We start from the raw sequence: 144179 nt of genomic DNA, 5'->3' as shown, positions 1-144179 counted from the left end.
GACAAAAATATATTGGATTAAAACTTCCCTCTACTTCTATGCTTGTCAAATGCGGAGAAGGTTTATTCAGTATGGAACTTACGTTACAGCAGTTTTACTAAATGCACTACCATGTGTTTTTTAAACTTTCACAAACAACTGCCGTTTTGACCCCTTTCCCAACATTTTACAGAAAACAATGTTTTCTATATGAAATCTACCCCTACTCTTCTGCTTTTCAAGCAACAAGTCGGATTTCAAATCGGGTCTACCAATCTGTAACTAGAGCTATTTTTGTAACCCTTCGCCTGTTTTTCTGGCTTCGGTAAAAAATGTCAGAAGTTAGCAGATTCATTAAATTCAAAACAACTATCATTTTGACCACTAAACCAAAGAGTTTGACAAAAATATATTGGATTAAAACTTCCCTCTACTTCTCTGCTTGTCAAATGCGGAGAAGGTTTATTCAGTATGGAACTTACGTTACAGCAGTTTTACTAAATGCACTACCATGTGTTTTTAAACTTTCACAAACAACTGCCGTTTTGACCCCTTTCCCAACATTTTACAGAAAACAATGTTTTCTATATAAAATCTACCCCTACCCTTCTGCTTTTCAAGCAACAAGTCGGATTTCAAATCGGGTCTACCAATCTGTAACTAGAGCTATTTTTGTAACCCTTCGCCTGTTTTTCTGGCTTCGGTAAAAAATGTCAGAAGTTAGCAGATTCATTAAATTCAAAACAACTATCATTTTGACCACTAAACCAAAGAGTTTGACAAAAATATATTGGATTAAAACTTCCCTCTACTTCTCTGCTTGTCAAATGCGGAGAAGGTTTATTCAGTATGGAACTTACGTTACAGCAGTTTTACTAAATGCACTACCATGTGTTTTTTAAACTTTCACAAACAACTGCCGTTTTGACCCCTTTCCCAACATTTTACAGAAAACAATGTTTTCTATATAAAATCTACCCCTACTCTTCTGCTTTTCAAGCAACAAGTCGGATTTCAAATCGGGTCTACCAATCTGTAACTAGAGCTATTTTTGTAACCCTTCGCCTGTTTTTCTGGCTTCGGTAAAAAATGTCAGAAGTTAGCAGATTCATTAAATTCAAAACAACTATCATTTTGACCACTAAACCAAAGAGTTTGACAAAAATATATTGGATTAAAACTTCCCTCTACTTCTCTGCTTGTCAAATGCGGAGAAGGTTTATTCAGTATGGAACTTACGTTACAGCAGTTTTACTAAATGCACTACCATGTGTTTTTTAAACTTTCACAAACAACTGCCGTTTTGACCCCTTTCCCAACATTTTACAGAAAACAATGTTTTCTATATAAAATCTACCCCTACTCTTCTGCTTTTCAAGCAACAAGTCGGATTTCAAATCGGGTCTACCAATCTGTAACTAGAGCTATTTTTGTAACCCTTCGCCTGTTTTTCTGGCTTCGGTAAAAAATGTCAGAAGTTAGCAGATTCATTAAATTCAAAACAACTATCATTTTGACCACTAAACCAAAGAGTTTGACAAAAATATATTGGATTAAAACTTCCCTCTACTTCTCTGCTTGTCAAATGCGGAGAAGGTTTATTCAGTATGGAACTTACGTTACAGCAGTTTTACTAAATGCACTACCATGTGTTTTTTAAACTTTCACAAACAACTGCCGTTTTGACCCCTTTCCCAACATTTTACAGAAAACAATGTTTTCTATATCAAATCTACCCCTACTCTTCTGCTTTTCAAGCAACAAGTCGGATTTCAAATCGGGTCTACCAATCTGTAACTAGAGCTATTTTTGTAACCCTTCGCCTGTTTTTCTGGCTTCGGTAAAAAATGTCAGAAGTTAGCAGATTCATTAAATTCAAAACAACTATCATTTTGACCACTAAACCAAAGAGTTTGACAAAAATATATTGGATTAAAACTTCCCTCTACTTCTCTGCTTGTCAAATGCGGAGAAGGTTTATTCAGTATGGAACTTACGTTACAGCAGTTTTACTAAATGCACTACCATGTGTTTTTTAAACTTTCACAAACAACTGCCGTTTTGACCCCTTTCCCAACATTTTACAGAAAACAATGTTTTCTATATCAAATCTACCCCTACTCTTCTGCTTTTCAAGCAACAAGTCGGATTTCAAATCGGGTCTACCAATCTGTAACTAGAGCTATTTTTGTAACCCTTCGCCTGTTTTTCTGGCTTCGGTAAAAAATGTCAGAAGTTAGCAGATTCATTAAATTCAAAACAACTATCATTTTGACCACTAAACCAAAGAGTTTGACAAAAATATATTGGATTAAAACTTCCCTCTACTTCTCTGCTTGTCAAATGCGGAGAAGGTTTATTCAGTATGGAACTTACGTTACAGCAGTTTTACTAAATGCACTACCATGTGTTTTTAAACTTTCACAAACAACTGCCGTTTTGACCCCTTTCCCAACATTTTACAGAAAACAATGTTTTCTATATAAAATCTACCCCTACCCTTCTGCTTTTCAAGCAACAAGTCGGATTTCAAATCGGGTCTACCAATCTGTAACTAGAGCTATTTTTGTAACCCTTCGCCTGTTTTTCTGGCTTCGGTAAAAAATGTCAGAAGTTAGCAGATTCATTAAATTCAAAACAACTATCATTTTGACCACTAAACCAAAGAGTTTGACAAAAATATATTGGATTAAAACTTCCCTCTACTTCTCTGCTTGTCAAATGCGGAGAAGGTTTATTCAGTATGGAACTTACGTTACAGCAGTTTTACTAAATGCACTACCATGTGTTTTTTAAACTTTCACAAACAACTGCCGTTTTGACCCCTTTCCCAAAATTTTACAGAAAACAATGTTTTCTATATCAAATCTACCCCTACTCTTCTGCTTTTCAAGCAACAAGTCGGATTTCAAATCGGGTCTACCAATCTGTAACTAGAGCTATTTTTGTAACCCTTCGCCTGTTTTTCTGGCTTCGGTAAAAAATGTCAGAAGTTAGCAGATTCATTAAATTCAAAACAACTATCATTTTGACCACTAAACCAAAGAGTTTGACAAAAATATATTGGATTAAAACTTCCCTCTACTTCTATGCTTGTCAAATGCGGAGAAGGTTTATTCAGTATGGAACTTACGTTACAGCAGTTTTACTAAATGCACTACCATGTGTTTTTTAAACTTTCACAAACAACTGCCGTTTTGACCCCTTTCCCAACATTTTACAGAAAACAATGTTTTCTATATCAAATCTACCCCTACTCTTCTGCTTTTCAAGCAACAAGTCGGATTTCAAATCGGGTCTACCAATCTGTAACTAGAGCTATTTTTGTAACCCTTCACCTGTTTTTCTGGCTTCGGTAAAAAATGTCAGAAGTTAGCAGATTCATTAAATTCAAAACAACTATCATTTTGACCACTAAACCAAAGAGTTTGACAAAAATATATTGGATTAAAACTTCCCTCTACTTCTCTGCTTGTCAAATGCGGAGAAGGTTTATTCAGTATGGAACTTACGTTACAGCAGTTTTACTAAATGCACTACCATGTGTTTTTAAACTTTCACAAACAACTGCCGTTTTGACCCCTTTCCCAACATTTTACAGAAAACAATGTTTTCTATATAAAATCTACCCCTACCCTTCTGCTTTTCAAGCAACAAGTCGGATTTCAAATCGGGTCTACCAATCTGTAACTAGAGCTATTTTTGTAACCCTTCGCCTGTTTTTCTGGCTTCGGTAAAAAATGTCAGAAGTTAGCAGATTCATTAAATTCAAAACAACTATCATTTTGACCACTAAACCAAAGAGTTTGACAAAAATATATTGGATTAAAACTTCCCTCTACTTCTCTGCTTGTCAAATGCGGAGAAGGTTTATTCAGTATGGAACTTACGTTACAGCAGTTTTACTAAATGCACTACCATGTGTTTTTTAAACTTTCACAAACAACTGCCGTTTTGACCCCTTTCCCAACATTTTACAGAAAACAATGTTTTCTATATAAAATCTACCCCTACCCTTCTGCTTTTCAAGCAACAAGTCGGATTTCAAATCGGGTCTACCAATCTGTAACTAGAGCTATTTTTGTAACCCTTCGCCTGTTTTTCTGGCTTCGGTAAAAAATGTCAGAAGTTAGCAGATTCATTAAATTCAAAACAACTATCATTTTGACCACTAAACCAAAGAGTTTGACAAAAATATATTGGATTAAAACTTCCCTCTACTTCTCTGCTTGTCAAATGCGGAGAAGGTTTATTCAGTATGGAACTTACGTTACAGCAGTTTTACTAAATGCACTACCATGTGTTTTTTAAACTTTCACAAACAACTGCCGTTTTGACCCCTTTCCCAACATTTTACAGAAAACAATGTTTTCTATATAAAATCTACCCCTACCCTTCTGCTTTTCAAGCAACAAGTCGGATTTCAAATCGGGTCTACCAATCTGTAACTAGAGCTATTTTTGTAACCCTTCGCCTGTTTTTCTGGCTTCGGTAAAAAATGTCAGAAGTTAGCAGATTCATTAAATTCAAAACAACTATCATTTTGACCACTAAACCAAAGAGTTTGACAAAAATATATTGGATTAAAACTTCCCTCTACTTCTCTGCTTGTCAAATGCGGAGAAGGTTTATTCAGTATGGAACTTACGTTACAGCAGTTTTACTAAATGCACTACCATGTGTTTTTTAAACTTTCACAAACAACTGCCGTTTTGACCCCTTTCCCAACATTTTACAGAAAACAATGTTTTCTATATAAAATCTACCCCTACCCTTCTGCTTTTCAAGCAACAAGTCGGATTTCAAATCGGGTCTACCAATCTGTAACTAGAGCTATTTTTGTAACCCTTCGCCTGTTTTTCTGGCTTCGGTAAAAAATGTCAGAAGTTAGCAGATTCATTAAATTCAAAACAACTATCATTTTGACCACTAAACCAAAGAGTTTGACAAAAATATATTGGATTAAAACTTCCCTCTACTTCTCTGCTTGTCAAATGCGGAGAAGGTTTATTCAGTATGGAACTTACGTTACAGCAGTTTTACTAAATGCACTACCATGTGTTTTTTAAACTTTCACAAACAACTGCCGTTTTGACCCCTTTCCCAAAATTTTACAGAAAACAATGTTTTCTATATCAAATCTACCCCTACTCTTCTGCTTTTCAAGCAACAAGTCGGATTTCAAATCGGGTCTACCAATCTGTAACTAGAGCTATTTTTGTAACCCTTCGCCTGTTTTTCTGGCTTCGGTAAAAAATGTCAGAAGTTAGCAGATTCATTAAATTCAAAACAACTATCATTTTGACCACTAAACCAAAGAGTTTGACAAAAATATATTGGATTAAAACTTCCCTCTACTTCTATGCTTGTCAAATGCGGAGAAGGTTTATTCAGTATGGAACTTACGTTACAGCAGTTTTACTAAATGCACTACCATGTGTTTTTTAAACTTTCACAAACAACTGCCGTTTTGACCCCTTTCCCAACATTTTACAGAAAACAATGTTTTCTATATCAAATCTACCCCTACTCTTCTGCTTTTCAAGCAACAAGTCGGATTTCAAATCGGGTCTACCAATCTGTAACTAGAGCTATTTTTGTAACCCTTCACCTGTTTTTCTGGCTTCGGTAAAAAATGTCAGAAGTTAGCAGATTCATTAAATTCAAAACAACTATCATTTTGACCACTAAACCAAAGAGTTTGACAAAAATATATTGGATTAAAACTTCCCTCTACTTCTCTGCTTGTCAAATGCGGAGAAGGTTTATTCAGTATGGAACTTACGTTACAGCAGTTTTACTAAATGCACTACCATGTGTTTTTAAACTTTCACAAACAACTGCCGTTTTGACCCCTTTCCCAACATTTTACAGAAAACAATGTTTTCTATATAAAATCTACCCCTACCCTTCTGCTTTTCAAGCAACAAGTCGGATTTCAAATCGGGTCTACCAATCTGTAACTAGAGCTATTTTTGTAACCCTTCGCCTGTTTTTCTGGCTTCGGTAAAAAATGTCAGAAGTTAGCAGATTCATTAAATTCAAAACAACTATCATTTTGACCACTAAACCAAAGAGTTTGACAAAAATATATTGGATTAAAACTTCCCTCTACTTCTCTGCTTGTCAAATGCGGAGAAGGTTTATTCAGTATGGAACTTACGTTACAGCAGTTTTACTAAATGCACTACCATGTGTTTTTTAAACTTTCACAAACAACTGCCGTTTTGACCCCTTTCCCAACATTTTACAGAAAACAATGTTTTCTATATAAAATCTACCCCTACCCTTCTGCTTTTCAAGCAACAAGTCGGATTTCAAATCGGGTCTACCAATCTGTAACTAGAGCTATTTTTGTAACCCTTCGCCTGTTTTTCTGGCTTCGGTAAAAAATGTCAGAAGTTAGCAGATTCATTAAATTCAAAACAACTATCATTTTGACCACTAAACCAAAGAGTTTGACAAAAATATATTGGATTAAAACTTCCCTCTACTTCTCTGCTTGTCAAATGCGGAGAAGGTTTATTCAGTATGGAACTTACGTTACAGCAGTTTTACTAAATGCACTACCATGTGTTTTTTAAACTTTCACAAACAACTGCCGTTTTGACCCCTTTCCCAACATTTTACAGAAAACAATGTTTTCTATATAAAATCTACCCCTACCCTTCTGCTTTTCAAGCAACAAGTCGGATTTCAAATCGGGTCTACCAATCTGTAACTAGAGCTATTTTTGTAACCCTTCGCCTGTTTTTCTGGCTTCGGTAAAAAATGTCAGAAGTTAGCAGATTCATTCAATTCAAAACAACTATCATTTTGACCACTAAACCAAAGAGTTTGACAAAAATATATTGGATTAAAACTTCCCTCTACTTCTCTGCTTGTCAAATGCGGAGAAGGTTTATTCAGTATGGAACTTACGTTACAGCAGTTTTACTAAATGCACTACCATGTGTTTTTAAACTTTCACAAACAACTGCCGTTTTGACCCCTTTCCCAACATTTTACAGAAAACAATGTTTTCTATATAAAATCTACCCCTACCCTTCTGCTTTTCAAGCAACAAGTCGGATTTCAAATCGGGTCTACCAATCTGTAACTAGAGCTATTTTTGTAACCCTTCGCCTGTTTTTCTGGCTTCGGTAAAAAATGTCAGAAGTTAGCAGATTCATTAAATTCAAAACAACTATCATTTTGACCACTAAACCAAAGAGTTTGACAAAAATATATTGGATTAAAACTTCCCTCTACTTCTCTGCTTGTCAAATGCGGAGAAGGTTTATTCAGTATGGAACTTACGTTACAGCAGTTTTACTAAATGCACTACCATGTGTTTTTTAAACTTTCACAAACAACTGCCGTTTTGACCCCTTTCCCAAAATTTTACAGAAAACAATGTTTTCTATATCAAATCTACCCCTACTCTTCTGCTTTTCAAGCAACAAGTCGGATTTCAAATCGGGTCTACCAATCTGTAACTAGAGCTATTTTTGTAACCCTTCGCCTGTTTTTCTGGCTTCGGTAAAAAATGTCAGAAGTTAGCAGATTCATTAAATTCAAAACAACTATCATTTTGACCACTAAACCAAAGAGTTTGACAAAAATATATTGGATTAAAACTTCCCTCTACTTCTCTGCTTGTCAAATGCGGAGAAGGTTTATTCAGTATGGAACTTACGTTACAGCAGTTTTACTAAATGCACTACCATGTGTTTTTTAAACTTTCACAAACAACTGCCGTTTTGACCCCTTTCCCAACATTTTACAGAAAACAATGTTTTCTATATCAAATCTACCCCTACTCTTCTGCTTTTCAAGCAACAAGTCGGATTTCAAATCGGGTCTACCAATCTGTAACTAGAGCTATTTTTGTAACCCTTCGCCTGTTTTTCTGGCTTCGGTAAAAAATGTCAGAAGTTAGCAGATTCATTAAATTCAAAACAACTATCATTTTGACCACTAAACCAAAGAGTTTGACAAAAATATATTGGATTAAAACTTCCCTCTACTTCTCTGCTTGTCAAATGCGGAGAAGGTTTATTCAGTATGGAACTTACGTTACAGCAGTTTTACTAAATGCACTACCATGTGTTTTTTAAACTTTCACAAACAACTGCCGTTTTGACCCCTTTCCCAACATTTTACAGAAAACAATGTTTTCTATATAAAATCTACCCCTACTCTTCTGCTTTTCAAGCAACAAGTCGGATTTCAAATCGGGTCTACCAATCTGTAACTAGAGCTATTTTTGTAACCCTTCGCCTGTTTTTCTGGCTTCGGTAAAAAATGTCAGAAGTTAGCAGATTCATTAAATTCAAAACAACTATCATTTTGACCACTAAACCAAAGAGTTTGACAAAAATATATTGGATTAAAACTTCCCTCTACTTCTCTGCTTGTCAAATGCGGAGAAGGTTTATTCAGTATGGAACTTACGTTACAGCAGTTTTACTAAATGCACTACCATGTGTTTTTTAAACTTTCACAAACAACTGCCGTTTTGACCCCTTTCCCAACATTTTACAGAAAACAATGTTTTCTATATAAAATCTACCCCTACTCTTCTGCTTTTCAAGCAACAAGTCGGATTTCAAATCGGGTCTACCAATCTGTAACTAGAGCTATTTTTGTAACCCTTCGCCTGTTTTTCTGGCTTCGGTAAAAAATGTCAGAAGTTAGCAGATTCATTAAATTCAAAACAACTATCATTTTGACCACTAAACCAAAGAGTTTGACAAAAATATATTGGATTAAAACTTCCCTCTACTTCTCTGCTTGTCAAATGCGGAGAAGGTTTATTCAGTATGGAACTTACGTTACAGCAGTTTTACTAAATGCACTACCATGTGTTTTTTAAACTTTCACAAACAACTGCCGTTTTGACCCCTTTCCCAACATTTTACAGAAAACAATGTTTTCTATATCAAATCTACCCCTACTCTTCTGCTTTTCAAGCAACAAGTCGGATTTCAAATCGGGTCTACCAATCTGTAACTAGAGCTATTTTTGTAACCCTTCGCCTGTTTTTCTGGCTTCGGTAAAAAATGTCAGAAGTTAGCAGATTCATTAAATTCAAAACAACTATCATTTTGACCACTAAACCAAAGAGTTTGACAAAAATATATTGGATTAAAACTTCCCTCTACTTCTCTGCTTGTCAAATGCGGAGAAGGTTTATTCAGTATGGAACTTACGTTACAGCAGTTTTACTAAATGCACTACCATGTGTTTTTAAACTTTCACAAACAACTGCCGTTTTGACCCCTTTCCCAACATTTTACAGAAAACAATGTTTTCTATATAAAATCTACCCCTACCCTTCTGCTTTTCAAGCAACAAGTCGGATTTCAAATCGGGTCTACCAATCTGTAACTAGAGCTATTTTTGTAACCCTTCGCCTGTTTTTCTGGCTTCGGTAAAAAATGTCAGAAGTTAGCAGATTCATTAAATTCAAAACAACTATCATTTTGACCACTAAACCAAAGAGTTTGACAAAAATATATTGGATTAAAACTTCCCTCTACTTCTCTGCTTGTCAAATGCGGAGAAGGTTTATTCAGTATGGAACTTACGTTACAGCAGTTTTACTAAATGCACTACCATGTGTTTTTTAAACTTTCACAAACAACTGCCGTTTTGACCCCTTTCCCAACATTTTACAGAAAACAATGTTTTCTATATAAAATCTACCCCTACTCTTCTGCTTTTCAAGCAACAAGTCGGATTTCAAATCGGGTCTACCAATCTGTAACTAGAGCTATTTTTGTAACCCTTCGCCTGTTTTTCTGGCTTCGGTAAAAAATGTCAGAAGTTAGCAGATTCATTAAATTCAAAACAACTATCATTTTGACCACTAAACCAAAGAGTTTGACAAAAATATATTGGATTAAAACTTCCCTCTACTTCTCTGCTTGTCAAATGCGGAGAAGGTTTATTCAGTATGGAACTTACGTTACAGCAGTTTTACTAAATGCACTACCATGTGTTTTTTAAACTTTCACAAACAACTGCCGTTTTGACCCCTTTCCCAACATTTTACAGAAAACAATGTTTTCTATATCAAATCTACCCCTACTCTTCTGCTTTTCAAGCAACAAGTCGGATTTCAAATCGGGTCTACCAATCTGTAACTAGAGCTATTTTTGTAACCCTTCGCCTGTTTTTCTGGCTTCGGTAAAAAATGTCAGAAGTTAGCAGATTCATTAAATTCAAAACAACTATCATTTTGACCACTAAACCAAAGAGTTTGACAAAAATATATTGGATTAAAACTTCCCTCTACTTCTCTGCTTGTCAAATGCGGAGAAGGTTTATTCAGTATGGAACTTACGTTACAGCAGTTTTACTAAATGCACTACCATGTGTTTTTAAACTTTCACAAACAACTGCCGTTTTGACCCCTTTCCCAACATTTTACAGAAAACAATGTTTTCTATATAAAATCTACCCCTACTCTTCTGCTTTTCAAGCAACAAGTCGGATTTCAAATCGGGTCTACCAATCTGTAACTAGAGCTATTTTTGTAACCCTTCGCCTGTTTTTCTGGCTTCGGTAAAAAATGTCAGAAGTTAGCAGATTCATTAAATTCAAAACAACTATCATTTTGACCACTAAACCAAAGAGTTTGACAAAAATATATTGGATTAAAACTTCCCTCTACTTCTCTGCTTGTCAAATGCGGAGAAGGTTTATTCAGTATGGAACTTACGTTACAGCAGTTTTACTAAATGCACTACCATGTGTTTTTTAAACTTTCACAAACAACTGCCGTTTTGACCCCTTTCCCAAAATTTTACAGAAAACAATGTTTTCTATATCAAATCTACCCCTACTCTTCTGCTTTTCAAGCAACAAGTCGGATTTCAAATCGGGTCTACCAATCTGTAACTAGAGCTATTTTTGTAACCCTTCGCCTGTTTTTCTGGCTTCGGTAAAAAATGTCAGAAGTTAGCAGATTCATTAAATTCAAAACAACTATCATTTTGACCACTAAACCAAAGAGTTTGACAAAAATATATTGGATTAAAACTTCCCTCTACTTCTCTGCTTGTCAAATGCGGAGAAGGTTTATTCAGTATGGAACTTACGTTACAGCAGTTTTACTAAATGCACTACCATGTGTTTTTAAACTTTCACAAACAACTGCCGTTTTGACCCCTTTCCCAACATTTTACAGAAAACAATGTTTTCTATATAAAATCTACCCCTACTCTTCTGCTTTTCAAGCAACAAGTCGGATTTCAAATCGGGTCTACCAATCTGTAACTAGAGCTATTTTTGTAACCCTTCGCCTGTTTTTCTGGCTTCGGTAAAAAATGTCAGAAGTTAGCAGATTCATTAAATTCAAAACAACTATCATTTTGACCACTAAACCAAAGAGTTTGACAAAAATATATTGGATTAAAACTTCCCTCTACTTCTCTGCTTGTCAAATGCGGAGAAGGTTTATTCAGTATGGAACTTACGTTACAGCAGTTTTACTAAATGCACTACCATGTGTTTTTTAAACTTTCACAAACAACTGCCGTTTTGACCCCTTTCCCAACATTTTACAGAAAACAATGTTTTCTATATAAAATCTACCCCTACTCTTCTGCTTTTCAAGCAACAAGTCGGATTTCAAATCGGGTCTACCAATCTGTAACTAGAGCTATTTTTGTAACCCTTCGCCTGTTTTTCTGGCTTCGGTAAAAAATGTCAGAAGTTAGCAGATTCATTAAATTCAAAACAACTATCATTTTGACCACTAAACCAAAGAGTTTGACAAAAATATATTGGATTAAAACTTCCCTCTACTTCTCTGCTTGTCAAATGCGGAGAAGGTTTATTCAGTATGGAACTTACGTTACAGCAGTTTTACTAAATGCACTACCATGTGTTTTTTAAACTTTCACAAACAACTGCCGTTTTGACCCCTTTCCCAACATTTTACAGAAAACAATGTTTTCTATATCAAATCTACCCCTACTCTTCTGCTTTTCAAGCAACAAGTCGGATTTCAAATCGGGTCTACCAATCTGTAACTAGAGCTATTTTTGTAACCCTTCGCCTGTTTTTCTGGCTTCGGTAAAAAATGTCAGAAGTTAGCAGATTCATTAAATTCAAAACAACTATCATTTTGACCACTAAACCAAAGAGTTTGACAAAAATATATTGGATTAAAACTTCCCTCTACTTCTCTGCTTGTCAAATGCGGAGAAGGTTTATTCAGTATGGAACTTACGTTACAGCAGTTTTACTAAATGCACTACCATGTGTTTTTAAACTTTCACAAACAACTGCCGTTTTGACCCCTTTCCCAACATTTTACAGAAAACAATGTTTTCTATATAAAATCTACCCCTACCCTTCTGCTTTTCAAGCAACAAGTCGGATTTCAAATCGGGTCTACCAATCTGTAACTAGAGCTATTTTTGTAACCCTTCGCCTGTTTTTCTGGCTTCGGTAAAAAATGTCAGAAGTTAGCAGATTCATTAAATTCAAAACAACTATCATTTTGACCACTAAACCAAAGAGTTTGACAAAAATATATTGGATTAAAACTTCCCTCTACTTCTCTGCTTGTCAAATGCGGAGAAGGTTTATTCAGTATGGAACTTACGTTACAGCAGTTTTACTAAATGCACTACCATGTGTTTTTTAAACTTTCACAAACAACTGCCGTTTTGACCCCTTTCCCAACATTTTACAGAAAACAATGTTTTCTATATAAAATCTACCCCTACTCTTCTGCTTTTCAAGCAACAAGTCGGATTTCAAATCGGGTCTACCAATCTGTAACTAGAGCTATTTTTGTAACCCTTCGCCTGTTTTTCTGGCTTCGGTAAAAAATGTCAGAAGTTAGCAGATTCATTAAATTCAAAACAACTATCATTTTGACCACTAAACCAAAGAGTTTGACAAAAATATATTGGATTAAAACTTCCCTCTACTTCTCTGCTTGTCAAATGCGGAGAAGGTTTATTCAGTATGGAACTTACGTTACAGCAGTTTTACTAAATGCACTACCATGTGTTTTTTAAACTTTCACAAACAACTGCCGTTTTGACCCCTTTCCCAACATTTTACAGAAAACAATGTTTTCTATATAAAATCTACCCCTACTCTTCTGCTTTTCAAGCAACAAGTCGGATTTCAAATCGGGTCTACCAATCTGTAACTAGAGCTATTTTTGTAACCCTTCGCCTGTTTTTCTGGCTTCGGTAAAAAATGTCAGAAGTTAGCAGATTCATTAAATTCAAAACAACTATCATTTTGACCACTAAACCAAAGAGTTTGACAAAAATATATTGGATTAAAACTTCCCTCTACTTCTCTGCTTGTCAAATGCGGAGAAGGTTTATTCAGTATGGAACTTACGTTACAGCAGTTTTACTAAATGCACTACCATGTGTTTTTTAAACTTTCACAAACAACTGCCGTTTTGACCCCTTTCCCAACATTTTACAGAAAACAATGTTTTCTATATAAAATCTACCCCTACTCTTCTGCTTTTCAAGCAACAAGTCGGATTTCAAATCGGGTCTACCAATCTGTAACTAGAGCTATTTTTGTAACCCTTCGCCTGTTTTTCTGGCTTCGGTAAAAAATGTCAGAAGTTAGCAGATTCATTAAATTCAAAACAACTATCATTTTGACCACTAAACCAAAGAGTTTGACAAAAATATATTGGATTAAAACTTCCCTCTACTTCTCTGCTTGTCAAATGCGGAGAAGGTTTATTCAGTATGGAACTTACGTTACAGCAGTTTTACTAAATGCACTACCATGTGTTTTTTAAACTTTCACAAACAACTGCCGTTTTGACCCCTTTCCCAAAATTTTACAGAAAACAATGTTTTCTATATAAAATCTACCCCTACTCTTCTGCTTTTCAAGCAACAAGTCGGATTTCAAATCGGGTCTACCAATCTGTAACTAGAGCTATTTTTGTAACCCTTCGCCTGTTTTTCTGGCTTCGGTAAAAAATGTCAGAAGTTAGCAGATTCATTAAATTCAAAACAACTATCATTTTGACCACTAAACCAAAGAGTTTGACAAAAATATATTGGATTAAAACTTCCCTCTACTTCTCTGCTTGTCAAATGCGGAGAAGGTTTATTCAGTATGGAACTTACGTTACAGCAGTTTTACTAAATGCACTACCATGTGTTTTTAAACTTTCACAAACAACTGCCGTTTTGACCCCTTTCCCAACATTTTATAGAAAACAATGTTTTCTATATAAAATCTACCCCTACTCTTCTGCTTTTCAAGCAACAAGTCGGATTTCAAATCGGGTCTACCAATCTGTAACTAGAGCTATTTTTGTAACCCTTCGCCTGTTTTTCTGGCTTCGGTAAAAAATGTCAGAAGTTAGCAGATTCATTAAATTCAAAACAACTATCATTTTGACCACTAAACCAAAGAGTTTGACAAAAATATATTGGATTAAAACTTCCCTCTACTTCTCTGCTTGTCAAATGCGGAGAAGGTTTATTCAGTATGGAACTTACGTTACAGCAGTTTTACTAAATGCACTACCATGTGTTTTTTAAACTTTCACAAACAACTGCCGTTTTGACCCCTTTCCCAAAATTTTACAGAAAACAATGTTTTCTATATAAAATCTACCCCTACTCTTCTGCTTTTCAAGCAACAAGTCGGATTTCAAATCGGGTCTACCAATCTGTAACTAGAGCTATTTTTGTAACCCTTCGCCTGTTTTTCTGGCTTCGGTAAAAAATGTCAGAAGTTAGCAGATTCATTAAATTCAAAACAACTATCATTTTGACCACTAAACCAAAGAGTTTGACAAAAATATATTGGATTAAAACTTCCCTCTACTTCTCTGCTTGTCAAATGCGGAGAAGGTTTATTCAGTATGGAACTTACGTTACAGCAGTTTTACTAAATGCACTACCATGTGTTTTTTAAACTTTCACAAACAACTGCCGTTTTGACCCCTTTCCCAACATTTATAGAAAACAATGTTTTCTATATAAAATCTACCCCTACTCTTCTGCTTTTCAAGCAACAAGTCGGATTTCAAATCGGGTCTACCAATCTGTAACTAGAGCTATTTTTGTAACCCTTCGCCTGTTTTCTATATAAAATCTACCCCTACTCTTCTGCTTTTCAAGCAACAAGTCGGATTTCAAATCGGGTCTACCAATCTGTAACTAGAGCTATTTTTGTAACCCTTCGCCTGTTTTTCTGGCTTCGGTAAAAAATGTCAGAAGTTAGCAGATTCATTAACTTCTAGTTCCTCCCAAACCCGGATCCGGGAGCACCCCCATCAGTAAAAAAGCTGACTAGCATAGCCTAGCATAGCGTCACAAGTAAATACTAGCATCTAAATATCATTAAATCACAAGTCCAAGACACCAGATGAAAGATACACATCTTGTGAATCCAGCCATCATTTCTGATTTTTTAAATGTTTTACAGGGAAGACACAATATGTAAATCTATTAGCTAACCACGTTAGCAAAAGACACCACTTTCTTACTCCACCATTTTTTTACTCCATCAGTAGCTATCACAAATTCGACCAAATAAAGATATAAATATCCACTAACCAAGAAACAACTTCATCAGATGACAGTCTGATAACATATTTATTGTATAGCATATGTTTTGTTAGAAAAATTTGCATATTTCAGGTATAAATCATAGTTTACCATTGCAGCCACCATCACAACTCTCACCATAGCGACTAGAATAACTACAGAGAGCAACGTGTATTACCTAATTACTCATCATAAAACATTTCTTAAAAATACACAGCGTACAGCAAATGAAAGACACAGATCTTGTGAATCCAGACAATATTTCAGATCTTTTAAGTGTTTTACAGCGAAAACACAATATAGCGTTATATTAGCTTACAACAATAGCAAACATCACAACAGCATTGATTCAAGCCAAACATAGCGATAACGTATAAACCACCAAAATATATTAATTTTTGACTAACCTTGATATTCTTCATCAGATGACAGTCCTGTAACATCATATTACACAATGCATATAGGGTTTGTTTGAAAATGTGCATATTTAGCGGCACAAATCGTGGTTATACAATGTGATTAGTGGCCAAAACGTCAAGCAATCTGTCCGGCGCCATCTTGGAGAGGCACCTATTCTAATCAATAAGTCATCATAAACTTGACTAAAAAAATACAGGTTGGACAGCAAATGAAAGATGCATTAGTTCTTAATGCAACCGCTGTGTTAGATTTTTAAAATTAACGTTACTGCGCAATACAGCGTGCGCTAAAGCGAGACCGCACCGAAATTCATGGCGGAAGTATTATTTGACATTTGTCAACATAAATACGAATTAACAGCATAAAGACTGCTTACTATTTGCTGAGCTTCCATCAGAATCTTGGGCAAGGTGTCCTTTCTCCAGAACAATCGTCTTTTGGTTGAAAGATGTCCTCTTGTCCTGTCGAAATAGCCGCTAACGTTAGCCACCCACTGGAGAAGTGTCCAACTCGTGAAAGCGTATGACAAAGAAATCCAGGAAAATCGCAATAAACTGATATAAACTGCTATAAATCGTTTTAAATTAACTACCTTATGATGTCTGTAACAACTATAACGAATAAAAACATGACCGGAGATACAGAACTGCTAAAACGAAAGCTTTGCAGGAGGCCATAGTGGTGTCCCTGATGCGCCAGGCGCACCGTTGAAAAGAACGGTACTTCCGTTCCACAGTCTTATATAGGGCCCCAGATTGCGCAATCGACTCCATTCAAATTCTCACCGCTTACTGACATCTAGAGGAAGGCGTATGCAGTGCATGTAGCCCGATGGCTTACATGGGGACTTATAAACTGACCTCAGAACAGGGACCTCGATTTCTGAAATCTCACTCCCTGACAGGAAATGTGCTGCAGAATGAGTTCTGTTTCACTCAGAGAAATAATTCAAACGGTTTTAGAAACTAGAGAGTGTTTTCTATTCAATAGTAATAATAATATGCATATTGTACGAGCAAGAATTGAGTACGAGGCAGTTTAATTTGGGAACTCATTTTTACAAAGTCGAAATGGCGCCCCCATAGGCTCAAGAGGTTAAATTCAAAACAACTTTCACAAACAACGGCCGTTTTGACCCCTTTCCCAACATTTTACAGAAAACAATGTTTTCTATATAAAATCTACCCCTACTCTTCTGCTTTTCAAGCAACAAGTCGGATTTCAAATCGGGTCTACCAATCTGTAACTAGAGCTATTTTTGTAACCCTTCGCCTGTTTTTCTGGCTTCGGTAAAAAATGTCAGAAGTTAGCGGATTCATTAAATTCAAAACAACTTTCACAAACAACTGCCGTTTTGACCCCTTTCCCAACATTTTACAGAAAAAAAAATTCAGCAAGTTGCAACCATGAAATACAGTTATAAACAGTTTTCCATAAACAAGGTCTAAAACATGTTTGATGCAATTTGTAAGTAAAAATGTGTGTAGTATAGGGTAGTTGAGATGATAGGAACACTGTGAACAATTTTCAGCAAGTTGCAACTATGAAATTCAGTTATAAATAGTTTTCTACAAACAAGGTCTGTACCGTGTATTCGAGACAATAGGAACACATGTTTGAAAGTAAAAATGTGTGAAGTACCGTGTATTCGAGATGATAGGAACACTGGACAATTTTCAGCAATTTTCAACAAGGTCTAACACATGTTTGATGCACTCTGTAAGTAAAAATGTGTGCAGTACTGTGTAGTCGAGATGAAAAGAACACTGTGGACAATTTTCAGCAAGTTGCAAACATGAAATACAGTTATTAACGGGTTTCCATAAACAAGATTTAAAACATGTTTGATGCACTTTGTAATTAAAAATGCTTGCAGTTCTGGGAAGGCGAGACTATAGGAACACTGTGGACAATTTTCAGCAAGTTGCAACCATGAAATACAGTTATAAACAGTTTTCCACAAACAAGGCCTAAATCATGTTTGAAAGTAAAAATGTGTGTAGTACTGGGTAGTCGAGATAATAGGAACACTGTGGACAATTTTTAGCAAGTTGCAAACATGAAATACAGGTATAAACAGTTTTCTATAAACAAGGTCTAAATCATGTTTGATGAACTTTGTAAGTAAAAATGTGTATAGTAGTGGGTAGTCGAGATAATAGGAACGCTGTGGACAACTTTCAGCAAGTTGCAACCATGAAATACAGTTATAAACAGTTTTCAACAAACAAGGTCTTTAAAATGTTTAATGCACTGTCTAAATAAAAATGTGTGCAGTACTGTGTAGTCGAGATGATAGGAACGCTGTGGACAATTGTCAGCAAGTTGCAACCATGAAATACAGTTAGAAACAGTTTTCTATAAACAAGGTCTAAAACGTGTTCGATGCACTTTGTAAGTACAAATGTGTGCAGTACTGGTTAGTCGAGATGATAGGAACACTGTGGACAATTTTCAGCAAGTTGCAACCATGAAATACAGTTACAAACAGTTTTCTATAAACAAGGTCTAAATCATGTTTGATGCACTTTGTAAGTAAAAATGTGTGTAGTACTGGGTACTCGAGATGATAGGAAAACTGTCGACAATTTTCAGCAAGTTGCAACCATGAAATACAGTTCTAAACAGTTTTCTATAAACAAGGTTTAAAACGTGTTTGATGCACTTTGTAAGTAAAAATGTGTGCAGTACTGGGTAGTCGAGATAAGAGGAACGCTGTGGACCATTTCAGCAAGTTGCAACCATGAAATACAGTGATAAACAGTTTTCAATAAACAAGGTCTAAATCATGTTTGAAAGTAAAAATGTGTGCAGTACTGTGTAGTCGAGATGATAGGAATACTGTCGACAATTTTCAGCAAGTTGCAACCGTGATATACAGTTATTGACGTTTTTTTTAAAACAAGGTCTAAAACATGTTTGATGAACTTTGTAAGTGAACATGTGTGCAGTACTGGTTAGTCGAGATGATAGGAACACTGTGGACAATTTTCAGCAAGTTGCAACCATGAAATACAGTTATAAACAGTTTTCTATTAACAAGGTCTAAAACGTGTTTGATGCACTTTGTAAGTAAAAATGTGTGCAGTACTGGGTAGTCGAGATGATAGGAACACTGTGGACAATTTTCAGCAAGTTGCATCCATGAAATACAGTTATAAACAGTTTAAAAAAAAACAAGTTCTAAAACATGTTTGATGCACTTTGTAAGTAAAAATGTGTGCAGTACTGGGTAGTTGAGATAAGAGGAACACTGTGGACAATTTTCAGCAAGTTGCAACCATGAAATACAGTTCTAAACAGTTTTCTATAAACAAGGTCTAAAACGTGTTTGATGCACTTTGTAAGTAAAAATGTGTGCAGTACTGGGTAGTCGAGATAAGAGGAACACTGTGGACCATTTCAGCAAGTTGCAACCATGAAATACAGTGATAAACAGTTTTCAATAAATAACGTCTAAATCATGTTTGAAAGTAAAAATGTGTGTAGTACTGGGTAGTCGAGATGATAGCAACACTGTTGACAATTTTCAGCAAGTTTCAACAAAGAAATACAGTTATAATTTTTTTTCCATAAACAAAGTCTAAAACATGTTTGATGCACTCTGTAAGTAAACATGTGTGCAGTACTGGGTAGTCGAGGTGATAGCAACACTGTGGACAATTTTCAGCAAGTTGCAAACAAGAAATACTGTTATAAACATGTTTCCATAAAAAAGGTCTAAAACATGTTTGATACACTCTGTAAGTAAAAATGTCTGCAGTACTGGGTAGTCGAGATGATAGGAAAACTGTCGACAATTTTCAGCAAGTTGCAACCATGAAATACAGTTATAAACAGTTTTCTATTAACAAGGTCTAAAACGTGTTTGATGCACTTTGTAAGTAAAAATGTGTGCAGTACTGGGTAATCGAGATAATAGGAACACTGTGGACAATTTTCAGCAAGTTGCAACCATGAAATAAAGTTATAAACATTTTTCCGAAAACAAGGTCTAAAACATGTTTGATGCACTCTGTAAGTAAAAATGTGTGCAGTACTGGGTAGTCGAGGTGATAGAAACACCGTGGACAATTTTCAGCAAGTTGCGAACATGAAATACAGTTATAAACATGTTTCCATAAACAAGGTCTAAAACATGTTTGCTGCACTCTGTAATTAAAAATGTGTGAAGTACTGGGTAGTCGAGATGATAGCAACATTGTGGACAATTTTCAGCAAGTTGTATCCATGAAATACAGTTATAAACAGTTTTTAAAAAACAAGGCCTAAATCATGTTTGAAAGTAAAAGTGTGTGTAGTACTGGTTAGTCGAGATGATAGGAACACTGTGGACAATTTTCAGCAAGTTGCAACCATGAAATACAGGTATAAACAGTTTTCTATAAACAAGGTCTAAATCATGTTTGATGAACTTTGTAAGTAAAAATGTGTATAGTAGTGGGTAGTCGAGATAATAGGAACGCTGTGGACAACTTTCAGCAAGTTGCAACCATGAAATACAGTTATAAACAGTTTTCAACAAACAAGGTCTTTAAAATGTTTAATGCACTTTCTAAATAAAAATGTGTGCAGTACTGGATAGTCGAGATGATAGGAACGCTGTGGACAATTGTCAGCAAGTTGCAACCATGAAATACAGTTAGAAACAGTTTTCTATAAACAAGGTCTAAAACATGTTCGATGCACTTTGTAAGTACAAATGTGTGCAGTACTGGTTAGTCGAGATGATAGGAACACTGTGGACAATTTTCAGCAAGTTGCAACCATGAAATACAGTTATAAACAGTTTTGCATAAACAAGGCCTAAATCATGTTTGAAAGTAAAAATGTGTGTAGTACTGGGTAGTCGAGATAATAGGAACGCTGTGGACAACTTTCAGCAAGTTGCCACCATGAAATACAGTTACAAACAGTTTTCTATAAACATGGCCTAAATCATGTTTGATGCACTTTGTAAGTAAAAATGTGTGTAATACTGGGTAGTCGAGATGATAGGAAAACTGTCGACAATTTTCTGCAAGTTGCAACCGTGATATACAGTTATTAAAGTTTTTTTTAAAACAAGGTCTAAAACATGTTTGATGCACTTTGTAAGTGAACATGTGTGCAGTACTGGTTAGTCGAGATGATAGGAACACTGTGGACAATTTTCAGCAAGTTGCAACCATGAAATACAGGTATAAACAGTTTTCTATAAACAAGGTCTAAATCATGTTTGATGAACTTTGTAAGTAAAAATGTGTATAGTACTGGGTAGTCGAGATAATAGGAACGCTGTGGACAACTTTCAGCAAGTTGCAACCATGAAATACAGTTATAAACAGTTTTAAACAAACAAGGTCTTTAAAATGTTTAATGCACTTTCTAAATAAAAATGTGTGCAGTACTGGGTAGTCGAGGTGATAGGAACACTGTGGACAATTTTCAGCAAGTTGCAACCATGAAATACAGTTATAAACAGTTCTTAAAAAACAAGGTCTAAATCATGTTTGATGAACTTTGTAAGTAAACATGTGTGCAGTACTGGTTAGTCGAGATGATAGGAACACTGTGGACAATTTTCAGCAAGTTGCAACCATGAAATACAGTTATAAACAGTTTTCTATAAACAAGGTCTAAATCATGTTTGATGAACTTTGTAAGTAAAAATGTGTATAGTACTGGGTAGTCGAGATAATAGGAACGCTGTGGACAACTTTCAGCAAGTTGCAACCATGAAATACAGTTATAAACAGTTTTCAACAAACAAGGTCTTTAAAATGTTTAATGCACTTTCTAAATAAAAATGTGTGCAGTACTGGGTAGTCGAGATGATAGGAACACTGTGGACAATTTTCAGCAAGTTGCAACCATGAAATACAGTTATAAACAGTTTTCCATAAACAAGGTCAAAAACATGTTTAGTGCACTTTGTAAGTAAAAATGTGTGCAGTTCTGGGTTGTCAAGATGATAGGAACACTGTGGAAAATTTTCAGCAAGTTGCAACCATGAAATACGGTTATAAATATTTTTCTATAAACAAAGTCTAAAACGTGTTTGTTGCACTCTGTAAGTAAAAATGTGTGTAGTACTGGGTAGTCGAGATAATAGGACCACTGTGGACAATTTTCAGCAAGTTGGATCCATGAAATAAAGTTATAAACAGTTTTCCATAAACAAGGTCAATAACATGTTTAATGCACTTTGTAAGTAAAAATGTGTGCAGTTCTGGGTAGTAAAGATGATAGGAAAACTGTGGACAATTTTCAGCAAGTTGCAACCATGAAATACAGTTATAAACAGTTTTCCATAAACAAGGTCTAAAACATGTTTAATAAAATAGCTTCTGAAAACACTGATCCCAGTAATCAGTAATCAGTACCTTATTGAATATTGATGTAAAAAATCCACTGGGGCGGCCTCACTTGATCCCTTTTTGCTTTCTGCCCCACTCATTGCAGAATCATAAACCAATATTTTTCACTCAACACTTGTTTATTGGGTTATCCCTAAGATCTGGAAAATGGCACAAGTCCTCCCCTACACAAAGGCGGAGATCCTTCTGACATGGATAACTATTGTCCAATTTCCAAGCTATTTTGTTGCCAAAGTTTGAGACCCTGGCCAACTCTCACCTTAGTAGTTGTTTAACTTCTCATTCTATTCTTAATGAGAACCAATCTGGTTTTATACCTGGACATAGCACTGTTTCAACTGCTACACCTGTCTTAGATGATGTGCTATCTTGTTTAGAACATAACAATTATTGTGTTTCCTTATTTATTGACCTGTCGAAGGCGCTTGATACAGTTGGCCATTTCTTACTTGTTCAAAAGTCTGAGATAGGACTAGATCAGGCATCTTGCAATTGGTTCAAAAACTATTTAATGGACAGAACACAATGTGTGCTTACTGATGGTATCAAATGTATGTTTCTCAATAATATGAAAGGTATGCCGCAGGTGTCGATTTGGCGCGCTGTTCTCTTTCTCTGTTTATATACATTTCATTTTTTATATTTTTTTATTTCACCATGTAAGCTAGTTGAGAACAAGTTCTCATTTACAACTGCGACCTGGGCAAGATAAAGCAAAGCAGTGCAACACAAACAACAACACAGAGTTACACATGGAATAAACAAGCGTACAGTCAATAACACAATAGAAAAAATATATAAAGTCTATATACAGTGTGTGCAAATGGTGTGAGGAGGTAAGGCATAAAATAGGCCATAGTAGCGAAGTAATTACAATTTAACAGATTAACACTGGGGTGATAGATGAGCAGATGGTGATGTGCAAGTAGAAATACTAGTGTGCAAAAGAGCAGAAAAGTAAATAATAACAATATGGGGATGAGGTAGGTAGATTGGGTGGGCTATTTACAGATGGGCTATCTACAGCTGCAGCGATCGGTTAGCTGCTCAGAGTGCTGATGTTTAAAGTTAATGAGGGAAATATAAGTCTCCAGCTTCAGCGATTTTTGCAATTCGTTCCAGTCATAAATAATATTGGTCTCTGTCAAAACCTGTAACATTCATCTCTACGCGGATGATACATTATTTACTTCTGTGCCTCCCTCAGTACAGCAGGCCATTCACGACCTTCAACATGGTTTTGACTCAATTCATAAATTGCTTACTGATCTTAAACTAGTGCTCAATGCAAATAAAGCCACATTTATTTTGTTCTCTTTGTCTCATAATATTGACCCTGAGGACCTGTGTATTTGCAGATTAAAGAAAGCCCAAATTGAGCAAGTTCCCCATTATAAATACTTGGGTATTTGGATTGACGATAAAATATTTTAAAACACACATTAAAAACGGACAAAAAAAATGAGAATTAAGATTGGTTTCTCTTATAGAAATACATCTTGCCTCACTTTGGAAAGTAGAAAGAAGATTGTTCGAGCAATGCTTCTCCCAGTACTTGATTACGGTGAGATAATCTACATGTATGCTGAAGCCTCCATTTTAAAACCTTTTGACTCAGTCTATAGCTCAGCACTGTATTTTATCACTTGGGACAAAGTTCGTACACATCGCCCAGCATTGGCAACTTTTTGTATATAAAGCAGTTCTTCAGACCTATTTCAGGTCACGTATTATTTGGAGCTCCAGCAATTTTCAGACCCGTTCTCTGGACTGTCTGGTTCTAGAGGTCCCGCTGGTCTCCACTGAGCTGGGCAAAAATACTTTTAGTTTTAGTGTTGTACATACTGTATTGTGTTGTTATTTTTCTTAATGTTGTATTGAATTGCGTGTTCATGTTCACAGGGCTCCCTTGAGAATGAGACCCTGGTCTCAATGGGGACAGTTTTAAAGTTAATTTCCTGCAATTCTACACATTTTGCCATGTGTTGTCCATATGAAACCTGATTGACTCAACAAAATCAATGGGGGCTCCTGGGCATACATTTCGGTTTCAAAATGCTAATTTTTTAACATATCAGAATGTATCCTTCAACTCCTGTTCATATGATAGATCTGCTGATTCTGAGGTCCCTCGATTCCCTCCATAAGAGAGCATAGTATTGATCTTCCTCTGATTTGTATTCAACAAACTCAGTGTTTTTTGTGTCCTACCACTAGAGAGCAGTAGATATCTTCCCACAGTATGCATGCATCATGACCAGGCTAACGTACAGAGTACTCAAATGCCAGATGTACGAGTCTGTTCTGTCGTACAATATTAAGGTTGTACAGCAACAACAAAAAATTCCCTCAATACACTGTGTTGGCAGCATATCAAAGGGACAGGAACTAGAGGTTCATCTACCCAAGCCTTGCTTTTTTAACAGAGGACAAACATAGCAGGTTATGTCCCAGAGTCAGGGGCGTTCTGGCCATAGGGAAATTCTGGCAAATGCCAGATGGGTTGGTTCATCTTTAACCCTGTGGGCCTGTCTAAATACGGGGGTTTGCATAAAATGATAATTACTTGGCTAATAATGGCAGCCTCGAGGAAAAACATTTACCGGTCTGGGGGCCTTAAGGGGGAAAAAAGGGCCGGGGTGTTAAAAATGCCTGGGCAGATTTTTGGTCCCTGCCCATAGTTGGAACTAGACATGGACTTTTCCCTAAGATTGTTTTTTGCTGTTGTTGTTAAATTGACTACATTTAGATAGATGTGGCCCCAACTTTATTATGCACCAGTATACTAGCTTGTAGGCCTATGACATGTCATATGGAACATTGGCTAAACAAAGCATACACCAAACCAAAGTTTACTTATTGGCTCACATCCAAAGCAACTTACAGTACAGGCAGTGCATAAGGCCTACATTTTCAGTATGTGATCCCTGCGGGAATTAAACCCACAACCTTGCCAATGCTAGCAGTCTTACCGACAGAGCCATACATTAAGACCAGTTAACTTCTTCTTAATAGGGGGGCACTGTTTTCACTTTGGGAAAAAATCGTGCCCAAATTAAACGGCCTCGTACTCTGTTCTAGATCATACAATATGCATATTATTATTACTACTGGGTAGAAAACACTCTGAAGTTTCTAAAACTGTTTGAATTATATCTGTGAGTAAAACAGAACTCATTTGGCAGCAAACTTCCAGATTAGAAGTGAAAATTCTGAAAAAGGGGCTCTGTGTCAGGGCCTGCCTATTCAACTGGCTTATATTTATGGATCTATATGCACTTCATACGCCTTCCACAAGATGACAACAGGCAGTAGAAGGTTGAATGTGGTGATGTGAGGCCGAATGAGAGCTTTTGGAGTGACAGGTCCGCTCTTTTGTCAGTAGTCAGCTGCGCACAAGGGAACCTAACATTGTCTTCTGAAATGCGTTCGGTTTACACGACGAAATGCTCCGGCTCTGATTTTATTGGATACATATGAGAAAAACATCATAAAGTAGGATTTTTCAACCGAGTTTGACCAGTTTATTCAACGTTTATTGGGACTTTTGGAATTTTTCGTTCCAGGCGCAAACATTTCTTGGACACGTGAGCTCCACATGGCTAGCCAAAGTTGCTAATTCGACAGAAGAAATGGACATTCTAAAACCAAACAACGATTTATTCTGGAACTAGGACTCCTTCAACATTCTGATGGAAGAACATCAAAAGTAAGAGAATATTTATGATGTTATTTCGTATTTTTGTATTTTATGTTGGCTCCAACAAGGCGGAGAATTGTAGGGCGCTGTCTCACAATATTGCATGCTGTATGTTGTACTAAAGTTATTTTTTTAAATCTAACACAGCGGTTGCATTAAGAACCAGTGTATCTTTCATTTGCTGTACAACATGTATTTTTTAGTAAAGTTTATGATGAGTTCTTTGGTTAGATTAGGTGACTGTCCAAAATATCTCCAGACATTTTGGTGCTATTTGTGAGGATGGCTGCGTTGTAAAAGCCAGATTTGTAGCTCTAAATATGCACATTTTCGAACAAAACATAAATGTATTTCTGGGTTTTGTGAAAGCTATGTTGGCGGTGAATAAATGGCGTTGTGTGTTTGGCTATTGTGGTGAGCTAATAGAAATATATTACATTTACATTTAAGTCATTTAGCAGACGATCTTATCCAGAGCGACTTACAAATTGGAAAGTTCATACATATTCATCCTGGTCCCCCCGTGGGAATTGAACCCTGGTCCCCCCGTGGGAATTGAACCCACAACCCTGGCGTTGCAAGCGCCATGCTCTACCAACTGAGCCACACGTATTGTGTTTTCGCTGTAAAACACTTAAAAAAATCAGAAATATTGGCTGGATTCACAAGATGTTTATCTTTCATTTGCTGTACACCATGTATTTTTCATAAATGTTTTATGATGAGTATTTATGTATTTCACGTTGCTCTCTGTAATTATTCTGGCTGTTTTGGTGCTATTTGTGATGATGGCTGCAATGTAAAACTACGATTTATACCTCAAATATGCACATTTTCGAACAAAACATAAATGTATTGTATAACATGATGTTATAAGACTGTCATCTGATGAAGTTGTTCAAGGTTAGTGATGAACTTTATCTCTATTTGTGGGTTTTGTGAAAGCTACCTATGCGGTGGAAACATGGTGAAAACATGGCGTTGTGTGTTTGGCTATTGTGGTGAGCTAATATAAATACATATTGTGTTTTCGCTGTAAAACATTTAAAAAAATCGGAAATGATGGCTGGATTTACAAGATGTTTATCTTTCATTTGCTGTATTGGACTTGTGATTTCATGAAATTATATGATATCCCTGTCCCGTTAGGCTAGGCTATGCTAGTCAGCTTTTTTGATGAGGAGGATCCCGGATCCGGGAGGGTGACTCGTTAGAGAGATAAGTCCCCGATTTCTTTTCCACATTTTGTTACATTACAGCCTTATTCTAAAATGTATTAAATTGTTTTGTTTTTCTCATCAATCTACACACAATACCCCATAATGACAAAGCAAAAACAGTTTTTTAGAAATGTTTGCAAATTCCTGACCAAGGCCCTGCTCCCCTTTTTTGCTCAGTTTGGCCGGGTGGCCAGCTCTAGGAAGAGCCTTGGTGGTTCCAAACTTCTTCCATTTAAGAATGATGGAGGCCACTGTGTTCTTTGGGAGCTTCAATACTGCTGAACATTTTTTGGTAGCCTTCCCCAGAGCTAAGCAGACAATCCTGTCTCGGGGCGCTACGGACAATTCCTTCGACCTCATGGCTTGGTTTTTTCTGACATACACTGTCAACTGTCGGACCTTATATAAACAGGTGTGTACCTTTCCAAATCATGTCCAATCATTTGAATTTACCACAGATGGACTCCAATCGAGTTGTAGAAACATCTCAAGGATGATCAATGGAAACAGGATGCACCTGAGCTCAATTTCAATTCTCATAGCAGAGTCAAAATACTTATGTAAATAAGATATTTTAAATGTTTAATAAATTATTAACAAAATGTGGAAAAAGGGAAAGGGTCGGAATACGTTCCGAATGCACTGTATCTACAGCCATCGGAGGCTGAGATGTTCCGCCTAAACTTTTAATTCGCTGGTCGAACTGACAGTCAATTTGTGGCAGAAGGATACGTCACACCCGCATATGCAGCACAGTGTTGGAAAGCTAAGAACCTTCCGCAACTAGTCCCATCTATGAAAAACACATGGTTTTATATCTAATTTAATGGAAAAAAAATTGTAGATGTGAAACAATTTTTTTAGTCATTAGCCAACTGTGTGGTTCAGGAGGTAAGGAAGACAAGAACAAATGCAATCAGTGCCCCTGAAAAGAAAAGATACCTTTCCCTACAAACTAGTTAGATGATGAATTATTACAGTAAGGATGTCATTTGTAAAGTTGATTGTAAATATATGTAGATTATATAAAAATAAGACATGCCGTATTCACCAATTTTCACAAATAGGTTGTTTGTGGCATATAAAATCATATTTTCACTTTCAAAATGTGAAAAGTGAATAGAAATAAAAATCACCTGAAAGCTGAAGATTTGAGCTTTCTAGTAGTATACAGCATTACTAGGTACTGTTGATGGCCCTTATAATAATAGTTTTATTCTGGCATAGCGCTACAGGTGCAAAAATAAATCCTGAATTGTTTAACCACAATTTTTTGTTGACTTTGAGCATTATAAATTTCACCTCATATCCCAAAGAAGAAACAAGCAAGTTAGCAGGATGAATGCTTTATATTTTCTTCGTGCAGTAAACAGTTATGTTTATATACTTTTTCCCCCAACACCACTTTTCCCCCAACACAACACTTTTACAAAAAATAGCAATTTTTTACATACATTTTTTATTGACCCTTTATTGAACTAGGCAAGTCAGTTAAGAACAAATTCTTATTTACAATGATGGCCTACATGCATCTTCTCAAGTAACAGCTAGTGGAATTAAAATAAATATACAGTCACAAGTATTCTCAGTACCAAAACATTGAGGTTACCAATACAATAAATACAACAAACATCTGTAGCATTTTACAATGTTTTGTTTTTAGAAAGAGGTTATTTGCAATTAACTTTTCCTTTTTATAAATAAAATGCTCTTGCCATGATGACGCGTTGAGAACACATCAGTACCTTTCAATAGGAAAGGAGCTCCACTGCCTCCCACTGAACTGAAATAAACATACCATCACATGATAAGCCACAGATACTCAGAGCCCTCACCCTCAGATTCCCTATGCTGAAGGAGAAGGAACTGACATTAAATAAATCTGACAGACATCTTTAAATCTCATCCATCTTTTCACAGGCTCTAGATCTTAATTTCGTCTGTACTCATCTGTACTCTATAGTTGTCTCTCGTAAGATTATTCTTAAACATAAAAAGGCATCTTATTTATTCTGCTTAATGCCAAATTAGTGAGAAGAAGAACAGAATGGCAGCTGCTGTGGCTGCATTGTATGGAAGCCATTCAACTTTTCCTAGACAAAGTTAAGGTTGAGTAGTTCGAGCCGCTGTTACCGCTGGCATAAACTCTGATGGTGCTCCTTCCCAGTCCCCAGGCTGAGTTGGAACTCCCAAGGGAAAAGTCGAACTGGAAGAGGGTGGGCGAAATCGTGCCATCTGATGAATACAGAAAGAAGACAAATACAGTACGAACTACAGGCTTTTCAAAAACAGACTTGACTTAAACATCTTAAAAAAGGGAATAAAAATTACATTGTCTCCCCTTCGGGAACCCCTGTTCTTCCAGAGAAAAGAAATGGCAAGCTTTGACAGGGAAGGTCCATGTTGACAGTCAGTTGAGTCATACTGTAACTTCCTTTAGGTCAGAACTATTAGCAGAGCAGCAGTAACTCGTCATCACTATTGGTCTCCGTCTTGCCTGTGGCCTCCAGACAGGCGTCTGGGATATGTGCAGTGTGAACTATGCTACAGTGTTCACAGGGCCCGGCCAGGGCCAGGGATACCCAGCCTGACCCGAGGGCGGTTGGGGATGATAAGTGGCGGGCAGCCTGATCCGGGACTACCTCCAGGTTGAGGAGCCTGGAGGTCTCGCTGGTGGAGTCCGTGTCCGAGGCAGCATCCGACAAGGGGATGAGCAGCTCCACGTCGTCTTCGTCCTCCCTTGTCCCTGCTCCATGCTCTAGGTGCCTAAGAGGGCTGTGGTTGTGGGTCGCCCCACCTGAGGAGTCTCCGGAGCGGCCCAGGGAGAAACGTACCCAGCGCAGGGTGCGGGCGACCCGGTTCAGAGCACTGCTCAGCTGGCTCCTCCCGACCAAAGCACACTGAGGCTCTGCTGCATCTCCCCCTGGGGTGTCCATGGTGTGGGTCTCCACCACTCCTGGGCTGGCCCTGTGCCTGGCCCGGTGGCTGTTCCTGCTGCTGGGCAGAGGGGCTGGGGTGGTGGAGCTCGTCGACACCGAGATGATGGCCTCCACTGCGGATGCTGGAGGGGTCTTTGCGGGGAGGGGGGCTACAAGGCCCCCCATGGCCCCGGGGACGTCCCGGCGCTCGTTCTCCGTATCCGTGTCGTCCAAATCGAGGGGCAGCAGACCCCGGTGGGGTCCAGTCCTTTCGGGGTCGCGGACCGAACTACCGCCGTTACCGCTGCTGGTGTTCTGATCCTCGGCGTCAGCAGACACTAGGGCCAGCGAGCCAGAGCGCCGTGAGCGTGTGAAGTTGAAGAGGCGTCGCCAGATGTTGCTGTGGCGACCGGAGGTGGGCAGGCAGATGGAGGTGAAACCCAGCTGGGAGCGAACCGCCAACCTCAGGCTCTCCAACACAGACACCTGAACCACACACACACACACACAGAGAGAACAGCAAAACTTTTAGTATCATCAATCAATCAAATAATAAAGCCCTTTTAAAAATCATCAGTTGTGACAAAGTTCTTTACAGTAACCCAGCCTATTACAGATGACAATAAACATCATACTCCTCAAGGGCTGACCCCGACAAAAAATAAAAATATTGGTTGACTGTTCTTTCGACCAATTGATTGAAATTTTAAAGCGCACTGTTTGTTTAAATAATTAAGGACACACAAATGACTCAAGAGGGAGCCCGATGGCCATGCTGTTTTGAAAAAAAAAAATCCTGTGTGAATGTTACACAGCAAGTGTTTATCGCGCTGTCCGTTTTGAAGCTACAACATAATTTCAGCCATTTTGTTTCTTACATGTTTCTCTGACTGAAAAGCTATTTTACCGAAATCCCTCATTTGTTTAGGAAAAACATTCTCTATTCCCTCAACCCTTGCTCTCTTTAAGTGAAACATTGCATGCATGTGACCAACAGGGCCTGACCTATGGCCCATAATCACATCAATAAATTGGTTATAACAAATTCCGAACATCGTAAAAACATGACAGCGACGTGGATGTGGAGGACGTGAAAAATATACTTGAGAAACGGGCGAATATTTACAAGTTGCTCAGGAGGGAAAGGGGAAGTCAGATCTGTGGAAGACATTTTACTTAGTTGTGGAAACTACTGGAGATTAAGAAAAAGGAGGGTATAGGAGCAAGCGGTGCAGTTCCTAACTACTTTAATCAACTCTTAATTTTCGCCTAAAATCTTACTTTTCTTTTGGTCTATATACTGTAATTCAGCTTTCAGCTGTGAATGTGTACAAGCTAAAAAAAAACTTACTATACAGTGCATTCGGAAAGTATTCAGACACCTTGACTTTTCCCACTTTGTAACAGCCTTATTCTAAAATTGATTAAATAGTTTCCCCCCCTCATCAATCTACATATAATACCCCATAACAACGAAGCAAATTTTATTTTGATTTTTTTTACTTTTGCAAATATTTTCCTAATAAAGAACTGAAATATCACGTTTACAAGAGTATTCAGACCCTTTACTCAGTACTTTGTTGAAGTACCTTTGCCACTGATTACAGCAGAGTTTTTTTGGGTATCGCGTCACAAGTTTCTGCCAATCTGCAGAGTCTCTTAAGCTCTGTCAGATTGGATGGGGAACGCTCCCCGCAGAGTTTTTTTGGGTATCGTGTCACAAGTTTCTGCCAATCTCATCTGCAGAGTCTCTTAAGCTCTGTCAGATTGGATGGGGAACGCTCCCCGCTGCCAGTTATTTTTAGGTGTCTCCAGAGATGTTAGATCGGGTTCAAGTTTGGGCGACTCAAGGACATTGAGAAACTTGTCCCGAAGCCACTCTGTGTTGTCTTGGTTGTGTGCTTAGGGTCGTTGTCCTGTTGGAAGGTGAATCTTGGTGGTTCCAAACTTCTTCCATTTAGGATTGATGGAGGCCACTGTGTTCAATGCTGCAGAAATGTTTTGGTACCCTTCCCCAGATCTGTGCCTCGACACAATCCTGTCTCGGCGCTCTGCGGAAAATTCCTTCGACCTCATGGCTTGGTTTTTGCTCTGACATGCAATGTCAACTGTGGTACCTTATATAGACAGGTGTGTGCCTTTCCAAATCATGTCCAATAAATTGAATTTACCACAGGTGGACTCCAATCAAGCTGTAGAAACATCAAGGATGATCAACGAAAATAGGATGAACCTGAGCTCAATTTTAAGTCTCATAGCAAAGGGTCTGAATACTTATTTACAAAAGGTATGTGCTTTGTTTTTTTAAATAGATTTGCAAACATTTCTAAAAACCTGTTTTCACTTAGTCATTTGGGGGTAGATTGATGAGGAAAACATTTAATACATTTTTAGAATAAGGCTGTAAAGTAACTAAATGTGGAAAAAGAGAAGGGTTCTCCAATCAAAATCAATTAGTTACATACACATAGTTAGCAGATGTTATTGAGAGTGTAGCGAAATGCTTGTGCTTCTAGCTCCGACAGTGCAGCAATATCTAACAAGTAATATCTAACAATTCCACAACAATTACCTAATACAAATCTAAGTGAAGGAATGGAATAAGAATATAAAAATATATGAATGAGCAATGACAGAGCGGCATAGGCTAAGATGCAATAGATAGTATAGAATACAGTATATACATATGAGATGAGTAATGCAAGACATGTAAACATTATTAAAGTGACTAGTGTTCCATTTATTAAAGTGGCCAATGATTTCAAGTCTGAATATTTTCCAAATGCACTGTATAAACCTTACTATATACTGTAAAAGTCCATAATGGTCCCCATGAAGCAGTTAGTGTTTAACTATACAATCACAGTCACTGAGTAACTCATTCACAGTGCTTCAGAAGGAAGTTAAAAATAACTTCCTCACAATGAATCACAGTTTAACTTCTTCAACATCTCTTTTGTTACAGAGGTCCGGTTGTTAGATATTACACAGTTGATCCTTGGTGTCAAGAATCCTATGTCAAAGATAGGCATTCATGGCCTTACTTGAAATGTGCACTCTTAACAGAGAATTAAGCGCAAGTCATGCATGGATAAGAGGATAACATCTTCTGAGGAGAACAAGAGAGGGCAGTGTGATCTAGATGTAGACTTGCCTGGTTGCCAGAGCAGACAGGGAAGTCCTCCACCGGGGGTATAAGGCCCTGGGAGATTAGCTGGCCATACGATGGGGGAGCCTCCCTCCTCAGGAGCTCAGCCTCAACCCTGGACAGCTGGGTCTCAAATGACCTGGGGAAACACAACCAGTTAGAGGGACTCAAAGGACTGGAGTAAACTCACACACACACCAGATCAGTTAGAGGAACTCGAGAAATGGCATTTCAAAGTTATTTCAGTGTCTTTTTTGATGAAGATCAAAGACAGAAATTAGAGAGCTAACTAGCTACATGAATCCAAAGAAAGCATTTATAAAGGCCTAAGGACTAGTCTGGATTACCAATCATCTCTCAAAGTATGTGTGAGACATACTAAAGCTGTCATAGCAAACCACACAGACAGAAACAGTCTTATGACTTATGTGGGATTGTATAATTGTTTAATAACAAGAGTAATAGCATGGGGTCTAAGTTTATTACCTGCGCTCAAACATCCGGAGGGAGTAGAGTTTGCAGGTGCAGCCCAGGGCGATAACCAGCAGCAGGCCACAAATAAGACTTCCTATAACTGCCGCCGTGATGACCCGTGTGGGCACGATGACCGGACAACTCTCCTCGTCGCTCCCGTCGCCGCAGTCGTCCTGCGCATCGCACACCCAGCTCTCGAACACACAGCGGTTGTTCTTGCAATGGAAGTTGCCCGGCTGGCAGAAGAAGCAGTTCTTCTCATCCGAGCCGTTGGGGCAGCGGTTCTGGTAGTTGCAGCGGTCCGAGCGCGGGTAGCAGGCATCGTTCCTGGAGCAGGGGAACTCATCCTCCTGGCAGATGCTGCAGTTGACCTCGTCGCGGCCATTGGGGCAGTGCCAGTAACCGTCACAGCGCTGCTGCTCCGTGTAGCAGCCCCAGTTGCCCCCACACGGGATCTCCCAAGGCAGACAGAAACCGTCCACCTGGCAGGAGAGATGAGGTAGATTTCATTCATTAGTCGATCGAGGGTGTCCGTAACGATTCCAAAATCAAGAAACCGAAAAAGCAAAGAAAGCTTAGTGATATTTTCAAGGGAGAGCTTAAAAGGTAAATTTCATGAACATATGACTCTGGGTTTGTTTTGATCTTGTCCGAAGAACTTCTAAGTCAGTGAGATGTGTTTTACACATAACTGACCACACAGGCAGCGAGTCTGGGTTTTGTGCACCGAACGATACACCCGACGACACCAATACGGTGTATTGATGGGGTGGACGAGATCAGAAAATGAAAGTAGTCCTGCTTTATGGCATTTCACGAGGCCTATGTTATACTGATCACACTACACATTTGCGTGTGTGCAGATATGGTTGTTCTCGTTCAATAGAGCCATTAGACGTCTTTCAGCGATGTTCCTATCTGCTACAGTGTCTTGCGAAAGTATTCACCCCCTTGGCATTTTTCCTATTTTGTTTTCTTACAACGTGGCATGAAAATCGATTTTTGGGGGGTTTGTATCATTTGATTTACACAGCATGCCTATCACTTTGAAGATGCAAAATATTTTTTCTTGTGAAACAAACAAAGAAATAAGACAAAAAAACTGAAAACTTGTGTGCATAACTATTCACCCCCCCAAGGTCAATACTTTGTAGTGCCACCTTTTGCAGCGATTACAGCTGCAAGTCTATTGGGAGTATGCCTCTATAAGTCTGGCACATCTAGCCACCGGGATTTTTGGCCATTCTTCAAGGCAAAACTGCTCCAGCTCCTACAAGTAGGATGGGTTCCGCTGGTGTACAGCAATCTTTAGGTCATACCACAGATTCTCAATTGGATTCATGTCTGGGCTTAGACTAGGCCATTCCAAGACATTTAAATGTTTTCCCTTAACTTCTTGTGAATAGGGGGCGCTGTTTTCACTTTGGGAAAAAATCGTGCCCAATTTAAACGGCCTCGTACTCTATTCTAGATCGTACAATATGCATATTATTATTACTATTGGATAGAAAACACTAAAGTTTCTAAAACTGTTTGAATTATATCTGTGAGTAAAACAGAACTCATTTGCAGCAAACTTCCAGACAGGAAGTGAAAAATCTGAAAACGATGCTCTGTTCCAGGGCCTGCCTATTCAATTGCCTAATTTCTATGGATTTGCATGCACTGCATACGCCTTCCACTAGATTTCAACAGGCAGTGGAAGGTGGAATGGGGTGTCTAGCTTGATCTGAGGTCGAACAAGAGCTCTTGGAATGACGTGACCAGAATTTCCTTTCTCTACCTAGGCGCGGGAAGGACATCAACATTGGCTTCTGAAAATCGTTCGGTATACACGGTAGATATCTCGGGCTCTGATTTTATTTGATAGATGTGATAAAAACATCATAAAGTATGTTTTTCAACCGAGTTGCATCAGTTTATTCAACGTTTATTGCGAGTTTTGGAATTTTCCTTTCTTTGCGTCAGGAGAATTTGGGCATGTTCGCGCCACATGGCTAGCTAAGGTTGCTAATTCGACAGGAGAAGAGGACATTCTAAAACCAAACAATGATTTATTCTGGACCTAGGACTCCTTGTACAAGATTCTGATGGAAGCTCAGCAAAAGTAAGAACCATTTATGATGTTATTTCGTATTTCTGTGGAAAATGTTTAGTCCTATTTTCCGCCCTTTTTGCGGGCGCTGTCTCGCTATAACGTAAGCTGTTTGTTATGGTAAAGTTATTTTTAAAAATCTAACACGGCGATTGCATTAACCTGTCTAGGATGAGAGTGGCGCTAGCGGCACTCCCCCCCCACCCCCACTGAAAAACCAGTGCCGCGAAATTCAAAAAAAATATTTTTTTTAAATATTTAACTTTCACACATTAAAGTCCAATACAGCTAATGAAAGACACAGATCTTGTGAATCCAGTCAACATGTCCGATTTTTTAAATGTTTTACAGGGAAGACACAATATGTAAAGATGTACACATTAGCACCTAAAAACACATTAGCATAATCCACCATCTTTTATTTGTCCACCAACACCAGTAGCTATCACCAATTCGGCTAAACTAAGATATTTATAGCCCCTAACCAAGAAAAAAACTAATCAGATGACAGTCTGATAACATATTTATGGTATGGGATAGGTTTTGTTAGAAAAAAGTGCATATTTCAGGTAGATGGCATAGGTTACAATTGCACCCACCGTCACAAATGGAATAGACAAACTACTTAGAGCAACGTGTTTACCTACTTACTAATCATCAAACATTTCGTAAAAATACACAGCATACACGAATCGAAAGACACAGATCCTGTGAATACAGACAATATTTCAGATTTTCTAAGTGTCTTACAGCGAAAACACAATAAATCGTTATATTAGCATAGCACATAGCACATAGCAGCCCAGCATTGATTCTAGCCAAAGTGAGCGATAAAAGTAAACATCGCCAAAATATATTAATTTTTTCACTAACCTTCTCAGAATTCTTCAGATGACACTCCTGTAACATCATATTACACAATCCATATAGAGTTTGATCGAAAATGTTTATATTTAGCCACCAAAATCATGGTTAGACAATGTGAAATGTAGCTCAGCTGGTCAGAAAAAGTCTGTGCGCCACTTAGACAGTGATCTACTCTTATACATAAATACTCATAAACGTGACTAAAAAATATAGGGTGGACAGGGATTGATAGACAATTTAATTCTTAATACAATCGCGGAATTACATTTTTTAAATTATCCTTACTTTTCAATACAGCTTGCGCCAAGCGAAGCTACGTCAAAAAACATGGCGTCCGAAGGCACTAACACTTTTCGACAGAAACACGATTTATCATAATAAAAATGTCCTACTTTGAGCTGTTCTTCCATCGGTATCTTGGGCAAAGGATCCTTTCTTGGGTCCAATCGTCTTTTGGTGGAAAGCTGTCCTCTTGCCATGTGGAAATGCCAACTGCGTTCGGGATGAACTGGAAGCGTGCCCAGCAATTCACAGCCTTTCAGAAATAAATGTCCCAAAATCGCACTAAACGGATATAAATTGCTATAAAACGCTTTAAATTAACTACCTTATGATGTTTTTAACTCCCATAACGAGTAGAAACATGACCCGAGTAATATTACGCCCTCCACTAATGCTTGGAACAGGTGCGGGTCGGTGCCCTCTATGCGCATGACGCAGCTCCAAAAGACTGACTAGGCTCAGGGTTTTTTAATTTATAGTGCCTGTGAACGTGCAATCGACCCGATTCAAATCGTCATCACGTAAAGACATCCAGGGGAAGACGTAAGCAGTGTCCGTATAGTCATAGCAATAACAGTGGCCTTTTAACTGACTCCAGAAAAGTGGGCAAAATTTCTGGAATCTGACTCCATGTCAGGGAAATTGCTGTAGAATGGGCTCTGTTCCACTTAGAGACAAAATTTCAACTCCTATAGAAACTATAGACTGTTTTCTATCCAATAATAATAATAATATGCATATTGTACGATCAAGAACTTTGTGGGAAGCCGTTTCAAAAAATTACACGATTAGCATAAATAGCCACAACAGCGCCCTCATCCCCAACAGGTTAAGAACTAGTGTATCTTTCATTTGCTGTCCAACATGTATTTTTTTGTAAAGTTTATGATGAGTTCTTTGGTCAGATTAGGTGACTGTCCAAACTATCTCCGGACAATTTGGTGAATCGATGCTACATATTCACAACGTATAACCACGGTTTGCAGCTCAAAATATGCAAATTTTCGAACAAAACATGAGTGTATTGTATAACCTGATGTTATAAGACTGTCATCTGATGAAGTTGGTCAAGGTTAGTGATTAATTTTATATCTTTTGCTAGTTTTTGCGAATGCTATCTATGCGGTGAATAAATGCGGTTGTGTGTTTGGCTATTGTGGTAAGCTAATATAATGCTATATTGTGTTTTCGCTGTAAAACACTTAAAAAATCTGAAATATTGGCTGGATTCACAAGATGTTTATCTTTCATTTGCTGTACACCATGTATTTTTCATAAATGTTTTATGATGAGTATTTAGGTATTTCACGTTGCTCTCTGTAATTATTCTGGCTGCTTTGGTGATATTTTTGATGGTAGCTGCAATGTAAAACTATGATTTATACCTCAAATATGCACATTTTCGAACAAAACATACATTTATTGTATAACATGTTATAAGACTGTCATCTGATGAAGTTGTTTCTTGGTTAGTGACTAATTATATCTCTATTTGGTCGGTTTTGTGATAGCTACCTATGCGGTAGAAAGATGGTGAAAATATGCGGTTGAGTCTTTTGCTATTGTGGTTAGCTAATAGAAATACATAGTGTTTTCGCTGTAAAACATTTAAAAAATCGGAAATGATGGCTGGATTCACAAGATGTTTATCTTTCATTTGCTGTATTGGACTTGTGATTTCATGAAAATTATGTTATATGATATCCCTGTCGCGTCAGGCTCCCGGGATCCGGGGATCCCGGATCCGTGAGAGAGAAGCGGTAGAGGTTAAACCACTCGAGTGTTGCTTCAGCAGTATGCTCAGGGTCATTGTCCTGCTGGAAGGTGAACCTCAGTCCCAGTCTCAAATCTCAAAGACTGAAACAGGTTTCCCTCAAGAATTTCCCTGTATTTAAAGCCATCCATCATTCCTTCAATTCTGACCAGTTTCCCAGTCCCAGCCGATGAAAAACATCCCCACAACATGATGCTGCCACCACCATGCTTCACTGTGGGGATGGTGTTCTCGGGGTGATGAGAGGTGTTGGGTTTGCGCCAGACATAGCGTTTACCTTGATGGCCAAAAAGTTACATTTTTGTTTCATCTGACCAGAGTACCTTCTTCCATATGTTTGGGGAGTCTCCCACACGCCTTATGGCGAACACCAAACGTGTTTGCTTATTTTTTTCTTAAGCAATGCCTTTTTTCTGGCCACTCTTCCGTAAAGCCCAGCTCTGTGGAGTGTACGGCTTAAAGTGGTCCTACGGACAGATACTCCAATCTCCGCTGTGGAGCTTTGCAGCTCCTTCAGGGTTATCTTTGGTCTCTTTGTTGCCTCTCTGATTAATGCCCTACTTGCCTTGTCCCCGAGTTTTGGTGGGCAGCCCTCTCTTGGCAGGTTTGTTGTGGTGCCATATTCTTTCCATTTTTTAATAATGGATTTAAATGGTGCTCCGTGGGATGTTCAAAGTTTCGTTAAAAAATAAATAATCCAACCCTGATCTGTACTTCTCCACAACTTTGTCCTTGACCTGTTTGGTGAGCTCCTTGGTCTTCATGGTGCCACTTGCATGGTGGTGCCGCTTGCTTAGTGGTGTTACAGACTCTGGGGCCTTTCAGAACAGGTGTATATATACTGCGATCATGTCACTTAAATAAAGTCCACATTTGTGCAATCTAACTAATTATGTGACTTCTGAAGGTAATTGGTTGCACTAGATCTTATTTAGGGGCTTCATAGCAAACGGGGTGAATACATATGCACGCACCACTTTTCTGTTTAAATTTTTTCCCGCGAATGCGCTTTTGTTAAATCATCACCTGTTTGGCGAAGTAGGTTGTGATTCGATGATAAATTAACAGGCACCGATTATATGCAACACAGGACAAGCTAGTTAAACTAGCAATATCATAAACCATGTGTAATTAACTAGTGATTATGTGAAGATTGATTGTTTTTTATAAGATAAGTTTAATCCGAAATGTCTTTTTGATACTGTCGCAAAGCTAACTAAAAAGCAGCATTCCCCAAGTGAGGATGGCTTTCACTTCAGCAGTAATACATTCATGAACTTCTTTGAGGGAAAGATCATGATCATTAGAAAGCAAATTACGGACTCCTCTTTAAATCTGCGTATTCCTCCAAAGCTCAGCTTTCCTGAGTCTGTAACAACTCTGCCAGGACCTAGGATCAAGAGAGACACTCAAGTGTTTTAGTACTATATCTCTTGACACAATGATGAAAATAATCATGGCCTCTAAACCTTCAAGCTGCATACTGGACCCTATTCCAACTAAACTACTGAAAGAGCTGCTTCCTGTGCTTGGCCCTCCTATGTTGAACATAATAAACGTCTCTCTATCCACCGGATGTGTACCAAACTCACTAAAAGTGGCAGTAATAAAGCCTCTCTTGAAAAAGCCAAACCATGACCCAGAAAATATAAAAAACTATCGGCCTATATCGAATCTTCCATTCCTCTCAATCTTTTTTGAAAAAGCTGTTGCGCAGCAACTCACTGCCTTCCTGAAGACAAACAATGTATACGAAAGGCTTCCGTCTGGTTTTAGACCCTATCATAGCACTGAGACTGCACTTGTGAAGGTGGTAAATGACCTTTTAATGGCGTCAGACCGAGGCTCTGCATCTGTCCTCGTGCTCCTAGACCTTAGTGCTGCCTTTGATACCATCGATCACCACATTCTTTTGGAGAGATTGGAAACTCAAATTGGTCTACACGGACAAGTTCTGGCCTGGTTTAGATCTTATCTGTTGGAAAGATATCAGTTTGTCTCTGTGAATGGTTTGTCCTCTGACAAATCAACTGTACATTTCGGTGTTCCTCAAGGTTCCGTTTTAGGACCACTATTGTTTTCACTATATATTTTACCTCTTGGGGATGTCATTTGAAAACCTAATGTTAACTTTCACTGCTATGCGGATGACACACAGCTGTACATTTCAATGAAACATGGTGAAGCCCCAAAATTGCCCTCGCTAGAAGCCTGTGTTTCAGACACAAGGAAGTGGATGGCTGAAAACGTTCTACTTTTAAACTCGGACAAAACAGAGATGCTTGTTCTTGGTCCCAAGAAACAAAGAGATCTTCTGTTGAATCTGACAATTAATCTTGATGGTTGTAAAGTCGTCTCAAATAAAACTGTGAAGGACCTCAGCGTTACTCTGGACCCTGATCTCTCTTTTGACGAACATATCAAGACTGTTTCAAGGACAGCTTTTTTCCATCTACGTAATATTGCAAAAATCTGAAACTTTCTGTCCAAAAATGATGCAGAAAAATGTATCCATGCTTTTGTTACTTCTAGGTTAGACTACTGCAATGCTCTACTTTCCGGCTACCCGGATAAAGCACTAAATAAACTTCAGTTAGTGCTAAATACGGCTGCTAGAATCCTGACTAGAACCAAAACATTTGATCATATTACTCCAGTGCTAGTCTCACTACACTGGCTTCCTGTTAAGGCAAGGGCTGATTTCAAGGTTTTACTGCTAACCTACAAAGCATTACATGGGCTTGCTCCTACCTATCTTTCCGATTTGGTCCAGCCGTACATACCTACACTTACGCTACGGTCACAAGACGCAGGCCTCCTAATTGTCCCTAGAATTTCTAAGCAAACAGCTGGAGGCAGGGCTTTCTCCTATAGAGCTCCATTTTTATGGAATGATCTGCCTACCCATGTGAGAGACGCAGACTCGGTCTCAACTTTTAAGTCTTTACTGAAGACTCATCTCTTCAGTGGGTCATATGATTGAGTGTAGTCTGGTCCAGGAGTGTGAAGGTGAACGGAAAGGCTCTGGAGCAACGAACCGCCCTTGCTGTCTCTGCCTTGCCGGTTCCCCTCTCTCCACTGGGATTCTCTGCCTCTAACCCTATTACAGGGGCTGAGTCACTGGCTTACTGGTGCTCTTTCACGCCGTCCCTAGGAGGGGTGCGTCACTTGAGTGGGTTGAGTCACTGACGTGATCTTCCTGTCTGGGTTGACGCCCCCCCCTTGGGTTGTGCCGTGGCGGAGATCTTTGTGGGCTATACTCGGCCTTGTCTCAGGATGGTAAGTTGGTGGGTGAAAATATCCCTCTAGTGGTGTGGGGGCTGTGCTTTGGCAAAGTGGGTGGGGTTATATCCTTCCTGTTTGGCCCTGTCCGGGGGTATCATCGGATGGGGCCAGTGTCTCCTGACCCCTCCTGTCTCAGCCTCCAGTATTTATGCTGCAGTAGTTTAGGTGTCGGGGGGGCTAGGGTCAGTTTGTTATATCTGGAGTACTTCTCCTGTCTTATCCGGTGTCCTGTGTGAATTTAAGTATGCTCTCTCTAATTCTGTCTTTCTTTCTCTCTCTCGGAGGACCTGAGCCCTAGGACCATGCCTCAGGACTACCTGGCATGATGACTCCTTGCTGTCCCCAGTCCACCTGGCCGTGCTGCTGCTCCAGTTTCAACTGTTCTGCCTGCGGCTATGGAACCCTGACCTGTTCACCGGATGTGCTACCTGTCCCAGACCTGCTGTTTTCAACTCTCTAGAGACAGCAGGAGCGGTAGAGATACTCTTAATGATCGGCTATGAAAAGCCAACTGACATTTACTCCTGAGGTGCTGACTTGCTGCACCCTCGACAACTACTGTGATTATTATTATTTGACCATGCTGGTCATTTATGAACATTTGAACATCTTGGCCATGTTCTGTTATAATCTCCACCCGGCAGAGCCAGAAGAGGACTGGCCACCCCTCATAGCCTGGTTCCTCTCTAGGTTTCTTCCTCGGTTTTGGCCTTTCTAGGGAGATTTTCCTAGCCACCGTGCTTCTACACCTGCATTGCTTGCTGTTTGGGGTTTTAGGCTGGGTTTCTGTACAGCACTTTGAGATATCAGCTGATGTACGAAGGGCTATATAAATAAATTTGATTTGATGCTAGCTAGCAACTTACCTTGGCTCCTTGCTGCACTCACATAATAGGTGGTCAGCCTGCCACGCAGTCTCCTCGTGGATTGCAAAGTAATCGGCCATAATCGGCGTCCAAAAATGCAGATTACCGATTGTTATGAAAACTTGAAATTGGCCCTAGTTAATCCGCCATGCCGATTAATCGGTCGACCTCTACTCAAAAGACATCCAGCCAACTTGACACAACTGTGGGAAGCATTGGAGTCAACATCCCTGTTCTGTGGAAAAAGAGGGTGCAAAGGTGTTCCTAATGTTTTGTGTATATATAAAGAATTTTTTCCCAGCCTCTGAAATAAACAGCTCCGTGTGGGGCAGTGCTTCCTTCTCTGGCCCATGGTGCATTCGCTATGACTGCGAGATCTTGTGGTACACTATGAGCAGATGAATAGACAGAAAGTCAAAACTTCCTGATTCTATCGGTGAAATGAAAATGCGCTCCTTCTACCTTGGGGTGAGGAGATTATTTGTTTATAACAAAACAATGTTGATAATATTGTTATGACTATATACACTGTGTACAACACATTAGGAACACGTTCCTAATATGGAGTTGCACTCCCTTTTGCCCTCATAACAGCCTCAATTCGTCAGAGCATGGACTATACAAGGTGTCGAAAACGTTCCACAGGGATTCTGTCCCATGTTGACTCCAATGCTTCTCACAGTTGTCAAGCTATGCTGCACCTTAGAAGTGGAACAATTTACAAAAAGCTCTTAGAATGGATGTTATGGTGCCCCATGGGCAATGCAAAAATGTATCTCTAATCTTTAAATTGTTAATTGTGATTGTTCTTAATGTCTATATGTCTTAATGTATATGTCTTAATGTGTCTGTATTTGTGCATATGTATTTTTTTAAATTTGCATTGAAAACAGGGCTCTACTGCAAATGAGACCTTGGTCTGAGTTGATCCCCTGTATAAATAAAAGTATAAAATACTTTTAAAATATATATACACACACACAAAAGTTTGGGGTCACTTAGAAATGTCCTTGTTTTTGAAAGAAAAGCACATTTTTTGTCCATTAAATTAACATCAAATTGATCAGAAATATGTTGTAAATGACTATTGTAGCTGGAAACGGCAGATTTTTTAATGGAATATCTACATAGGCGTAGAGGCCCATTATCAGCAACCATCACTCCTGTGTTCCAATGGCACATTGTTTATTTAAAACATATATATATATATTTCACCTTTATATCCAGAGGCGGCGCTCCTAGTGGCCGAGGACTTCCATGCAGGGAAACTTAAATCCATTTTACCTAATTTCTACCAGCATGGTACATGTGCAAACAGAGGAAAAAAACACTAGACCACCTTTACTCCACACACAGACACGCGTACAAAGCTCTCCCTCGCCCTTTGGCAAATCTGACCATAATTCTATTCTCCTGATTCATGCTTACATGCAAAAACTAAAGCAGGAAGCACTAGTGACTCAGTCAAAGAAGCGGTCAGATGACGCACATGCTAAGCTACAGGACTGTTTTGCTAGCACAGACTGGAATATGTTCCGGGATTCTTCCGATGGCATTGAGGAGTACACCACATCGGTCACTGGCATCATCAATAAGTGCATCGATGACATTGTCCCCACAGTGACTGAACGTACATACCCCAACCAGAAGCCATGGATTACAAGCAACATCCGCACTGAGCTAAAGGGTAGAGCTGCCGCTTTCAGGGAGCGGGACTCTAACCCGGAAGTTTCAAAATATTCCCCTATGCCCTCCAACGAAACATCAAACAGGCAAATCGTTAATTCAGGACTAAGATTGAATCGTATGTGTGATCACGCTCTCCGCAGCCGATGTGAGTAAGACCTTTAAACAGGTCAACGTTCGCAGGGCCAGGCAGATTACCGAACATGCGCTGACCAACTGGCAAGTGTCTTCACTGACATTTTCAACTAGTCCCTGACTGAGTTTGTTATACCAACATGTTTCAAGCAGACCACCCTAGTCCCTGTTCCCAAGAACACTAAGGTAACCTGCCTAAATGACTACCGACCCGTAGCACTCAAGTCTGTAGCAATGAAGTGCTTTGAAAGGCTGGTCATGGCTCACAACACCATTATCCCAGAAACCCTCAACCCACTACAATTTGCATATCGCCCCAACAGATCCACAGATGATGCAATCTCTATTGTACTCCACACTGCCCTTTCCCACCTGGACAAAAGGAACACCTATGTGAGAACGCTATTCATTGACTACAGCTCAGCGTTCAACACCATAGTGCCCTCAAACTGTTTCATCAGGTTTCTTTTTGGTTTTAAGCTAAGGACCCTGGGACTAAACACCTCCCTCTGCAACTGGATCCTGGACTTCCTAACGGACCTCCCCCAGGTGGTAAGGGTAGGTAACAACACATCCGCCACACTGATCCTCAATACGGAGGCCCCTCAGGGGTGCGTGCTCAGTACCCTCCTGTACTCCCTGTTCACTCATGACTGCATGGCCAGGCACGACTCCAACACCATTATTAAGTTTACCGACGACACAACAGTGATAGGCCTGATCAACGACAACAATGAGACAGCCTATAGGGAGGTGGTCAGACACCTGGCCATGTGGCGCCAGGACAACAACCTCTCCCTCAACGTGATCAAGACAAAGGAGATGATTGTGGACTACAGGAAAAGGAGGACTGAGCACGCCCCCATTCTCATCGATGGGGCTGCAGTGGAGCAGGTTGAGAGCTTCAAGTTCCTTGGTGTCCACATCACCAACAAACTATCATGGTCCTAACACACTAAGACAGTCGTGAAAAGGGCACGACAAAGCCTATTCCCACTCAGGAGACTGAAAAGATTTGGCATGGGTCCTCAGATCCTAAAAAAGTTATACAGCTACACCATTGAGAGCATCCTGTCTGTTTGCATCACTGCCTGGTATGGCAACTGCTCGGCCTCTGACCGCAAGGCACTACCGAGGGTAGTGTGTGCGGCCCAGTACATCACTGGGGCCAAGCTTCATGCCATCCAGAACCTCTATAACCAGGCGGTGTCAGAGGAAGGCCCTAAAAATGGTCAGACCCCAGCCTAGTCATAGATTGTTCCCTCTGCTACCACACAGCAAGCGGTACCGGAGCGCCATGTCTAGGTCCAAAAGGCTTCTCAACAGCTTCCACCCCCAAGCCATAAGACTCCTGAACAGCTAATCAAATGACTACCCAGACTATTTGCATCATCCCCCCTCTTTACTGCTGCTACTCTGTTTATTATCTATGCATAGTCACTTTAACTCTACCTACATGTACATATTACCTCAATTACCTCGACTAACCTGTGCTCCCGCACATTAACTCTGTACCGATACCCCTGTATTTAGCCTCGCTACTGTTATTTTACTGCTGCTCTTTAATTATTTGTTATTTTTAACATCTATTTTTTTTACTTAACATATTTTTATTAAAACTGCATTGTTGGTTAAGGGCTTGTAAGTAAGCATTTCACTGTAAGGTTGTATTCGGCATATGTGACAAATAACATTTGTTTTGATACTGTATATATATTTTAATTTTATTATACTATGTGTAGCTTTTCTCCCCCTGCAATAAATAAGAAGCTAGTGTGCAACGATGTAAGTACCTCCTACTATATTTTGCCAGGAGAACTATTGGCTGAATCAATTAAAATGGGCCCTAGCAACCAAACCAATAGAAACTAATCGATTCTGAGAAATCTTGTTTTAACTCATGCCTACCTGGTAGGTAACGTTGAAGCCCCTTGCCGCGTTGATCTTGTCAGCATAGAAGTGTACGCGCAGCTGGCCCGAGGACGAGACCACGGCGACGGGGGCACGGGAGTCGAAGGCGGTGAGGACGCGAAGTAGGAGGCGAGGGTTCTCCTCCAAGCCGTCATACACCTTGACGTAGTCCCCGTAGCCCATCCCGTCCAGCTTGAAGTCCATGAAACGCAGGATCACCTGGAATCAATACATTAAAGAAATAATGAAGATTTAAAAAATGTAAATACATAGTCTGCGTCTGGTGAGTTCTTGTCCAATTTTTTTTTTAATAAAAAAAAATATATATATATATATCACACATACACACAACCAGTCAAAGGCTTGGACACACATACTCAGTCCAGGGTTTTTCTTTATTGTTACTATCTTCTACATTGTAGAATAAGAGTTAAGGCACCAAAACTATGAAATGGCACATATGAAATCACGTAGTAATCAAAAAAGTGATAAACAAATCAAAATATATTTTATATTTGAGATTCTTCAATGTAACCACCCTTCACCTGGAATGCATTTCAATTAACTTCTTGTCAATATGGGGGCGCTGTTTCCACTTTGTAAAAAATCGTGCCCAAATTAAACTGCCTCGTACTCTATTCTAGATCGTACAATATGCATATTATTATTACTATTGGATAGAAAACACTAAAGTTTCTAAAACTGTTTGAATTATATCTGTGAGTAAAACAGAACTCATTTGGCAGCAAACTTCCAGATAGGAAGTGAAAAATCTGAAAACGATGCTCTGTTCCAGGGCCTTCCTATTCAATTGCTTGAAATCTATGGATATACGTGCACTTCATACGCCTTCCACTAGATGTCAACAGGCAGTGGGAGGTGGAATGGGGAGTCTAGCTTGATCTGAGGTCGAACAAGAGCTCTTGGAATGACGTGACCACAATTTCCTTTGTCTACCAAGGCGCGGGAACATCAGCATTGGCTTCTGAAAAGCGTTCGGTATAGACGGCTAATATCTCCGGCTTTGATTTTATTTGATACATGTGATAATATCATCGTAAAGTATGTTTTTCAATATAGTTTTATCAGATTATTCAACGTTTATCGGGAGTTTTGGAGTTTTCCGTTCTCTACGTTAGGTGAAGATGGACATCTTCGCGCCACTTGGCTAGCTAAGGTTGCTAATTCGACAGGAGAAGAGGACATTCTAAAACCAAACAACGATTTATTCTGGACAAAGGACTCCTTGTACAAGATTCTGATGGAAGCTCAGCAAAAGTAAGAACCATTTATGATGTTATTTCGTATTTCTGTGGAAAATGTTTAGTCCTATTTTCCTTCCTTTTTGCGGGCGCTGTCTCGCTATAACGTAAGCTGTTTGTTATGGTAAAGTTATTTTAAAAAATCTAACACGGCGATTGCATTAAGAACTAGTGTATCTTTCATTTGCTGTCCAACATGTATTTTTTAGTAAAGTTTATGATGAGTTCTTTGGTCAGATTAGGTGACTGTCCAAAATATCTCCGGATAATTTGGTGAATCGATGCTACATATTCACAACGTATAACCACGGTTTGCAGCTCAAAATATGCACATTTTCAAACAAAACATAAGTGTATTGTGTAACATGATGTTATAAGACTGTCATCTGATGAAGTTGGTCAAGGTTAGTGATTAATTTTATATCTTTTGCTGGTTTTTGCGAATGCTATCTATGCGGTGAATAAATGCGGTTGTGTGTTTGACTATTGTGGTAAGCTAATATTATGCTATATTGTGTTTTCGCTGTAAAACACTTAAAACATCTGAATTGGCTGGATTCACAAGATGTTTATCTTTCATTTGCTGTACACCATGTATTTTTCATAAATGTTTTATGATGAGTATTTAGGTATTTCACGTTGCTCTCTGTAATTATTCTGGCTGCGTCGGTGCTATTTGTGATTGTAGCTGCAATGTAAAACTATGATTTATACCTCAAATATGCACATTTTCGAACAAAACATAGATTTATTGTATAACATGTTATAAGACTGTCATCTGATGAAGTTGTTTCTTGGTTAGTGACTAATTATATCTCTATTTGGTCGGTTTTGTGATAGCTACCTATGCGGTAAAGAAAATGGTGAAAATATGCGGTTGAGTCTTTTGCTATTGTGGTTAGCTAATAGAAATACATATTGTGTCTCCCTGTAAAACATTTTAAAAATCGGAAATGATGGCTGGATTCACAAGATGTGTATCTTTCATTTGCTGTATTGGACTTGTGATTTCATGATATTTATATGCTAGTATTTACTTGTGGCGCTATGCTAGGCTATGCTAGTCAGCTTTTTACTGATGAGGATGCTCCCGGATCAGGGATGGTAATGAAGTAGAGGTTTTAACAGATGTGCCTTGTTAAAAGTTCATTTGTGGAATTTCTTTCCTTTTTAATGTGTTTGAGCCAATCAGTTGTGTTTTGACAAGGTAGGGGTGGTATACAGAAGATGGTATTTTACCAAAAAGGGCCAAGTCCATATTATGGCAAGAACAGCAAAGAGATACGACAGTCCATCATTATTTTAAGATTGATGTGTAGATTGATGATGACATTTTAGAACAAGGCTGTAACGTGACAAATATCAAAAAAGAAAGGGGTCTGTATACACTGTACATTAATCTGAGTGGGTTTCATTATCAGCCGAGTCAAGTTGAACTCAAGACAGATATTCTTAAACTGATCTGAGGCATGTGTAAGCCAATCAAGATATAGATCTAACACAGCCAGTTCAGTTACCAAAAAGGCTTTTAAATCATCAGAAACAATACCAGGGGCAAGGGACAGCATCAATAAACATGCATATTTTGGCTTATGGACACTTTTATAACCAACAGCTCACACATTTTGGGGACAGAGTTGCTAAGAGAGCATGGTGCCATTAAAGAAGATCTTACATAGCACATTTATGTGTGACAGTCCAAGCCCTCTGCGAGATTTGAAAACAGCAGGAATATCCATGGTGCCACAAAAGTTAATATAACTTGTAGAGCTAGCCACAATAGGCTTCCTGATTGGATTCAAAGTTGCAGAGCTAAAATCAAATTACATTTTTTCACATGCTATCAACACAACCTTACCATGAAATGCTTACTTACAAGCCCTTAACCAACAATGCATTTCACGACTCAGTGAAACATAAAATATGACAGTTTTTAATGTCCCGTTGATAGGATAGTCTCGAACTGACATTATCAAGTTTATTCTCCTGTGATTGCACGTTGGCCAATAGAATGGACGGTAGAAGCGGGTTACCTACTCGTCAACGAATTCTCACAAGGCACCCCGATCTCCGCCGCCTGTATTTTCAGCTTTTCTTCACGGGAATGACGGGGATTTGGGCCTGGTCTCGGAGAAGCAGTACATCCTTCACATCAGACTCATTAAATAAAAAATCTTCGTCCAGTAATCTCTGTTCTGATATCCAGAAGTTATTTATTTTCGGTCATAAGAGACGGTAGCAGCAACATTATGTACAAAATAAGTTACAATGTGAAAAAACACAAAATAGCAGCTGGTTAGGAGCCCGCAAAAAACGGCAGCCATCCCCTCCGGCGCCATTATCAACATGCTAATAGTAGAATTGAGGTAAATGTGTACAAGATTACTACTGACAATACCTCTATGCTTATGAGCACATGTAGCAAAACAATAGCTTGATATTTGTATTTATTATGGATCCCCATTAGCTGCTGCCAAGGCATCAGCTACTCTTCCTGGGGTCTGGCAAAATTAAGGCAGTTATACAATTTTCAAAACATTACAATACGTTCATAACAGATTTCACAGCACACTGAGTGTGTGCCCTCAGTGCCTCAAGTCCACTACCACATATATACACACAACACAAAATCCATGTGTGTACATGTGTACAGTCGTGGCCAAAAGCTGAGAAAGATACAAATATTAATATTTCCACAAAGTTTGCTGCTTCAGTGTCTTTAGATATTTGTCAGATGTTACTATGGAATTCTGAAGTATAATTACAAGCATTTCATAAGTGTCAAAGGCTTTTATTGACAATTACATGAAGTTGATGCAGAGTCAATATTTGCAGTGTTGACCCTTCTTTTTCAAGACCTCTGCAATCCGCCCTGGAATGCTGTCAATTAACTTCTAGGCCACATCCTGACTGATGGCAGCCCATTCTTGCATAATCAATGCTTGGAGTTTATCAGAATGTGTGGGTTTTTGTTTGTCCACCTGCCTCTTGTCCACTCCAATACCTTGACTTTGTGTTCCTTAAGGCATTTTTCCACAACTTTGGAAGTATGCTTGGGGTCATTGTCCATTTGGAAGACCCATTTGCAACCAAGCTTTAACTTCCTGACTGATGTCTTGAGATGTTTCTTTAATATATCCACATAATGTTCCTTCCTCATGATGCCATTAATTTTGTGAAGTGCACCAGTCCCTCTTGCAGAAAAGCACCCCCACACCATGATGCTACCACCCCCGTGCTACGCGGTTGGGATGGTGTTCTTCGGCTTGCAAGCCTCCCCCTTTTTTCCTCCAAACATAACGATGCTCATTATGGCCAAACAGTTCTATTTTTGTTTCATCAGACCAGAGGACATTTATCCAAAAAGTACGATCTTTGTCCCCATCTGCAGTTGCAAACCGTAGTCTGGCTTTTTAATGGTGCTTTTAGAGCAGTGGCTTCTTCCTTGCTGAGCGGCCTTTCAGGTTATGTCGATATAGGACTTGTTTAACTGTGGATATAGATAATTTTGTACAGGCTTTCCCCAGCATCTTCACAAGATCCTTTGCTGTTGTTCTGGGATTGATTTGCACTTTTGCACCAAAGTACGTTCATCTCTAGGAGACAGAGCGCGTCTCCTTCCTGAGGGATATGAGGGCTGCGTGGTCCCATGGTGTTTATACTCACGTACTATTGTTTGTACAGATGAACGTGGTAGCTTCAGGCATTTGGAAATTGCTCCCAAGGATGAACCAGACTTGTGGAGATATCTCATTATTTTTCTGAGGTCTTTGCTGATTTCTTTTGATTTTCCCATGATGTCAAGCAAAGAGGCACTGAGTTTGAAGGTACACCTCCAATTGAATCAAACTATGTCAATTAGCCTATCAGAAGCTTCTAAAGCCATGACATCACTTTCTGGAATTTTCCAAGCTATTTAAAGGCACAGTCAACTTCGTGTATGTAAACTTCTGACCCACTGGAATTGTGATACAGTGAATTATAAGTGAAATAATCTGTCTGTTTACAATTGTTGGAAAAATGACTTGTGTCACGCACAAAGTAGATGTCCTAACCGACTTGCCAAAACTAGTTTGTTAACAAGAAATTTGTGGAGTGGTTGAAAAACTAGTTTTTATGACTCCAACCTAAGTGTATGTAAACTTCCGACTTCAACGGTAGATATTTTTAAAAAGCATTAATGATTTGCGTAAATGTAATATACTAACTATTCCTCTTGTTAAAAATATTAAATGGTATTACATTTGGTGAAGAGCACATTATGACTTGTTTAGGACTCGAAACTCAAAGTTAAAGACTCGAGACTTGACGGTCTTGACTCTCCGACTTGCCTGTCTTGACTTGGAACTTGAGTGCTAAGACTTGAGACTTACTTATGACTTGGTCCCACCTCTGTATACTGTTCTGCCAAGGCAGCAGCTACTCTTTCTGGGGTCCAGCAAAATTAAGGCAGTTTATACAATTTTTTAAACATTACAATACATTCACAGATTTCACAACACACTGTATGCCCTCAGGCCCCTACTCGACCACAGTACTAAATCCATGTGCATGTATGCATGTGTCTGTGCCTATGTTTGTGTTGCTTCACAGTCACCGCTGTTCCATAAGGTGTTTTTTTTAATGTTTTTTTTTAATCTAATTTTACTGCTTGTGTCAGTTACTTGATGTGGAATAGAGTTCCATGTAGTCATGGCTCTATGTAGTACTGTGCACCCCCCATAGTCTGTTTTTGACCTGGGGACTAGGAAGGGACCTCTTGTGGCATATACATGGGTGTCTGAGCTGTGTGCCAGTAGTTTAGACAGACAGCATTCAACATGTCAATACCTCTCATAAATACAAGTAGTGATGAAGTCAATCTCTCCTCCACTTTGAGCCAGGAGAGACTGACATGCATATTATTAATATTAGCTCTCTGTGTACATCCAAGGGCCAGCTGTGCTGCCCTGTTCTGAGCCAATTGTAATTTTCTTACGTCCTTTTTTGTGGCACCTGACCACACGACTGAATAGTAGTCAAGGTGCAACAAAACTAGGGCCTGTAGGACCTGCCTTGTTGATAGCGTTGGTAAGAAGGCAGAGCGTTGCTTTATTATGGACAGACTTCTCCCCATCTTAGCTACTACTGTATCAATATGTTTTGACCAAGACAGCTTACAATCTAGGGTTACTCCAAGCAGTTTAGTCATTTCAACATGCTCCATTTCCACATTATTTATTACAAAACTTAGTTGAGGTTTAGGGTTTTGTCCCAAACACAATGCTTTTAGTTCTAGAAATATTTAGGGCTAACTTATTCCTTGCCACCCACTCTAACGGCAGCTCTTTGTTAAATAACACCCTCTGTGTTCTGTTAGACAAGTAACTCTTTATCCACATTATAGCAGGGGCTGTAAACACATACGTTTTTCCAACAGCAGACTATGATCGATAATGTCAAAAGCTGCACTGAAGTCTAACAAGACAGCCCCCCAAAATAATTGTATCATCAATTTCTCTCAGCCAATCATCAGTCATTTGTGTAAGTGATGTGCTTGTTGAGTGCCCTTCCCTATAAGCGTGCTGAAAGTCTATTGTCAATTTGTTTACTTTGAAATAGCATTGTATCTGGTCAAACAATTTTTTCCAGAAAATTACTAAGGGTTGGTAACAGGCTGATTAGCTGGCTTTTTGATCCAGTAAAGGGGGCTTTACTATTCCTGGGTAGCGGAATGGCTTTAGCTTCCCTCCAGGCCTGAGGGCACACACTTTCTAGTAGGCTTCAATTGAAAATCTGGCAAATAGGAGTGGCAATATTGTCTGCTATTATCCTCAGTCATTTTCCATTCAGATTGTCAGACCCTGGTGGCTTGTCATTGTTGATAGACAATTCCACACTGACTTTACGGAATTCACAAGTACAATTCTTGTCTTTCATAATTTGGTCTGATATACTTGGATGTGTCAGCATTTGTTGCTGGCATGTCATGTTTGCTAATCTTGCCAAAGAAAAAAAATCATGCCAGTAGTTGGCAATATCAGTCGGTTTTGTGATGAATGAGCCATCTGATTCAATGAATGGAGCTGAGTTTGCATTTTTCCCCAACATTTCATTGAAGGTGCTCCAAAGATTTTTACTAAATTTTTTTAGGTAATTTCTCTTTGTTTCATAGTGTAGTTTCTTCTTTTTTTAATTCAGTTTAGTCACATGATTTTTCAATTTGTAGTATGCTTGCCAATCGGTTGTCAATCCACAAGGGTTTAACAGTTTTTAAGTCATTTTCTTGATGGGTGCATGCTTATTAGTAACTAGGAAATGCAATCTCATAAATGTGGCAAGTGCAGCGTCTGTTTGCCCCTCATTACAGACCCCGGATCAACAAATTCCTTACATCAAATTTGGAATCGCTACAAAACGTATTGTATGACCTCTTATACAGTATATTAGACCCAGCCTTTAGAACTTTGGTTTTCCTAGATATGGCTACTATATTGTGATCACTACATCCAATGGATCTGGATACTGCTTTCAAGCACATTTCTGCAGCATTTGTAAAGATGCTGCTGTTTGTAACTACCCTGGCAGGTTGACTGATAACCAGATTGCAGGCACTGGTTAGTTTGAAGCTTCTTCAGTGGGCAGCTTGATGAAAGCCAGTCAATATTTAAAAATCACCCATAAATATACCTCTGTTGAAATCATATACATTATCAAGCATTTCACACGTTATCCAGATACTGATTGTTAGCACTTGGTGGTCTATAGCAGCTTCCCACAAGAATGGGCTTTAGGTGAGGCAGATAAACCTGCAGCCATATTACTTCAACAGTATTTAACATGAGATCCTCTCTAAGCTTTACAGGAACGTGGTTCTGAATATAAAAAGCAACACCTCTACCGCTGGCATTTGTCTGTTCTGTAAATGTTATAACCTTGTATTGCTACCACTGTATCAAAGGTATTATCTAAGTGAGTTTCAGAGATAGTCAGAATATGAATGTCATCTATTAATAGCAAGTTATTAATTTCATGAACCTTGTTTCTAAAGCTACATATGTTAACGTGGGCTATTTTGAGCACTTTTCTGGGATGCTTGCTTGTTTTCATTGCTTTACTGGGAAGCCTAGCAGAAGTAGATATTCTCATGTTATTTATGTTAGTGCAGTGTGGGGTGCACACCGTGGAATACCTACTAGGGCACACTGTCTCAGTGCTAACAGCATAAATTTGCAAACAATAGCTGTAGGATCAGCAGAGGCATTCAGGGCAGTTAGAGGGACATAAATTAGGTTACTTATCAATGCCCCTGGTATAATGTACATTTGTTAAAGCATTATGATGACTCAGCAACACAATGGTAGGGATTAACTGAGCTGGGCTTGGGTCATTGACAAGTCATTGTCTCAACACAGCCTTATAATACTGTGAAAGGATCCATGAACCCAAATGATATGGGTGGATCCCATCCTCCTTATAAAACGTGTTTTGTTTCCAAAATATATTGAAATTATCAACAAAAGTTACACCCATTGAGCTGCAATAATCACGTAGCCAGTTGTGTAGAGAAAGAATCCTGCTAAACCGTTCAATGCCATGATTCAGAGGGCACAGGGCCAGATATGATTTCCATGTCCTGATGTAGTATATTCAGGACCAGCTTAGTAATGTAATTTACTCGAGCTCTGGGATAGGACATTGTTTTTATAAAACATTTAATAGCATAGGTGGAGCCAACAGCAGTGGGTACCTTACAGAAGCTGAGAGCTATCAATTGAAATTAATTTAACAGGCACAGAACTACTATTTACAATACCCCTATCAACATGGGAAGCTGTGGCAGAATGAAATCGCTGCAATTGTAATGTTTGGACAGGATCTATCCACCCACATGATTAGGGTGGATCCCATCCTCCTTATAGAGCATCATCTGCTACGAAAATATGTCAAAGTTGTCTACAAAAGTTACACCCAAGGAGTTGGAGAAGTCACGTAGCCAGTTGTGAAGTGCTAGAAGCTTGCTAAAATGTTCACTACCTCGACCCAGCGAGGGCACCGGGACAGAAATAATAGGACGTTTTTTGGTATCCAGCAGAGACCTATCCATTCTTCAAAATCCTGTCATCCGTTCCAAGCTACAATTCCTAATGTCATTAAATCCCCCATGCACTACAACCACATCAATTTCTGTGTGCTGACGTAGAAAGGTGGGGAGCATTCTAGTAATATCCTGTACTCAAGCCCCAGGGTAGAACAGGGTTTTTGCTCCAAAAACCGAGACGTTTCTCACCATAGAGCTGCTTAAGACAACAGCCAGCGAGATGGAATAGGAAATACGCCCATTCCTACACCTTGCATGACTTGAAAGACCCATCAAGGATTTACAAGAGGCGGAACCTCGCAAGCCAGCATGTTCCGGGCATGCGAGATGCCAAAGCACCCAGTTTGATCATCCTATAACCAACGAAGACTCTTTCACCAGGGATGAAGGCGCCAGAACATCTAGATCCAGGGCGGCGAAGCTGTTTGAAGTCTGGCTTCCCACCACCAAGGAGGCCCCAATTGCCAAAGGCAGCTGGTTTTGACCTTTCACGTTGAGTGTCTTGACTCCATGGCTGGTTGGCAGGGTCAAGAATAGGAACATCCACTAAGTCCTCCAGAAGCATCGGACTAACTCCACCTTCCTGGGAAGTGGAGACCCCTTCTGGGAGGGATCCCTGCGGAGCACCAGCCAGTTGGTTATGGCGAGACTAAACAGTGGCAACACTCCCATCAAGTCAGAATGGCGTCCAGCTACTGGAGTAGAAGAGAAATTTGGGCGGACGTGGATTCCCCAGTAGCTTGTGTAAGTTTGCTACTTGTTCGCTAAGAGTAGCAACTTCGCTTCTGTAGTCCTCAGCGGGCAAACAGCTGCTACATTGAAAGTCCGGGTGGTCCGCATTGTCCCCTGAATAGAGCAAAATAAACACAGCACCTGCAGCGTTGAAACCGTTTGTTAGCGACCTCCACTTGAAACGCCAGGCTAGCTAGGCTAACTGGGCTTCCGTGTCGCTCTTCTTGACAGGAATTTACTAAAAGTTTGCTGTAAGCTACAGTGGGTTTGCAAATACAGGCTGCACCACACCTCCTGAAACAAACACAGCCTGTGAAATGGCAAAACCCCAAGCAATCACACATGAGTCACACACATACACTATTTGAGCGGGAGATGTCCAACTCGCAAGTTGGTGCTGTAGAAGCAAGCAATAAATTGCAGGGCATTGAGCCAAAACACCAGTCAACAAGTTAAGGAGAGACAGGTAGCAGGAGCATTCGCTTACCAATGAGCAGTGTGGTGTGAGCGAGCAGCATGGCGCGGAAATATATGTATAGGGAAATATAAGGATAGGATATCATTTTAGACAAATAGGATTTCATTTTAGACAAAAGATAGTTGTCTCAGCCATGTGAATACAGTACAACAATACACAAACAAAATACAATTAACAGTCCTGGCCACATCCATTTTGGTCAGTCCTCGTTCTCAAACAGGCAAAAGAATCAGTACCAACCTTGCGGTGGTCGCCCGTGTCGATGAGCCAGGTGCAGTTGCTGCCTGGTGGGTAAAAGTCAGGGTAGTTGGGCGAGCTGAAGGTGCCATAGAAGTTCCGCAGCCAGTCGCCGCAGGTCGGCACGTCGCAGTCAATCTCGTCACCAAGGTCCTGGCAGTCGATGCTGCCGTCACATTTGAGTGACTCGGGCAGGCAAGTGTAGACACGGGTATAGCGGGACAGGCAGGGAAACTGAATAAATAAAGACATTTTATTTGACAAATTTAAACATATATACACTGCTCAAAAAAATAAAGGGAACACTAAAATAACACATCCTAGATCTGAATGAATGAAATATTCTTATTAAATATTTTTTTCTATACATAGTTGAATGTGCTGACAAAATCACACAAAAATTATCAATGGAAATCAAATTTATCAACCCATGGAGGTCTGGATTTGGAGTCACACTCAAAATTAAAGTGGAAAACCACACTACAGGCTGATCCAACTTTGATGTAATGTCCTTAAAACAAGTCAAAATGATGCTCAGTAGTGTGTGTGGCCTCCACGTGCCTGTATGACCTCCCTACAACGCCTGGGCATGCTCCTGATGAGGTGGCGGATGGTCTCCTGAGGGATCTCCTCCCAGACCTGGACTAAAGCATCCACCAACTCCTGGACAGTCTGTGGTGCAACGTGGCGTTGGTGGATGGAGCGAGACATGATGTCCCAGATGTGCTCAATTGGATTCAGGTCTGGGGAGCGGGCGGGCCAGTCCATAGCATCAATGCCTTCCTCTTGCAGGAACTGCTGACACACTCCAGCCACATGAGGTCTAGCATTGTCTTGCATTAGGAGGAACCCAGGGCCAACCGCACCAGCATATGGTCTCACAAGGGGTCTGAGGATCTCATCTCGGTACCTAATTGCAGTCAGGCTACCTCTGGCGAGCACATGGAGGGCTGTGCGGCCCCCCAAAGAAATGCCACCCCACACCATGACTGACCCACCGCCAAACCGGTCATGCTGGAGGATGTTGCAGGCAGCAGAACGTTCTCCACGGCGTCTCCAGACTCTGTCACGTCTGTCACATGTACTCAGTGTGAACCTGCTTTCATCTGTGAAGAGCACAGGGCGCCAGTGACGAATTTGCCAATCTTGGTGTTCTCTGGCAAATGCCAAACGGCCTGCACGGTGTTGGGCTATAAGCACAACCCCCACCTGTGGACGTCGGGCCCTCATACCACCCTCATGGAGTCTGTTTCTGACCGTTTGAGCAGACACATGCACATTTGTGGCCTGCTGGAGGTCATTTTGCAGGGCTCTGGTAGTGCTCCTCCTGCTCCTCCTTGCACAGAGGCGGAGGTAGCGGTCCTGCAGCTGGGTTGTTCCCCTCCTACGGCCTCCTCCACGTCTCCTGATGTACTGGCCTGTCTCCTGGTAGCGCCTCCATGCTCTGGACACTACGCTGACAGACACAGCAAACATTCTTGCCACAGCTCGCATTGATGTGCCATCCTGGATGAGCTGCACTACCTGAGCCACTTGTGTGGGTTGTAGACTCCGTCTCATTCTACCACTAGAGTTGAAGCACCGCCAGCATTCAAAAGTGACCAAAACATCAGCCATGAAGCATAGGAACTGAGAAGTGGTCTGTGGTCACCACCTGCAGAACCACTCCTTTATTGTGGGTGTCTTGCTAATTGCCTATAATTTCCACCTGTTGTCTATTCCATTTGCACAACAGCATGTGAAATGTATTGTCAATCAGTGTTGCTTCCTAAGTGGACAGTTTGATTTCACAGAAGTGTGATTGACTTGGAGTTACATTGTGATGTTTAAGTGTTCCCTTTATTTTTTTGAGCAGTGTATAATAATAAAAAATCTGCGCCTAAAAATACTGATTTCTGATTGTTATGAAAACTTGAAAATCGGCCCTAATTAAATCAGCCATTCCGATTAATCGGTCGACCTCTAAAACATACCCTCGTAAAACTGACTATCCTACCGATCCTCGACTTTGGGCGATGTCATTTACAAAATAGCCTCCAACACTCTACTCAACAAATTGGATGTAGTCTATCACAGTGCCATGCGTTTTGTCACCAAAGCCCCATATACTACCCACCACTGCGACCTGTACGCTCTCGTTGGCTGGCCCTCGCTTCATACTCGTAGCCAAACCCACTGGCTCCAGGTCATCAACAAGTCTTTGCTAGGTAAAGCCCTGCCTTATCTCAGTTCACTGGTCACCATAGCAGCACCCACCCGCAGCACGCGCTCCAGCAGATATATTTCACTGGTTACCCTCAAAGCCAATTCCTCCTTTGGCTGCCTTTCCTTGTCCTATATTATTATTGTATTTATTTATTTAAATCGCAGGCCCCCGTAGGAGGCCTTTTGGTAGGCCGTCATTGTCAATAAGAATTTGTTCTTAACTGACTTGCCTAGTTAAACAAAGGTTAAATAAATACAAATACAAATTCACAATCCCCTTGACCTAGACTACACAAAGTCAGTAATCTCTACCTGACTGAAGGCACAGGGCTGGAAGGAGAAGGCTGTGGAGGGGTTGGACTGGACGCACAGCTCCTCGTCAGAGTTGTCACCACACTCGTCCATGGTGTTGCACTTCCACGACTCTGGGATGCACTTTCCGTTGGAGCAATGGAACTGGTCCGAGTCACAGCTGATCATCGCCGGTTTTCCTGAAATTGAGAATATTAGGAAATACCGCCATTTAATGCACTTTGTGACCACTTACAAATATTTTACCATTAGTGACAATCGAGGGAAAATAATGTGGGATCATTTAGTTTAATTATGTACAGTGCTTATGCTTATTGATCAAGCTGTGCACCATCAACATTATATAAGCAGTGCCTGATAGTCATTTATAGACGTTCAGTCCATGAGCCTCTGTCACATTTGAAAAGCCAATGCTTGGAGACAACAGAGAGAGAAAGGCATAGCGAGAGAGAGGAGGACAAAAAACTAAAGGCTGCTTCAAGTGCATAAAGTGCCAAGCAAGCCAATTACTGACTTTCAGTTTTTCCAGAGGACGCAGCGTTCGAGAAGAGGCTCACACTGCAGCTGTAAGCCATTTACAACCCGACCCGTCATCATTCTCTCCTCCGAGCTAGTTAGGATACAAATGTCTATTTGTGTCCAGTTAAAATGTGCATGTGGGACAAATACGTGACTAATTAAATTATTTGATCAATAGCATGACTCTGCGAGCGGTGCTACCTGTTATATAAGACAGCCTGAAGCCCTTGCCGGTCATGATGTCGTCCGAGTGGAACTTGATCCACACGTGGTCCTGGGAAGAAATGTAGGGGGCTGGGATGGACGAGCCACATGCGCGGTAGCCATCTAGGTTCTTGTAGGTGCCGATGGAAACCCAGTCCAGCCCGCAACGGTGAGAGTTCTGGATCTCAAAGTCCTGGAAGCTGGGGGGAGAAATGGCAAAGGGGTAAAAGAGGTTTCCTGACAGTAAACATTATTAATGTACTGTATATTTGACATTTTTGTAAGTTACAGGCTGAATACGCATTTGGATAAACAGCACCACTGTTTGCCCCAGCTCCTTTGTTTTTCAGTACATATTCTGCTGTTTTATGGTACATGCATTGATGTTCGAGAGAAAAAAAGTGTTTGACGTTTGCAGTAACTTCTTGTAATATCCAAAACTAGCTTTTGGACACTCTTATCCAGAGTGAATTACAATAAGTGCATTCAACTAAAGTAGGTAAGAAAACTACATATCACATTCATTGCTAGTCGAAGTCTGTAAATGGGATGTCATCGATATGAGCTTCTTTCATAGGGTACATACTGCAAAAAAGCAAACAGTTGAAACAAGTTTCCAAACAATAAAGATGATCACTGGTAATACTGAGTGACTTTCCTCCAGGGTTAAAGTACATTGGATGAGACTCAGTGATAACAGTTAAATCAATGACATAGCCAATAACTCAACTACTTTTACTTAAATAAAGCTTGATTATAACCACAACTTACTTAAACATTAGGGGAGGCAGGTAGCCTAGTGGTTAGAGCGTTGGGCCAGTAACTGAAACGTTGCTATATCGAATTCCCGAGCTGACAAGGTAAAAATCTGTCGTTCTGCCCCTGAACAGGTTAACCCACTGTTCCTAGGCCGTCATCGTAAATAAAAAATGTGTTCTTAACTAGCCTAGTTAAATAAAAGGTTAAATAAAAATAATCAAATAAAGCATGACTATAACATATTATTAATGTGCATAACCACCACTTGAGTATAAACACTTACTACTAACATATTACTTACACATTCACTAATTTAGTGAATTTATCAAGTGTTGTTTGCATGCAAGCTCTGTTGCCCATTTATGGTCATTGATAGATTACATTTTCGGTTTGTTCTTGCCACTAAATCACATCCTGTAGAAAAAACAACACTGAAACACAGAGGGTCTATTTCTGAGCTGGTAAACATGGACACAGTACTGGAAAAAATAAAAGGCAGGTTCCTTTCAGCGCTCTGGTCCAGACAGAAAACACAATACTTGAGCTGATGCTTCACGAACAAACAGGACACTACAAGCACAATTGAGAGCACATCGGAAGAGCATCATCAAAATTAATAAAAAACACATTACTTCAAATGGACACACCGAGATATATAAATTGAATAAAGCAAGCAATGAGTGGGAGAAAGGGCATTGTCATGTGCCTTATACAGCACCTGAGGAAAATCTCTCTGCACACTGACATTTCATGAGAGAAGCATTCAGTCTAAACAGACCTTCATCAGAGCATTACACAGCAGCACCTAGGCCTACCACCTACAGTACAGCAAAGCCATGCACTAACAGTTTCCACTGAGCTAGTATGCTGAGGAGAAGCTAGCACACAGGGCCGGATTAACAAATCATAGGCCCCAGGGCTTTTTTTCTTTCTTAGCACTTTAACGGAAAACCAATAGAAAAGGGGATTTTAAATGTTAAGAAAAATTGACAATTTTTCACATCCCTACCAGTAATCTAAACTTGTAGAAATGATGGCCGAATACCGACTGGGCACGTTTCCAGGGGCCTGGACTAGAGGTCGACCGATTATGATTTTTCAATGCAGATACCGATACCGATTATTGGAGGACCCAAAAAAGCCGATACAGATTAATCGGCCGATTTTTTTTTACATTTATTTGTAATAATGACAATTACAACAATACTGAATGAACACTTATTTTAACATAATATAATACATCAATAAAATATATTTAGCCTCCAATACATAAAACATGTTCAATTTGGTTTAAATAATGCAAAAACAAAGTGTTGGTGAAGAAAGTAAAAGTGCAATATGTGCCATGTAAAAAAGCTAACGTTTAAGTTCTTTGCTCAGAACATGAGAACATATGAAAGCTGGTGGTTCCTTTTAACATGAGTCTTCAATATTCCCAGGTAAGAAGTTTTAGGTTGTAGTTATTATAGGAATTATAGGACTATTTCTCTCTATACGATTTGTATTTCATATACCTTCGACTATTGAATGTTTATATAGGCACTTTAGTATTGCCAGTGTAACAGTATAGCTTTCCATCTCTCTCCTCGCCGCTACCTGGGCTCGAACCAGGAACACATCGACAACAGCCACCCTCGAAGCAGCGTTACCCATGCAGAGCAAGGGGAACAACTACTCCAAGTTTCAGAGCGAGTGACGTTTGAAACGCTATTAGCGCACACCCCGCTAACTAGCTAGCCATTTCACATCGGTTACACCAGCCTAATCTCAGGAGTTGATAGGCTTGAAGTCATAAACAGCACAATGCTTGGATCATTGCGAAGAGCTGCTGGCAAAACGCACGAAAGTGCTGTTTGAATGAATGCTTATGAGCCTGCTGGTGCCTACCATCGCTCAGTCAGACTGCTCTATCAAATCATAGACTTAATAACATAACACACAGAAATACGAGCCTTTGGTCATTAATATGGTCGAATCCAGAAACTATCATTTCGAAAACAAAACGTTTATTATTTCAGTGAAATACGGAACCGTTCTGTATTTTATCTAACGGGTGGCATCCCTAAGTCGAAATATTCTTGTTACATTGCACAACCTTCAATGTTATGTCATAATTCAGGCAAATTAGTTCGCAATGAGCCAGGCTGCCCAAACTGTTGCATATACCCTGACTCTGCGTGCAATGACCGCAAGAGAAGTGACAATTTCACCTGGTTAATATTGCCTGCTAACCTGGATTTCTTTTAGCTAAACATGCAGGTTTAAACATATATACTTCTGTGTATTGATTTTAAGAAAGGCATTGATGTTTATGGTTAGGTACACATTGGAGCAACAACAGTTCTTTTTCGCGAATGCGCACTGCATCGATTATATGCAACACAGGACTCGCTAGATAAACTAGTAATATCATCAACCATGTGTAGTTATAACTAGTGATTATGATTGATTGTTTTTTATAAGATAAGTTTAATGCTAGCTAGCAACTTACCTTGGCTTCTGTTAAAATATTTTATCAAGGTTTAAGATAAATGATTAAATAATTCTACTCAGAAACTTAACCATTAGGATTAGAGGTTATGTAGCATGGAAAAGAGGTAATTAAAAATAACCCTTGGGGAAGGAATGTATGTGTGTGCCGAAAGAAAGGAAAGAGACTCCTTAACCTATGTTTAAACCGACCCAGCTATAACTCTGTGGAGATAAGACAGGGAGAGAGCCCCTCCAGGTTTTCCGTATCTGGGGGGGACTGGAACTGTCAGCTGAGTGGTAATAAACTGTGGTGAGACTTCAGGGGATAATCCAAATATAGTGTGTATGTATGTGCATAGTTTAAGAGAAGGTATAAAAGGAAAGTTTTTGTATATGCACGTCAGAGGTCTCTAAATAAACATTCCTGACAATTGTAGCTGGGCCTCCGCCTGATTCATTCCAACCAGTTTCCCACAAATTCTGGGTATCAGGCTGAGTAATCAATGAATTGGGTTTATGAACACTGAGAACATAATTCTCGTGACAGCTTTACTGCATTCGCGTAACAGGTGGGCTCCTCGTGAGGCAGGTGGTTAGAGCGTTGGACTAGTTAACCGTAAGGTTGCAAGATTGAATCCCTGAGCTGCCAAGGTAAAAATCGGTCGTTCTGCACCTAAACAAGGCAGTTAACCCACCGTTCCTAGGCCGTCATTGAAAATAAGAATGTGTTCTTAACTGACTTGCCTAGATAAATAAAGGTGTAAAACAATATATATTTTTAAAAATCTGCAAAATCGGCGTCCAAAATTACCGATTTCCGATTGTTATGAAAACTTGAAATTGCCCCTAATTAATCGGCCATTCCGATTAATCGGTCGACCTCTAGCCTGGACCTCCAGTGGGCCCCCATTAATTTGGTTAATCACTCTCATTCAGATATCATTAACATGGCACGTCATGGCAAAACGTGTAGAATTGCAGGTGTTTAGCTTTAAAACTGCAAAAATTACTCCCAAACCTCCTCCCCCATCTGATGATTTGGAGAGCGGCAGCAGGCTATCTACACTCATTGAGCAGGCTTCTGTTTTTGGTGGTTATATATAAAAAATATAAAAAAACGTATTTCTCTGCTCCAGGGCACCCTACTGGCTTGGACCCCAGGACTTCAGCCCCTGCATTAATCAGACCCTTTTAGTGTGTGGGAAGTGTTTGCAGCCAGCCAGGCTGATGAGGGTATAGACTGAGTGAGGGAGATACTGAGGGAGGAGAGGAGGAAGAGGAAGGGGAGAGGTATAGATTGTGGAGAGGAGATGGTGTTCAGCTGCACCTGATGGTGATGATTTCCCCAGGGTTGGTCCTGATGTTCCAGCTGCAGTTGATCCTGGAGGGGTACTGGAAGGGCCAGCCAGGGCTGGTTATCACTCCACTGGAAGCTCTGACCTGCTCTGCCACATCTCCACAGGCTGGACAGAGACACACACACGGACACAGACAGTCGCGCACACACACAAATGAGCATTTTTTTGCGTATTTTTTATAATTTCGGCTGGTAGTTTCTAAAGTAGTGCTCACAAGCCAAACGGGTCGCTGATTGTGTACCACCTGACACATGTGTATCAAGTCATTGTTCGAGCCCTGCAACATGTGCACAAAGAGTAAAAAAATGTACTCTGCATGAGCTCGGGCCCACCCTGCAACCTCATTGGACAATACTGGGCTGATCCAATCCTGCCTACCGCTTTTACCTTTGACAAGAGAAAAAGGACAATATGGAATCAGGAAGGTAGGCCATAATTGTCTTATCAATAGTGTGTGACGCGGGCCTCCCGAGTGGCGCAGTGGTCTAAGGCACTGCATCACAGCGTTGAGGAGTCACTACAGCCTGGGGTTCGATCCCAGGCTGTGTCACAGCCGGCTGTGAACTGGAGAACCATAGGGCGGCGCACAATTGGCTCAGCGTCTTCCGGATTAGGGGAGGGTTTGGCTGGGGTGCTTTCCTTGGCTCATCGCGCTCTAACGACTCCTTATGGCGGGCAGGTGCCTGCAAGCTGACTTCAGTTGACAGTTGAACGTTGTTTCCTGGCTTCCGGGTTAAGAAGCAGCGCGGCATGGTGGGTCATGTTTCGGAGGACGCATGGCTCGACCTTCGCCTCTCCCGAGCCCATTGGGGAGTTGCAGCGATGAGACAAGATTGGATCGCAATTGGATATCACGAAACTGGGGAGAAAAAGGGGGTCAAAAATAAAATACATATAAAGCGTGTGTCGCGAACTGGATATTTAAATGGATGTAAGTAAGCTTAAATCCTTATGAAATAGTCCCCAAACTCAACAAGGCACATCGGTTACACCATTTAGGAAATAAGATTGTGACCAATGTTTCTGATCCAGTTGAAAATGTTCTAATGTATTTGTGGCTGAAATGCCCACACATTTCACTTTGATTGTTATTTATGGTCCAGTCTCGGGATGTGACAAATGGACAATTGTTCTTAGCGTTTAAACAGACCATTTTTTATTTTAAAATCGGTTTTCCATTAAAACACTAAGAAAAATGTATAAAATACGACACAACGAAAACGGTAGGTTTAAAAAATATAATACATAAGTCATTTTCAGGCTTCCGTAATGTGCATTGGAAGAGTGCACAGCAAGCTAAGAGAGTAGGCCTATCCCACTCTCCTGGCTAAAAACACAGTAGTAACTCACAAACACACAATGCTATGTGTCAATGTATTCCATTTCTAGTGTCCCGGTGGTATAGGAAATTAACAGTGTTCTGTTCATGCAACAATGCTATTCTGAAAGTCTGCTGTGGGCAACAAATGTACAGTTTGCTTCTTCGCAGACAAAAACATGGGCTGAGTTGTAGTTCCTGCCAACATTACGAGCTGAGAGATCAGATTATTTTTGATGAAACCAACTTACCATTAGAAATCCCTGATACGTAAACATTGTCATTTCGCTGGGAGAAAACTGCATTTCCTAGAAAAGATGAGACAAAAAAAAACATTTTGTTTCTTATGAATGATCTTTTTCCAGCAAAAAAAAATGTAGCTATGCTAAAGGCTTCGGAAGAAAACAATGGTAAACGGCTAGTTACCGTTTTAAATCGGGAGCTCAATCGTAAAGCAAGTGTCAATCCAAGATACACGCACACTTTGTTTTCTAGGTGTTAAAGTCACCGACTACATTGGAATTTTGGTCAGTAGTCAAGAAGCAGACTCCCGACCTGACAACAGTTGTGTTGCACGTTGGTTCGAATGACATTATGGGAGTGAAGTCTGAGAGACCCAGAAACAACTTCTTGTTGCTCTTGGATATAGGGCTAGTCGCAGTATTGCTATAGCAAGCATTGTATCAGACTATCGTTTAACCACGTTTTCATAAACGTAGGGGTCATGTACTTAGTAATGTTGTCCCCATTCTCTTGGTTCACACTGGCGATTATACTTGTGTAAACACCACAAGTACCCCGGTTGATATCAACAATCCACGTTTTTTTTTTTAAACTGTAAGGGACTTAGATTTTTACATTTGTCAAACTTTGATTTTGTTAAGATTTTAGTTTCTCAGGCTAGTCCTGATTTCTTTGTTTTATCTGAAACTTGGTTATCAAGGAATTCTAATGATGCAGATATTGGACTGGATGGGTACAATGTCTTTAGAGCTGACAGGATGAGTAGAGGGGGAGGAGTGGTTATCTATGCAAAGAAATTACCTCCCCATTGCACAAATTAAATCTGTCTCCATTCCAAATCAATGTGAAGTGTTAGCCCTAAGTCTAACATTAGGTTACAACTGTAAAGTTACAACTGTTGGAATATATCTCCCACCTTCTGCTATATTGCCCACACACCGTCTGGAGCAGAGTTGGCATTAGAAAAATGTACTAGTGTTTTAATTTCCATTGCTGATAAACACGCTCCATACACTAAGGTTAGAGTAAAGAATAGATCAAACCCATGGTTTAATTCTGACATTTCTGATGCTATTCGTAAAAGAGATGTAGCATGGGCTAAGGCTAGAGAAACTTCTAGCTCTGACTGGCTGACTTTTAGGCAGCTGAGAAACCTGTGCATCAGACTTGTTAGAAGAACAAAATTGGATTACTATGTGACGAGTTTAAATGACTGTTAAGGGAATCCAGCCAAATTCTGGAAAGTAGTTAAAGCATTAAAGAACAATATGCACTCCACACTTCCAAATCAGATAGGGCTGGATACTGGACTCATTACTGATAAGAACACCATTGCTAATGCCTTTAACAATCACTTCATTGAGGCAGGCAATCTTTTTGAGAAAAGGGTCAACCACAAATGAAGGAAGAAAAGATATATATGAAGTGATTATCCATGAGTATGCTGATGGTCAGGGTTTCTCACTAAGCCTCTTCAGAGGAGAAAGTTATTGATTCATTGCTAGCCATAGACACTAAGAAAGATACAGGGACTGACAAACTTGACCCAGGGTTGCTGGCTAGAGCTGCACCACTCATCTCTGGTGCTCTTACTCATATTTTTAACCTCACGCTGACCTCTGGGGTCATACCTAAGATTTGAAAAACTGCCTATGTGCTGCCTCTGCACAACGGTGGGGATACTGGTGACCTTGATACTTATCGACCAATCTCTAAGCTGTCTTGTCTTGCAAAAATGCGCTCTTTCTTGTCTTGACAACTGCATACTGAACACATTTCAGTCTGGTTTAAGACCGGGGCACAGTACTATCACAGCCACCACCCTGGTTGTAAATGATATTGTAAGAGCCTTGGATAAGAAGTTGAACTGTGTTGCTTTGTGTGTTGATCTATCGAAGGCTTTCGATACAGTTTGATCATTCTCTTCTGCTGAAGAAACTGACCTCATTGGGGTTGGCCTCAGATACATGTTTGTGGTTTCAGAATTATCTCAGTGATAGATCTCAGGCTATTATTGCAGATGGGTTAAAATCAGATTTTGTCACTGTTAACAAAGGAGTCTCACTAGGTTCGATTTTAGGTCCTTTATTATTCACTATATACATAAATGACATCTGTAACTCAGTGAAAAAAATGCAACTTCCATTTCTATGCTGATGACACAGTACTATATGCCACAGCCCCATCACTCGCTGAAGCATTCCTGCAGTTTGACTTTCAATTGCTTCAAGATGCACTTGTAGATCTTAGGCTGGCGCTTAATTCAAGTAAAACTAAGTATACATTGTATTTTCACAATCCAAAGACATACAATTGGAAAATCTGAACATTGCTACCCATGATGTCTCTCTTTTGGAATGTGTTCCCACCTATAAATAGCTTGGAATTTGGTTAGATGATAACATCTCTTTAAACTCGTAAAGAAGCTGAAACTGAGAATTATTTGTTTATAGAAATAAATCTTGTCTGTCATCACAGCACAAAAAGGAAATTGTAAAGGACACCTTTATGTCAGTGCTTGATAATGGTGATATTTTATATATGCATGGATCAGCATCAGTACTGAAGAAATTGGATGCAGTGTATCATGCAGCGTTGCGCTGTTACTGCTTGCCTTTTTCATTGCCTTTTGTACACTTCGGTTGGCTGGCACTCCCTGATTTTTAGAAGGGCCAAACACTGGTTGATATTTGTTTATAAAGCTGTCTTACAGAAACTTCCTAATTATCTTAATTCAAAAATCCAGTGGTCAAACAGTATTTATCATACTCAGTCACAGGACATGCTAGTGCTAGAGATACCCCGGATTCACTCTGAGTTAGGCAAAACGGCACTTGAATATCATGCTCCACACTCATGGAATGAATTGCAGAGAACTCCAGTTAGATGTTTTGGTGCCTGTAAGACAATGGCTTGTCTATCTGCAGCAGACATATAGTGAGCAATATGTTTGGAACATCAAATGGCAATAAAATAGAAATATCGACACAGTTACATGTTGCAATATTATTTTGGATGATATATTGATATCGGGACTCCAAATATCTAGTTGTAAAAAATAAATAAAAACATTTTGGCAAGTTACATTAGCTAGCGCTAGTCGGCTGTCCCTGCGTCAAAACTCTAGTAGTTTTCATCCTATAGCTTGTTCTCCATCTTCTTTGTAAATAGTGAGCCAACATGTTTTTAGCACTTTTATTTCCATGACTTGATACAAAACTAATTTTCTCATGCTCTTTCGTCTCTCTGCAGCAGACAGAGTGAGCAATATGTTTGGAACATCAAATCACAATATCAAATCGCAATACAAAAATATAGACTCAGCTTTCATTTGACACCAAATGTTATATGCTCCTATAAACTTCATGTTGGTGCTCATGGGAACTTTTAGATGGAAATGACCATATCTTGCTGTGTGCCTGAGTGTGTTCGAGTTGCTGTGGTATAGATTGTCTGTGAGTTGAAACAAATATTTAGCCATTACCAAATACTTACCAGTGAATATGAGGAGAACCATGTGTAGAGATATCCATGATGAGATCCCATTTGAGCCCAAAGTGTAGGCCATTATCGCCAATGAACTAGCCCTAATTATATATTTGTTGCTACTTGGTTACTCGCTTCAGATTGTTACACTGTTCCCAAAAAATGTAACTAAACATGCGCTCGTTGGTGTCCCAAAAACACATTAGCAGTGTTAAAAACAAAAAACAACAAAAGAGATGTATATGGATTTAAAAAGTTATTCTAGCTAACTTTAGCCAATTCCTCTCTGGCCAGACAACTGACAGTGATTGACAATCAATTATAGAGCCAACCAGAGATCAAGTTATCATGCTAGCTAGATGACAATGAAGAAGCAATAGCTGTCTTGGCAAATTACTACAATCAAACGGTTAAACAAAACAGTGCGTTGAAACTGTCTGGCTAGTTAGCTAACAAAACAACAAATGAGCTAAATTGAATTCTCGCTAACCAAAATGCTAGCTAAATATTACGCTAACGTAAGCCATCTATCTATTCATAGTCACTATTAATATATATACACATGTGTATATATTAGTTTGAGTGGATCTCCATCTCCTAGTATGAGATGAACCTTCGTGTTAAGCATTGTGCCAGAACAAAGGCATTGCTAGCAATAGTCAACTTCCCGGTTTAGCTAACAAGCTAGAACTCCCCTTTGTGTTAGCTAGATACCGTTAGTAATCAACGCAACGTTAGGCATCGTTAACAAAGTTAGCTAGCTAGCTGCGTTAACACAATTACGTTTCATTACCAACATTGACATCGAAAATAAATATGTCACCATATATAAACTAAATAAATACAATATAACCGAAAGAAAACGGTGAACAAAAAAAAAACTAAACGAGCGTTGCAAGCGTCTCTTCTCTCGTTATAACGCCGAAAACAACCTCTGGTCTCGCTAATGCTAGCTACAAGCTAGCCTGCTACCGTTAACTAGCTTCCAAAGCAATGGCAGAACAGAACGAAAATATGCCTGTGGTATCCTTGAAATGTCACTTCACTGGCTTCTTCTAATGAAAGTGGCTAAAATGTTCTAAAGCATAAGTCCGTAATACATACTCCAGGCCTAAACTGTATATACACCACCCGTGTAGTCACAACTAGCTTTACATCGGCTGAATGTTGTTATGGATAGGGTATCATAAACACTCCTTCTTTGATTAGGTTTAACGGCGGTTGGCATCCAATACATTACCGCCACCTACTAGACTGGAGTACAACTCCCATATACTTTGCTTGAAAAAATAAATAAACAAATACCCTACCATCTAACACTACACTCAGAATTTTTTACAAATAATAACACCACAGTACTCCACTATTTAAATCTATTTAGTCCTAACTCAGGCCAACAACCTGAAAGGATGGGACACCACCACTTAACGCACCCTGTAACTCTTCTGCTGTCAAGTCTCGCACACGGAAATACCTCTCTGCATCTGCCACCACAACCTCAATTTTCTGCGACTTACCTTCCATCCCTGCAGTACAGTTGATAACCATTGCTATAAATGCTAAAAATCCAATCTTACTGAAATGTATGTCACTTGGGCGGCAGGTAGCCTAGTGTTTAGAGTGTTGGGCCAGTAACCAAAAGGTTGCTGGATCGAATTCCCAATTCTGAGCAAGGCAGTTAACCCACTGTTCCCTGGGTGCTGAGACGTGGATGTTGATTATGCACTTCTCTGATTTAGAGTGGTTGGGTTAAAATGTGGAAGACAAATTTCAGTTGAAGGCTGAAATTTGTACAACTGACTCCCTTTCACAACTTGTTGTACAACTGACTCCCTTTCCCACTTGTTGGCCTATCTCTCTGTACTGGTACAGATCTACTACTCACACCACTCCTCTCAGGATCCTTCCTCTACTTTCTTCACTGCCTCATCATATGACAACGACTGCACCACTCTAACCCTGGAAACCTCAACCTGCCTCTCTCGCATGGGACATTTCTGATCCCCAGTCCCATGGGCACCCCTACAATTAACACATACCACTACTTCCCCAATGCTACACATTCCTTTGTCTCATACACTTCTCACACCTAGGATCCTCCCTCCTACACACTGCTGCCACATGCCCATAAGCTTGACACCTATAACAGGGTGATTCTGCAACTATGGGAACCGCTATGTCCTCAGGTTAAATTTGGGGGATTTTATTTAAAAAAATATATGTATTCATTCTTTATATGTTAAGTTCACACTACAATCACCCCATATTCTTATCAACACCTCTCTGTCAAGTATTTTAGCTACTTTTCATATGCATTTTATACCTCAATGTCATTGTTTTGCCCTTGTCCCATATGCAGACTTTTGAGCGTCTACTATGTTTTTCTATGAGAAAAGATTAAGAATTACACATTATGTAATGTTATCTTCTAGAGAAATAGTCAATTAAATAAAATCTATCAATATTTATTGTATGTCCTTTATATTGTTATTTACACAAAATATACCTGTCCTTTGGTGATGACATTTCCACCACTGAGGGCAAATTCCTCATTAATAAAATTTTGTCAACAGACTGTTCATTTCGTTACCATGGAAACGTATTGTGACACTAAAGCACATGGCTGCAGAGGACAGTTGTTCCTGAAGTGATGCCCAGAAGTTTAAGAAAAATCTAGGTAAATATTGCTTGTGTAGAGAATATTTTTATTGTCAGTCATTTCCAAACAGGCTAAAATTTCTTTAATTTGTCGTAGAATTAAAAAATGTAAAATATATTTCATGTATTTAGTATAAACTATATGCTAGCCAAAGCATGCTAAGCAGTCTGTCATTTTTCTCCAAAAACAGGAGAAGCGTCATTTCCATCACAGTAATTTCCGTCACAAACTTAACCGTGGTGGAAATGACAAATATCCTTTATGTTACTACTTGTAACTTTTTTTTAAAGTTAGGCTTATTTAAATCATGTTTTAAATTAATTTCATCTAGAAAATGCTCAGGGTGTGCACAATTGGAACACTTAAGTAGTATTTTTCTTTGTTTTTAGAAGATGCCACATTAAACAGCACAGAGGTCACAGACATAGAAACAAAATAAAAAATTATTCTATACGATACCAGGAACATCTGCAAAAAGACAGGGAGAGATACTGGAAGAAAAAAGAGAAGGGAGAAGTGATATCTATCTCTGAGCTTACAAAGCAAGAACAAAGAAGCGAGAGATGACAATGGAAATGCAACCAACGGAATAGAAGACAGACTTTAAAGAGAACAGTTGCAATGGAGAGCTACCTATCAGGCAACACAACACCTTGTAGCCAGAACATGAGGCCATCATACCTGCCCCTAACTTACCTGCCCTGATGCATGCCCTGATACCCCTTCCTCATAATCTGCAACAGGATTGAGAAGTCTAATACTTGCTGGAAGGAAAAAGGTTGGAAGAGGTCGCTCAAAAAAAAGAGATCTTTGCATGACAAATGTCAAACTTGATAAAGCTTAATGGAAAACTGAAAAATACAAAAAAAGGTATGATCAACTGATGAAGAAAATGGAGAGACAAGATTCCCCAAAGATAAAGACAAAACTGAAAATGAAGGGAACTCCGAAGAACTTGAGAAGGATTTTAATTGTTTCAAAATGCCATCATTGGAGAGTTAAAGCAAAAGTATTAAAAAATGCATAGTGCCAAGGATAAACAAGTGGCTTCAAAAATGTCAGAGGCAACATCCTGGATTTTCAGCAAAAGCGTTTAGGGCAAATGAAAACAGGTCAACAATTCTTCAATACTCAAGGAAAAAGCAGTGTAACATAATTAGCACCGCCACAGAAGAGAAAATCACTAGATTCTATTAACATGATGTCAACAGTAGAGCAACAACAGGGAAAAAGGACACACTAACGAGGAACAAGAAAAAAATGCAGAAGTGCTTCTTGAATGGCACAATTCAGAACCTTGATCAGGATTATAGAGGGGATATTCAGAGATTAAAATGTCCTACTATGAATTCTGAAAAATACATATTTTTGGGTTGTCAAGCCAACTGTCCAGGATAGGGACACATGCCTATGCAAAACCCACACCAACCTCCAGTTCATGGCGGACAAACTACAGCATCTCAAAGTGATCAGCTGCAGCAACAATGAGAACCCTATTGAGTCTTGAAAAACAAAACTAAGAGGGAAACATGGAGAAGTTCACTGTACATTTGACTGTATAAGAAAAGGTATGTGGCACACTGCATATTCTACTGGAGGACTTCTACACAGGATTGAAAGAGAAGTTGGGGAAACACATGTACAACATTCGACACCAATACTCCAAACTGAGAGAATTAAAAGAGAATATCGTGCATATTGACCTTGCAGAGAACTCAGGGGTGCAACGTTCACTGGGGACGGGGGGGACATGCCCCCCTTACATTCTGAAATTGCATTTTTGTCCCCTCCAGTTTTATCATTTGAATGTGATACAAAATGAGGCAATGGTTTGCTTTAGGACCATGCAGACACCTCCGAGCGGTCGGGTAGGCTGTTTGGAGTGTTTATCTGACTGGATAAAACAAATTATAATAATTATTTCCCCTTCACTTCTAAAACCAAAGTTGCACCGCTGAGAGAACTACCTGTGTAAATGTTACACCCCTGAAAAAGGGGAGAAAGAATCACGATTGTGATACGGAATGTTTACTCATTGAACTTTTAGTGAACACCAGTGAAATCCAGGCAGTGCACTTTGGTGATTCTCAAATGCAGGTGACCCTCCACACCTGTGTTGGACATACCACAAATGATATGCAGATGACCCCTCTGCAATCTAGGCTCATCTCTCAAAAACACTGGCCTACTTCCTTGAGCTCTGCCCACTTTTGGAATCTTAATTTGTCTTAAATTAATTAAATGTTTAATAATGGTTGTTGTTCAAAATGTTTGCAATAAAATATTGTTTTCATAAGTTTTTTTTACATAGATGTAATTTCCACCACACCTTGTCTTTTCCGCCACACCCATATGTTTTAGCTAAATTAGTATATTATATATAATTTACATTGATTGATTTGTTTTAGGTAGGGAAATAATATGGTTGTTATCATAATCTCACAAAAAGTTTGGGTGGAAATATCTTATTTTTTTATGATAAATAAATATTTTCAGTTGTCACAAAGGCAAGTTTATTCATTGAGGCATTGTGTTTTTTTATTTAACCTTTATTTAACTAGGTAGGCTAGTTGAGAACAAGTTCTCATTTGCAACTGCGACCTGGCCAAGATAAAGCATAGCAATTCGACACATACAACAACACAGAGTTACACATGGAAATGTCACGAATACCACCGAAGGTGGCTCCCGTTCCTGTTCGGGTGGCGCTCGGCGGTCGTCGTCGCCGGTCTACTAGCTGCCACCGATCCCTTTTTCCTTTTCGTTTGTTTTTGTCTAATTGTTTTCACATGTTCCTTGTTGGGGTTTTGGGATGGGTGTTATTTAAGTTCGTTTAGCCCGCTGGTGTTTGTACGGGCTTGTTGTTATTTTGACGTATGTGATGTTTGTGTTCTTTTGGGTTTTCGCTGTCTGGTATTTTTGTAACTATGGTTTTGGGTTTGTTGCACCTGTGTTTTGGGCTTCACCCATGTTTGTGACTAGTTACTTTACGAAAGGACATTAAAGCGTTTTTCCTGTTTTACCTTCTGCTCTCTGCGTCTGACTCCACACCCATCACTCTCCAGTCGTTACAGGAATAAACAAAACATACAGTCAATAATACAGTAGAAAAAAAGAAAACAAAGTCTATATACAGTGAGTGCAAATTAGGTAAGATAAGGGAGTTAAGGCAATAAATAGGCCATGGTGGCGAAGTAATTACAATATAGCAATTCGACACTGGCATGGTAGATGTGCAGAAGATGAATGTGCAAGTAGAGATACTGGGGTGCAAAGGAGCAAGATAAATAAATAATTACAGTATGGGGATGAGGTAGATAGATGGGCTGTTTACAGATGGGCTGTGTACAGGGGCAATGATCTGTGAGCTGCTCTGTCAGCTGGTGCTTAAAGCTAGTGAGGGAGATATGAGTCTCCAGCTTCAGTGATTTTTGCAGTTTGTTCCAGTCAATGGCAGCAGAGAACTGGAAGGAAAGGAGACCAAAGAAGGAATTGGCTTTTGGGGTGGCCAGTGAGATATATCTGCTGGAGCACGTGCTGCGGGTGGGTGCTGCTATGGTGACCAGTGAACTGAGATAAGGCGGGGCTTTACCTAGCAAGACTTGTAGATAACCTGTAGCCAGTGGGTTTGGCGATGAGTATGAAGCGAGGGCCAACCAACGAGAGCGTACTGGTCACAGTGGTGGGGAGTATATGGGGCTTTGGTGACAAAACGAATGGCGCTGTGATAGACTGCATCCAATTTGTTGAGTAGAGTGTTGGAGGCTATTTTATAGCCGAAGTCGAGGATCGGTAGGATGATCAGTTTTACGAGGGTATGTTTGGCAGCATGAGTGAAGGATGCTTTGTTGCGATATAGGAAGCCGATTCTAGATTTAATTTTGGATTGGAGATGCTTAATGTGAGTCTGGAAGGAGAGTTTACAGTCTAACCAGACACCTAGGTATTTGTAGTTGTCCACGTATTCTAAGTCAGAGCCGTCCAGAGTAGTGATGCTGGACGGGTTTGCAGGTGCAGGCAGTGATCGATTGAATAGCATGCATTTAGTTTTACTTGCATTTAAGAGCCGTTGGAGGCCACGGAAAGAAAGTTGTATGGCATTGAAGCTCATCTGGAGGTTAGTTAACTTCTTGCAACTATAGGGGGTGCTGTTCCGCATTAGCATATTTGTGTCTCCAAATTAAACTGCCTCGTGCTAAATTCTTGATCGTACAATATGCATATTATTGTTATTATTGGATAGAAAACAGTCTATAGTTTCTATAGGAGTTGAAATTTCGTCTCTGAGTGGTACAGAACAATTTCTACAGCACTTTTCATGACAGGGTTCAGATTTCAGAAATTTTTACCTCTGATCTGGGGTCTGTTTATAAGGCCACAGTGAATGCTATGAAGAAACCGACACTACCTACGTCTTCCTCTGGGTGTCTGTACGTCATCACGTTTTCAATGAAGTCTATGGGACGTTCACAGCCATTATAAATGACAAACATGTACAGAGACCCCTCTTTCTCAACGTGCGCCTCAAGCGTGAAGGCCATCGGACCTGCCTCGTTCCAAATCGTTTTCTAACCAGCTATATTTCTCCGGTCATGTTTTCAGTCGTTATAGTTGTTAAAAACATCATAATGTAGTTAATTTTAACAGTTTTATAGCAATTTATATCCGTTTAGTGCGATTCTGAGGAATTTATTTGTCGTGCACTTTCTAGCTTTGGGAACGTTTCGCGGTCTCGGTCGTTGTTAGTGGACATTTCGAAGGACAGAGGACATCTATCGACCAAAAGACGTTTATAACATAGAAAGGATACATTGCCCAAGAATATGATGGAAGATCAGCTCAAAGTAAGCAATATTTAATATGATAAACCGTGTTTCTGTCGAAATATTTTAAACGCATACATCGCCATTTTGTTTGGTATAGCTTCACTTGGCCAACCCTGTATTGAAAAGTAAGGATAATTTTAAAAATGTAAATCAGCGGTTGCATTAAGAACTAATTTGTCTTTCGATTCCTGTCAACCCTGTATTTTTTAGTCAAGTATATGATTAGCTTTTAATTAAACTAGATCACTCTGATAGATGACGTCAGACATATTGAGGCTTGATTTCCTAGTATTTTTATTGTGTAACCACGGTTTTGTATGGCTAAATATGCACCTTTTCGAACAAACTGTATATGTATGTTGTAAAATGATGTTACAGGAGTGTCATCGGAAGAATTCTGAGAAGGTTAGTGAAAAAATTAATATATTTTGGCGGTGATTACGTTATAGCGCTCTTTGGCTGGAATCGATGCTCTGGTAACGTTTTCACATGTAGTATGCTAACTTATCGATTTATTGTGTTTTCGCTGTAAAACGCTTAGAAAATCTGAAATATTGTCTGGAATCACAAGATCTGGGTCTTTCCATTGCTATGCTTTGTCTATTCTTATGAAATGTTTTATGATGAGTAAATTGGTCATACACGTTGCTCTATCTAGTAATTCTAGTCGATTTGCGATGGTCGGTGCAATTGTAAACTGTGATTTCTACCTGAAATATGCACTTTTTTCTAACAAAAACTATCCTATACCATGAATATGTTATCAGACTGTCATCTGAAGAGGTTTTTTCTTGGTTAGTGGATATCAATATCTTAGTTGAGCCGAATTGGTGATAGCACCTGAAGGAGTAAGAAACTGATGGAGTTAGAATAGTGGTGTATTTTGCTAACGTGTTTAGCTAATAGATTTACATATTTTGTCTTCCCTGTAAAACATTTTAAAAATCTGAAATGGTGGCTTTATTCACAAGATCTGTATCTTTCATCTGGTGTCTTGGACTTGTGATTTAATGATATTTAGATGCTACTATCTACTTCTGAAGCTATGCTATCTATGCTAATCAGTGTGTGGGGGGTGGGGGGTGCTCCCGGATCCGGGGTTAGTAGCAATGAAAGGTTAACACAGTGTCCAAAGAGGTGCCAGAAGTATACAGAATGGTGTCGTCTGCGTAGAGGTGGATCAGAGAATCACCAGCAGCAAGAGCGAGATCATTGATGTATACAGAGAAGAGAGTCGGCCCGAGAATTAAACCCTGTGGCACCCCCATAGAGACTGCTAGAAGTCCATACAACAGGCACTCCAAATTGACACACTGAACTCTATCAGAGAAGTAGTTGGTAAACCAGGCGAGGCAATCATTTGAGAAACCAAGGCTGTCGAGTCTGCCAATAAGAATGTGGTGATTGACAGAGTCGAAAGCCTTGGTCAGGTCGATGAATACGGCTGCACAGTAATGTCTCTTATCGATGGAGGTTATGATATCGTTTAAGTCCAATGAGTGTTATCTGATGAAGATCATCAAAGGTTAGTGATTAATTCTATCTCTATTTCTGATTTTTTTTTTGTGACTCCTCTCTTTGGCTGGAAAAATGTCTGTGTTTTTCTGTACATATAGATAGTTAAGTGTATAGCTACTTAGTTTACAATTTTTTTCTTTTTTTATATAACTTAATCTGAATGCGATGCACATGAGTCCTTTTCAGATAACGATCAGCTAGCGATTGCTTAGCTAACAGTGTGTACCAATACCCATACAAAAACAACAAACCACAACAGGACATTTCCTTAATCCCACCTGTCTTATCAAAGGTCAAGATGGAGCTACACAAGAAGTTTCTAAGGGCTATGGGTTTATTTGGGTTTCAGGGATTAGTGCCAATGGACCAAGACCCTGGGCTCAGAGTCCAGGCCCAGATCAACAGTGCATTTCTGTGGTCTAATGGCCAACACCACAATAACAAGATACTATCTGTGCTATTAAGTATAGTAAGCCTGCCTATACTAGGGTTAGTCCGGATCAGTCTTTCCTGACCTGTCGTGGCATATATGAATTGCTCACCAACTATGTTCCTGGAGAGCCACAGGGCATGCAGGCTTCTGTCCCAGCTAACACTATGAGGACTAATACACTGGAGGGTTTGTAAGTGTTGGGCTTGACCCCACTGCTTAACCCGCAGCTCCAAATGGTTAAATAGTGTTTAATGTCCTGTTGCAGGTAGGCATGCTATATAATTACTCGACATAGCTACAGGTACGAGGTATAAGAGCAGATATGGTAAGTAGACTAGGCCTACTTATTATAGGCAGGGTTGGATGGTGACCACTAAGTACCAGCAGGGCAGGTCATAAGTTAGCTTGGCTTTAAGGTTGAGGGCAATATATGCACTTGCATTGTCATTGTAAGTTAAGACTGATTCCTCAGTGTGTGCTAGCATTAATAACTGCATTAAAACCTGAAATGTTTAATTGTAAATATGTTTCATGATGTATCTGATCAATTACGTACAGTGGCAAGAGAAAGTATGTGAACCCTTTGGAATTACCTGGATTTCTGCATAAATTGGTCATAGAATGTGATCTGATCATCGAAGTCACAACAATAGACAAATACAGTCTGCTTAAATTAATAACACACAAACAATTAGACGTTTTCATGTCTTTATTGAACACACCGTGTAAACATTCACAGTGCAGGGTGGAAATTGTATGTGAACCCTTGGATTTATAACTGGTTGACCCTCCTTTGGCAGCAATAACCTCAACCAAACGTTTTCTGTAGTTGCGGATCAGAGCTGCACAACTGTCAGGAGGCATATTGGACAATTCCTCTTTACAAAACTGTTTCAGTTTAGCAAAATTCTTGGGAAGTCTGTTTGTGAACCGCTCTCAAGGTCATGCCACAGCATCCCAAATCGGGTTAAGGTCAGGACTCTGACTGGGCCACTCCAGAAGGCGTATTTTCTTCTGTTGAAGCCATTCTTTTGTTGATTTACTTCTGTGTTTTGGGTCGTTGTCGTGTTGCATCACCCAACTTCTGTTGAGCTTCAATTTGGAGGACAGAGAGGTTTACATTCTCCTGTAAAATGTCTTGATAAACTTGGGAATTCATTTTTTTGTCGATGATAGAAAGCTGTCCAGGTGCCTTAGGCAGGAATGCAGCCCCAAACCATGATGCTCCCTCCACCATACTTTATAGTTGGGATGAGGTTTTGATGGTGTGCTGTGCCTTTTTTCCCCCCACACATAGTGTTTTGTGTCCTTCCAAACAATTCAACTTTAGTTTAATCTGTCCACAGAATATTTTGCCAGTAGCACTGTAGAACATCCTGGTGCTCTTTCGCGAACTTCAGACGTGCAGCAATGTTTTTTTTGGACAGCAGTGGCTTCTTCCATGGTGTCCTCCCATGAACACCATTCTTGTATAGTGTTTTACGTATCGTAGACTCGTCAACAGAGATGTTAGCATGTTCCAGAGATTTCTGTAGGTCTTTAGCTGACACTCTAGGATTCTTCTTAACCTCACTGAGCATTCTGCGCTGTGCTCTTGCAGTCATCTTTGCAGGACGGCCACTCCTTGCAGTCATCTTTGCAGGACGGCCACTCATAGGGAGAGTAGCAACAGTACTGAACTTTCTACATTTATAGACAAGTTGTCTTACCATGGACTGATGAACATCAATACTTTTTGAGATACATGTTGGTATTACAAACTGGGTGACAGGGAGAGGTTGAAAATATCAGTGAAGACACTTGCCAGTTGGTCAGCGCATGCTTGCAGTACACGTCCTGGTAATCCGTCTGGCCCTGCGGCCTTGTGAATGTTGACCTGTTTAAAGGTCTTACTCACATTGGCTGCAGAGAGCGTGATCACACAGTCTTCCGAAACAGCTGGTGCTCTCATGCATGTTTCAGTGTTATTTGCCTCGAAGCGAGCATGGAAGTAGTTTAGCTCGTCTGTTAGGCTCGTGTCACTGGGCAGCTCACGGCTATGCTTCCCTTTGTATGTAATGGTTTGCAAGCCCTGCCACATCCGACGATTCGAACTTAGTCCTGTATTGACTCTTTGCCCGTTTGATGGTTCGTCAGAGGGCATAGTGGAATTTCTTATAAGCTTCCGGGTTAAAGTCCCGCTCCTTGAAAGCGGCAGCAATAGCTTTTAGCTCCGTGCGGATGTTGCCTGTAATCCATGGCTTCTGGTTGGGGTATGTACGTTCGGTCACTGTGGGGACGACATCATCTATGCACTTACAGTGCCATGCAAAAGTTTTCACCCCCTTGGCATTTTTCCTATTTTGTTGCCTTTACCACCTGGAAATAAAATGGATTTCTGGAGGGTTTATATAATTTGATTTACACAACATGCCTACCACTTTGAAGATGCAAAATATTATTCTTGCGAAACAAACAAGAAAAAAGACAAACAACAGAAAACTTGAGAGTGCATAACTATTCACCCTCCCAAAGTAAATATTTTATAGAGCCACCTTTTACAGCTGCACGTCTTTTAGGGTATGTCTCTATAAGCTTGGCACATCTAGCCACTGGGATCTTTGCCCATTCTTCAAGACAAAACTGCTCCAGCTCCTTCAAGTAGGATGGGTTCTGCTGGTGTACAGTAATCTTTAAGTCATACCACAGATTCTCAATTGGATTGAGGTCTGGGCTTTGACTAGGCCATTCCAAGACATTTAAATGTTTCCCCTTAAACCACTTGAGTGTTGCTTTAGCAGTATGCTTAGGGTCATTGTCTTGCTGGAAGGTGAACCTCCGTCCCAGTCTCAAATCTCTGGAAGACTGAAACTGGTTTCCCTCAAGAATTTCCCTGTATTTAGCCCCGTCCATGATTACTTCAATTCTGACCAGTTTCTCAGTCCCTGCCGATGAAAAACATCCCCACATCATGATGTTGCCACCACCATGCTTCACTGTGGGGATGGTGTTCTCGGGGTGATGAGAGGAGTTAGGTTTGCGCCAGACATAGTGTTTCCTTGATGGCCAAAAAGCTACATTTTAGTCTCATCTGACCAGAGTACCTTCTTCCATATGTTTGGGGAGTCTCCCACATGCCTTTTGGCGATCACCAAACGTGTTTGCTTATTTTTTTCTTTAAGGAATGGATTTTTTCTGGCGACTTCCGTAAAGTCCAGCTCTGTGGAGTGTACGGCTTAAAGTGGTCCTATGGACAGATACTCCAATCTCCAGTGAGCTCCTTCAGGGTTATCTTTGGTCTCTTTGTTGCCTCTGATTAATGCCCTCCTTGCCTGGTCCGTGAGTTCTGGTCGGCGGACCTCTCTTGGCAGGTTTTGTGGTGGTGCCATATTATTTCAATTTTTTAATAACGGATTTAATGGTGTTCCGGGGGATGTTAAAAGTTTCGAATATTTTTTTATAACCCAACCCTGATCTGTACTTCTCCACAACTTCGTCCCTGACCTGTTTTGAGAGCTCCTTGGTCTTCATAGTGCCGCTTGCTTGGTGGTGCCCCTTGCTTACTGGTGTTGCAGACTCTGGGGCCTTTCAGAACAGATGTGTATATATATACTGAGATCATGTGATAGATCATGTGACACTTAAATAATGTTCACCTGTGTGCAATCTAACTAATTATGTGACTTCTGAAGGTAATTGGTTGCACCAGATCTTATTTAGGGGCTTCATAGCAAAGGGGGTGAATACATATGCATGCACCACTTTTCCATTGTTAGTTTTTTAGAATTTTTTGAAACAAGTAATTTTTTTCACTTCACCAATTTGGACTATTTTGTGTACGTCCATTACATGAAATCCAATTAAAAATCCATTTACATTACAGGTTGTTATGCAACAAAATAGGAAAATTGCCAATCAATGCACTGTACTGATGAAGCCTTTGACTGATTTGGTGTATTCCTCAATGCCATCGGAGGAATCCCGAAACATATTCCAGTCTGTGCTATTAAAACAGACCTCTAGCTTAGCATCTGCTTCGTCTGACCACTTTATTATTGATCTAGTCATTGCATTTACATTACATTTTAGTCATTTAGCAGACGCTCTTATCCAGAGCGACTTACAGTAGAGTGCATACATTTTTATTACATACATTTTATTACATTTTACATACTGAGACAAGGATATCCCTACCGGCCAAACCCTCCCTAACCCGGACGACGCTATGCCAATTGTGCGTCGCCCCACGGACCTCCCGGTTGCGGCCGGCTGCGACAGAGCCTGGGCGCGAACCCAGAGACTCTGGTGGCGCAGCTAGCACTGCGATGCAGTGCCCTAGACCACTGCGTCACCCGGGAGGGTGCGTTGGTGCGTCCCGCTTAAATTTTTGCTTGTAAGCAGGAATCAGGAGGATAGAATTAGGGTCAGATTTGCCAAATGGAGAGCGAGGGAGAGCTTTGTATGAGTCTCTGTGTGTGGAGTAAAGGTGGTCCAGAGTTTTTTTCTCCTCTGGTTGCACATTTTACATGCTGATAGAAATTTGGTAAAATTGATTTAAGTTTCCCTGCATTAAAGTCCCCTTGCTACTAGGAGCGCCGCCTCTGGTTGAGTGTTTTCTTGTTTGCTTATGGTGGAATACAACTCATTCAATGCTGTCTTAGCGCCAGCCTCTGACTGTGGTGGTATGTAAAACAGCTACGAAAAATACAGATGAAAACTCTCTAGGTAGATAGTGTGGTCTACAGCTTATCATGAGATGCTCTACCTCAGGCGAGCAATAGCTTGAGACTTCCTTAGATATCGTGCACCAGCTGTAATTTACAAAAATACATTGTCCGCCGGCCCTTCTCTTAGCAGACGCTGCTTTTCTATCCTGCCGGTGTAGCTTATTACCAGCCAGCTGTATGTTGATAGTGTCGTCGTTCAGCCACGACTCGTGAAGCATAAGATATTACAGTTTTGAATGTCCCATTGGTAGTTTAATCTTCCTCCTAGGTCATCTATTTTATTGTCCAAAGATTTCACATTTGCTAGAAGAATGGAAGGAAGTGGGTGTAACGACCGTCATCGGGAGAAGGAGAAGAGGACCAAGGTGCAGCGTGGTATGTGTTCATATTACCTTTAATAAAATACGAAACACTTGACGAAACAACAAAAACGACAAACGAACATTCCTGTAAGGTGAACACACAAAACAGAAAACAACCACCCACAAACACAGGTGGGAACAGGGTACCTAAGTATGGTTCTCAATCAGAGACAACGATAGACAGCTGCCTCTGATTGGGAACCATACCAGGCCAAACACATAGAAATACAAAACAAGGACAACATAGAACACCAGACATAGAATGCCCACCCAAACTCACACCCTGACCAACCAAAATAGAGACATAAAAAAGATCTTTACGGTCAGGGCGTCACAGTGGGGGTCTATTCGCCTACGAATTCTCAGAAGGCAGCCCGCCCTCCGGCCCCTTTGTCTCTGCCTCCTCTTCACGCAAATCACGGGGATCTGGGCCTGTTCCAGAGAAAGCAGTATATAGTTCGCGTCGGGCTCGTCAGACTCATTAAAGGAAAAAAAGGATTCTGCCAGTCCATGGTGAGTAATCGCAGTCCTGATGTCCAGAAGTTATTTTCGGTCATAAGAGACAGTAGCGGCAACATTATGTACAAAATAACTTTAAAAAGTTACAAACAACGCAAATAAACAAACAAAAAAACACAATCGGTCGGGGGCACTTAAAACGTCTGCCTTCTTCTACGGTGCCATTTTACACAAGAATAGAGTTATGTTAGCTAATCCAAGTTTATCATTTTAAAAGGCTAATTGATCATTAGAAAACCCGTACGCAATTCTGTTAGCACAGCTGAAAACTGTTGTTCTGAGTAAAGAAGCAATAAAACTGGCCTTCTTAAGACTAGTTGAGTATTTGGAGCATCAGCATTTGTGGGTTCGATTACAGGCTCAAAATGGGCAGAAACTTTCTTCTGAAACTCGTCAGTCTATTCTTGTTCTGAGAAATGAAGGCTATTCCATGCGAGAAATTGCCAAGAAACTGAAAATCTTGTACAACGCTGTGTACTACTCCCTTCACAGAACAGCGCATACTGGGTCTAACCAGAATAGAAAGAGTGGAAAGGCCCCGGTGCACAACTGAGCAAGAGGACAAGTACATTAGAGTGTCTAGTTTTGTTATGCTCGATGAGGATAAAGGTAAGGAGTCAGGCGCAGAGAGCAAAGGTAACGGGAAAAAAAACCACCTTTAATGTCCACCCAGAAATACAACTGGTAATGTCAAAAAAAAACATTGGCGTACAACTCCAACCTGAATAAAGTCCAAAACTGGAAACATAAATTCAGTCTGTGGTAAATCCCAATGAAAAAATAGCAACCTCAACATACAAACAGAGAAACAAGCCCGCACAAACATAAACGGGCTAAACGAACTTAAATAACCCCACCCTAACAACCAAACACTAAACAGGTGAAATCAATTAGACAAAAACAAACGAAAAGGAAAAAAGGATCGGTGGCAGCTAGTAGACCGGCGACGACGACCGCCGAGCGCCACTCGAACAGGAAGGAAGGCCACCTTCGGTAATACTCGTTACAGTACCCCCCTCCTGACGCGCAGCTCCCGCAGCGCGCCGACGCCGGCCTCGAGGACGACCCGGGGGCCGAGGCGCAGGGCGATCCGGATGGAGGCGATGGAACTCTCTCAGCATAGATGGATCCAATATATCCCCCACCGGGACCCAGCACCTCTCCTCCGGACCGTACCCCTCCCAGTCCACGAGGTACTGAAGGCCCCCCACCCGACGTCTGGAATCCAGAATAGACCTTATCCTGTACGCCGGGGACCCCTCTATATCCAGAGGGGGTGGAGGGACCTCCGGCACCTCACCTTCCTGCATGGGACCAGCTACCACCGGCCTGAGGAGAGACACATGAAATGAGGGGTTAATACGATAATAAGAAGGAAGTAACAATCGGTAACACACCTCATTTATTCTCCTCAGGACTTTAAATGGCCCTACACACTGCGGACCCAGCTTCCGGCAGGGCAGGCGGAGGGGCAGGTTTCGGGTCGAGAGCCAGACCCTATCCCCCGGTGCAAACACGGGGGCCTCACTGCGGTGACGGTCAGCGCTCTTCTTCTGTCGTCTACTCGCCTGACGCAGAGACTCCTGGACGGCTCTCCAAGTCTCCTTAGAGCGCTGTACCCACTCCTCCACCGCAGGAGCCTCGGTCTGACTCTGATGCCATGGTGCCAGAACCGGCTGATACCCCAACACACACTCAAATGGTGACATGTTGGTAGAGGAGTGGCTTAGTGAGTTCTGAGCGATCTCTGCCCAAGGGATGTATCTTGACCACTCCCCTGGCCGGTCCTGGCAATACGACCGCAGAAACCTACCCACCTCCTGGTTCACTCTCTCCACCTGCCCATTACTCTCCGGGTGATACCCCGATGTAAGGCTGACCGAGACCCCCAAATGCTCCATAAACGCCTTCCATACTCTGGAAGTAAACTGGGGACCCCGATCAGAAACAATATCCTCGGGCACCCCGTAATGCCGGAAGACATGGGTAAATAATGCCTCCGCAGTCTGCAGGGCCGTAGGGAGACCGGGCAACGGGATAAGACGGCAGGACTTAGAGAACCGATCCACAACGACCAGGATCGTAGTGTTCCCCTGAGATGGAGGTAAGTCAGTCAGAAAATCTACCGAAAGATGGGACCACGGCCGTTGTGGAACGGGGAGGGGTTGTAACTTCCCTCGAGGCAGGTGCCTAGGAGCCTTACTCTGAGCGCACACCGAACAGGAAGAGACATAGAATCGCACATCCTTCTCCAAGGTGGGCCACCAGTACTTCCCCCTAAGACCTCGCACTGTCCTCGAAATACCCGGGTGACCCGACGAGAGTATACCATGAGCCCATCGAATCAATTGATCACGAACAGCGAGCGGTACATACCTACGCCCCTCCGGGCACTGTGGAGGTGCAGGTTCCTCCCTTAACGCCCGCTCGATGTCCGCGTCCACCTCCCATACTATCGGTGCCACCAACTTGGCCGCCGGAATGATGGGAGTAGGATCGATGGACCGTTCCTCTGAGTCATAGAGACGAGACAGCGCGTCGGCCTTAGTATTAAGTGAACCTGGTCGATACGAGATAGTAAAACGAAATCTGGTGAAATACATGGCCCACCTTGCCTGACGCGGATTCAGTCTCTTAGCTGATCGAATATACTCCAGGTTACGGTGGTCAGTCCAGATGAGAAAAGGGTGCTTAGCCCCCTCAAGCCAGTGTCTCCACACCTTCAAGGCCTTAACCATAGCCAACAACTCCCTATCCCCCACATCATAATTCCGCTCCGCTGGCCCAAGTTTTTTCGAAAAAAAAGCACAAGGGCGGAGTTTTGGTGGCACACCCGAGCGCTGTGAGAGCACCGCTCCAACCCCAGCCTCGGATGCGTCCACCTCTACTATAAACGCCAAAGAAGGGTCCGGATGCGCCAACACTGGCGCCTCGGTAAACAGCACCTTCAACCTACAGAAGGCCCTGTCTGCCTCTGCCGACCACTGCAAACGCACCGGCCCCCCCTTCAGGAGTGAGGTAATAGGGGCTGCTACCTGACCAAAACCCCGGATAAACCTCCGGTAGTAATTGGCAAACCCTAAGAACCGCTGCACCTCTTTTACCGTGGTCGGAGTCGGCCAATTACGCACGGCTTTTACGCGGTCACCCCCTATATCCACCCCCGAGCTGGAAATGCGGTAACCCAGGAAGGAAACGGCTTGTTTAGAAAACTCACATTTCTCCGCCTTCACGTACAAGTCATGCTCCAGCAGTCGCCCAAGAACCTTGCGCACCAGAGACACATGCGCGGCGCGTGTAGCAGAGTAGATCAAAATATCGTCAATATACACCACCACACCCTGTCCGTGCAGGTCTCTGAGAATCTCGTCAACAAAGGATTGAAAGACAGCTGGAGCATTCTTTAACCCGTACGGCATGACGAGGTACTCATAATGGCCCGATGTAGTACTAAACGCGGTTTTCCACTCATCTCCCTCCCGAATACGCACCAGATTATACGCGCTACTGAGATCCAGTTTCGTGAAGAACCGTGCTCCGTGGAATGATTCCATCGCCGTAGCGATGAGAGGTAGTGGGTAACTAAAACCCACCGTGATGGAATTGAGACCTCGATAATCAATACACGGACGCAACCCACCATCCTTTTTCTTCACAAAAAAGAAACTCGAAGAGACGGGTGACATGGAGGGCCGAATGAATCCTTGTCCCAGAGCTTCCGTGACATATGTCTCCATAGCCAACGTCTCCTCCTGGGACAAAGGATACACATGACTCCTGGGAAGTGCAGCGTTTACCTGGAGGTTTATCACGCAATCCCCCTGTCGATGGGGAGGTAATTGGGTCGCCTTCTTTTTACTGAAGGCGATAGCCAAATCGGCATACTCAGCGGGAATGCGCACGGTGGAAACCTGGTCTGGACTCTCCACCGTTGTCGCACCGATGGAAACTCCTACACACCTGCCTGAACACTCATCAGACCACCCCTGTAGAGCTCCCTGTTTCCACGAAATAGTCGGATTGTGAATAGCCAGCCAAGGAATTCCCAGCACTACCGGAAACGCAGGTGAATCGATAAGAAACAGACTAATCCGTTCCTTATGATTCCCCTGCGTAATCATCTCCAAAGGAATTGTGGACTCCCTGACCAGGCCTGACCCTAACGGTCGACTATCTAAAGAATGTACAGAAAAAGGGGGGTCAACCTTAACTAACGGAATCCTCAACCTCTGAGCGAGTCCGCGATCTATAAAATTTCCAGCTGCGCCTGAATCGACTAGCGCCTTATGCTGGAGAGAGGGAAAAAATTTAAGGAAGCATATTAACAAAAACATGTGACCAACAGGAAGCTCTGGGAGAGTGTGGTGCTGACTCACCTGAGGTGACCGAGGAGTGTTCTGCCTGCCCTCTCTATTCCCAGATGACCTCCTCCAGCACCGACCGGAAGTGTGCCCTCTTCGGCCACAACTGGTACAGGAGGAGCCTCCTCCGATCTCCCTAGATGCTGCCCCTCCTAGCTCCATCGGGATGGGAGCAGGAGGGTCAGGAGATGGAACGAACAGGACCCTTTCAGAACGTCCGCGAGCAGCTAGCAGATGGTCTAACCGGATAGACATGTCTATTAGTTCATCCAAACTTAGCGAAGTGTCCCGACAAGCCAGCTCTCTGCGGACGTCCTCTCTCAGGCTACACCTGTAATGGTCTATCAGGGCCCTGTCGTTCCATCCTGCTCCAGCAGCCAAGGTCCGGAAATCCAGCGCGAAGTCCTGCGCGCTCCTCGTCCCCTGTCGTAGATGGAACAGTCTCTCACCCGCCGCTCGGCCATCTGGAGGGTGATCAAACACGGCCCGAAAACGGCGGGTGAACTCCGGGTAGTGGCCCCTCGCTGAGTCGGCCCCGTTCCAAACTGCATTGGCCCACTCTAGGGCTCTACCCGTCAGGCAGGAGACGAGGACACTCACGCTCTCCTCATCCGAGGGAGCCGGTCGAACGGTGGCCAGGTACAGGTCTAATTGTAGCAGGAATCCCTGGCACCCCGCCGCCGCTCCATCGTACTGGCTAGGAGGCGTAATACGCAACGCGCTGGTACCGGGTCCCGCTGGAGGAGATGGTAATGGTGCTGGAGGGAGGGTAGGTGGGCTTGTAGTGTTTGTAGGGAGACCACTCCTCTCCCAACGATCCATCCTCTCCATCATAAGATCCATTGCTGATCCAATACGATGAAGGATGGACGTGTGATGAAGGACTCTCTCCTCCATCGTGGGGAGAGGGGTGGTCGCTGCTCCTGCTGGCTCCATTCGTTGTTGCGGGCTTCTGTTATGCTCGATGAGGATAAAGGTAAGGAGTCAGGCGCAGAGAGCAAAGGTAACGGGAAAAAAAACCACCTTTAATGTCCACCCAGAAATACAACTGGTAATGTCAAAAAAAAACATTGGCGTACAACTCCAACCTGAATAAAGTCCAAAACTGGAAACATAAATTCAGTCTGTGGTAAATCCCAATGAAAAAATAGCAACCTCAACATACAAACAGAGAAACAAGCCCGCACAAACATAAACGGGCTAAACGAACTTAAATAACCCCACCCTAACAACCAAACACTAAACAGGTGAAATCAATTAGACAAAAACAAACGAAAAGGAAAAAAGGATCGGTGGCAGCTAGTAGACCGGCGACGACGACCGCCGAGCGCCACTCGAACAGGAAGGAAGGCCACCTTCGGTAATACTCGTTACAAGTTTGAGAAACAGACGCCTCACAAGTCCTCAACTGGCAGCTTCATTAAAGAGTACCCGCAAAACACCAGTCTCAACATCAACAGTGAAGAGGCAACTCTAGGATGCTGGCCTTCTAGGCAGAGTTCCTCTGTCCAGTGTCTGTGTTTTTTGCCCATCTTCATCTTTTATTTTTATTGACCAGTCTGAGATACGGCTTTTTCTTTGCAACTCTGAAAATTGCAATTGGCTCAGAACAGGGCAGCTCGGCTGGCCCAAGGATGTACACAGAGAGCTAATATTAATAATATGCATGTCAATCACTCCTGGCTGAAAGTGGAGGAGGGATTGACTTCCTCACTACTTTTATTTATGAGAGGTGTTGAATGCACCGAGCTGCTAAACTACTGGCACACAGCTCGGACATCCATGCATACCCCACAAGACATGCCACAAGAGGTCTCTTCACAGTCCCCAAGTCCAGAACAGACTATGGGAGGCACACAGTACTACAAAGAGCCATGACTACATGGCACTCTAGTCCACATCAAGTAACTGCCGCAAGCAGTAAAATTAGATTTAAAAAGCAGATAAAAAAACACCTTATGGAACAGCGGGGACTGTGAAGCAACACAAACATTGGCACACACACACACACACACACACACACACACACACACACACACACACACACACACACACACACACACACACACACACACACACACATACACACATACACACACACACACACACAATAACATGCGCACTATACATACACAAGGATTTAGTACATAATAAATACAAATACATTAATAAAATGTTGCCCTCTTGCTAGATTGATGACTGAAACCAATATTGAAACAGTGCAACACGTCTGTTAGTTTTAATGCACGCCATTATTGTGGAGCTGTTCTTGCTGTATTGCTCAAAGCTCTTTGTTCATTGTGTCATACAGAAACCACTGATGTCTGTATTGGTAAAGGTTTCTGAAAATGTCTAGAATGTGTACATACGTTACCATTACACTAGATGGCAGCATTGAGTAAAATATCAAGTTTCTTGCCTCTGCTCTACCATCATTAGACAACTTTCAGTCTCTCTCTTCAAATGAGACCTTTAATAATTAAGAGATGAGGTGAAAATATTTATAAAGGGCATATCTGTAGATCCTTGACAGATCTCAAGGGTCACAGTAGTCACCTGACAGACAGGCAGAATATTATTTGTTCTTATCTCTCTCTCATCAACGAGGACATTTACAGTGCTCAAAGCTTCCAGATAATGTTGAAAAGAGCCTTTCATACGACAACCATCACAGTCACCGGTTCTCAAATGTCAACATGCTCTTGTATCTAAGAAGAAAAAGTCAAAATGGACACATTTATACAGTACAACACTGTGGTTTTGTCTCCTGTTCATGTATCTTTGGAAAACTTGGTAATTCTAAGATCTTCAGATAGAAGAGGATTCTGATTGAAGTAGATAGCTACAATCTCCTTACTTGCAACATGCCAAGTGAATTAGACTCCCTCCAAGAGTACAGTTTATCATGTCTGCCTGTCCTGATATAGCATCTGTCACAGGCTCTCACCTCACCGTGAGCAAAACCTGGGCGTCTGAGGCTATTTCAATTAAGTTAAATCACACTTCACACACAACATTTACAATCTCTCATACTTCAGCACAAATAATTGTAATAAGCCCCATTAAACATCAACTCATACAGAACTGCTGATAAGAAGCTCTTTTCACACAGCACCTTTACCCCTGACATTTTTAAATGTCAACCTATAGTCATTGTCACGTTCTGACCTTTATTTCCTTTGTTTTGTCTTTATTTAGTATGGTCAGGGCGTGAGTTGGAGTGGGCAGTCTATGTTTGTATTTCTATGTTTTGCTATTTCTGTGTTTGGCCTGATATGGTTCTCAGTCAGAGGCAGCTGTCAATCGTTGTCCCTGATTGGGAACCATATTTAGGTAGCCTGTTTTGTGTTGGTTTTTGTGGGTGGTTGTTTTCAGTCTTTGTCTGTCTTTACCAGACAGAACTGTTTCGTTTCGTGTTATTCTCGTGTATCGTTATTTTGTTTGTTTGTTTAACGTATTCTATTAAAATGGATACTTGCCACGCTGCATCTTGGTCCTCCTCTCTTTCTACAGACGATGAACGTTACAGAACCACCCACCAAGAAAGGACCAAGCAGCGCGGTAACAGGCAGCAGCAACAGGAGCGGCAGCGATATCTGGAGAGATGGACTTGGGAGGAAATACTGGACGGCAAGGGACCCTGGGCACAGGCTGGTGAGTATCGCCGCCCCAAAGCTGAGCTGGAGGCAGCGAAAGCGGAGAGGCGGTGGTATGAGGAGGCTGCACGAAAGCGCGGCTGGAAGCCAGAGAGGCAGCCCCAAAAATGTATTGGGGGGGAGGCACACGGGGAGTGGTGTTAAGCCAGGTAGGAGACCTGAGCCAACTCCCCGTGCTTACCGTGGAGAGAGAGCGACCGGGCAGGCACCGTGTTATGCAGAGATGCGCACGGTGTCCCCGGTAAGCAGGCATAGCTCGGTGCGGTACATAGCAGCACCTCGTATCGGCTGGGTTAGAGTGGGCATCGAGCCAAGTGCCATGAAGCCGGCTCAGCGCATCTGGTCTCCAGTGTGTCTCCTCGGGCCGGTGTACATGGTACCAGCCCTACGCATGGTGTCCCCGGTTCGCCAGCACAGCCCAGTGCGAGCTATTCCACCTCGCCGCACTGGCCTGGCTACGGGGAGCGTTCAGCCAGGTAGGGTTGGGCAGGCTCGGTGCTCGAGACCTGTAGTGCGTCTCCACGGTCCGGTCTATCTGGTGCCTTCTCCACGCACCAGTCCGCCTGTGGCAGCCCCTCGCACCAGCCCAGTACCACCAGTGCCAACACCACGCACCAGGCTTCCTGTGCGTCTCCAGAGCCCTGTACGCCCTGTTCCTGCTCCCCGCATTCGCCCAGTGGTGCGTGTTCCCAGCCCAGTACCACCAGTTCCGGCACCACGAACCAGGCCTACTGTGCGCCTCAGCAGGCCAGAGTCTTCCGTCCGTCCAGTGCCGCCTGAGCCGCCCGTCCGCCCAGCGCCGCCTGAGCCGCCCTTCTGCCCTGAGCCATCAGAGCCGCCCGTCTGCCCTGAGCCGTCAGAGCCGCCCGTCTGCCCTGAGCCGTCAGAGCCGCCCGTCTGTCCTGAGCCGCCAGAGCCGCCCGCCAGTCAGGAGCCGCCAGAGCCGCCCGCCAGTCAGGAGCTGCCCTTCGGTCCGGAGCTGCCCTTCGGTCCGGAGCTGCCCTTCGGTCCTGAGCTGCCCTTCGGTCCTGAGCTGCCCCTCGGTCCGGAGTTGCCCCTCGGTCCGGAGCTGCCCCTCGGTCCGGAGCTGCCCCTCGGTCCGGAGCTGCCCCTCATTCCGGAGGAGTTTCCTCAGTCCAGAGGCGCCCCTCAGTCCAGAGGCGCCCCTCAGTCCAGAGGCGCCCCTCAGTCCAGAGGCGCCCCTCAGTCCAAAGGCGCTCCTCAGTCCAGTGGGGCCCTTTATTAGGGTCCCCAGGCCAAGGTCGGCGGCGAGGGTCGCCGCTGAAAGGACGCTAAGAAAGCGGACAAAGACAATGGTGGAGTGGGGTCCACGTCGAGCGCCAGAGCCGCCACCGTGGACAGATGCCCACCCAGACCCTCCCCTATAGGTTCAGGTTTTGCGGCCGGAGTCCGCACATTGGGGGGGGGGGGTGGGTACTGTCACGTTCTGACCTTTATTTCCTTTGTTTTGTCTTTATTTAGTATGGTCAGGGCGTGAGTTCGGGTGGGCAGTCTATGTTTGTATTTCTATGTTTTGCTATTTCTGTGTTTGGCCTGATATGGTTCTCAATCAAAGGCAGCTGTCAATCGTTGTCCCTGATTGGGAACCATATTTAGGTAGCCTGTTTTGTGGGTGGTTGTTTTCAGTCTTTGTGTGTCTGCACCAGACAGAACTGTTTCGTTTCGTGTTATTCTCGTTTATCGTTATTTTGTTTGTTTGTTTAACGTATTCTATTAAAATAGATACTTGCCACGCTGCATCTTGGTCCTCCTCTCTTTCTACAGACGACAAACGTTACAGTCATGCTCATACCTCAGAGCTTTGACAGAGTTCTGTGTTAAAGCATTGAAATGTGCCCTCAGATTTTGATGGAAAACCTACAATAATAAATATGTGAAGAGCCCTAAGTGAACATAATGCAGAAGAAGGTTGTTGTTCTTAAATTAGTGGAAAATTTAGGGTGCATCAGGTTAGTTAGATTCATAGTTGACGCCAGGGGCCAGATTATTATTTTTTTTTTAAATAACGTTCCCAAGGTAAACGAACTATTTCTCAGGCCCAGATTGTAGAATATGCATATCATTTACAGATTAGGATAGAAAACACTCCAAAGTTTCCAAAACTTACAAAATATTGTCTGTGAGTATAACAAAACTGATTCTGCAGGCAAAAACCTGAGGAAATCCAACCCGGAAGTGCATTTATTTTTATTTTATCCCTGTTCCGTTGCCTGCCCCTCTTCCATTTAAAGGGGTATCAACCAGATTCCTTTTCCAATGGCTTCCTCAGTCAGGTGTCCTTTGATTAGTTCCTGCGCGCGAGAGGGGTAGCTCGACATTTTCTTTCTCTCTTTTATTGAATAGGTTACCGTCCAGTTGAAATATTATCGATTATGTATGTTAAAAACAACCTAAGGATTGATTATAAAAAATGTTTGACATGTTTCTACGAACATTACGGATACTTTTGGGAATGTGTGTCTGCCTTTCAGGAACGGAACGAGGCTGTGGTTTTCTGAACATAACGCGCAACCCAAATGGCGTTTTTTTAAAGAACATTTATTGTGTAACTGGGAGTCTCGTGCGTACAAACATCTGAAGATTATCAAAGGTAAGCGATTAATTTTATTGCTTTTCTGACTTTCGTGACCAAGCTAATTTAAGGCTAACTGTTCTAGCATTGATTGATACACTCACAAACGCTTGGATTACTTTCGCTGTAAAGCATATTTTCAAAATCTGACACGATAGGTGGATTAACAACAAGCTAAACTGTGTTTTGGTATATTTCACGATTATAAATATTTTTAGTATTATTTTTGAATTTGGCGCTCTGCAATTCAGTGGTTGTTTAGGAAAATGATTCCGTAATCTCGATCTGTGCGCCAAGAAGTTAACTTCTTCAGGGCAGGGGGCAGCATTTTCACTTTTGGATAAATAGCATGCCAAAATTCAACTGCCTGCTACTCATTATGACTGGAGATTTCAAACGTCTCATGTTTAGAATTCAATTAACTGATTCTAGCAATATTTGTTTTATTCCCTTGCCAGTTTGCCAATGCCAAAAATGTTAGAAAATTGAGTCAAGATAGTGTGTAGTAAATCTGAGTAGTTTGATGTGTATGATATTGGATGTAATTTAGTGAGAGTGTGTATGATGTCTGGATAAGAATAAGAGTAATGTGTGAATACCAAATAATAACCAATCCAATTTGCATGGTTGAGTGTCTATGTGTGTAACATGAATTGAGTATAGCCTTAATATTCAGGATGATAATTGCAATTCATATCGTATCACCATCATAGTTGCTAATTATGATGCAACTATGATGGTCATACAACATGGAACAGTTGACGTGATGACACTGCAGAAGTGTGGGGGCCGCACAACAAATTGTAGCCTGTACCCTGACGTCACTGTTTGCATGATCCTTGGTGATGCTGTGCATGGTCGGAGCAGACAGCCAGACTCCCGTGAAGTGCCATCTGAAGGGGTGGGATGCCACCTTGTGGACTGGGAGAGATTGGTTTTGTTCCATTTCCATCACTCTTGACAACCATGTGCCTGAACATGGAGAAAGGACACTTTTAATCGAACTCACATGCTGGAGACAACCCTTTTAACTTCTTTGGGGTAGGGGGCAGTGTTTTCACGTCCGGATGAAAAGCGTGCCCAGAGTAAACTGCCTGCTATTCAGGCCCAGATCCTAGGATATGCATATTATTAGTAGAGTTTGCTAGAAAACACTCTGAAGTTTCTAAAACTGTTTGAATGATGTCTGTGAGTATAACAGAACTCATATGGCAGGCAAAAAGCTGAGAAAGAAATCCAAACCGGAAGTGGGAATTCTGAGGTTTGTAGGTTTTCAACTCTTTGCTTTTCCAAGATACAGTGGAAATGGGGTCATGTTGCACTTCCTAATGCTTCCACTAGATGTCAACAGTCTATAGAACCTTGTTTGATGCTTCTACTGTGAAGTGGGGGCGAATGAAAAGAGATTAAGTAAGGTCTCTCCCAGACTGTCATGAGCTAACCATGCGCTGACCATGCGTGTTCATGTACATTTACATTTTAGTCATTTAGCAGACGCTCTTATCCAGAGCGACTTACAGTAGAGTGCATACATTTTATTACATTTACATACTGAGACAAGGATATCCCTACCGGCCAAACCCTCGCGACGCTATGCCAATTGTGCGTCGCCCCACGGACCTCCCGGTTGCGGCCGGCTGCGACAGAGCCTGGGCGTGAACCCAGAGACTCTGGTGGCGCAGCTAGCACTGCGATGCAGTGCCCTAGACCACTGCGCCACCCGGGAGACATGTGAGAGTTAGCTGTGTTCCATCGCATTTCTGAAGACAAAGGAATTCTCCGGTTGGAACATTATTGAAGATTTATGTTAAAAACATCCTAAAGATTGGTTCTATACATCGTTTGACATGTTTCTACAGACTGTAACGGAACTTTCTGGACTTTCTGTCCATACTTTCCACTGGACTTGCACAAGCGAGTTTAGATTGTGTACTGAACGCGCAAACAACAAGGAGGAATTTGGGCATAAATGATGGACATTATCGAACAAACAAAAACATTTATTGTGGAACTGGGATTTCTGGGAGTGCATTCTGATGAAGATCAAAGGTAAGTGAATATTTATAATGCTATTTCTGACTTCTGTTGACTCCAACATGGCGGATATCTCTTTGGGTTGATTTGTCGTCTTAGCGCCGTACCCAGATAATTGCATGGTTTGCTTTTTCCGTAAAGTTTTTTTAAAATCTGACACAGCGGTTGCATTAAGGAGAAGTGGATCTAAAATTCTATGTGTAACACTTGTATTTTCATCAACATTTATGATGACTTTTTCTGTAAATTGATGTGGCTCTCTGCAAAATCACCGGATGTTTTGGAACACCTGAACATAACGCGTCAATGTAAACTGAGATTTTTGGATATACTGTAACTATGAACTTTACCGAACAAAACATACGTGTATTGTGTAACATGAAGTCCTATGAGTGTCATCTGATGAAGATCATCAAAGGTTAGTGATACATTTTATCTATATTTCTGTTTTTTGTGACTCCTCTCTTTGGCTGGAAAAATGGCTGTGTTTTTCTGTGAATAGGCACTCACCTAACATAATCGTTTGGTTTGCTTTTGTCGTAAAGCCTATTTGAAATCGGATTTCAATTGGATTTGGATTTACAACAAGTGTATCTTTAAAATGGTGTAAAATACATGTATGTTTGAGGAATTTTAATTATGGGATTTCTGTTGTTTTGAATTTGGCGCCCTGTACTTTCACTGGCTGTTGTCGAGACGCTACCATCCCACATACTCTAGAGAGGTAAACAACCGTGAACACTGGAACTCGGTTGAAAAAAAAACAGTGTTCATGTGCCAGGGTTTGCCTACAGCCCGTCCCACTCTGGGTACACGAGCTCCGGCGATCAGTGACGTATCCTGATTGGGCCTGCCCCTTGGGGGTACTGTTGTCACAACAAGGCTCACTTGGTTTTTGGCAGTAAGATGCGTTCCGGTAACCGGCTGGCACCCAGAGCGTGTGGCCAGACACTGCGTGTGGGATAATAGCGTGGTTTTGTCCAACACTGCGCATTCCCTTGACTCCGCTACCAACAACTAATCGCCTATGGAGCCCATAACCAGTATCACTAGACACCTCATAGGGACTAGTGAGCTACAGACAGGAATCAGCAATGAATCCCAGAAATGAGCCACCCATGGGGGAAGGATGCCCCCTTGTGGACAGTGACCCAACTTGTCACTCACCCTGGGGAGAGTTGCGCAAGACGAACGAAAGCGAAAGCATTTGCCAAGAATGTTTTCATTAATCAAGTCAGGCTGAACACCATGGAACGTGGGGTAGCAGAGGGGGCAGCACTAAACATGGACAAGCTTCCAACATACCTTATACTTCCTTGAGTCTGTATAGCCTGCATGAAGCCCGGCCCCTTTACAGGCACAGAGGGCTCTGGTAATGGTCGACCTAGTACCCTGTTTGCCAAACCTGGGGGCACTTGTTACCCCAACCAATTGCTCAGGGGGCTGGTTCTCCATTGGGTGGTGCATGCAAACCCTGTTTCCTTCACTCCCCCCAATAGTCATGGGGTTGCCATAATGCTGGGGGAAAGCTAGTAAGTTAAGCATGCTAGCCGACATTAGCCAGAAGGCTTTTTAGCTAGCTAGCCTCTTTGACCGCAGCACGGTCCGTTTACAATAACCAAGTGACATAGCGCTACGTGTATTAAACAAGAGAGCTACCCCAGCAACTCCACCATGGGGAGACAGGGATAGCTACTTAACCAACCTGGATAGCATGCTATGCAGCGCTAGTTTAGATAAATGTATGTATATGAGGCTGAAAAGCTGTAAAAAAGGGGGTAAAATTATTCTTTAAATCTTATATAACGGTGCTTGACTGAGGAAGAAACAGGCGGTGTGGGCCCCCGAACCTTGCCGTCCTCTCCCTTTAAGTAGCCTCCCGTAACCGGCGACAAAGAGCAGAGGAGCCGGGTTGGGCACGGGCAGCCCACGCCCAAACAGACAAGACATTTGCTCTGACCAGCCAATCCAGCTCCGCTTCCTGCACCTCGGGCATCAGGGAATGGAAAGTTGCCATCGGTAATTCCAAGCTACTTCAAGAAGGCTACACGTCTTTCCAGGGAATTTGTACGTAGATGTGGCAATGGGCACACGGACTGGTTCGAGCAAGGGCAGTGCTCCAAGCCGAGTCAAACTACACATAGATCGTATCTTTAAGGGAAATCCTATAACCGCATGAACCCAGTTTAGCCATTGTCGTCTCGTCGTTTTCTTAGCTATCTTACTAATTTCACCAGAAAGTTTAAAATAAGTAGTTGTTTATGAGAACAAGCACAACACGTCTAAGGGGAGAGCACGCTCTAAAACTTTGGGACAGTTTAGTTGGTGCAATGTAAGACGTTCTTGTTTTCTAATTGTTTGTTTTAGTAGCGGGAATCGTTCCTGTTCACACCAAAGTGAAGAGTGGAATAATTGAAGGAATGAATTCTAGCCTCACACTTATCACCTGTGGAAGGCGAGTCACCCAGCGAGGCGCGGATTTCATTGGCCTTGTCAGGCTTCATTGTAGATCCTTCAACCAAAGTCACGAAAGTGCGGTATGTTGTACCGAAGTTGACTGACTGAAAGGGAACACAGGGTTATTGTCCATATAAGAATTTTTTTGCCCAGTAGGTGGCTTTTGACTCAAGGAAATAGCCTAATCGGTCTGCGTCAGACTGCACAGAATAGTAAGGTAGTAATTGTTTATTTGTCCCACCCTGATTTGTTTAGCCTGTCTTGTGCTCGTCTCCACCCCCCTCCAGGTGTTGCCCATTTTCCCCATTATCCCCTGTGCATTTATACCTTTGTTATATATTTGTCTGTTGCCAGTTCGTCTTGTCAAGCATATCAGTGTGTTTTCCCTACTCCTGTTCTCTCTAGTCCCTGTTTTCTTGTTCTTCCGGTTTTGACCTTTCTGCCTGCCGTTCTGTACCTTACTGACTCTGCCCTGGACTACTGACCTCTGCCTGCCCTGGACCTATCGTTTGCCTGCCCCCTGTTTTGTTAATAAACATTGTGATTCGAATTGTCTGCATCTGGGTCCTGATAATAATTATATTATCACTACTACTGAGTGGTGCAGCGGTCTAAGGCACAGTATCTCAGTACAAGAGGCTCCACTACAGTCCCTGGTTCACATCCATATCCAGCTGTGATTGGGAGTCCCATATGGCGGAGCACAATTGGCCCAACGTCATCAGGGTTTGGCCGGGGTAGGCCGTCATTGTGTTTGTGCGTCTTGTCTTCATCGCGCACCCAAACACGAATTTCCAAGAATGTGTCCTTGTACTAAAACTCATATTTCTTATTCGTTTTGGAAGTTACAAGCCTAAAGCCTTGAACATAAACTGCTGACACCCTGTGGAAGCCATAGGAATTGCATAGGAATTCAGTATGCCCCTATACTTTCCATTGCACGAGCATGGGCTCTCTCTCAAAAAAACTCTGGTTGGTTTTTCTTTGGATTTTCTCCTACCATATCTATTGTGTTATAGTCCCCTACATTTTGTTAACATTTCTACAAACTTCAAAGTGTTTTCTTTCCAATGGTACCAATTATATGCATATCTTGGCTTCAGGGCCTGAGGATCAGGTAGTTTACTTTGGGCACGTCAGTCAGGCTGAAATGGAATAAAAGGGACTCTAGCCCTAAGAAGTTAACAGTGATCAGTGAACAGTTATACAAAAATTAGCCAGTCTGGCATTTCTAATTGTGTTGTTATATATGCCAAGTTGCTCTTTCAGAATATCATAATGGACTTGCAACTTTTACTTTCTCCACTTCCGCTCTGCCTTTCTTTCAATTTCTCTTTAATTGATTTGATTCCTCACTCATCCAAAAGGCTCTGTCACATATACTCCCTCTCCGGCCTCTAGGTCACCAGGCTGCTGATTATTACGCACACCTGTCCACATCGTCACGTGCACCAGCTCTTCATGACACTCACCTGGACTCCATCACCTCCTTGATTACCTTCCCTATATCTGTCACTCACCTTTGTTCTTTCCTCAGGTGTTATTGACTTGTTTCTTGTTTTATGGTCTGTTTATTTATTAAACACTCACTCCCTGTACTTGCTTCCCGACTCTTAGCACATTCGTTACAGGCTCTCTGTTTGATGTGGATTTTTTCAACTTTACTGGAGTTATGGCATCAATGTTTGCCCTTTGTTTGCTATTAAAGTTATCAACGAAATCATCAAAAGACGAAGGCAGAATAGGTGGTGGAGTATTGTTCGTACACTCGACTTGTAGCAACTTCAGAGGTAAATAGCATTTCTTAGTAATGCGTTCAGTATTACCCTGTGGTATGGGCAAATAGGTATTAAAAACTACACAGTAGTGATCAGATAAAGCAACATCAACAATAGAGGATATGTCAATAGAAATCCCCTTTGTAATAACAAGGTCCAGAGTATGGCCGCAGTTATAGGTGGGCCCAATAACATGTTGGATAAAGTCCATAGAGCTCAAAAGATTCATAAATTCAATGCTTTGGAGTCGGCCTCTTTGTCAGCATGAATATTAAAATTGCCCAACAACATTTTATCACAGATCTCAAGGACAATAGACAACAGTTCAGATTAATCAGAAAAGAAAGTGTGGCAATGCTTTGGCAGCCTATACAGCGTTATAGCCCATAATGGTAGCTGACATTTAAACAGTATAGCATGATGGTCAAAAGACCCAAAGTCGGCAAACAAAATGGCCTTAAGGCTGAGAGCAATAGTAAAAATAGAGGCTCTCCCCCCACCCTTTTTCCCTTTTCTGTTAGAGTATGGAAAGCTGTAGTCCGGGGGGGAGGTTCAATAAGAGCGGCACTACAGTCTGACAACCATGTTTCAGTGAAAAACATGAATTCAACTTTGCACTCAGAAATGAGGTCATTCATCTAGACGGCCTCCACTGTTGGTATACATCCGGGATCCGTGCTGAGTCCCAGGGCTGGTAGGTTCGTCTCAAGCAGGGAAAAGCTGTTTGATAGCTGTATCTGATCTTCTCGGATAGATGAAGGGTGACCAGACTGCCTCACCGATCTCCTACGGCGTGCAAGTGTCCAGTCTCCCATGGGCCACGGAGTTGAGCCGTGGATAAAAACACCAGTGGGCTAGTGTTAGCCTGTTCTGTTTTCATGTTTGCCAGCAGCTACTTTTTATTTTATTTAACCTTTATAGGCAAGTCAGTTAACATTCTTTTTTGCAATGCCCTGTTCATTCTGGCCAATTCCGGACGACGCTGGGCATATTGTGTGCCACCATATGGGACTCCCAATCACAGCCGCATGTGATACAGCCTGAATTCGACCCAGGTACTGTAGTGACGCCTCTTGCACTGAGATGCAGTGCCTTAGACCGCTGCTCCACTGGGGAGTCCTTAACAGGAATCCAGGACAAAAACGTGTGGTCCCAGCCTTAAAGGCTTACCGCATTGCAGAATACGTAGCAATACAAACTTTAGCTTTGATTAAAAATGATTTAATTAAAACTATTTCATGAAAACAACAAAGCAAGTGTTGTCACGCCCTGATCTGTTTCACCTGTTCATGTGATTGTCTCCACCCCCTCCAGGTGTCACTTATTTTCCCCAATGTATTTATCCCTGTGTTTACTGTCTCTCTGTGCCAGTTCGTCTTGTATATTTAGTCAAGTCAACCAGCGTGTTTTTCCCATACTCCTTTACTTTTTTTGTCCTCCCGGTTCTGACCTCTGCCTGACTCTGGACTACTTTCCTGCCTGCCTGTTCATCCTGCCTGCCCTGACCTTGATTCTGCCTGCCCTTCGTTACCTATTGGACTCTGATCTGGTTTTGACCTTTTTGCCTGTCCACGATCATTCTCGTCATACCCTTTTGGATTAATAAACATTGTAAGACTCCAACCATCTGCCTCCTGTGTATGCATCTGGGTCTCGTCTTGTGCCTTGATAGTTTAGACAGTACACTGTTCTGTTGCGCACTTTGGTGACATCTCGCCCATAAGATTCAAGTAGAATCACACTTTATCCATATACAGTGCATTCGGAAAGTATTCAGACCCCTTGATATGTTACAGCCTTTTTCTAAAATGGATTTAAAAAAAAATACTCATACAATACCCCATAATGACAAAGCGAAAAAATATTTTTACAAATATATTAAACATATACACATAAATACTTTATTTACATAAGTATTCAGACCCTTTAGTTTGAGACACGAAATTGAGCTCAGGTGCATCATGTTTCCATTGATCATCCTTGAGCTATTTCTACAACTTGATTGGAGTCCACCTGTAAATTCAATTGATTGGGCATGATTTGGAAAGACACACCGGTCTATATAAAAGGTCCCACAGTTGACAGTGCATGTCAGAGCAAAAACCAAGCCATGAGGTCGAAGGAATTGTCCGTAGAGCTCCGAGACAGGATTGTGGCGAGGCACAGATCTGGGGAAGGGTACCAAAACATTTCTACAGCATTGAAATTCCCAAGAACACATCATTCTTAAATGGAAGAAGTTTGGAATACCAAGACTCTTCCTAGAGCTAGCTGCCAGGTCAAACTGAGCAATCGGGGGAGAAGGGCCACTCTGACAGCGATCCAGAGTTCCTCTGTGGATATGGGACAATCTTCCAGAAGGACAATCATCTCTGCAGTACTCCACCAATCAGCCCTTTATGGAAGAGTGGCCAGACGGAAGCCACTCCTCAGTAAAAGGCACATGACAGCTCGCTTGGAGTTTGCCAAAAGGCCCCTAAAGGCTTTCAGACCATGAGAAACAAAATTCTCTGGTCTGATGAAACCAAGACTGAATGCCAAGCGTCAAGTATTGAGGAAACCTGGCACCATCAGCGGCAGAGACTGGGGGACTAGTCAGGATTGAGGGCAAGATGAACGGAGCAAAGTTCAGAGAGATCGTTGATGAAAACCTGCTCCAGTGCTCTCAGGACCTCAGACTGGGGTGAAGGTTCACCTTCCAACAGGACAACGACCCTAAGACAACGTAGGTGTGGCTTCGGGACAAGTCTCTGAATGTCCTTGAGTGGCCCAGCCAGAGCCCGGACTTGAACCCGATCCAACATCTCTGGAGAGACCTGAAAATAGCTGTGCACCGACGCTCCCCATCCAACCTGACAGAGCTTGAGGGGATCTATAGAGAAGAATGGGAGAAACTCCCCAAATACAGGTGTGCCAAGCTTGTAGCGTCATACCCAAGAAGACGAGGCTGTAATCACTTCCAAAGGTGCTTCAACAAAGTACCGAGTAAACAGTCTGAATGCTTATGTAAATGTTATACTGTATTGAGTTTTTTTTTTTGTAATACATTTTCGAAAATTGAAAAAAAAAAACGTGTTTTTGCTTTGTCATTATGGGGCATTGTCTGTAGATTGATGGGGGGGGGGACTATTTAATCCATTTTAGAATAAGGCTGTAATGTAACAAAATGGGGAAAAAGTCAAGGGTCTGAATACTTTCTGAATACACAGCACTGTTAAAGCTACCTAGCAGATTGCATTATGACGCTTAGAACATACTAGAAAGAGCTCAATATCAAATGTATTATAATACATATTTATTCAAAACTTTAAATAAGCAAATAGACATCTTTCATAAATATAATTTCATGAATAGCATCATAAGGGACGGATCAACATTGACAGAATCTTTACCTGGAGGGAAATGGTAGAGGGCCAAGCTTTTTCAATTTCATTCAAGGGGAGGGTTTAGTATTTTTTTATCTAGTCCATGGGATGGTCATGTAATTTGTAATTCATACATTTTTGGGATTTCTCAGTGTTGTAGAATTAGTTGCTTATTACACTATATATCGATGTATGCCCGATGCCGCACCTCATCTCTGATTCTCTGCTAGGCACTCAATATCAATTGCGCCTATAGGCCATTTAGTGTTGTCTCAAACGATCCATAGCCTATAGTGCATGCTCAGAGAGGCGCAGAGCAAAGTTATATTCATAAGATAGCTGCTGGGATGTTGTAACTTAAACTATGATGCATTACACACTATAATGGATATTCCATTCCTGAGACCTGACCTGCACTGCTCTTGCTGATCAAAAACGTTGTGTGCTGTTAACCAATGGCAGTGCTGTGAGGAGAGTGTGAAGACGAGATGGAGGCCCGGTGTTCAACTTTGATACCTTGCTACCACTGTAATATATTTTATTAAAAACAATATTTTTGCCCATTGTGTATTTATCTGAGTTATTGCCCTAAGGCAGATTTGAGTAATTGACATTGTGGTGCTGAAACGTGAAGCACAATCAATCTTTAATGGACAGCTCATGGTTCTGAATGTAGGCATAATTCCTTTCAACCGTCTTCATTTTAATTAGACTACTAATAAAATGAGGGATTTGTGTTAGAGCCTAATTCTTCCTATTTCAGAAATAAGAGTTAGGGCCTACCTGTTTGACAGACATAATTAGGCTATATGCTACTACATCCATCGATTTATTTTGGTCAATTCCCCTGCCCACCATGCACTCTTTAAATAGCCTACCTACCTATTTTTTACTTTCATTTTACCCTTCGCCCAGCAACTTCACTCCCTCAACTACAGTTACACATCCCCATCTCTGCTGGCCCCCCTCTTCGTATTTCTACGTGCCATATATCTTTCAACTATGCTATGATGTCTAACATACAATTTGAATCCATCTAATCCAATAGAATCCACTGATTGCGAGTTGAAGATAAATACTTTTACAAAGAGCATTATTATATCAGCAATTGAGTGACCAGGTCTCTCCAAATCTCCCAACAATGCTATTTCTAGGGTCAAATTTTAGATACATTTAAATATTTTTCAGCCATTCCTGAACATGAGACCAGGTTCAGTCAAGACAATACCAAAACAAATGGTCTATTGATTCTGTATCCTCGCAACAGAATCTGCAGATCTGTGACGGTTGTATGCCCCAAATATTACATTTTTTGTAGGTGGCAAGAATTATGTTCAACCATTTTAGCTGAAAAGTATTGAATCTTGTCGTTTTTTGCATTTTGCACATCAGCTACACCCTATGCCATGGAATCGGTACATCAAAAATCTATTCCCAGCTATTTTGCAATCTATATGACGCAGCTGTCAACATCCTGGTCCTCTAACGAAACTGGTATACTTTCCAATTTATGTTGTTTTTATTCCTCTACATTGCGCAGACAGACCAGTTCCTTACCTCCCCCCGATGCTGAGGACCTGACAGTACCATTTGTATAGGATTTGATTAAACAAGCTACTAATGGAGCTTTGATTATATCAAAAAGGCTTGCCATCAAGCCCTGGGGTTTTTCCAGAGTGAAAGGATTGAATATGCTCAACAAGTTAATCCTCTGTAATTTGTCCTTCACACTAATATTTTTGTTTATTTGTAGATGTTTATCTTGTTTCTTACTTTAATAGTTATTCAGAGGGTGAGGAGGAGACTGAAAAGAAAACATGCTTAAAGTATTTAGCTTTCTCTTTTAAAATGTTATTTCGGAGAGTCATAGATGACTGCATCTTTAGTAACAAGTTTCTGCTAATTATTTTTGGTAGCGTTCCTGTGGGAATAATTTTGTTCTCCATATTCCATCCAATTTGCTTTATTTTTTGAAGAAATTACATTAGATCGTTCTTGGAAAAGGGTTTAGTCTCCAAATATCCACTATTTCTAATGTGTCCATAATATTGTGACATCCTTAAGGACATGAGGATAATAGTTTGTGGAGCGATTTCCTTTACAGTCCATTGAGGTACTTAACACTGTGTTATAGTCTCCCACCATATTTATGTGATCATTTGTTGCCTTGTAAATTCAAAACATTTGTATAAATATTTTCAAAGAAGAGTGGATTATCCTGATTTAGACCATATAGATTGATGAGCCAAATCAGTTTGTCCACTCATGTGCAAAATCTTTCCTGAGGGTTTGCACATTCGATCAAAATTATTATTAATTAGTATCATCTCCCCTTTTGAGAGAAATTACTGAATTATTTCAAGGTGAAGTTGCATGGAACATAAATACCGAACTTGGGTTTGCATGGATTCCACAATGAGGTAAGATTTTAACAGCTAGGACCACTATTTCTTGTCCTGGAATCCCACTTAACTGACAGGTTAATCTGCTTGAAAGAGCCGCTAACCTAGCTAAGCTGCTAACGTTAGTCCCAGATGAGTTTGCCAATGGAGCCCTCTGTATAAGTAAATGAACGGTTCCAGTAATGTAGGAGCTGTATCTACTACGATTTGCTTCGGGACAAACTGGACCACTCAGAGCACAGCAAGAGGAGCATGGCAATCAACGGTGGTCGCATGTCACGAGCCATGGAAGCCGAAGACAGCGGCCTCCCGCAAAGCAGTCTACACTCCCAACGAGAGGCCCGAAGCGGAAACAAATAGTTTTGCCACTCTGGAACCTGATCTTCCTGCACCTTCGTCGCTGGGGGTACCTGTATCTGCGGCCACTGTGCCCACTCCTACTCCTACGATTTCAAAGTCGACATTTAATGGGAATTTTCCAGTACATATGTGACATCTTAGAGTAAAATAAGTGCACTCTGTGTGTCTAGGTCATTAGACACCATGAGACTTGCACCTGTCTTGGGAGTGGACATGTCTGTTTATTTTTGTAACATTACTATGGCCTAATATTTACTGTTGCTATGGTTATGCCTATTTGAAATTTTCTAGAACATGTGTGCCCATTATACATCTTAGAGTGGTCAGCAGAATAAATGCACTCTTTGTGTGTGGCTAGGTCATTAGGCACCATTAGACATGCACCTGTCTTGGGAGTGGACATGTCTGTTTATTTTTGTAACATTGCTATGGCTCTAATTTATTTCTATGCCCTAATGTGAAACCAAACTAAAATTAGTGCAAGGCAAAAAGATAACGGTGGCTAAATGCCAGAGGGGAAGAAACCTTAACATAAAGAGGAGTTACTATGTGTGTGACATAAGGATGAAACCTATATAAAGTATGTGCCAAGGCTGGAAGCAGTTGCTTCATGAACCAGCTTGGCTTTGTAGTAAAAGTCTTTGAATTCACAGGCTCTGGTATTTGAGAAATATTGACAGAGTATTTCCACAACACCTTCTCGCCAGCCGTGATTTTGGGCAGCTCCATGGTAAGAAATGTGACTGTTTTTGCACCAGGAGCAATGTCCTATACCGGAGCTCAAGTAAAGTGCATTACTAAGCTGCTCCAGAATGTACTACACCAGGACATGGACATAAATTCTATCGTAGTCCATGTGGGTTTTAATGACATTATGAAGGGCAGCGCTGAACAGTTGAAACTGGATTTCAAAGAGCTGATTGACTCTGCTAGACACTAATAAAAGACCCATAATATCTGGCCCTGTGAACTCTCTGACTTGTGGCATTGAACGCTTTAGCAGGATTCTTTCTCTTCACAACTGCCTACGTGATTATTGCAGTTCAATGGGTGTAACTTTTGTTTACAATTTGGGTTCCTGGATCCTTTCAAAGCATTATAAGGCTGCATGTAGACAATTACTATTCAATGACCCAAGCCCAGCTCAGTTAATCCCTACCATTGTGTCTGAGATATCATAATGCTTTAGCAAATGTACATTATACCAGGGACATTGGTAGACAATGTAAGTAACCTAATTTATGTCCCTCTAACTGCCCTGAATGCCTCTGCTAATCCTACATCTATGCAGTAATCATGTGCCTATGAACCAGACATATGCAGTTAGCACTGAGGCGGTGTGCCCAAGTAGGAAGTCCACTGTGTGCAGCTCCGCCTGCACTAGCATAAATAACATGAGACAATCTACTTCTGCTAACCTTCCCAGTAAAGCAATGAAAACAAGCAAGCATCCCAGAAAAGTGCTGAAAATAGCCCACGTTAACATATGTAGCTTTAGAAACAAGGTTCATGAAATTAATAACTTGCTACTAACAGATGACATTCATATTCTGACTCTCAGAAACTCAGACAATACAGTCGTAGCAATACAATGTTATAACATTTACAGAAAAGACAGAAATAAGTGGTGGAGGTGTTGCTGTTTATATTCAGACCCGCATTCCTGTAAAGATTAGAGAGGATCTCATGTTAAATATTGTTGTTTCATCTGCCTCTCACCCACAATTGCTTACAGTCAGTATCTGGAAAAAAATTGTGAAATGTTTGATAATGTATGTGATATCAACAGAGGTATATTTTCTGGGTGATTTAAATATTGACTGGCTTTCATCAAGCTGCCCACTCAAGAAAATGCTTCAAACTGTAAACAGTGCCTGCAACCTGGTTCAGGTTATCAGTCAAATTACCAGGGTAGTTACAAACAGCACAGGAATGAAATCGTCAACATGTATTGTTTACATCTTTACTAACGCTGTAGAAATGTTCTTGAAAGCAGTATCCAGATCCATCGGCTGTAGCGATCGCAATATAGTAGCAATATCAGACTAGATCAATGCGAGAAAATCCGCATTTGCCGGTAAAAAAAGAGAATGAGGGTGAAGATCCAGAGTGTGGTGAAAAAGTTCCTTGTTAAAGTGCTACAGATCCCAGATCAAACCCAACTTAAACATTGTTTCGGATAGAGGACAGCAATACGAGTGCTCAATCATTGACAAATTTGCATTCTTTAAGGATAAAATGGGTTAAACCCTGGGCAAAAGACTCGCTGACACGAAAATAGGCATTAATGATCAGTTCCCGAAGTAAATTGCAAATGGGGCAAAGTTCTGTACCCACTCTTCAAAGTGAATAAACTAAAAGGGAAATGTGTAACTCTTGTAGTCGCTAAACTATACATTGATAACCAACTGTTCCGAGACTACTATATGGTTATTCTAAAAAACACAAATACTACAAAGTTCGCATAGTCAAATAATGAAACACCCAATACTATTGGCATTGTAATAAAAAAACATGCAACAATTGATAAAGATATAACCTACAAATACACTATACCATTCAAGATAGTTATCTTGTAAAATAATTTGTATTCAACTGTTATTTATAAATAGATAAGACAGCATTAGAAGAAGAATACAATTATTGGAATTATACATCTTCAAATAGATGGAAGGAACTCGAACACAAATGTTCTCAAAAGCCCAATATTAGGTAGGAATCAACATGGTAGAGAAAACACAGCAAACAGAGGACATAGAACGCACAGTATGTGGGTATGTGCGGGTGTGTATGTGTGGTTTTGTGTTTGGAAAAGTGTGGTGAGTTGAGTGAAAAATAAGTGGTTGCAAATTCCAGAGCCCATCTGTGTCTGCGAGCAGGAGTTGTGACAGAGTTAAAAAAAAATTGCTGTTATGGGATATACATTTTAAAATAATTACAAATATAGTCCATTTATTTATTGGCCTATCATGATGGAACAGTCCCCAACCCTATACCCTAGAGACCCACCTAAAAGTATTCTGTTTTATAGGCCAACCGCAAGTAGCCTATACGCAGCCAAGACAGAAAGATAAACGCGGTCAGACCCACTAAAGCAACAACGCCCCCTCAAGAGTCTGAGCCTGCCTGGCAGGGTTGGTCCAGCAAAGCCAAAGCCTCCGGGTGGGTGAGCATAATATACAAGGAATTTCTCAAAGCTGCTAATGAAAACCTTGACGACCTTGTATTTGTCACGTTGTATAAAAGGATTGGAGACAGGCGCAGGAATACGTAAGTTTTTTTTAATACTCCACCCAAAAATACAACATGCCATGAAAGGCACGGGGTACAAAGTCCAAAACAAACACGTATACAAAAACAGAGGGATGTAACCCAAACAAAAGAGCGAGGTTAAACCTCTAATAAATACACGGGACGAGACCCGTAATAACAAGTGCACAACAATACACGGGACATGACCCGTAATAACAAGACCACAAAACACGAAAGCCGAAACAACAAAGCACAGGTACTCACAAGACCAACGGACATGGGAACAATAACTGACAACACAATGGTGAACAGGGAGCACATACTACATGCAATTACTAATCAGGGGAATTGTAATCAGGTGTGTGTAATGAGACAGTTCAGTGACGCCTAGAGGCCAATCTAGGGTTACTCCAATTTACAATATAGGGTTACTCTAAGCAGTTTAGTCATCTCAACTTGCTCAATTTCCACATTATTTATTACAAGATTTAGTTGAGATTTAGGGTTTAGTGAATGTTTTGTCCAAAATACAATGCTTTTAGTCTTAGAAATATTTAGGGCTAACTTATTCTTTGCCACCCACTCTGAAACTAACTGCAACTCTTTGTTAAGCGTTGCATTTATTTCAGTCGCTGTAGTAGCTGACGTGTATAGTGTTGTACCTAGCCTGTGGGAATCCCAGTGTAGACCCCTACCCAGGTAGTGGTAAAGCTGGCAACACTAGCTGCAGGAACTCTTGGGGAGGGGGTCACACTCGGATAATCAGAATCAGAGAAATTATTGTGCCCCTGGTGGCACAAAATAATGAAAAGGTCTTAATGCTCAGAGACCCTTGGGAAAATGGTCACAGCTTGTGTGTGTTTCAGGGGAAAGGGGTGTATATGAGCTCCATCAACTAGGACTTGACATTGGTTAAGCAAATCTCCCCTTTCTTGCTCAATTTAGCAATTTTGAAGCCTTCTCTTGAGTTGGGCTTGGGGATGGAACAACTGTTTAACACCTGAATGGCGCCGGTGAGGATGGCTGACGTTTTACGTGCTCCTAACCAACTGTGTTATTTTGTTCATTTTTTCCCTTTGTTTGTAAATTACTTTGAAACTTATTTTGTACATAATGTTGCTGCTACCAGCTCTTATGACCGAAAATAACTTCTGGACATCAGAACAGCGATTACTCACCACGAACTGGTAGAGTAATCCGATCAGTTGCTAATCTAGTTTGTTGGTGATGTGGACACCAAGGATCTTGAAGCTCTCAACCTGCTCCACAATCTTGGCATTCTCTCAAACAGCTACACCTGGAATGCTTTTCCAACAGGAGTTTTTCCAACAGGAGTTTCCACATATGCTGAGCCCTTGTTGGCTGCTTTTCCTTCACTCTGCGGTCCAACTCATCCCAAACCATCTCAATTGGGTTGATGATTGTGGAGGCCAGGTCATCTAATTCAGCTCTCCATTGGGTCATTGTCCTGTTGAAAAACAAATAATAGTCCCACAAAGCACAAACCAGATGGGATGGCATATCGCTGCACAATGAGCCTTCAGAGCCTTTTAAATGTGTCTCTGTCCAGTGTCTGTTCTTTTTCCCATCTTAATCTTTTCTTTTTATTGGCCATTCTGAGATATGGCATTTTCTTTGCAACTCTGACTAGAAGGCCAGCATCCCGGAGTCGCGTCTTCACTGTTGACGTTGAGACTGGTGTTTTGCGAGTACTATTTAATGAAGCTGTCTGTTGAGGACTTGTGAGGCGTCTGTTTCTCAAACTAGTCACTCTAATGTACTTGTCCTCTTGCTACTCTTTCTATTTTGGTTAGGGCCAGTTTGCGCTAATCTGTGAAGTGAGTATTACACAGCGTTGTACGAGATCTTCAGTTTCTTGGCAATTTCTCGCATGGAATAGCCTTCATTTCTCAGAACAAAAATAGACTGACGAGTTTCAGAGGAAAGTTCTTTGTTTCTGGCCATTTTGAGCCTGTAATCGAACCCATAAATGCTGATGCTCCAGACACTCACCTAGTCTAAAGAAGGCTAGTTTTATTGCTTCTTTAATCAGGACAACAGTTTTTAGCTGTGCTAACATAATTGCAAAAGGGTTTTCTAATGATCAATCAGCCTTTTAAATTGATAAACTTAGCTAACACAATGTGTCATTGGAACACAGGAGTGATGGTTGCTGATAATGGGCCTCTGTACGCCTATGTAGATATTCCATGTTAAATCTGACGTTTCCAGCTACAAAACTCATTTACAACAACAATGTCTACACTGTATTTCTGATCAATTTGATGTTATTTTAATGGACAAAATATTAGCTTTTCTTTCAAATTTCTAAGTGACCCCAAACTTTTGAACAGTAGTGTATATATATTTTTTTAAATCATAGAAATGCTACCAAAATAATTTACTGAAACTTTTTACAAATGACGGAGTCAGCCATGATTCACCAAACAATATTTTGTAAGAGGAAGCATAGTTCTTTAAGCATAATGTTTTAGTTTCAGTTTCCTCCATCTCCACTAGGCAAAGTTATTTGTTTCTAATATCTTGCCTCTTGTTGCTTCTTTGTTTCAATGTGAACGAAGATAGACATCTGTAGATAGGCATCATAAAGAAAGTTGGGCCTGAGATTTTAATTTTAATTTCCACAACACAATGTAAAAATATCAAACATTTTGAGGAATTTCATTCTGAACACAGGCATGCATAGCAACACATTAACAATGTATTTTTTTTTACATTGGAATGATCACAACCTTCATTGAAAACACTCAAACATTTTATCAACAATTCATCAAATCAGACAAAATAAATATATTAATTCACTCTCATAATACTGCAATAGAGATAAAAAAAGGAGAAAAAAATCAACAGAGGTACACTTTAAAAAAAAAAGTTTTGTAAACCAAACATTTAAATGAATATACAATTTACACATTAAGTACATGACAAAGTTCTACAGTGAAATTTAACATCAACAAACATGTGCTATCATTCCAAAAACAGTATTATTTGTATCACTTCATGATGGTAAACGACCTAAAACTCAATAATAATCTGTATGGATAGACTAGTGCTTGTGAGTCTTTTCAACCAAAGAGTTTTTGTTGAACATCTCTTCATAATCAATACAAATGCATTCAAAAGTCAACAATTCTCTGTGCGTATGACACAAGGTTTTAGAATTAACATTGTTTTTCAATTAAATATATATTAAAATCTTAATACAATAAATACATCACAAAGATGGCAGAAAATATGACAACTTTTTTGTCCAACAAACATTGCATTTTGCTATCAAACTGAAGGGAGATGGTACTCTTGATTGTTCACCAGCAGTGCTGTATTTAACCTGTGTGTGGCAGGTTTAAGAGGAGAGAGACTGGCCACTGAACCACAGTCATTTGACGTGCTCGGCGGTGTGTGACGAGCAGTAGAACTTCTTGTGTGTTATGAAGTTGGACAGGTTGTTGAACTGGATGTCGCAGGGGCGGCAGTATTTGACACTACACTTTGTTGCCTGGATGGAGCCGTTAAGGCCTCTTTTCACACAGGAAGGTAGTACATCCTCTGTCTTAGATTTTGCTGGGGAGGATAAGGATGAGGAAGTGCTCTTCTTGGAGTTGACACTGACAGGACTCTCTGAATCTGACAAGGATGATACGTGGCTGTCTGGGAGATGGGAGTTCACAAGCTTGTGTTCTTGGAGTGTGTTCTCTGTGTCTATGACCATGTCCTCAGGCTCCTGGGGGCCATTTTGAGGCAAAACACCTTGTGTTTCCTGGTAGCCATCAGGCATAGGCTGATCTTTTTTCACCTCACTCCCTTCATTGGGGCTTTGTCTCAGCTCGCTGACCTCTCTCTGCATCACCACTGTACCTGTGGTGTAGTCGGCAGGCTTGATTCTATAAAAGGTTGAAATATGTTCGTCAAGTCTCATTTTTTGAAATAAAAGAGGGCTAAATTCTTGGGACAGAAACTCATCCGTGCTTTCCTCTTTGATGACAGCAAGCTGATCCCCGTTAGTGCTACCTATTTGCAAGAACACCTCGTTGGCTCCATTGGTAACACTTTTACCCAAGTTTGTATCATTGTCATCTACTGGGTTGTTAAACCCTCCTCTTTTTACGACCGCAGATGTTTTGCGATCTGGAGCAGTGACTGGGAAAGAGCTCCGTTTGTGTGCAAGGTAGTCTTCCACTTTGTTGAAGCTGATCTTGCACACTGTGCACTCGTGATAGTCCATGAGTCTTTTATGGGTGGTATATAATTTACCAGGGCTTGATGATGAACACGTTTTACTGAGATCAATAGCGTTATCCAGTTCATCTTGTGCTATGGCGTTGCACTTAGATATCAGAGCTGATTTAGTGAAAGGGAGATTAGCCTCTGGATGCTTAGGAACCATGCCAAGGAACATGTTGTATCTGGGGTGAAACTGTTTACCGAATATCTCCCTTGGGTCTTGGCACATGCCTGGTCCTCCAGTGGATGCTATCCCAAAGTAATGTGGATGGTGATTCATGGAAGACCTCTGTTGTTCGTGGTTGGGAATGTTCATTTTGAAGTTCTTCTTCCGTTTCCGTGAACGCACCGTTCTCTGGGTGGCAGGCAGTTTGTTGCTTTGCGCTCGTTTCATGAGTGGGTCATGTCGCGTGGCGCAGTAATACTGCTTGTGAACCATATAGGTCTCTGTACGACTGAAGGTGATCTTACAGGGCTCGCACGTTGTCTTGTTAGGGTCTAAGATTTCTGTCTTAGGCGTTTGAGATGCTTTGGGACTTGTCACGTCTGCCTGTATGGAGGGGTTGTCATCTGTTCTGGTGGGGATGGAAGGGTTCTTCACAGTACCTGGGAGCTCAGCCTGTACCTGTGCCTTCCCCTCCCCAATGGTGAACAGGTCTAGTCCTGACAGGTTCAGGCACGGGGAAGTGAGATGACTGTTGGGGTCAGATAGATGACCCTGACTCATGTTCAGGCTGCCCAACCCACCCAATCCCCCACTTTTAGGGCTCCCTGTGTCAGTCACTTTGTCCAGGACACTGGTGTAATCATGTGGCTTAGCCACATGTTGCCAACCACTATTACAGTAGTGCTTTTTATGAATTAAGTAGTTGTCCAAGTTCCCGAAAGTGATGTTGCATTCGAAACACATGGCCCCTTTGGGGACAAGGGTGCTGTACATGACATGAGCGGGGTAGTGGTTAGTACCTACATGCCTCAGTCTATGGTGGACCAACTCAGACATCTTAGCCAGGATCTCCGAGGCCTGGGGGGCAGCTCGTAAGTCCTGTGAGTAGGGGGAATGGGATAAGAACAGCCCCATGGGGAAAGCAGCGGGGACCATGTTGTTCTGGATGGACGAGGATGCCTGGCGAGGGCTAGAGGGCTCCAATTTGACACTGTAGGAGAAACTGTGTCTGTGGATCTCGTGGTGCTTGTCCAGTTCCCTAGGGGAGGTGAAGCTGAAGTGGCAGTGGGAGCACCGGTAGCCTGTCTGAGACAAGTGGGAGAGAATGTGCTTCTGGAGGCTGGGGAGAGAGTCCGCTGTGTGGTCAAACTCTGTGCATTTCATTGTGCCGCCTCCAGTGGACACCGCCGCCTCCACCTTAGCACCTAGGAATGAGATTATAAAGGCATTTTAGATTGTTAATATATTCACACTATTAGTAATAAGGGTAAGGTTAGGGTACAATAATGTTCCCCGGGATACAAAAAGATGACTGTTCAGTACCTTTTAGGGTACATGTGTGGATAAAGAGTATAAGGGTACATTTCGGTACCCAATATTTGAAATATAAAAGGTACAATAATCTCACTCTCACAAGAAGGGGTACAGTGTGAAGGTATATTTCTATACTTTGTACCCTCAGTGCCCACCATAAGGTCCAATGATACATTTCTGCCACCTAAAAGGTGACTAACGGTTTTGTCACTTGGTTGGCACCCTAAAAAGGCACATTTGTACCATAATCATTATCATATTTCCCATCATGCTCTACTGCAGGTAGATATTTTTACAATTGTTTTTAATATCTGTGTTTTTGCATGTACATTGGTTAATCTTAAGCTACACACAGAGTTGGGAATCAAGTACAGGGAGTGATGTGTTTTAATAAATAAACAAAACAATAAACACGAAACACAAACAACGCACCGACATGAAACAGAGTCAATAACACCTGAGGAAAGAACCAAGGGGAGTGACAGATAAAGGGAAGATAATCAAGGAGGTTAAGGAGTTCAAGTAAGTGTCATTGCAGGTGTGCAAGATGATGGTGACAGGTGTGCGGGATAATCAGCAGCCTGATGACCTAGAGGCCGGAGAGGGAGTATACGTGACAGATAAATAAGATACATTTATTTTTAGCACCCGTTACTGAAATTCTGGTAACTTTCCCAGGTTTTCCAGTAATCACAGGTGGTAGATTACTGGAACGAGAGGAAATAAACAGGAAATCCTTCAACCAGGATTTCTTGGAAATCTGGGAATGTTACTGGAATTTTCCAACCTTATTTGAAGGCCTGATGTGGCCTCTAAACCATGGGTTTCAGGCTACTGTATTAGGGTAAAACTGACAGTGCAGCAATATCTAACATGTAACAATTCCACAACAACTACCGAATACACACAAATCTAAGTAAAGGAATGGAATAAGAATATATACATATAAAAATATGGATGAGCAATGACATAATGGCATAAGAAAGATGCAACAGATGGTATAAAATACAGTATATAAATATGAGATGAGTGATGCAAGATATGTCAACATTATTAAAGTGGCATTATTAAAGTGACTAGTGATCCATTTATTAAAGTGGCCAATGATTTCAAGTCTGTATGTAGGCAGCAGCCTCTCTGTGTTAGCGATGGCAGTTTAACAATCGGATGGCCTTGAGATAGAAGCTGTTTTTCAGTCTCTCGGTCCCTGCTTTGATGCACCTATACTGACCTCCCCTTCTGGATGGTAGTGGGGTGAACAAGTAGTGGCTCGGGTGGTTGTTGTCCTTGATGATCTTTTTGGCCCTCCTGTGACATCGGGTGCTGTAGGTTTCCTGGAGGGCAAGTAGTTTTCCCCCGGTGATGCGTTGTGCAGACCGCACTACCCTCTGGAGAGCCTTGCGGTTGTGGGCGGTGCAGTTGCCATACCAGGCGGTGATACAGCCTGACAGGATGCTCTCAATTGTGCATCTGTAAAGGTTTGTCAGGGTTTCGGGTGACAAGACAAATTTCTTCAGCCTCCGGAGGTTGAAGAGGCGCCTTCTTTACCACACTGTCTGTGTGGGTGGACCATTTCAGTTTGTCCGTGACGAGGATGAGGAACTTGCTGGAACACTGGTCTGCGTGCAGACCTGGTCTGCGTGCACTACGCCCGGCCCGCCACAGGAGTCGCTAGTGCGAGGAACTTAAAACTTTCTACCTCCTCCACTGCTGTCCCGTCGATGTGGATAAGGGGGTGCTCTGCTGTTTCCTGAAGTCCACGATCATCTCCTTTGTTGTGTTGACATTCCTGACACCCAACTCCAACTGCACTCACCTACTCCTGTAGGTTGTCTTGTTGTTGTTGGTAATCAAGCCCACTACTGTTGTGTCATCTGCAAACTTGAGAGGTGTGCATGGCCACACAGTCATGGGTGAACAGGGAGGGGGCTGAGAACGCACCCTTGTGGGGTCCCAGTGTTGAGGATCAGCGAATTGGAGGCCTTTTTTTTTACCCTTTTTTCTCCCCAATTTCATGGTATCCAATTGGTAGTAGTTACAGTCTTGTCTCATCGCTGCAACTCCCGTACGTACTCGGAAGAGGCAAAGGTCGAGAGCCATGTGTCCTCCGATACACAACCCAACCTAGCCGCACTGCTTCTTGACACAACGCACATCCAACCCAGAAGCCAGCCGCACCAATGTGTCGGAGGAAACACCGTACACCTGGCGACCTGGTCTGTGTGCACTACGCCCGGCCCGCAACAGGAGTCGCTAGTGCGCGATGAGACAAGGATTTACCTGCCGGCCAAACCCTCCCTAACCCGGACGACGCTGGGCCAATTGTGCATCGCCCCATGCACCTCCCGGTCACGGCCGGCTGCGACAGAGCCTGGGCTCGAACCCAGAATCTCTGGTGGCACAGCTAGCACTGGGATGCAGTGCCTTAGACCACTTCGCCACCCGGGAGGCCCCTGAGGTGTTGTTTCCTACCTACACTACCTGTGTGCGGCCCATCAGGAAGACCAGGACCCAATTGCACAGGGCAGGGTTGAGACTCAGGGCCTCAAGCTTAATGATGAGCTTGGAGGGTACTATGGGGTTGAATGCTTAGCTATAGTCAATGAACAGCATTCTTACATAGGTATTCCTCTTGTCCAGATGGGATAGGGCAGTGTGATGGCGATTGCATCATCTGTGGACCTATTGGGGCGGTAAGCAAATTTAAGTGGGTCTAGGGTGACAGGTGAGGTGGAGGTGATACAATCCTTGACTAGTCTCTCAAAGCACTTCATGATGACAGAAGTGAATGCTACGGGGTGGTAGTCATTTAGTTCAGTTACTTTTGCCTTCTTGGGTACAGGAACAATGTTGGCCATCTTGAAGCATGTGGGGACAGCAGACTGGGATAGGGAGAGATTGAATATGTCCGTAAACACACCAGCCAGCTGGTATGCGTATGCTCTGAGGACGCGGCTAGGGATGCCGTCTAGGCCGGCAGCCTTGCGAGGGTTAACGCGTTTAAATGTCTTACTCACATCGGCCACGGATAAGGAGAGCTCACAGTCCTTGGTAGCAGTTGGTGGCACTGTATTATCCTCAAAGCGGGAAAAGGTGTTTAGTTTGTCTGGAAGCAAGACGTCGGTGTCCGTGACGTGGCTGGTTTTCCTCTTGTAGTCCGTGATTGTCTGTAGACCCTGCCACATGCGTCTCGTGTCTGAGTCGTTGAATTGCGACCCCACTTTGTCTCTATATTGACATTTCACTTGTTTGATTGCGTTGCATAGGGAATAACTACACTGTTTGTATTGGCCATATTTCCAGTCACCTTTTGATGGTTAAATGTGGTGAGTCGCGCATTCAGTTTTGCGTGAATGTCACCATCTATCCATGGCTTCTGGGTAGGGTAGGTTTAAAAAGTCAGAGTAGGTACAACATCTCCATGCACTTCCTTATAAACTCACTCACCGAATCAACGTATACATCGACATTATTTTCTGAGGCTACCCGGAACATGTCACATTCTGCGTGATCAAAACAATCTTGAAGAGTGGGTTCCGATTGGTCAGACCAGCGTTGAATAGTCCATAGCACGGGTACATCCTGTTTGAGTTCCTGACAATAGGAAGGGAGGAGCAAAATGGGGTCAACATCAGATTTGGCAAAAGGAGGGTGGGGGAGGGCTTTGTATGCATCGCGGAAGTTAAGAGTAGCAGTGGTCCAGTGTTTTATCAGCACGAGTGCAACAGTCAATATGCTGATACAATTTAGGTAGCCTTGTTCTAAAATTTGGGAGGAATTCTAGGTCAGGTGATCAAAAGGACTTGAGTTCCTGTATGTTGGCTGTATCGACTCCGAGAGCCATGTTTCCGTGAAAGAGAGTATGTTACAATCCCTGATGTCTCTCTGGAAAGCAACCCTTGCCCTAATTTCATCTACCTTGTTATCTAGAGACTGGACATTAGCGAGTAATATACTTGGAAGCGGTGGGTGGTGCGCGCACCATCGAAGTCTGACCAGAAGGCTGCTCCGTCTGCCTCTTCTCCGGTGGCATTGTTTTGTGTCAGCTTCTGGAGTCAGTTCAAATGCCCTGGGTGGTTTGGACAAAGGATCCGCTTCGGGAAAGTTGTATTCCTGGTTGTAGTGCTGGTCAGTTGACATCGCTCTGATATCCAATAGTTCTTTCTCGGCTGTATGTAATAACACTTTATATTTTCTGGGCTAACAATGTAAGAAATAATACATTAAAATACTAAATACTGCAAAGTTTCCTAAGGACTAGAAGCGAGGCAGCCCTCTGTTGGCGCTATGCGGTCAGATGGCGAGCGGTTGCCATACCAGTTGGTGGTGCAACTGGTCAGGATGCTCTCGATGATGCAGCTGTTGAACTTTTTGAGGATCTGGGGACCCATGCCAAGTCTTTTCAGTCTCCTGAGGGGGAAAAGGTGTTGTCATGCCCTCTTAGTGACTGTCTTGGTGTGTTTGGACCATGATAGTTTTTTGGTGATTTGGACACCAAGGAACTTGAAACTCTTGACCGGCTCCACTTCAGTACCGTTGATTTTAAATGGGGACCTTTTCAGCCCTCCTTTTCCTATAGTCCACGATCAGCTCCTTTGTCTTGCTCACACTGAGGGAGAGGTTGTTTTCCTGGCACCACACTACCAGGGTCACGCCCTGACCTTAGAGAGCTTTTTATGTCTCTATTTTGGGTTTGGTCAGGGTGTGATTTGGGTGGGCATTCTATGTTCTATTTTCTATGTTTTTGTATTTCTTTGTTTTGGCCGGGTATGGTTCTCAATCAGGAACAGCAGTCTATCATTGTCTCTGATTGGGAACCATACTTAGGTAGCCCTTTTCCCTCCTTTCTGTGTGGGAAGTTAACTTTGTTTGTGGCACATAGCCCATACGTTTCCCTGCATTAAAGTTCCCGGCAACTAGGAGTGCTACCTCTGGGTGAGTGTTTTCTTGTTTGCTTATGGTGAAATACAGCTCATTCAATGCTGTCTTAGTGCCAGCATGTAAAGAGCTATGAAAAATACAGATGAAAACTCTCTTGGTAGATAGTGTGGTCAACAGCTTATCATGAGAAACTCTACCTCAGGTGAGCAATAGCTCGAGACTTCCATAGATATCGTGCACCAGCTGTTATTTACAATAATACATAGCTACTGTTACTGTTCTTTGCTACTGTTGTATCAATATGTTTTGACCATGACTGTTTACAATCCAGGGTTACTCCAAGCAGTTTAGTCACCTTAACTTGCTCAATTTCCACATTATTCATTATAAGATTTAGTTGATGGATCGGTTTAAGTGAATGATTTATCCAAAATACAATGCTTTTAGTTTTGGAAAAATGTAGCACTAACTTATTCCACCTATTCTGAAACTAACTGCAGCTCTTTGTTAAGTGTCACAGTCATTTTATTCACTGTAGTAGCTGACGTGTATAGTGTTGAGTCATCCGCATACAAAGACACACTGGCTTTACTCAAAGCCAGTGACATGTCGTTAGTAAAGATTGAAAAAAGTAAGAGGCCTAAGCTGCCATGGGGAATTGCTGATTCTACCTGGATGATGTTGGTGAGGATTCCATTAAAGAACACCCTCTGTGTTTTAGTTAGACAGGTAACCCTTTATCCACAATCTAGCAGGGGGTGTAAAGCCATAACACATGTTATGTTTTTCCAGCAGCAGACTATGATCGATAATGTCAAAAGCTGCACTGAAGTCTAACAAAACATCCCCCATAATCTTTTTTATCATCAATTCCTCTCAGCCAATCATCAGTCTCGTGTCTTTGGCTATGCCGGATTAAGTGATATGACATGCTATTTTATAAAATCCTTTCTCCGTAATTAATATTACTTGATTGAGCTACTCATGTAAATGTAATTAACTAGAAAGTCGGGGCACCACAAAATAATATTTATAGAGCTGTTATCTTCCGAATAAACTATAATAAAGACCTAGTAATATTTTACATCAATAGCAGTCAATATTAATCGTCACCCTATTTCAGTCTCATCTGAAAGTTGTAAATTCTTGGTTATCTTCACGAACCCTGGCTAACAAGTTGAATCAGCAATACAAAATTGGGTTTAATTATTTATTTACTAAATACCTAACTAATCACACAGAATTACATATACACAGAATGAATCATACCTTGATTACAAATTATGTCATAAATGAAAATGTCCCTAGCGGACAGAGCAGATATGACAGCTGGTTACACAAAGGAAAATGGGTTGGGTTTGAGTTGAAAGAGCGGGAAGACTGAAGAACAAAGGGAGAAGCGATGTCTCTATCGGGCCGTAGGCAGCTACTCTATCGTAAATACAGAATCTTGTGCATTCTAAATTACCTGCCCATTTGGAAAAGGAAAATGCAATAAATATTTACTCTGAGCTGCGCTTCGGTAGTTTGGTGGTAGATGGAAGGCCGTGTTGCCCAACAGAGTCCTTTGAAGAATGTCTCTGCTGGTAAATTGGATACGTTGTAGTAATGTTGTTGTGTGGTAGACGGGATACTCTGTCTGTTTTTTCCTAGTCCACGTTTGCAGCTGCTGTTGCTATGTCAACGGCTAGGAGGTATCACTTCTTTAGTGAATAAGAGTTCAAAGTTCATACCATTCGCAACCAAAGCTCACGCTGAGGTTGGCTTCGTTCTGTAGTTATTAGCTGAACAATTCTGACATCGAATCGTCATCCTAATGTACCCGGAACAGCAAGTTATTTGCCCTTTTAACGCAGAGGCTGCAGGCCTCACATACTTGGAACAGGAGGTTACATTTTCGTCAAGGCTTTATATAGTGGAGGGAGAAGGGTGTGTCTTCATAGTTTTATAACCCATGTCCCTTCACAGGGGCGGGCCACTGATTGAGCAGAGCCCTAACCGTATGAAAACCCAAATCTCTCATTTGGAAGCTAGATTTCATCTCTTCACCAATAATTTTATATTCAAACATTTAAATTGCCCAACAATTCATGTGAATCTGATAACTCTAATGTGTAGACTTTCCACTAGATTTTGTCATCTTATCATTGATTAGAATGTCTCAGATGACAACCGAACTGACATCATATTCATTAAGTACCAACCCATATGTTCAACTGGTCGGATTACCAAAATATGGTTCATTTCCCCCCACCTTCTGATGTTCCCAGAATCTCTATGTTAACCAAGGGATTTTCAAATGTCACATCAGTAGGGTAGAGAGAGGAAAAAGGGGGGAGAGGTATTTATGACTGTCATAAACCTACCCCCAGGCCAACGTCATGACATCAGTCATTCGTGTATGCGCTGTGCTTGTTGAATGGCCTTCCTTATTAGTGTGCTGAAAGTCTTGTAAATTTGTTTACTGTAAAATAGCATTGTATCTGGTCAAACACTATTTTTTCCAGAAGTTTACTAAAGGTTGGTAACAGGCTGATTGGCCTGCCATTTGAGCCAGTAAAGGGGGCTTTACTATTCTTAGGTCGCGGAATAAATTTTGCTTCCCTCCAGGCCTGAGGGCACAAACTTTCTAGTTGGCTTAAATTGAAGATATTGCAAATAGGAGTGGCAATTTCTTCCACTATTATCCTCGGTAATTTTCCATCCAGGTTGTCAGACCCCAGTGGTTTGTCATTGTTGAACAATAATTTTGGAATTCAAAAGTACAATTCTTGTCTTTCATAATTTGGTCAGATCTACCTGTTGCTGGCATGTCATGCCTAAATTTCCTAATCTTGCCAATTAAAAAATTATTTAAGTAGTTGGCAATATCAGTGGGTTTTGTGATGAATGAGCCATCTGATTCAGTGAATGATGGAACCAAGTTTGCCTTTTTTTCCCATAATATTTCATTTAAGGTGCTCCAAAGCTTTTTACTGTCAATCTTTATATAATTTATTTTTGTTACATAGTATAGTTCATTGTTCTTTTTATTTAGTCGCATGATTTCTGACTTCCAGTACGTTTGCCAATCAGTTGTGCTGACAGACTTATTTGCCTTACCTTTTGCCTCATCCCTAACAACCATACAATTTTTCAATTCCTCATCAATACACGGGGATTTAACAATTTTTACAGCCATTTTCTTTATGGGTACATGCTTATTAGTAACTGGAATAAGCAATTTCATAAATGTGTCAAGTGCAGCGTCTGGTTGCTCCTCATTACACAACACAGACCAGAAAATGTTCTTTACATCATCAACATATGAATCATTACACAATATTAGGCCCAGCCTTTGGAACTTTGGTTTTCCTAGATATTGCTACTATATTGTGATCACTACATCCTATGGTTTTGGATACTGCATTAAAACACATTTCTGCAGCATTAGTAAAGATGTGATCAATACATGTTGATGATTTCATTCCTGTGCTGTTTGTAACTACCCTGGTAGGTTGACTGACAACCTGAACCAGGTTGCAGGCACTGGTTACAGTTTTTTCTTGTATGGGCAGCTTGATGAAAGCCAGTCAATATTAACATTTTAAATATACTTCTCTGTTTATATCACATACAGTATCAAGCATTTCACACATATTATCCAGATACTGACTGTAAGCACTTGGTAGTCTATAGCAGCTTCCCACAAGAATGGGCTTTAGGTGAGGCAGATGAACCTGTAGCCATACTACTTCAACGGTATTTAAGCATGTCCCAGTTTAGGTCACCTAGCAGCACGAGCTCAGAAGATAGATGGGGGACAATCAATTCACATATATGGTGTCCAGGGCACAGCTGGGGGCAGAGGGTGGTCTATAGCAAGCGGCAACGGTGAGAGACTTGTTTCTGGAAAGGTGAATTTTTAGAAGTAGAAGCTTGAATTGTTTTGGTACAGACCTGGATAGTAAGACAGAACTCTGCAGGCTATCTCTGCAGTAGATTGCAACACCGCCCCCTTTGGCAGTTCTATCTTGGCGGAAAATGTTATAGTTAGGGATGGAAGTTTGGTGGTTTTTGGTGGTCTTCCTAAGCCAGGATTCAGACACGGCTAAGACATCCGGGTTGGCAGAATGTGCTAAAGCAGTGAATAAAGCAAATTTAGGGAGTAGGCTTCTAATGTTAACTTCTTTGGTATAGGGGGCAGCATTTTCACTTTTGGATGAATTTCGTGCCCATAGGGAACTGCCTCCTACTCTGTCCCACATGCTAATATATGCATATTATTATTACTATTGGATAGAAAACACTCTGAAGTTTCTAAAACTGTTTGAATGATGTCTGTGAGTATAACAGAACTCATATGGCAGGCAAAAACCTGAGAAAAAATCCAAACAGGAAGTGAAAAATCTGAGAGTGGTCATTGTTAAAGTCATCGCCTGTTCAATTCCCTGTAATATATGGATCTGTTTGCACTTCATATGCCTTCCACTAGATGTCAACAGTCAGTAGAACGTGGAATGAAGCTTATGCTGTGTTGTGGGACCGGATGGGAGGGGAATGAGTCAGTGGTCTGGCAGATTGCCAGTTCTTGGTCGCGCGCTTTCCTCATTATATCGTCTTGCGTTCCATTACTTATAGAGTCTGAAAAGGTTGGAACTCCGGTTGGAACCTTATTGATATAAATGATAACAACATCCTGAAGATTGATTCTCTACTTACTTTGACCAGTTTATTCGACCTGGAAAATAACTTTTTGAAGTTTTCGTCCGACGTTTGCCTGCATCTGCGCGAGCGTTTGGACACGTGCACTACACATGCTAGTAAAATTAGCTAATTGGACATAAGTAATGGACATTATCGAACAAAACAACGATTTATTGTGGAACTGTCACGATCGTCTTCCTGTGAGAGATTGGACCAAGGCGCAGCGTGTGCAAAATACATCTTCTTTTATTTCAGAAGAGAGAAACAACAAGAAACTAACAACTATACACAAACTAACAAAATAACAAACTGACGACCGTGAAGCTATACAGACAAATAGTGCTGACACAAACACTACACATAGACAATTACCCACCACAGCTAAAGCCTATGGCTGCCTTAAATATGGCTCCCAATCAGAGACAACAATAACCAGCTGTCTGATTGAGAACCAATTCAGGCAACCATAGACTTTCCTAGACACCTACACTGAACACTAACCCATCTACTCTATTTAACCCCCTAAACCATACAACACCCTAGACAATACAAAAACACACAAACCTCCCCATGCCACACCCTGACCTAACTAAAATAATAATGAAAACAAAGATAACTAAGGCCAGGGTGTGACATAACCCCCCCCTTAAGGTGCGAACTCCGGGCGCACCAGCATAAAGTCTAGGGGAGGGTCTGGGTGGGCGTCTGTCCACGGTGGCGGCTCTGGCACTGGTCGTGGTCCCCACCCCACCATAGTCACTACCCGCTTTCGTAGCTTCCTCCAAATGGCCACCCTCCACATTAACCCCACTGGATTAAGGGGCAGCACCGGACTAAGGGGCAGCACCGGACTAAGGGGCAGCACCGGACTAAGGGGCAGCACCGGACTAAGGGGCAGCACCAGGATAAGGGGCAGCACCAGGATAAGGGGCAGCTCCGGACTGAGGGACGGCAGCTCCGGACTGAGGGACGGATCCTGGCTGGATGGCGGATCCTGGCTGGCTGGCGGATCCTGGCTGGCTGGCGGATCCTGGCTGGCTGGCTCTGGCGGATCCTGGCTGGCTGGCGGATCCTGGCTGGTGGCTGGCTCTGGCGGATCCTGGCTGGATGACGGCTCTGGCGGATCCTGGCTGGATGACGGCTCTGGCGGATCCTGGCTGGACGGCTCATGGCTGGCTGACGGATCTGGCTGCTCATGGCTGGCTGACGGATCTGGCTGCTCATGGCTGGCTGACGGATCTGGCTGCTCATGGCTGGCTGACGGATCTGGCTGCTCATGGCTGGCTGACGGATCTGGCTGCTCATGGCTGGCTGACGGATCTGGCTGCTCATGGCTGGCTGACGGATCTGGCTGATCCTGGCTGGCGGAAGGCTCTGGCTGATCCTGTCTGGCGGAAGGCTCTGGCTGATCCTGTCTGGCGGAAGGCTCTGGCTGATCCTGTCTGGCGGAAGGCTCTGGCTGATCCTGTCTGGCGGAAGGCTCTGGCTGCTCCTGTCTGGCGGAAGGCTCTGGCGGCTCCTGTCTGGCGGAAGGCTCTGGCGGCTCCTGTCTGGCGGACGGCTCTGAAGGCTCATGGCAGACGGGCGGCTTTGCAGGCTCAGTACAGACGGGCGGCTTTGAATACTCAGTACAGACGGGCAGTTCATGCGGCGCTTGGCAGACGGACAGTTCAGACGGCGTTGGGCAGACGGGCATTTCAGGCGCCGTTGGGCAGACGGCAGACTCTGGCCGGCTGAGACGCACTGTAGGCCTGGTGCGTGGTGCCGGAACTGGAGGTACCGGGCTGAGGACACGCATCTCAGGGCTAGTGCGGGGAGAAGGAACAGGGCATGCTGGACCCTGGGGACGCACATTAGGCCTAGTGCGTGGTGCCGGAACTGGTGGTACCGGGCTGAGGACACGCATCTCAGGGCTAGTGCGGGGAGCAGCAACAGGACGCACAGGACTCTGGGGACACACAGGAGGCTTGGTGCGTGGTGTAGGCACTGGTGGTAAAGGGCTGGAGACACGCACCATAGAGCTAGTGCGTGGAGGAGGCACAGGGCTCTGAAGACGCACAGGAAGCCTGGTGCGTGGTGTAGGCACTGGTGGTACTGGGCTGGAGCGGGGAGGTGGCGCCGGAAATACCGGACCGTGCAGGCGTACTGGCTCCCTTGAGCACTGAGCCTGTCCAACCTTACCTGGTTGTATGCTCCCCGTCGCCCGACCAGTGCGGGGAGGTGGAATAACCCGCACCGGGCTATGTAGGCGAACCGGGGACACCATGCGTAAGGCTGGTGCCATGTAAGCCGGCCCGAGGAGACGCACTGGTGGCCAGATGCGTTGGGCCAGCTTCATGACATCCGGCTCAACGCTCAATCGAGCCCGGCCGATACGTGGAGCTGGAATGTACCGAACCGGGCTATGCACGCGTACAGGAGACACCATGCGCTCTACTGCGTAACACGGTGTCTGCCCGTACTCTCGCTCTCCACGGTAAGTACAGGGAGTAGGCGCAGGTCTCCTACCTGACTTCGCCACACTCCCTTTAAGGCCCCCCCCAAGTAATTTTTGGGTTGTACTCACGGGTTTCCAGCCTTGCTTCCGTGCTGCCTCCTCATATCGCCTCCTCTCGGCTTTAGCTGCCTCCAGCTCTTCACGAGGGAGGCGATATTCTCCCGGTTGTGCCCAAGGTCCCTTACCATCCAGTATCTCCTCCCATGTCCATGAATCCTGTGTAGGTGGGTCCTGTTGCCGCTTGACACGCCGCTTGGTCCTAGATTGGTGGGTAATTCTGTCACGATCGTCTTGCTGTGAGAGATTGGACCAAGGCGCAGCGTGTGCAAAATACATCTTCTTTATTTTAAGAAGAGAGAAAAAACAAACAAGAAACGAACAACTAATCACGAACTAACAAAATAACAAAACTGATGACCGTGAAGCTATACAGACAAATAGTGCTGACACAAACACTACACATAGACAATTACCCACAAACAGCTAACGCCTATGGCTGCCTTAAATATGGCTCCCAATCAGAGACAACAATAACCAGCTGTCTGATTGAGAACCAATTCAGGCAACCATAGACTTTCCTAGACACCTACACTGAACACTAACCCATCTACTCTATTTAACCCCCTAAACCATACAACACCCTAGACAATACAAAAACACACAAACTTCCCCATGTCACACCCTGACCTAACTAAAATAATAATGAAAACAAAGATAACTAAGGCCAGGGTGTGACAGGAACTAGGATTCCTGGCACTGCATTCTGATGAAGATAATCAAAGGTAAGGGAATATTTATGATGTAATTTCGTATTTCTGTTGACTCCAACATGGCGGAGAAATGTTGTTACTATCTGAGCGCCGTCTCAGATTATTGCATGGTGTGCTTTTTACAAAAGTTTTTTTTAAATCTGACACAGCGGTTGCATTAGGAACAAGTGTATCTTTAATTATATGTAAAACATGTATCTTTCATCAAAGTTTATGATGAGTATTTATTTTATTTGACGTGGCTCTCTGTAATTACTCCGGATATTTTGGAGGCATTTCTAAACATGGCGCCAATGTAAACCGAGATTTGTGGATATAAATATGCACATTATCAAACAAAACATAAATGTATTGTGTAACATGGTGTCATATGAGTGTCATCTGATGAAGATGTTCAAAGGTTAGTGATTAATTTTATCTCTTTCTGGTTTTTGTTACTACTATCTATTGCTGGGAAAATGGCTATGTTTTTCTGTGGCTATGTACTGAGCTAACATAATTGTTTGGTGTGCTTTCCCCGTAAATCCTTTTTGAAATCATGTGATTTCATGAAAGATTGATTTTTATAGTAATATATTTGAATTTGTAATAATATGAGATTGATTTTAAGAAATTTGGCTTAGTTAAGTTGATTAATATTATGGTGTTTCCATTCAGAGAAAAATTGTTAATTTGTAAATTCAGACCGTTTTGCTCTCGGAGCACACACTGGACATTCGGGCCGAAGAGTAGGGTTGATTTGAGCATTCTGGCCTTACAACGGCAGTCAAGCACCCAAGCTAATGTTGGCTAGCTACTTCCAGAAACAAATGAGAGCACTCTGACCATTTTACTCGTCATAGCAGAGCTGGTAAGGCAGTTTTCGTGTTAACCAGAGCGTTGGTGACAATTTAATTACGCTTTTTTCCCGACGTTTCCTGACACCGGCCATATTCAATGGGTGTGGAGTGCTCGTAAAGTAATTATTCCGAGCTCTGGTACACTCAGACAATTGCTCTGAAATCAGTGTTGATAGTAGGCTGGACACATGAAATGTTTAACAAAGTTCTTTTCTGATTCAAACGAGTTCATCGCATCTGCCGTGGAGCCCTGTTTCATAATATGACCACAATCCCAGCTGCTTGACGTCGTTTTGAAGTAATCGCAAAACAACTGGCCTTATTCTAGTGCATTTTTCACCCTGCCAGCTCCTATTAATTCTATTGAGCACCGTGGCACCAACTCGCCTTCCGAACGTTCTATTCACAGTTTATTGTTGGCAATGAGACCTGCTCACGTTGTTTTATAGTTAAAATAAGCTAGAGGGCAGTATTTTTATGTTTGGAAAAATAACATTCCAAATGTAAGCTGCCTATTTCTCAGGCCCAGATGCTAGAATATGCATATAATTGACAGATTAGGATAGAAAACACAAGTTTCCAAAACTGTCAAAATATTGTCTGTGAGTATAACAGAACTGATTTTGCAGGCGAAAACCTGAGGAAATCCAACCAGGAAGTGCCTCTTATTTTGAAAAATCCCTGTTCCATTGCCTGCCTTTCCTCCATTTAAAGAGATATCAACCATATTCATTTCCTATGTCTTCCACAGGGTGTGAACAGTCTTTAGACATAGTTTCAAGCTTTTATTCTGAAAAATGAGCGAGATTTATCAAATCGCGTCAGTGGATTCAGGCTTGTAACTTCATAAACGAATAAGAAATCACAGTTTTAGTAGAAGGACACACTCTTGGAAATTCGTGTTTGTGCGCGCCATGAAGAAATTACGCACCTGCTAATATCGGTTTGCTTTTGAGCATACTTCTTTCCGAAATAAATATTATAGTTTGATTACATTTTATGGTATCTGAGAAGTAAATAGAAACTTATTTTGACTTGTTGAAACAAAGTTTAGGGGTAGATTTTCGGATTCCTTTCTCTGCAAGTAGAACGAGTGGATTACTCAAATTGATGGCACCAATTAAACAGACTTTTTGGGATATAAAGATGGATTTTATCTAACAAAACGACACTACATGTTATAAATGGGACCCTTTAAATGACAAATCAGGGGAAGATTTTCAAAAAGTAAATGAATATTTAATCTTTATATGTGAATGTGCCGGTGAAAAAATATTTTGATGTGAGGCGCCATCCTCAAACAATCGCATGGCATGTTTTCACTGTAATAGCTACTGTAAATTGGACAGTGCAGTTAGATTAACAAGAATTTAAGCTTTCAGCTGATATAAGACACTTATATGTACCTAAATGTTTAAAAACGAATATAAATATTAGAATTTATTTGAATTGCGCACCCTCCAGTTTTACTGGAAGTTGTCCCACTAGCGGGACCCTGATCCTTTAAGAATTTTTTCAGCCTTGGGTGAATTTTGACTCATTCTATCGTCCAGCCTATAGATAGCCAGAACGAATTTACGAAAGCACCCGAATATCCATTGAGAAAGCACAACTATACCATTTAGCTAAGCTATGAATGCAGAGAATAATCAAGTCAATTTACGTTGGGTAGTTAGATAGCCTATAGTTAATATACTGGCAGGTTTGATGTATAACTACTAACGTTAGGTAGCTAGCTAACATACCGGTACATAGTGCTGTAATGATATGCTATGTGATTCGTAAGGACAGCGTAGCCAACATAACTTGTAAGGTAAGTTATTTGAATGGTCATTACTTTATTACACTGAGTAGCAAGCTACCCCTTGGTTGTTAGGGCAAATCTGGTCTGTGATACGAGGGGGGGTTTTCACACCGAGCTCAGCTATTAGACTATTCTTTAGTAAAGGTTGAATAGTCTATTGTTCCGCTATCAGCCCTCCTCCCCAACTTGCAACAAATTGCAAATCTTCGGTTGGGCGTCAAGAATTCTGCATAAAGTAGCACGTTTGTATGGTGTGGTTATTCACAGGCAAATTGTTATATGCAATGGAGGTACATTTGTGTCTTTTTGTCGAGAGCTAAACCTTTTTTATTTTCAATCAAAATAATTGTTCTGAAAGCTACTTTTTTCCGTCACAAAGGAAGTTAAAGCGGACACCTAAGAAGATGGCATCTCAGGTAAGCAGCACTGGGCTGTATTGACATATCCTAAAAATGACATCTGCTGCTTTAGATTGAATGGTCATATCTCAGTTATTGTTCTCATATCTATAAAAAATATGCTGTTTTCTTTACTTTCAGAGAGCAAGCTGACCAAGGGGTTGAAAATGTAGATATTGCCAAATGTTCAAGCTTTATTGCTGACAAAAGTGTCCATAACCAGAGGTAATTAAACTGTTCTGTGTTCCTTTTCTCCATCTCTGCCTATCTTGTTGTTAATTTTTTTTTAAATTAAGATGTCAGTTGCTAATTTTCAGATTTACACCACATCAACACAGCCATTTTCACTGGACTATCTGTCCAGTCAGGATTTCCCTGGGGGTTAGCCTTGCAATAACCAAGTGGTGAGACACATAGCCCTCTATATTTAAATGTTTCAGGTACACTCCGATAGGAGTCTGCGTCACATACAGTATCTTCTATTGACATTATCTGCTATTGTTTGTCCTCATATGTCTGTGTTACGTGAATTATGTTATCAATGTTCATAAACAAGTACTCTGTAGCCACTGAGTGTGTACACCAGGTGAGACAACACACACACAATAACAGTCTCTCTCCTTCATCCCTCTCCCCCTTCTCCCTAAATCCTCTAGGTTATATCAGCTGTTTTGGTGAACCCCTCCCGCAGCTGAACTGGCTGACACAGAGGGCACAGCATGATCGTAGGTGAGATGTCACTTGGTCGGGTCAACAGGAAGTATTATTAAAGAGATGCTTTACATTGAAATACAGACAGAGATGTAGTAGTCCCAAAGTTAAGAATCCAAGGTCAGTTTTGCATTTCACCTCCTGATTTAAGATGACTGACCGTGTTAGAATAAAAAAAAACAAGGCTTAATCATGCTCTCTCGTCTGCAGGTATGTTTTGATGTGAGAGAGGAAAGCCAGTCCCGTCATCGCCACCTCACCCGCTCTTAATTGATTGCCTCGCCTGGTTCACCAACTACTTCTCTGATCGAGTTCAGTGTGTCAAATCGGAGGGTCTGTTGTCCGGGCCTCTGGCAGTCTCTATGGGGGTGCCACAGGGTTCAATTCTTGGACCGACTCTCTTCTCTGTTTACATCAATGATGTCGCTCTTGCTGCTGGTGATTCTCTGATCCACCTCTACGCAGACGACACTATTCTGTATACTTCTGGCCCTTCTTTTGACACTGTGTTAACAACCCTCCAGGCGAGCTTCAATGCCATACAACTCTCCTTCCGTGGCCTCCAACTGCTCTTAAATACAAGTAAAACCAAATGCATGCTCTTCAACCGATCGCTGCCTGCTCCTGCCCGCCTGTCCAACATCACTACTTTGGACGGCTCTGACTTAGAATATGTGGACACCTACAAATACCTAGGTGTCTGGTTAGACTGTAAACTCTCCTTCCAGACTCACATCAAACATCTCCAATCCAAAGTCAAATCTAGAATTGGCTTCCTATTCCGCAACAAAGCATCCTTTACTCATGCTGCCAAACATACCCTTGTAAAACTGACCATCCTACCAATCCTCGACTTCGGTGATGTCATTTACAAAATAGCCTCCAAAACCCTACTCAATAAATTGGATGCAGTCTATCACAGTGCCATCCGTTTTGTCACCAAAGCCCCATATACTACCCACCACTGCGACCTGTACACTCTCGTTGGCTGGCCCTCGCTTCATACTCGTCGCCAAACCCACTGGTTCCAGGTCATCTACAAGACCCTGCTAGGTAAAGTCCCCCCTTATCTCAGCTCGCTGGTCACCATAGCAGCACCTACCTGTAGCACGCGCTCCAGCAGGTATATCTCTCTAGTCACCCCCAAAACCAATTCTTCCTTTGGACGCCTCTCCTTCCAGTTCTCTGCTGCCAATGACTGGAACAAACTACAAAAATCTCTGAAACTGGAAACACCTATCTCCCTCACTAGCTTTAAGCACCAGCTGTCAGAGCAGCTCATAGATTACTGCACCTGTATATAACCCATCTACAATTTAGCCCAAACAACTACCTCTTTACCTACTGTATTTATTTATTAATTTATTTTGCTCCTTTGCACCCCATTATTTCTGTCTCTACTTTGCACTTTCTTCCACTGCAAACCAACCATTCCATTGTTTTTTTAGTTTTTATTTTACTTGCTGTGTTGTACTCACTTCGCCTCCATGGCCTTTTATATTTTTATTTATTTATACATATATTTGTTTGCCTTCACCTCCCTTATCTCACCTCACTTGCTCACATTGTATATAGACTTATTTATTTTTTTTCACTGTATTATTGACTATATGTTTGTTTTACTCCATGTGTAACTATGTGTTGTTGTATGTGTCGAACTGCTTTGCTTTATCTTGGCCAGGTCGCAATTGTAAATGAGAACGTGTTCTCAATTTGCCTACCTGGTTAAATAAAGGTTAAATAAAAAATAAAAAAATAAAAAAATTAAGATAATCTTTGGGTCAACTGGGGGCCCAAGGCTGGTTAGGAGACACCGCAATTGTGATGAACTGAGAGAATATTAGGGTAGCACTGTAATTCATGATCATATGCTGTCTGCCGCTGTTCTTACCTCTTTCCCTTTCTGTCTTCTTACACCTCTCTCCCCACCTTGTCTTTCTTCCTCGTTTTATAACGCACACCATAACTGCATTGAAGTACAGATTGAACTTGTATTTGTAATATTGCAATTATCATAATTATAATGCATTTATGTATTTATAACGCATGGATAATGAACTTCTTTCAAGAAACCGTTTCAAATTCTCCACCGGTTGAAATTAAGTATCTCATTGAAATACTATCCTGTGTCCTTAGATCAATGCAGATGAAGGGAGTAAGATATTTATAGTTTTGTTTTCTGTATATATGAATTTCAAATCAATCATGTTTCTATTCTATTGCATAGTTACAATGTGTAATCATTGATGTCCCAGGAGCAGGAGTAGTAAACACTGTTGAAGTGTATAATTGTAATACATACATGCAGACATAGCACCATTCAAATAATGGAGTTTGACATGACTGAAAAAGAATGTCTCACAGAGATTCATACCTGAACCGCAACTTTATTTGCCAAGGAAGAGTACATGATCAGTGAATATATTAAATGTACAGGCTACAATGTGGGAATCTCATGCGTGGTAACAACTACAGTACATGTGTATATAGGACTTGCATCCTTGAAACAATGAAGTTATTATATTCTACTCTATCCATAGGCGTCAATAATGCCATTCAGACATGAAGTTCAAGTAAAATAAAATAAAAGTTTATTTGTCACGTGCGCCGAATACAACAGGTGAAATACAACCTTACAGTGAAATGCTTACTTACAGGCTCTAACCAATAGTGCTGTCACGACTTCCGCCGAAGTCGGCTCCTCTCCTTGTTCAGGCGGCTTTCGGCGGTCGACGTCACCGGGTTTCTAGCCATCGCCACTCCATTTTTCATTTTTCCATTCGTTTTGTCTTGTTCCCTGCACACCTGGTTTTCATTCCCCAATCACACTACATGTATTTATTCCTCTGTTCCCCTCATGTCTTTGTGTGTGATTGTTTAATGTTACGTGTCATTTTTTGACGTGCTATTTCTGGTGTGCGTTTATTTCCGTGTTTTATATTCAGGAGGTATTTTTATTTGTTTGTACTTTATTATTGTGACTGTTTTTGTACTTTGGCATATTGGATGGTTTCGACGCAGTGGCGTCCGTCTGTTGGTTTCTCCTGCCTAAATAAAGTGTGCGGCTGTTCACAAATCTCTGCTCTCCTGCACCGTTCCCAGTTGACAAGTGCAAAAAATGTGTTAGGTGAACAATAGGTAAGTAAAGAAATAAAACAACAGTAAAAAGACAGGCTATATACAGTAGCGAGGCTACATACAGACACCGGTTAGTCAGGCTGATTGAGGTAGTATGTACATGTAGATATGGTTAAAGTGACTATGCATATATGATAAACAGAGAGTAGCAGCAGCGTAAAAAGAGAGGTTGTGGGGGGGGGGCACACAATGAAAATAGTCCGGGTAGCCATTTGATTACCTGTTCAGGAGTCTTATGGCTTGGGGGTAAAAACTGAGAATACTTTTTGTCCTAGACTTGGCACTCCGGTACCGCTTACCATGCGGTAGTAGAGAACAGTCTATGACTGGGGTGGCTGGGGTCTTTGAACATTTTTAGGGCCTTCCTCTGACACCGCCTTGTGTAGAGGTCCTGGATGGCAGGCAGCTTAGCCCCAGTGATGTACTGGGCCGTATGCACTATCCTCTGTAGTGCCTTGCGGTCAGAGGCCGAACAATTGCCGTACCAGGTGATGCAACCAGTCAGGATACTCTCGATGTTGCAGCTGTAGAACCTTTTGTCTTGGTGTGTTTGGACCATTCTAGTTTGTTGTTGATGTGGACACCAAGGAACTTGAAGCTATCAACCTGCTCCACTACAGCCCCGTTGATGAGAATGGGGGCGTGCTTTGTCCTCCTTTTCCTGTAGTCCACAATCATCTCCTTAGTCTTGGTTACGTTGAGGGATAGGTCGTTATTCTGGCACCACCCGGCCAGGTCTCTGACCTCCTCCCTGTAGGCTGTCTCGTCGTTGTAGGTGAACAGGCCTACCAATGTTGTGTCGTCTGCAAACTTAATGATGGTGTTGGAGTCGTGCCTGACCATGCAGTCGTGGGTGAACAGGGAGTACAGGAGGGGACTGAGCACGCACCCCTGTGGAGCTCCAGTATTGAGGATCAGCGTGGCAGATGTGTTGCTACATTCCCTCGCCCCTGTGGAGCTCCAGTATTGAGGATCAGCGTGGCAGATGTGTTGCTACATTCCCTCACCGCCTGGTGGCGGCCTGTCAGGAAGTCCAGGATCCAGTTGCAGAGGGAGGTGTCCAAGGATCCTTAGCTTAGTGATGAGCTTTGAGGGTACTATGGTGTTGAACGCTGAGCTGTAGTCATTGCATTCTCACATATGTGTTCCTTTTGTCCAGGTAGGAAAGGGCAGTGTGGAGTGCACAGATCTGTGGATCTGTTTGGGCGGTATGCAAATTGTAGTGGGATAATGATGTTGATGCCATTACCAACCTTTCAAAGCACTTCATGGCTATGGATGTGAGTGCTATGGGTCTGTAGTCATTTAGGCAGGTTGCCTTTGTGTTCCTGGGCACAGGGACTATGGTGGTCTGCTTGAAACATGTTGGTATTACAGACTCAATCAGGGACATGTTGAAAATGTCAGTGAAGACACCTGCCAGTTGGTCAGCACATGCCCGGAGCACACATCCTGGTAATCCGTCTGGCCCCGCAGCCTTGTGTATGTTGACCTGTTTAAAGGTCTTACTCACGTCGGGTACATAGAGCGTGATCACATAGTCCTCTGGAACAGCTGATGCTCTCATGCATTCCTCAGTGTTGCTTGCCTCGAAGCGAGCATAGAAGTGATTTAGCTTGTCTGGTAGGCTCGTGTCACTGGGCAGCTCGCGGCTGTGCTTCCCTTTGTAGTCTGTAATAGTTTGCAAGCCCTGCCACATAAGACAAGCGTCGGAGCCGGTGTAGTATGATTCAATCTTAGCCCTGTATTGACGCTTTGCCTGTTTGATAGTTCGTCGCAGGTCATAGCAGGATATCTTGTAAGCTTCCGGGTAAGAGTCCCGCACCTTGAAAGCGGCAGCTCTACCCTTTAGCTCAGTGTGATTGTTGCCTGTAATCCATGGCTTCTTGTTGGGGTATGTACGTTCAGTCAGTGTGGGGACGATGTCCTCGATGCACTTATTGATAAAGCCAGTGATTGAAGTGGTGTACTCCTCAATGCCATTGGAAGAATCCCGGAACATGTTCCAGTCTGTGATAGCAAAACAGTCCTGTAGTTTAGCATCTGCTTCATCTGACCACTTTTTTATATACCAAGTCACTGGTGCTTCCTGTTTAATTTTGTATTTGTGTTTTTTAATGTTTTAGGGACTCCTGAGAAAACCAGCAAACCAGGCTGTCATCTTGTGAAACAGTGGATGTAAAGAATCTAGCTAGCTAAAGCATTTACTGCAAATTTAATATACAATTGTGTGAGCTTGCCTTGCAATGGAGCTGAAGTAACATAGCTAGCTATCTATTTACTTGCTTATTGTGTAGTGGAGGATAAAAATGCTGACAGCTTACTTATTATTGATACAACAACTATGATAGCTGAGGTTCATAGATAGGTTCTGAAGTAATATTCATACCAAACGTTTTAGGGTCCATACATACTGTAGCTGTCACGTTCGTTATAAGGATAAGACTAAGGCGCAGCGTGAGTAGAGTTCCACATATTTTAATAAACTGAAACTCACCAAAACAAAAAAGAACAAAATAAACGTGAAGCTACTGGTATGCACTCAGGCAACTCAATCTAGACAAGATCCCACAACTAATAATGGGGAAAATGGCTCCCTAAATATGATCCCCAATCAGAGACAACGATAAACAGCTGTCTCTGATTGGGACCATATCAGGCCAACATAGACATACAAACACCTAGATGACCCACCCTAGTCACTCTCACGCCCCAACCAACACAGAGAAAAACAGCTTACTATGGTCAGGGAGTGACCCCCCAAAGGTGCGGACTCTGACCGCAAAACCTGACACAATAGGGGAGGGTCCGGGTGGGCATCTATGATGGATGACGCAGGGCATCGGGGATGGCTCCAGGGGCGCATCGCTGGAAGCTCCAGACCGTGGGTCATCGCCGGAGGCCCTGGACCGTGGATCGTCGCCGGAGGTTCCGGACCGTGGATCATTGATGGAGGAACCGGACCGTGGATCGTCGCCGGAGGAACCGGACCATAGATCGTCGCAGGAGGCTCTGGACTGAGAACCCCTGCTGAAGGCTGGATCGTCGCTGGAGGCTCCGGTCCGCCGACCGTCGCTGGAGGCTCCGGTCCGCCGACCGTCGCTGGAGGTTCCGGTCCGCCGACCGTCGCTGGAGGTTCCGGACCGCCGACCGTCGCTGGAGGCTCCGGACCGCCGACCGTCGCTGGAGGCTCCGGACCGCCGACCGTCGCTAGAGGCTCCGGACCGCCGACCGTCGCTGGAGGCTCCGGACCGCCGACCGTCGCTGGAGGCTCCGGACCGCCGACCGTCTCTGGAGGTTCCGGACCGCAGACCGTCTCAGGAGGTTCCATACCGTAGACCGTCTCAGGAGGTTCCGGACCGCAGACCGTCTCAGAAGGTTCCGGACCGCAGACCGTCTCAGAAGGTTCCGGACCGCAGACCGTCTCAGGAGGTTCCGGACCGTAGACCGTCTCAGGAGGTTCCGGACCGTAGACCGTCTCAGGAGGTTCCGGACCGTAGACCGTCTCAGGAGGTTCCGGACTGTAGCCCGTCGTTGGAGGTTCCAGACTGTGAAACGTCGAACTGGGAACTGTAGCCGGAAGCTCTGGACTGGGAACTGTCGCCGGAAACTCCGGACTGGGAACTGTCGCCGGAAGTTCTGGACTGTGGAGGCGCACTGGAGGCCTGATGCGTGGGACCGGTACCGGTGGCACCGGGCTGATGACACGCACCTCAGGGCGAGTGCGGGGAAGAGGCACAGGACGTACTGGACTGTGGATGCGCACTGGAGACCTGATGCGTGGGACCGGTACAGGTGGCACCGGCCTAATGACACGCACCTCAGGGCGAGTGGGGAGAGGAGGCACAGGACGTACTGGACTGTGGAGGCGCACTGGAGATCTGATGCGTGGGACCGGTATAGGTGGCACCGGGCTGATGACACGCATCTCAAGGCGAGTGCGGAGAGGAGGCACAGGACGTACTGGACTGTGGAAGCGCACTGGAGACCTGATGCGTTGGACCGGTACAGGTGGCACCGGGCTGATGACACGCACCTCAGGGCGAGTGCGGGGAAGAGGCACAGGACGTACTGGACTGTGGATGCGCACTGGAGACCTGATGCGTGGGACCGGTACAGGTGGCACCGGCCTAATGACACGCACCTCAGGGCGAGTGGGGAGAGGAGGCACAGGACGTACTGGACTGTGGAGGCGCACTGGAGATCTGATGCGTGGGACCGGTATAGGTGGCACCGGGCTGATGACACGCATCTCAAGGCGAGTGCGGAGAGGAGGCACAGGACGTACTGGACTGTGGAAGCGCACTGGAGACCTGATGCGTTGGACCGGTACAGGTGGCACCGGGCTGATGACACGCACCTCAGGGCGAGTGTGGGGAAGAGGCACAGGACGTACTGGACTGTGGAGGCGCACTGGAGACCTGATGCGTGGGACCGGTACAGGTGGCATCGGACAGCTAACATGCTCCTCAGGGCGAATGCCGTGCATACCACGTCAAACCAACAGCTCTCTCTTTTCACTCTCCTCCAATTTGATCAACAACTCCTCGAAGGTCTCTAACTCTCCCCTCCGTTCACTCTCCTGCAATTTGTCCAATAACTCCTCGACAGTCTCTGACTCACCCCTCAACTTCGCCGACTGCTCCATGTGCCCTACCAAAAAATATTCTTTGGGTTTCTGTGGCCTACCTCCCCGACGTCGTTGCTGTCCTCTCATGTTCCTAGGTGACTCCCACCAAGGAAGACGATCCTGTCCTGCCAGGATTTCCTCCCAAGTCCAGGATCCCTTCCCATCCAGGATCTCTTCCCAAGTCCAGGATACTTCCTCCTCCTGGGCACGATGCTTGGTCCTTTGTTGGTGGGATCTTCTGTCACGTTCGTTATAAGGATGAGACCAAGGCGCAGCGTGAGTAGAGTTCCACATATTTTAATAAAGTGAAACTCACCAAAACAAAACAATAAAGAACAAACGAAACGTGAAGCTACTGGTATGCACTCAGGCAACTTAATGTAGACAAGATCCCACAACTAACAATAGGGAAAATGGCTACCTAAATATGATCCCCAATCAGAGACAACAATAAACAGCTGTCTCTGATTGGGAACCATATCAGGCCAACATAGACATACAAACACCTAGATGACCCACCCTAGTCACTCTCACGCCCCAACCAACACAGAGAAAAACAGCTTACTATGGTCAGGGCGTGACAGTAGCTAGCTACACATCCATAGGCTGCCAACTATTTTGTGGTTGTCTGGAGCAATGAATCCGTGACGCTGGGTACTTCTAAGTCCCGCGGTGCAAGCTCGCATCTTTTAAAGGAGGAATCATTGTACACACACCTATGCATGGATGAACAAACAAACAGATTTCATAGTCTCCTAAATTTTACGTTGGACTTACTGTTAACCATAGCGTTGGGAAGTATGGAGGCCATGTTGGCCTGTTGGGGCAATAGTCGGATGGAGTCCAGTAATCTGGATGGGTTTATCCTCTCAGAGAGAGCTGCCTGGTTGACTGCCTGGAGACGGGAGTAGAAGTCCACAGCAAACGCAGCTAACTCCTCTCCTTCCATGATGGGTTTGGTTGTAGTGCACCAAAGTTGTCCACCTGAGAAAAAAAAACATTGAGCAATTCAGCACTTCAATTCTAAATATGTGTTCTTCTTTGTAGTATTCAGACAGATACTGTCTGCTTGAATATCAGTTCAAATATATATTGTAGAAAAATCTAACTATGCCTGCAATAATACACTGATGTTGTATATGAAGTATTGTATAGTTTATAGTAATATAGTATATGCTCTCTGCTTTACTTCGCACACTGATCAAATGTTTAGGGCTTAGGCTACATGATAAATAGGTAATTTTCAGATACACTTTCAGATACACATTTTCAGCTTGAAAATGCACTAAATTAATTATCTCTGTGCAAGTCAAACATGAGTTAAACCGGTGTAATCCACTTCACCTCATTCAGGAAAGTATCTCAGACCCATACCATTTATCCACATTTTGTTATGTTACAGCCTTATTCTAAAATGTATAAATACATTGTTTCCCTCATCAGTCTACACACAAAAACCCACAATGACATTGTGAAAACAGGTTTTTAGAAATTTTACACATTTCAAAAAAAGATTTACAAGCATTCGCATAACCTTATTTACAAGCATTCGGACCCATTTGCTATGAGACTCGAAATTGAGCTCAGGTGCATCATGTTTCCATTGATCATCCTTGAGATGTTTCTACAACTTGATTGGAGTCCACCTGTGGTAAATTCAATTGATTGGACACACCTGTCAGAGCAAAAACCAAGCCTTGAGGTTGAAGGAATTGTCTGTAGAGATCCCAGACAGGATTGTGTCGAGGCACAGAACTGAGGAAGGGTAACAAAACCTTTCTGCTGCATTGAAGGTCCCCTGTGGCCTCCATAATTCTTAATTGGAAGAAGTTTGGAACCACCAAGACTCTTCCTAGAGCTGGCCGCCCGGCCAAACTGAGCAATCGGAGGAGAAGGGCCTTGGTCAGGGAGGTGACCAAGAACCCAATGGTCACTCTGACAGAGCTCCATCTGACAGAGCTCCAGAGTTCCTCTGTGGAGATGGGAGAACCTTCCAAAAGGACAAACATCTCTGCAGCACTCCACCAATCAGGCCTTTATGGTAGAGTGGCCAGATGGAAGCCACTCCTCCCCAGGCACATGACAGCCCGCTTGGAGTTTGCCAACATGCACCAAAAGAACACTGACCATAAGAAACAAGATTCTCTGGTCTGATGAAACCAAGATTGAACTATTTTTCCTGAATGCCAAGCATCACATCTGGAGGAAACCTGGTACCATCCCTACGGTGAAGCATGGTGGTGGCATCATCATGCTGTGGGAATGATTTTCAGTGGCAGGGACTGGGAGACTAGTCAGGATTGAGGAAAGAGGAACGGCGCGAGTAGAGAGAGAACCTTCTCCAGAGTGCTCAGGACCTCAGACTGGGGTGAAGGCTTACCTTCCAACAGGACAACGACCCTAAGCACACATTGGCCTTGAATAGCCCAGCCAGAGCCCGGACATGAACCCAATCGAACATCTCTGGAGAGACCTGAAAATAGCTGT

The 144179-nt window shown here is 42.0% G+C and overlaps 2 protein-coding genes across 2 annotated transcripts in view; both read right to left on the bottom strand.

Annotated features, from left to right (window-relative positions):
* Window positions 1-28703: 28703 nt before the first annotated feature.
* Window positions 28704-88777, bottom strand: LOC139558925 (low-density lipoprotein receptor-related protein 12-like). The gene is made up of 12 exons (XM_071374427.1): window positions 87735-88777; window positions 87485-87562; window positions 86796-87275; window positions 86371-86687; window positions 65258-65393; window positions 60697-60899; window positions 59977-60155; window positions 57463-57693; window positions 46668-46889; window positions 33782-34251; window positions 33302-33434; window positions 28704-30633 (listed from the first exon to the last, which is right to left on the bottom strand). The coding sequence occupies exons 1-12, from the start codon at window positions 88775-88777 to the stop codon at window positions 29680-29682; spliced, it is 4446 nt and encodes a 1481-aa protein (XP_071230528.1). The 3' UTR covers window positions 28704-29679.
* A 26236-nt stretch (window positions 88778-115013) lies between these two features.
* The window catches only part of LOC139558924 (zinc finger protein ZFPM2-like), a 105134-nt gene continuing 75968 nt past the window's right edge, over window positions 115014-144179 (bottom strand). Inside the window, exons 5-8 of the mRNA XM_071374426.1 lie at window positions 142470-142676; window positions 138195-139072; window positions 117771-117795; window positions 115014-117229 (exon numbers count right to left, since the gene is read on the bottom strand). Coding sequence (XP_071230527.1) covers window positions 115014-117229; window positions 117771-117795; window positions 138195-139072; window positions 142470-142676 — 3326 coding nt within the window. The remainder of the gene's footprint in view (window positions 117230-117770; window positions 117796-138194; window positions 139073-142469; window positions 142677-144179) is intronic.

Source organism: Salvelinus alpinus, chromosome 29 (genome assembly GCF_045679555.1).
Source record: "Salvelinus alpinus chromosome 29, SLU_Salpinus.1, whole genome shotgun sequence".
NCBI lineage: Eukaryota > Metazoa > Chordata > Actinopteri > Salmoniformes > Salmonidae > Salvelinus > Salvelinus alpinus.
The sequence above is the reverse complement of the archived record's forward strand: the minus strand, read 5'-3'. Positions and strand labels throughout refer to the sequence as shown.

Excerpts from the sequence above, each read along its gene's own strand:
- LOC139558925 (XM_071374427.1), bottom strand. The coding sequence starts at position 88,777 with ATGCCGTACGGGTTAAAGAATGCTCCAGCTGTCTTTCAATCCTTTGTT. Across the intron at positions 60,900-65,257 it reads GGGGAAATCATCACCATCAG|CTTCCAGGACTTTGAGATCC; the intron begins GTGCAGCTGAAC and ends TTCTCCCCCCAG. Across the intron at positions 60,156-60,696 it reads CAGGCTGTCTTATATAACAG|GAAAACCGGCGATGATCAGC; the intron begins GTAGCACCGCTC and ends TCTCAATTTCAG.